Raw genomic sequence first — 144,179 nt, 5'->3', positions numbered from 1 at the left:
TAAAAGACGATTTGTATTCATTAATTAATTTCTGCTGCTGCTAATAGTTGCCCATACATGATTTTGTGAGCATGTAAGATGTGCTGCAGTGCAGCTGCATAAATATATATACATAAAAAATTCCATAGCAGATCCAGGCAGGTGAAGATGGGGGAGGTGGAGGGTTTTAGAGGAACTCTGATTGTGCTATGTAGGACTAGCCTATAGTAAACACTGAACCAGACAATTTAAATGGAAAGTTAACCCAAAAATAAAAGTTTTGTCATCATTTACTCACACTTAAGTTGATCCAAACCTGTATGAGTTTCTTTCTTTATATATATATATATATATATATATATATATATATATATATATATATATATATATATATATATATATATATATATATATTAGGGCCGGGACTCGATTAAAAAAATTAATCTAATTAATTAGAGGCTTTGTAATTAATTAATCGACATTAATCACATTTTAATTGCATATAAATATTTGACCTGAGAACAATGAGAAGTAATTTTTCACATGTATTTTTAGTATACCATTGAATAATGACTGAATACATAAGCTTAATCAACAAAATATTGTTTATTTATTTCAGTCCAGCAGACCAGCGCAATGTTTGCCATTAAGTTTAGCAAAAGCATATTTGTGAGTTGAGGCTCGATGTGCTGTGGTGATACGCTAACTCCTTGTTGTATAGCTTGCACACAACCATGCTCTTGACGACGCTTCCATTCTTTCGTTTTTTAAAACAAAATTTCCCATCCACGGGGCCAAGCAAAGCGGTCTCATCAGCTTCTTCGTTCCATAGCTTCGTTCATGTTCACATGGTTTGTTGTTGTCGTGACTCCGGAGCGCTAGTTGGTGTTCCAGTATAATTGGTCCGTCGAAACTCATTCATTGAAAAACGTTCCGCGGTGCAAAAATAAGTGTGGTAAATGTTTTTATATTTTTTTGCGTAATTAATTAACGCGTTAAAGTCACGTAATTAATTAATCTTAATTAACGCGTTAAAGTCCCGGCCCTAATATATATATATTTTAAAAAATGTTGTTAACCGGACAGTTGACGGAACTCATTGACATCCATAGAAGAAGAAGAAAAAAAGTCAATGGCTGTTCGGTAACTGTTCGGTTTCCAACATTTTTTAAAATCATCTTTTGTGTCCAAACAGAAGAAAGAAACTCATACATGATTGGAACAAATTGAGGGTGAGTAAGTGATGGGGTGAACTATCCCTTTAAATGTTGAACAAGCAATGTCAATGGCTACAGGATCAGCAAAGGCCAAACAGCTTGTGTAGTAATCTCTTTTATTTATGCTTTAATGCCATATCAGCAGCAATGGCTATATTCATGGCAAAATCAACAGTATCGCAATTATGATTTTTTTACAATTTTATCTTAAAAAACAATCAGTATACAAAACATACATATAATAACAATTATATAGAATTGTTCAATTTATGGCAAAAAATCAAAAAAATATTCCAGGAGAAACTTTTTTTTTTATTTTTATGTCCAATAGTATATGTAATATAGTAATATATATATATATATATTTTTTTTTTTTTAACGTTGTTTAAAAACAATTCGGACTTTGTGGTATATCTCACAATCGCAAATAAATCGCAAATAAAAATTTGCAATTACCTTTTTATTTTTATTCTGTAGTGAAAACAAGCTTCCATAGAAATCTTATTAGAAGTATGGCTACATTTTAACTGTTCACAAAGCTAAAATAAATGTCAAAAAGTGTATTATCTTACAAGATAAGCATGTCTAAGGATATTGTCATGGTTACCTTGGACGGGTGGCCCTCTGGGACATTCTGGTGGTTGATTTGCCTTAACAGGCGTCTTTCATAGTCCTGGTCCATTTCTACTGTAAACTACAGTTCGACTCTCTCCGTCAGTCTGCAGATGGGGGTCCTCTAAGGTCTCCCATCCCTACGGAAAAATTATAATATATATTCATAATTTTATTCATAAAATTATAATATATTCATACTGCTTTAACGTTACTTATTTTCTAATCATCTGCATTCTGCTCCAGTGACAACTCTCAGTAAGTGTCAACCTCTCATCAATCAAAAGGAACAGATTTAATATTGTCATTTAGTGTAGTCCCTCCACTAAAACGTCTTTCTATCAATTCATCACCTTTTCATTGTCCCCTGAATTGTTTTATAACCTGGTATATTAATAATATTCTAATTTAAGTCATTATACTATCTGTGATAGATAAGCATAACACCAGCTTAGCCATATTAGCTATCTAAAAGCACACGTTTTTAAGTAATCCATTGTGATTTTATTAAAAAGACCGAGTGTTAATAAGTAATAAAGAAAAAGAGCATTAATGTCAGCAGGAGGGTTGTAAACACGCGTATGTAATCAGTTGCCATGGCAGCTCGCTAACAGCGTTGAGCTAGCGGAAGATTTACATTTTACATTATGACACGACAACAAAAATGTTTCGAGTAATGCACATAAAAGACCTTTAAACCTCGTATTAGAAAAGAAAGCAATCTTACCTTAACCAAGTGCTCAGGAAACCCACATCATGCTGGCATGTATGTTCAGCTACGTGCGCAATGATTTCCTAAACATCTAACTGTTAGTTCGCGTTTTCCCGATACTGCAGCAAAGGATTAAGGCTGTTTTGGTAATGTGCTGTCAATTTTTCGGTCTTTGGAGATAATAGTACGATCATTGAGCAGAGGGCATCAATGTTTATGTTCATGTCAAGATGGCGAGCAAATCAGCTGTGATGTGAAAGAGTGTAATTCCGTGCGACGCCAGAAGAGGCGCAGTGTGGCGCTGTCAGAGCAGGGAGAGGGCCCTGCTGCGTTAATATGGCAAGCCGCTTTCACATTTAGTCCTTAAAACGCGCCACTAATATCTATTTTCATGCGACTATTACTTAAAGGGTTCATATAATGGTACATGCACTTTTACAAGCTGATTGTATGGAAATCTGTGTTGGCAGTGCAGTGCCTGTACACAATTCCCATAATGATAAAAATCCATCCAGTGTTTTTTTTTTTTTTTTTTTTTTTTAATCTCCTTATATGTTTTCCCCTGAGCACTAAGCCATTTCAAATTTTGCTAATTATAGTTAGGCTATTATTGTTTCGTTTTCTGTCAGAGGTAACTATGAGTGAAACGCAAGCGGCAACCTCCTGCGATCTCTCTTGAAGCCAATACGGAAGTTATGTAAACTGCAATTCCTCGACTGGCCACTAGGCACAGGCTCCAGAAGGGAGCAGAATCTCACTGAGCCCCATGTTAAAACTGCCAACTTTACAGCAAAAAAAAAAAAAAACGTGGTTGTGTTTGTGGTTTTGCCCTATAGATTCATTTATCATTGTGCAAAAAAATATAAATGTACAATCATACACACCAGGGATGGAAATTAGCACCCGCCACCAGCCAAATGCGGGTGATTTTGCGTTGTGGCGGGTAAACTCGCTTCACCTACCGGCCACCGTGGCGGGTAAATAAAAATAGCATACTGTTTCCCCTCTTTATAAACTGTGTTCAGTGAATGCGAGTGCGGCCGCACTATGTATGTCCGAATATGACCAGTCGTTTTCGCCGTCATTACCCGGATGTAGTGCCAGAAGACGCGAATAATAACCATAATAACTCGCGCGCACTGAGAGAAGATCCGTCACTGTCATCCGGAAGCGCGCACCCGTCTCACAGCGCGCAAATATTAAGTCTTGTGCTTAAACGGACAAACTCACACAAAAAGTATGCCAACATGTTCATCTTGATGAGAATTCTAGCAGACATAGTCTGAATATGCCTTAAGTGAACTTTATACAGTCGTGAAAGATGACGCATATCCCTCTATTCGGTCTTAAAGGGGCAGTAGCCTTTACTGCTATGTTTAATGTCAAACAAACGATAAGGACATCACTCACTGCTCTTGATTGAATAGCTTTTGTAAGTTTAATAAGGAATAATCTTTCATTTAAACAGTTAAATATGCAGTTATTTTACATTTGATTACTTTATTACATTTCTGTAGGCTAGTAGACCTGTACATTATTATTTAATGTACACATGAGTGAGATCAAGTTAAACATTTTACTTTGAATTTTATTTTATACTGTTTGATGTTGCAATGTGCTAAATAAATATTTGCATAATTTGTAATTGATTTATTATTTGAAACTTTAATATTAATTAATGCAATTGCAATGCCTTGATTTTTAGTAAAGTTACTCAGTCATAGCATTAGCCATAAATGCAATGGATAATTGGCATAATTTCTTTTAGTGCTTCGGTTTCAGCCAATAATTTTTATTTCGGGGCATCCCTACTGACAATGTTCTGCTCGGTATGTCATCAACACGCTTCAGAAGATGCCAAAACTAGTAGTTTCATTGTTGGTACTAAAAACCTAAAACTGGAAGCCATAAAAGAATCATCCAAATGCCACATCCAGGTAAAAAAAAAAAAAAAGAGAGAGAACATAGAGCCCTACTCATTTAATGAAATGTATATCAGTTCATGGTTTGTGTGTGTATAAGAGTGAAAAAATGTCAGTATTTCATTGAGATTTGAGATTAAATAAACAGCTTAAGTATTGTAGAGCTTGTAGTATTAATTTTCACATGCAGTTACACATTATCGGTTAAAAACAAGAAAGTGGCTGGTAAAAACGTTGAGTGGCTGGTAGATTTTGAAATCCACCAGCCACAGTGGCCGGTGGACAAAAAAGTTAATTTCCATCCCTGATACACACCTCGGGTTGTTAGTGACCCTGTACATTTTTGACAAAAAACTAGAGGAAAAAGAGGCATTCAATTATTATTCTATTATTTTTTTCTTGTTACATTGTTTAAATGGATTAATTGAGAAATACTAAGAAGGTTGATGTCTACCTTTAAAAAATGAATGAGAAGGAGGCTTGTGAATAACCGACCGGAGGTATTCATTTAACGGTTAATTAAAGTGTATTACAAAGTTTTAATTTAGACACTAAAGAATCATATTAACTTGTACAAAAAATGGCATTATATGACCCTTTTAATTTTAAAGGTGTAATGAACGGGCTTTTTTCATTTTTTTATACTGTTGTCTTAGGTCAACTTACTGTGCGTTCACACCGCCGGCGGCGAGAGCGGCAAGGTGGCCAGAAGTCATTAATTTTCCATGGGAGCTGGGCGGCGAGCTCCGGCGAGAGCGGCACGGCGTGTCTTGGACGATTTGGGCGTCGAGGAGAGTTGAAATCAGCTCAACTTTATGGTAATGAGCTATGACGTGGTTCGGCGGCAACCGGTGGCAACCAATCAGAATGTAGAAGTGCTCCACTTGAGAGAAATCAAGAGAACGCAGGCCTGTAAACTTTGGTTCCGACCACATTAGGCGCTAGAACGCTTGTTTTTCAGCAGGTATGCAATTCATTCTTTCACATTTAAACAATTTCATGAGGTTAATTTATACCCTACTTATGGTCAGTCTATTCATTAACATGCTTGTTTGATTTGCAGACTCTTTAAATACAGTTTTAAAAAAGAAAAAACATTCAATCTACGTCAGAGCGGCAGCGCGTCCACAAAGCTTTCTACAGCGTCGTTGGCAGGGCGGCAAGAGCGAATTTTTATTTATGATTTATGATTTGCATATTTAATGAGCTTCATCCCCATTGTCAGTTAATGAGGGAGAGGAGAGATTGAGGGAGAAGCGGAAACCAGAATTATTTTCTCGATCACAGGGCTCGTAAACGTCTTTATCAAACAAACACAATGATTTATTTGTCATCCATCTGCGATTGATGGGACTATTATTTTTATATTACACAACGCTTAATATTAGATCAGTCGACATAAGCGTAAACCGCGACAACACACACACACGACAATTTAGCTAAATAAATGAAGCTCCTCAGGCTATCGTGCCCTGACACCATTTAAAACTGACAATATCACAGAAAATTCATGTTGTGTTTAAAGAAATTAATGTGGTTATAAACTTGAGATGATGGGTTTAAAGTATGTTAACCTCTTGCAGAATAATATAAAAGGTCATGGTAATATAAGAATATCCTGTAAGTTTCACAGCTGAAAACTTCCTTGTTAGTCAAAGAAAAGCTTTTATAGACCAGGCCCAGCAAACGATCTTGTGCTTCATACTTATGTCATAGCGCTACGAAACATCGCCTCTACAGCACGTCTAATTCAGTAGCCCTGCCAAGCTAGCCTAGAAATCTAGACGCACCCTAGCGGCAGCAAATCTAATCGGCCGCGAGTATCGTCTAGCAACTTTCAATACAGTTCTGAGCTGGAAAAAACAAATTCTGGTCGGGCCAATCACATCGTTTATAGAGTCGGTGGGCGGGGCTTAACATAATGACGGTCGAGTTGCGCTTGCGTTCTTTTAGTAAACATAGAAACTGGCGAACGGCGGTCTTTCGAATCAGCTTTGACCACGACTCTGGAAGACTGTGTTGACTCCCTAACTTGGAGTTAAGCTTTTCTCAGAGAAAAGAACAACGAACGCCACTGAAGTCATTCTTAAAAAGGGAAGATGTGTTCGGAGTTTTGCCGACCGGATACATTTAATCTGAGTTTAATCTGTCAACGAGCTCCGCTTCACCTTCGTTGCTCTGGTTGGTTGTATCGCTGTCCTATCGCATGCAGAGGGAGTTTGAAAGACAACCGTTTATCCCGCTCCTCGGATTGAGCCCTGTCTATGGTGAGTTTCCAGAACGAACATCTTGATTTGGGTCTGGCTTGTCAGGCTAGTGGACTGTAGGAATTATAATCAACAATATAGAAATATTATTTTGGGGTTTTCACAGAAAAAAAAACAGCATCACACGTTACCCACGAATTCCGTTTTATTTTGAAGTGTGTTTTATTAGACAGGTGAGCAACTGGTTGGATGAATTCATCGTCAGAAAACGACTCATTGTTATATAGCTCAAAACAGTTAAGGCCGGTTCACACCGGGATGATTTTCGTGCAAGTTTAATCGCCGACGTTTAAAGCCTTGTGAATAAATGAAGGGCGCCAATCAAGGGGGTAATCTAGCGCTCGGAAAGCATTTCACCCCTAGGGACTGCCATTGCTAACCAAGCCATCACCTGCTGTTAGCATCCCATTGACTCCCATTCATTTTTGAGTCACTTTGACAGTGAATAACTTTACATCTGAGACGTTTAAAGACTCTATTTGTCCATTGTTTATTTCTAAAGAAACACGACAATGCATAAAAGGCTCCATTACCTTGTATCTTACACTATCGCCCCGCAGAAGCTGTTTTTGTAAAAATAGGCTAACGATTGCGTCATAACCAACGCGACCGTCGCACTGTCGCACAGTTGAGAAATTACCGTATAGACGTGAGGAGACGCTCGCAGGCAATCTTTTACTGTCTATGAGACAGTCGGGGGGAGGTGGAGACATAAAGTCTGATAAAGTCAAGGGGGAAGAATGGGGAGAAGCCCATAGTGAGCCAAAAGCAACGGGAGAAAATATTTAAACAACGTGATTCAGCTTTCACTTTCCACATCTACTAGAAGACCTACAGCTGTCAGACAGGAGGCTCACGTCACATCTACGTCGTCAAGCTCAGTCTGAGCCTGCGCAGTTCACTCAGCCATCAGGAAGTGAGTGCTCCTATACTGACATCACTTAACGCCGTAGAAGTCAATGGGATCGCTCGGTCCATTTCTTTTACTGTCTATGGCGCCAATGTGCACAACGTCAGTCGTAAAAGCGTCATTAAAAAAACAACAACACCTTGAGTTCGTTAAACTGGACTGGACGCATCGGCAGTAAAAATCACTTGGGTGTGATTACAAAGACGTGCCTCAAAAAACGCTGGCAATAAGCACACGATAATCGCCCCGGTGTGTGCAGGCCTTTAGTCTTATTTTTTAAACCTTGTTTTCTTGAGTACCATGTTTTACCATGCCAAATATTGATCTATATTACCGCAGTGTGCAACAGATGTCTCATAGTAGCCGCAGAGCGAACACATTATGTAACACTATAACATAATTTTCAACACACTCAATCTAATATGATAAAACATGGCTGCATTCGTCCATCTTACGTATAAACGGAAAAAGCAGAATTGGTCTTCCGTGGCATAATAAAAGCTCTGCGAAATCCAGGCATTTTGAATAAGTGACTACTTGTAACTCAGGCAGGTCGGGATCCATGTGCAGTTTCTTAAAATAATACAAACTCAGACAGAGTAAAAGCAGGCGTGGGTTGATAAACCAGGCTAAACAGGAATAAGCAGGGCATCAATCGTGGTCATAACAGGCAAGTGGTCAGGGAAGGCAGCAAACAGGCAAGAATCAGAGTCCAGGCAAACAGAGATCAAGGGCAGGCAGAACCATGGGCAGAACAGGGTCGTAAGCAGTAATCCAAAGAGGAGTCAAACACAGGCAGGAATAAACACAGGGAATAACGCTCAGAAATGTAGCCAAGGCAAAAAAGACTTTGCAATGAATGTGTCATTATGTCTCATGAAGGCTGCGTGTTCCGGAGGGCAGTATACGGAGTGTCCTCAATCAGAATTAAACGAGACGTCCTTTGTAGGACACACAGGCAGGAAGTATCTCGTTGCTATGCCAACAAGTTCAGCCTCGTTGCGCTCTCACGCCAGTTATATGAATAAAAATTATTTATAACTTGAAAATGACTATGAAATGTTTCTTGTCTTGACAGCAATGTACTGTTCTAAACGTTTAAAATGCACTAAACAGTTGTAATCCTGTTTACCACAACTATCTGTTTGATCTGTAATCCTCCGTAAGAATTCATAATAACAGAATATTATTATTAGCGTAAAGGAGCTAGCAAATGATCCAGTGTGTATCTGTATTTGCACTCGTGAAATGATTACATTTCGCTTCGGTGAGTAATGTAGCCAATCACAGACATGTTTGTAGATATCTACAACGCAGTTGGCCAATCACAGGTGTTGAATTTGGAATCCACTCACGGCTTGAGTGTTTGTCCAGGTGCTGAGTTCAGTTAACATGCGTGTCTCTGTAAGTGCAGACATTGTGAAAATAAGAGCTTCAGCTTCACTGCGGAAATCTGTGAGGCTGCGTTTATTGAATAAGTGTCAACTTTTAGTGATTATAAAGGGAGCACTCTTTGCGCGCTGTCTGGACAATATAAGTATTATTTATTTTTTATTAATAGGTCTATAATATATTCAGAATTGAATAAAACTTTTGCTTTCCATTCGTGACAAGCGGCCACATACACGCTCAATACACTGACCCATCCACATATACAGCGGGATTCACTCGAAAAATGTGGTGACTGATCAGTTTTAAATAATCATGTCGAAATCAAGCTCATAAAAATTTCAGGAAAACACGATTCCTGGCTGCATGTCATTATCCATGGATCACTGAATCTGTGGTACCCAACCTTTAGTTTAAACTGATAATTGTTTGCTATACTCGCGTTTTCGTCTAATAGCTGCGGTCACGCAGCAGCTCTTCTGCCACTCATCCCCGGCTGAGGGGGCGTGTTCCGGCGGGAAAGTGATGTAAATGCATTCCCTCTATAGGACCTCTGGTGGCCAACGGTGGAATCTTCACCGGCATTTGTGACACCTCTAGTGGCGAAAAATTACATGTTGTGGCTTTAAATCAAGACAAAACAAGAATCATGAAGCTTCAGCTCTGAAAGTTTACATGTCATTGAATATATCATTTGCCAGAACTGTTTTACTAACTAATAATAATGAAAGGCCGAGTCGGGTGGGGTTGCTATGAAGCATTAAAGCATTTGATTAGCAAGACTAACCACCCTGCCCTCCCTCACTTATTGTCGAGCCCTGAATATAAATATCTCGAAGCCAGTCATATGCTGCCATGTTCTTGCACTTATTGCACAGCCTGACTAAATTAGGCCTTTGTTTTATTTGATTAGTGTCATGCTAGTACAGCCGCACACTTCTCAGTATGAGGGTTATGTAAATAAGTCCAGGCCTGCCGATGTAGTGATCCAACTGTGTAAAACAGGCTGCGTATAAACGAAATGGCATTAGGGAAAAACAGGAGTTTCCCATCACAGCAGGCACTGACAGCAGGGCTCCTCAAGACAAGCAGTAACAGAGCCTGTTGCTGTAGAATAACCCCTAGTGAACCCCTTACTTCTGCTGCTTTAGTTTCTGAAGTGAAGAAGTGCACAAGGATTTTTTAAACTCTGGTCGTGGATCCATTTTGCTGGCTAAATTCCATGTGAAATATATACAAAATATCAATGTATTCCTGTAGTATATTTACAAAAATCCATACCCTAGTTTATGTGTAAGATTTACATCCAAAAGAAAATTGCAATTCTCATTCATATTTAATTTCAAATAAAACGTAGCATTTTATGTTATAATTAGCAAATGAATAGATGTCTTTAATTAGTTAATGCAAAAAAAAATACTCATAATTAAGGCATTTAAAATTGTATTATACACTGTAAAACTCTTTCAGAATCGAGGGTATGCATTGACATTTCCCCGCTGGAACACGCCCTCTCAGCTGGACTGAGTGGAAAAATTGCTGCTGCATGACTCGATTTAATAGGGAAAACACTGAAAATGTGAGTAAAACAAACGATTATCAGTTTAAACTAAAGGTTGTACTCAATATTAGTAAGTGTTCATTACATCTTGCCAAAGATCCAGTGATCAATGAATATTTACATGCAGGCAGGAAAATGTCAGAATTCTTGACATTTATATGAGCCTGATTTCAACGCCGGGGAAAATATATAAAGCAAATTTACAGTAAATACAGTACATTTAGGTCTAAGTCTGGGAGATAACTGCTGATGATTCTATTCTTTTGTTTTCTGACTGCGGTAACTATGAGTGAATCGTCACTTTATCGTTGTGTATCAGACACTGCAACCTTGAGGAATAAAGGTTCATTGCAATTATGCTGAATAAGTGAAATTCACATTTATTCCTCAAGGTGTCAATCAAAGATTAAATTATTGTTGTGCAGAATTACAGTTACACACCTCAGGTCGTTAGCGACCCTATACAGTTTTTAAAAAATGGAAAACAGCCATTTTATCATTTTATTATTTTTTTCTTGTTTTATTGTTTATAATGAATTGATTGATGAATACTAAGAAGGTTGATGGCGAACTTTAAAAAATGAATGAGGAGGAGGGTAGTGAATGATATCCTGGATCACTATGCATTTAAAGGTTAAAGTGCATTTTTAATTCATTGTTTGTGCCTTAAAAAAACACAATTATTTTGATGTGTTTTGTTTAACATTTTAAAGCACATAAAGTCCAATTTTAATTGGAACTGTTATAACATTTACAAAAACAACACATTTTCAGCTTTATCATTACAAATGTGTAATTAGCCTACAATATTTAAAAACACAACATAACATTTTCAATTGAATTGACATTGAATTGCAGTTTACCAAAAGTGCATGACAGTGGGTGGCGATTTTGATTAATCCAATGGAGTTATTTTAAATGTTTTGAATTTGTTCAAGTTGTTATTTATCTCCTAAACAAGTTTTACTGTCCATGTGTAAATAGATCTAGAGAGCCATTCAAATAAGTGTTATCCCCATATAGGACAAGAAATAATGCTCTCCTCCATTTTGTCAGCGGCTGGGCTATATAAAAAATACAACAAGCCTAACTAAATTAATAATGAATTCATAATGTGCACACTTCTATTAAACCTGTTTCATTGCACAATTTCCACCTTCTTTCTTCCTTGTTGAACAAGACTGACTCAGCAGCCGAAATAACAACCTATTGTATGTCTCATGTTACTCCATGCTGAGTTTGCTGAGCATGTGTGTATGAATAAAAATGGCATGACAAAAAGTGAAACACAAATTAAAATGACAGTTTTGCATGATTTAAAGTGTTACATCTTAATATAGCCTACAGCATAGCCTACTGAACCTACTTTCAAGTAAGCAAAACCTGGGTTATGGGTATGTTCACCTGTAACCGTGACAAAAAGCAGTAGAGACGGTAATGAGAGATATGCTGAAGCTTATTATGCCAATGTTTGTTGGTTGAAAGCCGTTCCTTTTTAAACACACATTTGAGGAATCATTTGATCTGAAGCCCACAGCTGCGTTTTTAGTCTGATCTCTTTGTGTCCAGCCGCCTCTTATCGGGCCCTTCATTTGGTGCCCATGGCAACTAGGTTGAGAGATGGGACGCTGAAAGAGAGGGGGAGGTAGAGGTAAAAACACGAAGTCTGCAAATGACAGCTACTTTTAAACACTGTCTAAATACAAAGAATGCTATCTTAAACATAGAGGAAGCATTTGGAATGCCATGCCAAGCTATTGTTTAGAGTACAAAGATTTATGTTATTTGGATGCGTGCAAAGATTTAGTCTCTGGGAACCGTTGCAGATAACAGGGAAGAGGAAATTAATATGAAATATGAGTAAACACTGGCAGACCCTCTCCCAACCCCAGAAGAATGTTAAAGCATTAGTCTGAAACAAGGCAGCACGGAAAATCCCACAAACTGTTTCCTTCTTCATAAGGAAACTGCTTTTATATTATGACACAGCAATTTTGTGGATGTGTAAGGCAGGCAGGGGCGTAGCACCAAATTTTGGGCCCTGGGTACAAACCATCTTGCTGGGCCCCCGTACCATGTATGTGTATGTATAGAAAACGGACTTCCCTGCCTTGGGCCCTGGTTACTCAGTACCCTTTATCCCCCCAGTCCCACGCCCCTGAAGGCAGGTAAAGATTTTTATAATCTTTATAAGGGTCTGCAGATACCTAATGTATCATGAGGTTTATTGAGGACAATCCAACTGAATTAAGAGGGACAAAAGCTCAGACAGAAAGTCACATTGCAGAAGCCCCATGACATGACACTTACGGTTGATTGGTATTTAAGGAACAAAGTTCTGTTCAATAAGTTTTGCTTCAGGCAGAAATAACATGTTTGCCTGTTAAAAGTTCCTAAGTGAGAGTAACACATGTTTACACCGTTTTAAAAATGCTGTCGTTTTAAAACAAATGTAGGCTATGAATCTATTAAGGCAGTCATGGTGTAGGCTATGGCAACAATTTGCTTACTAAAATGAATAAGTTATTGAGAAAGTTAGCACTATATTAGTAGGCTAATTTGTATGACAGTGAATTTAGAAACAGCACATCGAATGTGTTCAGCACAGAAAATGTGCAAAGTCATGCTGGCATAAACAGATCTCAAGTGTTCGCTCCAAGGAGCATTTGCTTCTCCGACTAGAATCAGTGGATCTCACGGAGCATCGCGATACTTGAGCATGACCTATTTAAAGACCAGCCACTGCTCCCGCGAGTTCACACTCATTCATTAACAGAGACTCTATTGTGGACACAGCTGAAGGTATGAAATATTAAGTTAAACATTCTTCTCTTTCAGTGAAAATGCGTTTTATGAAAACTAATCGGACACATGATTCTATGCTCTTGTTTCACCACGGAAATTTCCACGTAATTTTGGGAGGGAGAGTTTCGTTTTCGCTCAAAAGTTATATTTATGATGACTTTACGTTTAAATTAATAATGCATTGTGAAATTGTTCCCATGTGAACATGTCTGTAAGGCGTCTAGTATAGCCTCTTACCTGTTGCAGTTCGATCAATGGAAAATGCTTTCAAGTTTAATATGCAATAAAACCATATCTAAAAGTGTTTGGAAAACCACGTATTATAAAGCTATTATAATGCTGATTTTGTATATACATATAAATGGGTTACGTCAATTAACTTTTTAATAACTAGCCTACTATACTCACGTCAGTTAGCCTAGGCTACTATTTGTACTGTGTTGCAAATTGAGGAAATATTGAAATAACGAAAGAATGAAAATGACTTCCTGCGGACCAACTTGCATATCTATCCTAAGAAACAAATGATTATATACTATTTGAATATGATATCCTTATTGTATGATCTTTATACAGTTCAGGTTTTTTTTCTTTCTGAAATGTGGCATTAAAGGGATACTTCACAGAAAAATTTAAATTGTCATAATGTACTCACCCTTGTGTTGTTCCAAACCTCAACGAATTTCTTTCTTTTGGTGAACACAAATTAAGTTATTATTAAGAATATAGGCTACCAAACCACTATAGCCCCATTGAATTCCATAGTATGGAAAATACTATAGAAGTCAATGGGATGCCAAACTTGAGTAAATTATGACAGGATTTTCATTTTTGAGGGAATTATCCCTTTAATGTAAACGTGTTTTCTTATTTTATTGTTTTTCATGAAACACATTTTCTTTTCTTGAACCTAGCAGAAAATGGCAGCCGGAAAAGCACATATTGGCAAGCCTGCTCCAGACTTCACAGCCAAAGCTGTGATGCCAGATGGACAGTTTAAAGATCTCACTTTGTCTGAATACAAAGGTATGCCCTTAACATTAGTGTAGTGAAGAAAAGCAGTCAAGATACAAGCAGAATGTCCAGTAATATGTGATACATAAAGACTATTTAACTGTAAAAACTCAAGCCAGGAAGCATGACCAGGAAGCTCAAGGGTGTGACTTTGGATCACTCAAATATTTTATTAGAGATAGCACACATTGTGTAAGTGTCCGTGTGCACTTGTGACAAATGCTTCATTGCTCTTGTTTCTAGGGAAGTATGTTGTATTATTCTTCTATCCATTGGATTTCACCTTCGTTTGCCCCACTGAGATCATCGCCTTTAGTGATGCGGTAGAGGAGTTCAGGAAAATCGACTGTGAGATCATTGGTGCCTCTGTTGATTCCCACTTCTGTCACCTTGCCTGGTGAGTGATAAAAAAAAGAAGAAAAAATGTCAAAATTGAAAGGGGTCATATTATACTTTTTAAATATTTTGCCCCTAATGTTGTTAAAGTTTTTTTGTCACAACAACCACCCTCTCTCAGACCCTTAAAATTGTCTGTTTTATGCTATTGAGAAATAGCATCGCATATGACCATGTAGGAAAACACATTATGTCAATATTCAGGATGACAATGTTAAGATTTATCATGCTCAAACTGTAAAAGAATGGTTGGGAGGGAGCATGAATAATCATTTTCACACATAAATTGGCACCTTTGAGTTCAGACCATTGATAGTCTTTGGGATAAATAACATCACAACATTTATTTCCATCAAGAGGTGCATCAATTTTTGGTCAAGATCTTGTACTGACAATGCAAGAGTCCAGCACTCTGTAAAGTCTCCTCCAGCACATCCAAAATACTTTCAATGAATTTAAGGTCTGGACTCAGAGGTGCCAATTCATGCATGAAAATGATTCTTCATGCTCCCTCCCAACCATTCTTTGACAGTTTGAGCCTGATGAATCTTGATATTGTCATCCTGGAATATAGCAATGATGTGTCCAGGGCTAGACTGGTAATCTGGCATACCGGGCATTTGTGCCACTGACAACATGCAACAACAGCGGCCCATTGGTTTGTCTTCTGAATTGACAAGCCTAAGCGAGAGAGACCTCCCCTCCATATTAGGCGCTTTTTTCTATTTATTTATTTGTAGGCTATTTGAGCGCATGGAACTGCAAAGGTGAATATCCGCACAACGCAGCCGCTGACGAACGTACGCTAAGTTTAAATGCTGCTCTATAGGCCTACGGCACTTTGACTCCGAATTTTTTATACAATCGTGTGATATGGAAACATTACAGGTTCTGTGGTGACTCAGCTGAAAACTGCTGCGAGCATGTATTCATGATGAGGTAAAGTGGAAAACGGCAATACACACAAATGTTCACTTTAGCAGAACCACAATTTACATTGCAGCTAACAGCGAAGAAATACGGTGTTTTGGAAGAAACATTTATTAAAAATGTTGCTATATTACTTAAATTAATATTGCAGAATATAAATCACTTTTATAGAGGTTGTTTTCGTATTTTCTACAGTTGCTTTTTTTTAAACTTACAAATATAATCGTTTATTATATGTTTTATATATTTTAGAAACCATATAGCCATATAATGAGGATCAAGGTTTGTACAGTCTATGTTTTTTACCCTGTGAGTACCATGATCTTACATTAAATGAAACTGGCCTACAGTTAAACTATAGTCTATAAAACAGCTTTAAAGTCTTGATCACATGAATTAAGAACAAAGCTTTTTTTCCTCTGTAAAAGTTTTATTAACTTTTTTTTAATAGATTTAATGAAATTTAATAGCCTCATGAAAGATAGATATCAGTGTCTTACTTAAATTATGTGTTAACTCTTGAAAAATATGATTGTTCAACCCAAAACTGTGATCATTCTCACCCTAATGTCATTCCAAACCTAAATGAATTTATTTCTGTGTAGCATAAAATAAAATGATTTGAGTCTGTTTTTTTGTTCATACAATATTCAAAAGGTAGCCTAACCAAAATGGCTTGGTTGCCAACATTCTTCAAAACATCTTCTTTTGTGTTTCACAGAAGTCATACAGGTTTTGAATAACACGAGAGTGAGTAAATGATGACAGCATTTAAAGAAGTAAATTCACTTTACTGCATCCTAGCTCAAACTCATCAGTGCTTTACTGCCAAGGGCATTTCTGTGTGACAAAAAAGCAATATTAAGTTTATCTGCATTTGCAGCAAATTCGATAATATCTATCATTATTTGTCCTTCTCCTAGTTTTATTGATATACTCTAATTTAAGGCCCCAACCCCAGTAAAAACGTTCACAGGGAACTCATGGGCCGGATGTGCTGGGTATGCCAGAGCCGAATTTAGCCCCAGTCCAGCCCTGGATGTGTCTTACGATGGTTGTTTAAGAAATAAAAAGCTACACACTCCAATCAGTCAGGGTAAAAAAAACTGTTGCCAAAAATATAACAGGCTAGAAACATAATCACTGCAAAAATGATCCAATCATATACGCTTAAGCATAATTTTTTTTGCCATGTATTTACAAACTTTTATGTTATGATCACGGTTAATCAATTTGACAGCGCTAATTTAAATCCTTTTGCGTGCTCTCACAAAACTTTTGCATTCCCCCCAAAAACGTTGCGCTCTCAAAGAACTCAAAAGGTTTGATATTTCCTCATGATTACTGGAGCGAGGGCGGGACAAGCTGTCACTCAAATGACATCACAGCAATGGAAAACCACAACCATCCAATCAATTCCCCATGGAAAAAATCAAGTCCCGCCCTACATATTTTTTTGCTTTGTTTTTAGTTAGATAAGCAGTAGAGAAGCAGAAGCAATTGTCACTCACAATTGTTAAGAGATGACTTCTGCAACATGCTGACTTCAATGCCTATTTTATTTCAAGTAATAAAATCAATGATGGCTTCAGTTTTAGTTCAATAATAACCCTGTCTCACAATGTCTTTTGGGTATGTTGTTGTCAAATAAAAATGTGTTATGCTCTACTCTTAGAGTAAATAGTGAAAGTTATTCTTTGCCTAAACCTTGTCTTTAGATATTTTAAAGTGCTATTCTACTGTACAGACATGTAATTAACTTTTACGTTTGTGATGATAACAGGATAAACACACCTCGGAAACAAGGTGGTTTGGGGCATATGAAGGTCCCTCTGGTGGCAGATTCCCTCCGCTCCATATCTCAAGACTATGGTGTATTGAAGGAAGATGAGGGTATTGCATACAGGTATGTAGGGATTCAATCCAATACCTAATCCAAATCCAAAAGTAACATAATACACTACTGATTAAAAATGAGCACATAACTCAGATCTGAATGACGTTAATACTTTACTGGAGAACTGTGTATTTATCACCTTTAAACAATCTACTACCGTACATGCTCGGGGCTAATACTGACATCATAACTACAGTTACCTGTTTGGTAAAATTGCGATTTAAGGTTTTATCAATGTTCTACAACTACCATTCAATATTTTTGATAGAAAGAAATACTTTTAATTCAGCAAAAATGTCAGAAAAGACATTTATAATGTTACAAAAGATTTCTATTTTAAATAAATGCTGTTCTTTCTATTTCTATCAGTTTCTTATGATAAATGCATCACAATATTAAGCAGCACAACTGTTTTCAAGATTGATAATACTAATAAATGTTTCTTAAGCAGCAAATCATCATATTAGAAGGATTTCTGAAGGATCATGTGACACTGAAGACTAGAGGAATTATTCTGAAAATTCAGCATGGCATCAGAGGAATAAATTACATTTAAAGAAAATATTCAAATAGTAAACAGATATTTTTAAGTATAATAAACATTTTGTGAATAAAAATTTGCAGAATTGCTGTTTCAAATAAATGCAGTCTTTGTGAGCTTTAGAGACTTTCAAAAATATTTTAAAAACAATCTTAGACTCTTAAAATGAAGTGTATCTTTATACTACTCCGTAGTGATTTTTTTTTTTGGCACACAAGATTAGAATAAAACAATTCAGATTGTTCTCTCTCTCTCTCTCTCTCTCTCTCTCTCTCTCTCTCTCTCTCTCTCTCTCTCTCTCTCTCTCTCTCTCTCTCTCTCTCTCTCTCTCTCTCTCTGTATATTTGCTATTAACATCTTTCACCTTTTTCTAACTCAGAGGTCTTTTCATCATTGATGACAAAGGCATTCTGAGGCAGATAACCATCAATGACCTGCCAGTGGGCCGCTCAATTGATGAAACCCTGCGCTTGGTGCAGGCCTTTCAGTTCACCGACAAACATGGAGAAGGTACACCATATTTTCTTGGCTTTTGATTGGCAGTATCTGTAATATTTACTCTTCACTTACTTTTCACTTACTTTTTTACCTAGTTTGCCCAGCCGGATGGAAGCCCGGAAAAGACACAATTAAGCCTGACGTCCAGCAGAGCAAAGACTACTTCTCCAAACAGCACTAAAAAACACACTAGACTGTGCAGCATAGTGTAATGGTTCATGTACAGGGACTATTAACAGGACAGTAGTAGCATGAAATACTGCTACTGGTTAGCCTAACTAGCATATCCATGTTAGTGGTAGGCCAATTATAATTTTTATTTATAGTGATATCGTGAAAAGTTGTAGGACCAAACCATGTATGTAACATTTGAGTATAACATGTCTTAATCTCCTTTTTTTGTTGTTTTTTGTGAAAAGAGATGTTCTGATTGAATTGTCAACAAGTTTCAAACAATAAACAATTTTTAACAACTAAACATTTTTTTATTTAAATTAAGATTATATTGGTTATTGTGGTTTAATGAACTTAGACTAAATAGGTACTACTACATAAATATTATTACATATATTAATCAATCTATCTGTTATATTTGGATCATGGTGTTACCCTCCTCGGGGCTGTTTTTTATTTTATTTTATTTTTTTACCGCCAAATGCGCGTGATCCTTGACAAGTGTCTCTCGCGCGCGTTCACCGATTTGTCGCGGTCATCAGTTTACCGTACGGTTTTTAACAATAAATGATAATATTTATCAAATAACACTCTGTCTTGCATAAACATCGATAGATTAATTGAACTATTAACTTGTTGATTTATTTATTGATGCCATATTAGTTTCGAGGAGATTATTTCAGTGTGAGGAAGCTAACATTAAAGTTAGCTCAAACATGACAACCAGACAGAAGAAACTTACTCAGGACAAACAGGTGATTGCTGAGGTGAGATACTAAATCAATGACATTTACAGAGGGAACGTAAATAAATCAAATATAACGTTACGTCAACATGCTTCCAAAGGGGCTGAATTTAAACTTTTGAGTAACGTTAGCTGAATTTGGTCATTTTACTACTGTAAAATTATAACGTAGTAACAGTTAACGTTACATTCATTTTAGTTCTGCTTCAGTCATTATAAAAAGCTGTCAGAATCATACTTTTTTTTTTTTAAATTATTGACATTATTATTTGTCGCCGTTACCACCCTTTTACTATAAACAATTCCTGAGGTAACGTTAACGGAAATTTTGGTGAAGACAAAACAGTCATTTTATTTAATAAGCAGGTCAATACTGTGTTTATATCAAATATTTCTAAGCTAGTAACAAAATATTGTAATATTTCAGACCCATTATTGCTTTTAATTTCAGTCATTTTCACATTTTGCCAAAGTAAAGTAGTCCATAGTGCTTAATGTTCACATTTTGCCAAAGTAAAGCAGTAAGTTAGTAAACTGAGATGTCATATTTCTGTAACATTATAGACTAATTGATGTTCAGTAAATAAGTAGGCTAACTTATATCTGACTTATGTTAAGTTATCAGTTCTCACGGTTTAGGTCACACTTCTAATGAGAACAGCATTCTTTTTTTCCAGAAATCTTAGGTTACAGAATATTATATCAAAGATTATCAGAGAAATTTATTTTTCAACTCTGTTCTACATTAATTTAAAACAACAATATGTGTTTACATTAATACTCGCCAAGATCGGCAGTTTGATGCTATTTTGTCTGTATTTGACTGTTTAATTGCAATAAGGCAGCAAAAACAAACTCGAGATTGCTTCATGTGTGCGCATTTTGGGTTGTAATGTTATGTATGTGTATGTTTGTAGCCTGGTGTGTATCTGCAGGAATGATTAAAATTGTGCGCAATTCCAAGCCGAAAATCAAGCCCTGCAACACCAACAATATTCATCCAGAGCAAATAAAACAAGTTAGCTATGAAAAATACAGTAGATTTTTTTATTATAATTAAAATTCAACCTGTCAAAGTGGCTAATGGGAGTGAATGTGTTACATGCCACTGCTGAAATCCAATTTAATGTCAAGCCCTGGCAGTGTTATTTGAAAGCTTCAAAACACTCAAAACTCATCCTGTGAAAAGCGTTTTGAAATTAGACATTGTGACTTGATAAGACTCCTCACATTATTAGGCGGTGTCTTGTTTTAAATTTGACAAAATTGAAAACATTTTCTAATCAAATCTTTTTCTAAGCTTGACAAAACATATCGTTGGAAAGGTCTGGGTCCCTCAATGTACCATATTTATTGTTTTGTGACAGTAATGTATTAATGAGAATGCATCAAACTAATTTCAATGGAATGGGGCTGTCACCTTGTGGCTATTTTTAGTATAGCGCCTAAACAATATCTCAAAGGAAATGTGTTGTGAATTGAACTGAACCAGTGTATTTTTAACAGGCACTGGATACTGAGACTCAGTCATTGGTGTTTGTCAAGCGGATGGTGGTTATAGCTGTCTCCTCCATCACCTATCTGCGAGGGATTTTTCCTGAGGACTCCTACAGATCCAGATACCTGGAAGGTATAAATATACTCACTGGTTTATTACTGGCTAAACATCAGGCTGTTTGAAATATCTCATACATGTTTGTTCATCGATTAATGTTCTTCAGATTTGTGTATCAAAGTCCTCAAACAGGACTGTTCTTGCCCTGGAGCCAGCAAACTCATCAAATGGTAATATGTTGTATTTGTACAGTAAATTGCAATATTTGTTTTTTTGAATGCTAAGATGCTATAAAAAGTGAATATAACCATACTTCTGTCCTCCAAGGCTGATGGGATGTTTTGATGCTTTGGAAAAGAGATATGTAAGTCAAAAGCACCATATTTATAGTCGATATAAATCTATCTTTCTATTATTATTATTATTATTATTATTATTATTATTATATTTTCTACTTAATTTTTTTGCAGCTTCAAATGGTGGTCATTGGGGTCAGTATGCATAAATGAATGTGTGTTTTATTCATAAAATAATTTTAAATAAATACACATATATATTTGCTTTTTTCCCCCACAGGTACACACAAGCCCAGATGACAGTAATGTAAGTTTCAGTCTTTCAAGGTTTTTTTTTTTATTTCATGCCAAGGACCTCCAAATATACTTGTATATACATATCATTGGAATGATATGATTGCATTTAATCGCATAATTTCCATCTTAAATGGAATAAAATATCAAATATAGCAAATGTGTCAATTATTGCATTACACATAATTTGTTAATTTTTCCCAGTGCTATACCTTTTAAAACAACAGAAATAACATGTGGACACCAATTATATGACTTTTCTAAACCTGCTGTTTTGTCTCTTGCATGTGTATGTTGTCTCAGCATGTGATTGAGTCCTATCAGTTTAAGTTCAGATACTCAGAGTGTGGACCACAGATGGACATCCTGAGGTGCAGTACTGTACATTGCTCAAGTGTATCTGTAAAACTAGATTTCCTGTAGTTTGCATTTCTTGTATGTTCTACGTTGGTTACTACATAAGAATCATTCTACCGTTCAAAAGTTTGGGGTTAGTAAGATTTTCTTTTAAATATTATTTTATTCATGCATTAAAATGTTCAAAACTTTCACAAAAGATTTATATTTCAAATAAATGCTGTGCTTTTGAACTTTCTGTTAACAGAATCCTGGGGGAGGGGGGTATCAGTTTCCATGAAAATGTTAAGCTGCACAACTGTTCTCAACATTGATAATAATAAATGTTTCTTGAGCACAAAATCGGCATAATAAAATGATTTCAGAACGATCAAGTCTAGAGTAATGGCTCCTGAAATTTCTGATTTATCACCAGGAATAAATTACATTTTACATTTTATTTCTAAAACTGTATTTAAGCTAAATGCAGCCTTAGAGAGCATACAAAACTGCAAAAACATTTAAAATCTTACTGACCCCAAAATTTTCAATGGTAGTGGATATAGTTTTGGACAGTATGTTTCCAATTTAGTGTACATAATGTATATGTATATTGCAATTTCACATTCTACATTAATTCCACACAGACTAGTCCTCACCTCTTTTCTTCATTTCAGTAATGTGACTGGGAAGATAAGAGTGACCTTAGAGGACACTAAGAAAGCTTCAACCCTCCTGATCAGGAAGCTGTTCCTCCTCATGCAGAATCTAGAAGCTCTGCCCACTGCCGTTTACCTCACGATGAAACTCTACTACTATGATGATGGTACAATATATCCTTCTTGCAGTATGAGGAGAGAAGTGGATAAGATGCATTGTACAAGTTTTGTAATTACAAATTGTTTTTTTTGGATCAAATGAATGTGCTTAGTGAAATATCAATTCTAGAGGGGATCTATAAATGTGCTTTTGTCTCCTTTCAATTTGAGTCACTCCACCTGAATACGAGCCACCAGGATTCAAAGCAGGTATAAATGACAGTCTGTGGTTCGAGGGAACTGCAGTGCACTTCAGAGTGGGCGATCTGCAGTCTCGCTTCCACGCCATGAAGTTGCGTGTGACGGCAGCACAGAACCGTCTTGGGAAGCTACAGGAGGGGGGCCAGTTGAGCGAAAACGACACGGAGATTGAGACACCCTCTCTCTCTCAAATCAGAGCAGCAGAAACGGTGCAAAGCAGATCTTAATGAAAGCTTTGATACATGTTCACCAGACTGGATTCTGAAACATTTCTCTTATGACAGGTGACCAGAGATTGTGGCCAGGACCTGCCATCTGAAGATGGTAAGTATCTAAAAGAGGTTTTTGTTCAGAAAGTCTGCTTTGGAGTGTTTACTGAATGTCTTGACCTTTCGCAGAATCTCTTGCACAGTTTAAACAGTCCAAAAAAGCTATAGCAAAGGTAAGAAATGTTACATTTTTAATGGTCATAGTGTTTTAAAAAAAATATATGTTAAAAACATATTTTGATGCTTTTTCATTATACATTTGCACAGAGGAAATGTGTGAAAAGCAAACTTCCAAGGAGGAAAAAGAAGAAATGCTTTTAAAAACCATAATATGTTCACATAAGACAAACAAGTTTTTGTTTTTTGACAATATTTTTGATTCAAAATATAGTAAAGATGGATTTTTACCAGGTAGAATTTTTAAAAGTTTTTGGTAATTAGTTCTAGAGAATTCATTCTCATATTCTAGGAGCATTTATAACTTATTTATAATGAGGTGACTTCCTGTTTGGAGTTGATGAAGGAATGAGATATTTATTCGCTGAATGTAGAAAACAATGTTACATGCAAAACACATCAGCTGTACAAGAGTATGTACATAAAATAAACAATACTTCAAACTACACAAACTCCTTTATTACAGTTATGTACTGCCGTTTGTCATTTATTTTAAAAATATTACCATACATAGTGTTTCCTCAAGCAAATGAATATGTAAAGCATATATTCACATATATAGATCTGATACTCAAGTACATTATGCTGTCATTAACTCCCCCTCCACATTATAGCTATTTAACAATCAAATATAATGATAGTTTCTTTTAAAAAAATGCAGTTTACACTTTTATACTCATTTAGAATTGTACCATCCTACAGTACAGGCACTTGATTGTGAAATATTCACTGACTGCTGCCATTACATGACAGAAATTATGTTATCAGGCTAATATTAAAGATCCATTAGTAATGAACATCAGTACATTTCAGTAACTGTGCGTGTCAGTCTTTAGGCTACATGGGTAATCCTTCATTGAGATCTTCCAGTAGGTCCAATTATTAATCTGAGACCAGAATATGTCTGGCTCGTGTTTAAAAGAGACTATCCACATCACCCATCTCCACCACCACAGTCTTCAACTGAGAATAAAACTCAATGGTCACCTGGCCATTTTCTCTACCAATACCTGAAATCAGAGATAGAAGGTTGAGTTTCATTTTAAGACGAAAAAGTGATTGTTTAGTGCTATAGACCCAACACACACAAAATGTCAAGTAAACTCCTGTTGTCACTCCACCTGAGGTCTTGTATCCTCCAAATGGCACCTCCACAGGGGTGATGTTGTAGTTATTGATGAAGCAAGATCCAGCCTGCAGGTTTTCTATAACTCGATGTGCTCTCTTAATATCTCTAGTGAGTCAGAAACAGACATGAAAAAAGTATGAGTAAAGGGAAAGCCCCAGTCCAGCTTTGTTAACTTGCGGAAACATCAACCTATCACACATACCACTGTTCAAAAGTTTGTAAAAAAAAATATTTTTTCAGCAAGGACACATTAAATTGATAGAAAATACATTTATAATGTTAAAGAAGATTTCTATTTCAAATAAATGCTTTTCATTTTAACCCTCTATTCATAAAAGAATTCTGAAAATAATGCATCATGGTTTCCACAAAAATATAAAGCAGCGGAACTGTTTTTCACATTGATAATGATTATAAGAAATTTGTATTAAATAGCAAATCATCATATCAGAATGATTTTTGAAGGACCACGTACATTTAAGCCTGGAGTAATGGTGCTAAAATTTAGCTTTGGCATCACAGAAATAAATAACTTATTTTTTATTATTTTTTATACATTGAAGTCACCATGAAATAAAAAATTTAAGAATGAATATGTTATTGTTACTGTTATCTATAAGCTAATGTGCTACAAAACAATTACCAAATTCATATTTAGACGATATAAACATTCAAAACATACAGTCTCTCACTTCTGCCTTATAAAAAAATGTAATATTTAATCTTATTTTTCTGAATTTTAGATCAAATAAATGCAGATGGATATGGAAGCGTGAGGTATAAACTCGCAATTCTGGATTCATATCTTGCAATTGCGACTTAATGTCACACAATTCTAAAAAGAAAAGAAAAGAAAAGAAAAATTGCAAGAGGGAAAAAATAAAATAAAAAAATATCAGTTACCTTTTATATTTTTAATCTGTGGCAGTAACAAGCTTCCATAGATGGATAAATATAACTTCTCATAAAAAAGTTTTAAAAATCTCACTAACCCCAAATGTTTGACTGGTAGTGTATAAAACTTAAAACTATTAGTATAAAACTTTCACTTTACTTAGTAAAGACCCCTGCAGCAAGACCCAGAGAGCTGTTATTGGCTCTTCGAAGCACCTCTTCCTCAGTGTTGAAGGACAATACTGACATAACAGGCCCAAAGATTTCCTCTTTGACACACGTCATGTCATCTGTGCAGCCATCTGAAAACAAGACTAGATGAACAACCTACACAGACTGATTTAAGGAAATGAACAGAATGAAAAATACACCATTGAATGTTTCCAAAACACATGACCTCAAAACATCAGCTGGCAACAGTTTTTCTAACTTACCGAGCACACATGGCATCATGTAGTACCCTTCTTTAAGTTTAGGATCTGTTGGGGTAAAGGGCTCCCCTCCACAGAGCACTCTGGCTCCCTGTCAAGAAAAAAAAACTACTTTACCAATATAAATATTTACCAATGCCATTAAAAAATAAAATAAAAAATATTCGCTGTTTGGATTTAAATAGGCAAATGCTTCAAAGTATATTGGATAATTATTACAGTGATTATTATGTTTCTAGCATGTTATACATTTGGCAACAATTATTCTAACCCTGATTGGAGTGTGCAGCACATTTTTCATTTCTTAAAGGTGTCATAAACTGGCTTTTTTTATTTTTCTATACTGTTGTCTGAGGTCAACTAATGATGTTTGTGTGGTTTTTACATTCAAAAACATCATAACTAATAACTAATAGGCTATTTTCTACACTGGTTTTGAGGCTCTGTCCTGAACGCTGGGTTTTGATGGGTGTGCTCCACTGAAGACTTGGAAGTAAAAGCCTATGGTTAGGATTGGATAAGATTTGCATATTTAATGAGCTTCATCTCCCCTGATTCAATTCACATGGGGGATTGTTTTGAAAGCGGCAACTGGAATGATTCTTCTCTCACAGAGCTTGTGAACGTCTTTATCAAACAAACAATGATTTATTTCTCATCCACCAGTGATTGATTGCAATACTATTTTTGCATTACTTGGCCCACACGATCGGTGGATATAAGCGGGAACCACACACACACACACACGTCTTTTTATTTTTTATTTTCACGTCTTAGATCAAGAAAGGAATGTTATATTTCACTATGTAAGATTCACTGGCCTGCCGCCAGGCTTCCGTTTTGGTAGCCCGTCAGTAAAACACATAGCCCCGGGACATTGGCTTTGCGAGCCCTTGGAGTCTGATCCTGAATCGCAATGAACCAACAAAAAAGCATTCTCCAACCTGTGACAGCGTGCTAAGGTAACAATACTTTAAGCAATACTATCAGAAATTAAAAAAAACATGTTTTACTCACATAAGAGTGTTGCACCATTCTTGTCAGATCCAATATAGAATTCACAGCATTGTGTTTTAATCTCAATATGTCTGTAAATCTAGTATCGACCAGAGACTTGTTTACAAACGGTTCTGCAGTGAAATGAAGCGAACGCGTACAATGTCTTTCCCATGTGAGCTGGAACTTCATTAAAAATAAAGTTCTACCATACATTCCTAATATTAGGATCAGAAGGAAGTTTATGCAGCAACTGCGTTCTTTCACAACCAGGATTAGCGCAATATCTCGCTATCTTCTTCAGCATGTTTATTGCTGCTGGCTAGCGTGATCCAAACAGCTCCATGAGTTGGTGGGCAGGGCTACTGAATTAGATGTGCTCTGGACATGCTTATTATTCTGTAAAGGCGGTGTTTCACCATAAGATTACGTCAAGTTGTGGCATATTCTGAGATCTCTGGTTTGCTGGGCCTGGTGTCAATAAAAGCTTTTCTTTAACCAACAAGGAAGTTTTCAGCTCTGAAACATAGGATATTCTTCTATTACCATGACCTTTTATATATAAATAGCTCAAGGGAAAGTTGATTTCTTAATTCCAGGATGACAATGTCAAGATTCATCAGGCTCAAATTGTGAAAGAATAGTTGGGAGGGAGCATGAAAAATAATTTTCATGTCACAATACAATCACGCTATTTAATGAATATTTTCTACTAAACACACTATACCTCTTTCTTAGCTTGGTTCACATATCCCAGCACCTTCTCCAGGTGTGGTTTGCTGACCAGAGCTCCCATACGAGTCTCCTCCAACAGAGGGTCACCTATCAGGATGGCTTTAGTTCTCCTGACCACCTCTTTCAAGAACTGAGGAATAATTGAGCTTTGCACAAAAACTCTAGTTCCATTACTGCACACCTACATGTGGGAAATGCATAAAAAAAGAAATACTAATAGAGTAACACATGTTTATATGATATGAAGAGTATATTATTAGATGCATATTTGACCATAAACAGTATATGGGCCCATGTAAGAGGTTTTTTTTATTATTAGCGTCAAATCTGATATTAGTCAAACTGTTGAATTACTGAAAATAAAATATCTAAAAAAAAAAAACCCTTTTTAACAGTATAATATTTTCTGGTTTTCATTTCTGAAATGCATTTGATTTATTTTATATATTCTTATATAGCAATTTTTAATCAGACATAAAATGCTTAAAACAGCATTAACAGCTTAAAATACTATGTAAACTAAAATGCTGTATAAAGCAATATTATTGTAATAAACATGTTATAATATTGTATAAATGTTTTCTAAGGCAATAGTGCAGTTGTGTATATAAGCTTGGCTGTGATCACCTATGACATTGTGTGTACGGCCAGGTAAATGACAAGGATGGCTAACTCTCGAAAAATAGATTTTAAATTAATCAAAAGGAAAACGATGAATGTTCATACTTTGATTTGACCTTTCAATACAGTACCTGGCCTTGAGACAGGAAGTTAGCCATGAGTGCTCCTCTAACTGCATTTTCAAGGTCAGCGTCCTCAAATATGATCAGTGGAGATTTACCTCCAAGCTCCAGGGTCACTGGTTTGACCCCTCGGGAGGCCATTTCCATGATCTGTTGGGGCAAAACATGCATTTAAACACAGGAAGTGCAATCCAGGATAGTATCCATTACTACTGCAATTAGAAAACTTCTTAATAGACTGTATAACATCATGTATAATACACACAACTAATTCACCCAAAATTTGTGCAATCTTTTACTCACCCTCATCACCTTCCAAACCCAGAAGACAAGATATTTTGGTAACACTTCACAAAAAGGGGTCTCATTTGTTAACATTATTTAATGTACTACCTAACATGAACTAACAATAAGACCATTTTTACAGTATTTATTAATCTTTTTTAATGTTAGTGGAAAAAAATAAGGTTCATTGTTTGTTCATGTTAGTTCACAGTGCATGAACTAATGTTAAAAAACCCAACATTTGATTTTAATTATGAATAAGTAAATGTAGAAATTACCGTGAACCAATATTAATAAATGCTGTAGAAGTGCAGTTCATTATTAGTCCATGTTAACCTAATGAAACCTTCTTTTAAAGTGTTACCGATATTTTTAAAAAGTCTGAGAGGTTTATGTCTCTTTATTGACAGTCCAGGTAACCAAAGCCCAAAAGATATAATAAGTCAAAGGTGTCATAAAAAAATAATCCATATGAATCAAGTGGTTTAATCAAAGTCTTGTGAAGAGATGCAATCTCTATATTTGATGAACAGATTTCATTTAGTTAACTGTTGAATTGATGCTTTTTAACGGGAGAGAGACTGTTTTCTTGTGCTCTTTGTTTATTAATAAATCATTGGTGAGGGAAAGGAGCAGCGAGGGTCAAATGATCAGTTACATACACAAGAAATGACTAATCTATTGAGTTAAAAAAAAAAAAAGGTATTAGTAAAGGCCTGTTCACACATAGGACAAAGACAAACAATATTGTTGGATTTATCTCCAGCAGATAAATAATTAAAAACACAGACAGCCGATCATAATCCACCGAACTATAAAGAGCAGGAGGTTTTAAAGCAGCAGACGACAGAACTGCAGTGTGCACTTAATAAACGGATTCGCTAGTGTGGATGCTAATATAGTAATCTTTATAGTTATTGTTCTTACTGTGACTGTGAACAGGCCTTAAGCCTATTTCATTTAGACTTGTATTCATCTAAATGATCGACACACATACAGCACATCAGATATAAACACTGAAGTTTAAATGTGCGTGATGCACGAGAACTAATGAGGTTTGTTCTGACGCATGACACAGACACGTCCCAGTATTTGCCATTTTGTGATCCGCTCTATTTATATAATAAAAACGCCTAAATCTAATCTGTTTATTATATAATGTGATAATTTCTCTTCACAAGACTTCATATGGATTACCTTTACAACGACATAATGACCTTCTTGGATCTTGCATCGTTTACCTGAAGTATCAAACGAGAGACAGAAAAGTTTAGAGGGTTCGGAATGACTTGAGGGCGAGTAACTGATGACAGAATTGCAGTTTTTGAGCGAACTAACCCTCTGTGACAGCTAATGCTGGAGTCCTCTTACTTTCTTTCCTGTGGACACACTTCCTGTGAAGGAGATCTTAGCCACAGATGGGTGATGACACAGAAGAGAACCCGTCTCTTCTCCGCCCTGCACCACATTGAACAGGCCCTCGGGAGCTCCAGCCTGTGAATAAATCTCAGCCAGCAGCACTGCGGTCATGGGGGTCACCGGAGATGGCTTGAACACCATGGAGTTGCCTACAATTGAAGTGTAATAGTAGACTGTAAATGTAGAATGAGAAGCTAATCATTTCAGGTACAGATCTAGGACAGATCAAGGGGGAACAAAGAGGGTATTAAACAAATACAGTTCAATAGCCTTCAATGTGATAGAAACATTTTTTGTCTACTGTGAATAGTGGCCTGATGGTTAAATATTAACCCGAAGGTTGCGGCAGGAAATGACGGGGGTGCCCTTGAGCAGGGCACACAACCCAATCACTACTCAATACTCCTAATGTGTGTGCACAAACTGGGATGGGTTAAATGCAGAGGACAAATCCTGAGTATGGGTTACAATACTTGGCCTTCATTCTGTCATATAATAGGACATATAATAACTGAACACTGAGGTAAGTATATCGAAAATAAACGGATTAGGGTTAGAGATTTCGTAGAAATCCATCAGGTAAAAATGTGCGTCCTTATGGACATTTGTGTCCTTTTCAGTTTAGTTTTTTTGATAACGTTGCCTGTGGTAATGCTAACTGCATAAAATTTGCCACGTGTATTTTTATTTGAATTTTAAAGGAAACCACTAGCCTGACGTGGTCATACTCAATTCTAGTCAGAATATGAGTCTGAAACTGCTCCATTGGGCTGTGATTATGAGGCGTGTTTCAACCGAACCAGGAAAGACATCAATTGGATAGAGCTGTGTCTATCCAATTGATGTCTTTCCTGGTTCGGTTGAAACACGCCTCATAATCACAGCCCAATGGAGCAAACCAATCAGAGCAACGAAGCGACGCATTGTCAAATGTCAATAGACAGAGTTCAACTGCACTGTTTGCCAAGTCCACATTTTTTTCTGCGGTTGTTTTCTATGTCCGCGGGTTGAAGCGACTATTATGTGATATATAGACCCATGAGTGCGAATTTTAGCTGGCAACCTTGCCAAAATAACACATTTTACCCCCCAAACACCATTTTTCCCCCGAAGCGAGAAGTTTAGGGCTAGTAGTTGGCGGATTTTGTTGTAAAAACTTTTGTTTGCAACTCAGTCTGCACACGCAGTGATTGATACACAGAGTACTTACCCAACATGATCCATCATCTTTGAGAGAAATTATGAAGGTGAATGCATATATAAACATGCTCTCCGTTTAGGATTCGAGTAAATATAATCCAAGCCCCTTTGATGTCGGGATGATTACGGTACTGTTTATCTTCTGTCCGTCATCGTCTAAAGCCCGCTCTGATAATTTCATTGGTCCGAACAGTTTCTGTTCGGAGATAATTACTCCTCTATGGAGCAATGCCAGACCGAATTGCCCGACCTAAAAATGTTGTGGGCGGGTTAAGTTCGGCTGGCATCCAGGCTAGGAAACCACCATTTCCTTTAAAAAAAACTATTTTGCACTAGGTACACAAAATACACTCCGGCCCTTTTGGACAAAAATGTCCACCTTGAAACTCATTAAAACTGGTATTTTTAATCCCGTTGCCATTTAACTATAAAATTATGCAATCTTTGTTAATAGGCTTTTATTCTGTTGCCAAGGCTTCAAATTTTTAATTTTTACAATTTTTTACTAGATGGTTCCCTTTTTTATTAGGTTTGGCGTATAAAGAAAATACTCACTTTATTCCTGTTTTTTGTTCATGGATATTATAAAGCCAATTTGATAAACTATGCATCTATAACTGTGGGTGTGTTGGTATGGATGTCAGAGTGTGGTGTGTATGTATGTAATCAAAAAAATTGTGTGTAGGTGTGCATGTGTGTGCTTGTAATATTTGAGAGAGAAAAACTCAACTGCAAATCACAAATCCAACCGCTGTGAACCAGAGGAGTTTCGCTGGCATCTAATGGGGAAAAGTTGGCACTGCGCAAAAACAAAATCTTACTGAGAGTGCATTTTTTGAGATATCAACCTCAAATTTAAGGCACAGCTTTTTTAGATGTATGGCTTTGATTTTCTAGTTTTAGAGCTCAACATGTTTTTAAAAATATGTTTATGTTGTTTTATAAAATATTATTCATAAATCATTTTCATAAACTTAAACTTCTATAACTTTTTAGACTTCAACAATAATCTGCCACGGGTCTTCTTTAAACAACTTTAGACAAAACAGAAGTCTGTGATTCCAATCTCAACATTGTTTTATAATAGTTTTTTTAACATGGACATTTTTGTTCTTTATGAACCTATGTGCAACTTTTTTTAATTGATGCACAAGGGTTAATTAGAATCTCTTGAAGAATCGAAAATCAATCATCGGCGTTAGTTCTGGCAGACCACGTAGTCAAGCTCTAACCCCGCCCACATCAGCTGATTCAATTCCAATGCACTCAATTGGCAACTCTCAAACAGGGCGTCGTACTTAAAGGTCCCGTTCTTGGCGTGTTTTCAAAGCTTTGATTATGTTTACAGTGTGCAATATAACATGAGTTCATGTTTCGCGTGTAAAAAAAACGTATTTTTCACACAATTTACTTATCTGTACACCGCTCTGTCCTAATAACGACCTGATGATTTCCTTGTTCTATGAAGTCCCTCCTTCAGAAATACGAAACGAGTTCTGATTGGGCCAGCGCTTCCCGTGTTGTGATTGGACAGCAGCTTAGGTAGTAAAAGCATTGTTAATTTTAGGAAGCAGCGAGAATACTTTTTGTGTGCAAAAAAACGAACAAAAATAACAACTTTATTCAACAATTTCTTCTTGACACATGTGTGTGATGCTGAGTCATCGCTTCATAACACTGAAGTTGAACCACTGCAGACACATGGACTATTTTAACAATGTTTTTACTACCTTTATGGCTGGTTCAGAGAGCTCTCGGATTTTATCAAAAATATCTTCATTTGTATTCTGAAGATTAACGAAGGTCATGGAATGACATGAGGGTGAGTAATTATTGACAGAATTTTCCTTTTTGGGTGAACTATACCATAAATAATATGTAATCTTAAAAAAAAGGTAAGTTTATTTAGAAATAATTTATTTAGAAACAATCATAAAGGCCTTCACAGGCAGGGCTCAAATTAAGCCAGGATTAGGTCTTAGTTCAATTAGGGTGTTTAGGTCGCTTTTATAAACAAAACAAAAACATTGCTGGTGTGCATCCTGAGATAAAAAATATTTTAAGATATATTTCAGTGCAAGTTGCTTGTTTGAGCTGTTTTAACTGAAAGCATTTTAGTCTGGGATTAGCTTAAGCCCTCTGTGAAATACAATACAATTTTAATTTCCGTTTACAGCTATTGGCCATAATAACATTCACAACCAATTATTTGCTTATCGGTGGATTCCTGCATTCATTATGTGATTCCAGGGAATCAGTAAGAAACTTTGCTAAGCCACACTTATATCATTTATATAACACATACCACAAGCGATGGCAGGGGCAGATTTCCAGGCTGCTATCTGGAAGGGATAGTTCCAGGCTCCTATTCCCACACACACACCCAGTGGCTCCCGACGGGTGTAGGCAAATGAACCTCCTGCTAGCTGAACATGCTGACCTGAGAAAGAATAGCTGATAAGTAACCCATCTGTATGAATCTCTCAATTAGGTTAACATAACTATTAGGGATGCAACAATACAGTTAGTCCACGGTTCAATAGATACCTCGGTTTTTAACCACGGTTTTTCGGTTCGGTTCGTTTTTTTTTACCGTTCTATTCTTAGACGACAGGAACAGAAAAAGGTTAAGGAGATTTTTTTTTATTGCAATACTCTTTCTTTATTTTACTTAAAAGACTTGAAAACACTTACTTAAACTTAAAACTTTACCTAAAAAACCCTTGTACACATTCCCAGTGTATTGTATAATATAAAATAAATATACCGGTATATATATATATAGATTTACAGTGGCAACTCAAGAGATGTACACTAGCAATTAAGTATGAAATTGAATGAATAAATGTAGGCTTAAATTAAAACTACATATGCTTCAAAATACAACATTTATTAAAAGCAACTCTATTAAAGGTCTTTTTTATTAACGTAATTTTAGAGGTGAACTGTCCCTTTAAGGACAGCGTGTTCACATTCACAAGGCTGCTGATGTCAATTGAAGACCTGCTCACATCTCATATTTAGACGCACGCGATTTTACTTTGACTTTAGACATAAGTTAACTGACTTTGTGTGTATTTAAAGTATTAGCGCAGTAAGACTGTCCAGTAATCACGTGTGTTTGATAGACGTTTAGTGCGCGCGCTCAATGCAGTAAACATTTCATTTAATAATAAACATTTAATTTAATAATAAACATTTAATTTAATAATAAACATTTAATTTGAGTGCGTGAAAAGTTTAACCGGCAAGGCTTTAAAACTTTAGTGCATATGATTGGATATTTGCTCAAATAAGCGCGTAGACTCACAGGCACACTCAAACAGAGCCGAAATAAACTGAGAGGAATATTTCAAGCGGAGGGAAATGGAAATAATGAATTAAATGCAAAACCGGAAAAACGCAATTCACCAGTGCGTATCGAACCGTGAATGCTGTACCGAACGGTTTAATATTATATTGAGTATTGTGACATCCCTAATAACTATCATTTTAATTTTAAAGTTTGGAAACTAAGATTGTTCAATGTTTTTGGTGATCAAAAATACATATTTCAATTTAAAATGACAGTTTTCTATTTGAATATATTTTCAAATATTTATTCCTGCGATGCAAAGCTGAATTTTCAGCATCATTTCTCCAGTCTTCAGTGTCACATGATCCATCAGAAATCATTCAAATGAGAATCATCAATAGCAAAACTACTAACCTGAAAGGGTGGTGGCTTGTCCTGCAAAATACTCAATGCACAGTCTGGCTGAGTCCACATCTAAACGGGCTTCTGTGATGGACTTGCCATTGTTGACTACCTCTATCTCAGCAATCTCCTCTCTTCTCTTCTATTCTCAACAACAGAAAATATTGAAAAGATCAGACTCAGCACTTCTTGAATCAATGAAGCCTTATGTAATGTCTTAGGATGTTGGATCAATGGATTCCAGTCTACCTCAATGAGTCTAGCAGCCTCCAGCATGACTCTGGCTCTTTCCATGCCTGCCAGTTTACTCCACGCTGTAAAAGCAGCACTGGCGCTCCTAACAGCTGCATCAACCTCTGTGGCTCCACAAGCTTGCAGCTGGCAAAGGACACGGCCTGTGATACATTCAAGGCAGGACAGGATATAGTAATGTTTTTATTCATAGAACATAAGGTGTTAAAAAAATCAATTTACAGAAATAGCGAGATGTGACTATGATCATGTAATTGGGCAAAGGGCCAAAGGCTGATTGGTCAATGCCTAGAATGGGGTAAAATGAAGAAAGTAAGTTTTGCAAATGCATTACCTGTTGCAGGCTCATATACGGGTGTGGATTTGGCATTCACATTTTTGAGGTTGACCCGGCCACCACACCAGAAGTTGAGTGGATCTTTGATATGAAGGATTCCTGAGGATGAGCTCCTGGTCCCGGCGTAATAAAGGGCTCCACGGAGACCCGGGGTCACGAGAGAGCTCAGCAGGGCCATCTTCATCTCCCTAACACTGAACTTTGACCCCACCCTGGACGGACGAGTGTAAACAAACGAAGACTTTTCAGATATTGCAGTAAAAAACGGCGTTACAACAATAAAATCTAACATTCGAACACAAATGAGAATAGATCTAGAACTAGTCATAAATATCAAAAGTTAAAATGAGTTGTGTATATAAGTTTATTTTATCGCAGTAAAATTCGAAGGCAAGGCAACAACATTAACTCTCCATTTAAATGTAGCCTACCACAGAGCACAAGTTATGAAAGGGCATTAAAACATGAACACTAGTAAGCAAAGATTTAGCAGTGACAGACGTCCACTTACCTTCTGCAACAGATCTGAAGATTTCGTATCAGAAATTCAGCCCTCTAGCAAGCGGTCCATGTTCGATCAGTTTTAGGGCGGGGCTTATGCGAGAGAACGGCGTGCATTGGTTTGTTTTCGATGATGTCATGTGACCCTTTCTGAGATAAAACTAAATGGAAATATTTTAAAATATTTTATTTCTCCAAATATTTGGATGTCGACAACCCCTACGCATTTTGTGAGTAGGTAATTCAGCAACAAAGGTCATTTGAAACATCTGGCATTGCTTGCTGTTGAATGAACTGATTGTTTCTAGATCTTATGTTGTTTCGGTGATTAATCCAAATGTTCTCATAACATATTCCAATAATCGTGTGTTTTAAAAAAAAGATTATGTGGAATGAAAATGTGTATAACTATAATGAAAGCATGAGATCGGGGTTTGAAGGAATGGGCTGTGTTTTGAGCTGTTTTACATGGGTGATCGGTTTGGATTTTTGTAATTTTAATATAGGATCTTACAATATATAGGAGCTATTAGACAGACAAACAGACGGTAGATATTACATGTCCTAAACGGAAGAAGGGAACAACTTGCAGTGTAGTTAAGCGTTATTTTCTTTGTGAGAGCTTTGAGTGGGACAGTAAAAGAGGAGGAGCTATCTCCCTCTCTCTGTGTATGTATTATTAGAATAGCGACACACACACTTGTGTTCACTCACCGCAAGCATGGCTGGCGACACTGAAACACATCTTCAGGACAGAGAGGAGAACGGACACACCATCCGACAGCCTTTCCTCATCGGTGTGTCTGGAGGCACCGCCAGTGGAAAGGTTTGAGCTTTATGTGTTTATCAGTAACAGTTAACCTTACAGAGTCATTTAGGTTAACGGGGGGTTATGACGCCGGTGCCTCCGGAGCCCGCGTGGCTATGGGCTTTACTCAACTCATAATGAAATGTACAAAAAAACACATAGAAAAAACAGCATCTGGGATTTTAAAACGTATTAAAACGCCAATATATCTTCCATGACTAAACCTATACCAGTTTGTTATCCATAAGTGAAAACTGAGTTACGTTAAATTTCCGAAACACGAAAATAATTTTATATTAAACAACAACCCATCTTGCACTGTCGTGTTATGATGTCACGATGTCGTGTTTAGTATCGTAATAAATGTCGAAAATGTCATGTTTTAGTTCCACGTGGCGCAGCATTTTGAATGATCACGTTTTATGTTGTCGTTCATTTACATGAATGTCTAAATTGAATTTCGACATGTATCACCTGCGAGACGGCTTTAAAATAGTTTTTTTTTTCAACACGCACACAAAAAAAAGTCACTTCCTCCATGTAGGCGACCGAAAGTTGCGGGAACGTGACGTCATAATAGCGGAGGATGTTTACATTGTCCCAGTGACCCCGTTTTAGAAACACGCCGTCATTAATCTTCCGCTGACCTTCATGTGCAGGAAATTAAACTTCCACCTTACAGCTGAGCTTCTGAAATGTCTCTTAAACTCGGTCGGCAGATTAAGCCATGTTAAAGAATGCGAACCGCCAATAAGCCGAAGAAGAAGAAGAAGAAGCCATGTTAATCGGTCAAAATGTGGTTTGTCCACAGACTCCACACTCGCACTCTTTAGTTTACTGCTCTATGTTCACTATTATGGTAGGCAAAATACGTTTTCTCACCTGACTATCATCCATACAAATAATAGCAGGGTTGCCAACTTTTAAGTTCAGGTTGGAGTGAGATTTTTTTTTTTTTTTTGGGGGGGGGGGGGGGTGTAATGCTTTTGATCTTGATCTTGATTCAGTATCAGTTTATATCTAGTATATGTACTATACATAATTAGAAAAAATATGTTTGTTTTAGCACTAGTTTAAACATTTCTTGGGTCAAATTACATGTGCAATTCCTTAATATTCACTTGTGAGTGATTATATAAGTATCATTATTTATTAAAAATATTAGGATGCAAGTTATTCAAGTTTTGAAATTTCACATTTAAAGAAATCTAGTGTTTGATCATCATATCTAAATATTTATTAGAATGCAAAGACTGCAATACTTTTTGAGCAACTAGATTAGATACATGGATATTTATTAAAGAGCCATAAGGCACCTACTGGTTAATGGCATTACAAATAAACTTTTTATTTTATTTTTATTTTTTGCCACAGAATGACTGTATTTGTCCTCTTTGAATTGGAATTCTCTATTTAACATTAATTACTAAACATATTGTAATATAAATATTAGAAGAAATATATACAAATATTAAAAGAAAAAGTGGTCATTTATTGACAATAATTGTTGCACAAATAGTATTTAGTACCAAAAGATCTCCTCAAAATATTCAATAAATATAATTTATTGAGTATGAGTGTGACCAATTAGTAAGGAATACCTGAGGGCTAAATACAAGAATAACATTAATGTTAACAATGTTGCATCTCTATCACTCTCCATAATACAACGATCCTGTAAATATGGCTGACTTAATAATCAATACACACTAACACTATGCTGTACTGTTTACCAAAACTTGCAGCAAACATCTATATGGTGAAACTGTTGTGTATTCGCTTAAGCCATTTAAATTCATTGGCACAGCGCTAGAAGTATTGAGCGCTCATGGGCCACGTGACCAGCGCGCACCGCAGGGAGACGAGAGCCTGCAACTCCGCTTTTCAACGCCTCTGGCTTTAACATTATGCCACATTAGCGCCAAAACGCTATTTATTGTTTGAATTTCATTAAAACACATTTTAAAAAAATAAAGCTTATAGCTTTGTTTAATATCAAAAGCAGGTTTGGCAATTTGGCGTGAGATTGAGTTGGGCGGAGTGAGAGCGTGAGACAGAGCCTGAAAGCGTGAGAATCACGCCAGATGCGTGAGAGTTGGCAACCCTGTAATAGCTGACCCAAATTTGAACTGTACAGCCGATGGATAAAGCCAGGCCCTGCTACCCTGCTGAATTACCTTACATGGGAGATTTGACCCACCCCCATGGCATTATACCACATCACAGTTCAAAGGCAGCACATGTCTGCAGACCCACTAATGGGAAAAGTCTTCTGTAGCTACAGTTCAAGTTAAAAGTTCGCCCAAAAATGGAAATGGTGTCACTATTTACTCACCCTCATGTTGTGTAAAACATAAGATATTTTATAGAATGTTGGTAACCCAACACTATTAGTGTTCACTGGCTGAGGACACAATTTACATTTTTAGGTAAACTATCCCTTTAACAGTGAAGCCTGACATATGAAATGCTTATTTTAACAAAAGTTTATTAAACCTTTTATGCTCTATTTAGATTTTGGAATTATACTAACATGCGTAAAAAAGGATAAACTATAAATCAGACCACTGTGTACAACAGTTTTTTTTTTTTAATTTTGGTTTTGATATTGATCATTTAGAGGTCTTCCATTTTGCTCATTAAATATGTTACTTTTGCTTTATAGGGTTAATAACACAAACACTGTGGCTTTTGGATATGAACTGGTAGCTTGAAGAATTGAACACTAACTAAGTCCTATGTTCTGTCTTCAGTCTTCAGTATGTGAGAAGATCATGGAGCTGTTGGGCCAGAATAAAATTGACCGCCATCAGCGGCAAGTGGTCATCCTCAGTCAAGACAGCTTTTACAGGGAGCTCACCCCTGAACAGAAGGCCAAAGCACTCAAGGGCCAGTTTAACTTCGATCACCCAGGTACTATAAAGTCTTAAGGGTTTTTTAAGGAACCCTTTGTTTCCTGCGGAACATAAAAACACCATAACGGCCCTGATTTATTTTCGGTGAATTTCGAAACATGTGAGTGGCTTTAAAACGAATATGATAGCATGTGCTGTGTGCAATGCTAAATTGCGACAAAAGAACTGAAAAAATACTACTAGTATAGCCTAAACTATATTAGTTGGAAAATTATATTAATTTCCAACTAATATAAAATGTTGATATTAAATACTATGGGGAGGACTGCCATTTATACAACCATTTATTTTGATAATTTGGTTGCAATAGCATACGCACAGCACTGGAAGGCTGTATTTGAATCACTGAACTACATTTACATTTTGAACTACAAAAAAAGGACAAGTAAACAGTCAGTAATAAAATAAGAACAAATAAACAAAACGATTGTACAAATAGATACAATAGAATAAAAAGTAATATATGAAAAACAATGCTTTAAGTTTTTTTAAGTGGGTCTAACAGTAGCTATTAAGGTAATAAATACTACAAAAAATTTAAGAAATCAAATGTTACATAACACTGAATAGATAACATTGCAAAACTGAAGGTGCCGTGTGTAGTATTTATGAGGATATATTGACAGAAATGCAATATATGCTTAGCTATGTTTCCAGTGGCGTATAAAGACCTTACATAAGGAACCGTAATGTTTTATTACCCTGGAATTAAAGGTTTAGTTCACCCAAAAATGAAAATGTTATGTTTATCTGCTTACCCCCAGTGCATCCAACATGTAAGTGTGTTTGTTTGTTTCTTTAGTAGAACTCAAAGGAAGATTTTTAACTCCAACCGTTGCTGTGTGTAGGTCATATAATCATCTGAATTGGTAACGTTCTACGAGAGCAAAAAAAACATGCGTAGAAAACATGCACAAAGAGCCCTGTGGCTCATGATGACACATTGATATATTAAGACACAAAACAATCAGTTTGTGTGAGAAATCGAGCAGTATTTATATATTGTTTTACCACAAATACAACGCTATGTCCAACAGCCTGGAATGTGTGTCACTTCCGGTAAGGTCAAGAATACACGCGCTGGATATGCGATATATGAGCCAGCGTTGTATTTGATGTAAACACACAGGCCTCTTTTTGCATGTTTTCTAAGCATGTTTTTTTTGCTCTCATAGCATGTTACCCATTCACATGATTATATGACCTACACACAGCAACGGTTGGAGTAACAAAATCTTCATTTGTGTTCTACTGAAGAAACAAACACACTTACATGCTGGATGCACTGGGGATAAGCAGATAAACATCAATTTTTCATTTTTGGGTGAACTACCCTTTAAGCTTTTCCATCTACATACATTCAATATATTGTTACACGATGTGTTTTCTCTCCTCTATTTACATTTCAAAACGGACTGCATTTACATGAATACTCTGCAAGATGTGCATTTTAACAATTGTGTATGTAGTTGGTCGTTTAAGCGCAATAAGCCACAAAAAAAGTAGACAGTTTGGTACTCGTGAGCTGTTTGAGAGGCGGCTTTATGAGAGCGCCATTTATCACTGGTGTGCGCAGTGTTGGTGTGAGTACGAAACCTACAGGATAACTGAAATTATGCGCAAAACAAGCACTTCAAACGAAGCGAGTGAGTTAGTTTTACTCATGGAAGTATGACCTTGACAGAAGAAATGAACTGGAGATTTCCATGTAAAAAAGGCAGAGTCTCAGAGCCACACCTACCCATTACATTATTGCCATGGTTTAAAGGTGCTTACCTTTTCCAGAAACTTTGCTCTGGCAAGAAGTCACACCTGTTTTTTCTGCGATTTCGCTTTAAGTATATCGTGGCCTTAAAAATAGTCCATATGATGTGTGCACTATATTTCTGCCTATGTTCCTTCTAAAGCCTTACGATAGATCAGTGTGAGAAACAAATCAATATTTAAATCGTTCAATGATAATCATTTTTGCAACTGTCCCAAATTTGTGTGGAAAACAGAAGTGCCTGCATAAATACCAGGACACGGACCGTTTGATTTTAGACCGGTTATAGTCAGGTAAACAATACACAGCAGTTACGTCACTGTTCATTCCTCTGGCCTGGCCGAGAACGTGGACCATTCTGGTGGAAAAGGGGCGCAGGTCTTCAATTTTTGTTTGAATGAGAGGTTTCAGATGTTGTCATATGGACTACTACTTTTATAGATCAAAACTGTGTTGTCTCTGACTAACTTCTTACTGAGAGAATAATCTGTTCATCACTGTTTCCTATAATTCTCAGATGCTTTCGACAATGAGCTCATCATGAAGACTCTACGTGACATCATTCAGGGGAACACTGTGCACATCCCCGTTTATGACTTTGTTACCCATTCCAGGTCAGCGCTGTCCTCCCTGTCCTTTCTAAAGGTTCTGATGGGGGAGCCACTGCTGAATCATGTGTTTTTCAAACCTCTTACAGGAAGGATGAGTTTTTGACGGTGTATCCAGCAGATGTGGTTCTCTTTGAGGGGATTCTCATGTTCTACTCACAAGAGATTCGAGATCTGTTCCAAATGAAGCTGTTTGTGGACACGGACCCAGACACGCGCCTCTCGCGAAGAGGTAGATTAATTGTGTGACATTTTCATTGATTCAATTTTTGGAACGATTAGTTTTGGTGTAGTGCTTTTTGTCTGTTTTCCCTTTAGTAGAGTACCATTTATAGTGGGAGTGATTTCCACTGGGAAGAACATCATTTTTCTATAATATATGTATTATATTATATAATAGAAAAATGATGTTCTTCCCAGTGGAAATCACTCCCGTTATAAATCAACAAAGCTTTGTTGATGTATCATTGATCTATGCCATCAAACGATTAATCACATTAAAAATAAATCTTTGTTTACTCAATGTGTGTGTATGTAAGTATGTCTGTGTGTGTATATATGTGTGTGTGTATATATATATATATATATATATATATATATATATATATATATATATATATATATATATATATATATATATATATATATATATATATATATAAAATATAAACAAAGTTAGTGCTAGTGATTGCAGTACTAGTTTTGGCCACAATCTTACATAAACTTCCTTTAATAAATAATTTTTAGGCTGAACTTCCAGCTATAATGAGCATGAATGTTTAGTCCCATCACCCATCGCTGTCCCTTAGCATTAGGTATGTAGACTACCATAGACTAATCTTGTATTTTCTTGTTTTACTCAGTGTTACGGGACATCAGTGAGAGAGGCAGAGAGCTGGAGCAGGTTCTGAACCAGTACATCACATTTGTCAAGCCAGCCTTTGAGGAGTTCTGTCTTCCTGTGAGTAAATGAGTACAAATCAAATTCGGGTATCATGTATACTAACTTGATAGCTTCCATTTGCTTTCTCACTTTTGCTCAATCCTTTATGCCCTAAATTTATCTTTAACATTAATTTATCTTTGCAGACCAAAAAGTATGCAGACGTCATCATCCCCAGAGGAGCAGACAATCTTGGTAGGATAATGAGAGCAAGTTTGTCTTTTTTAATGCACACTATGAATAGAGATTTAACTTGATGTACTTGTATTTCCATTTTTTTCTCTAGTGGCTATTAATTTGATCGTGCACCATATTCAGGATTTTCTGAACGGAGGATTCAAACGACAGAGCGGTTTACAGAACGGTCACGGGACACCCAGACAAAGACGGACGTCTGAGTCGAGTAGACCTCACTGACCTCACTGTGACCCTTCCCTCCATTGAGGAGAGGGTGGAACTGAATAATAACAGTGGTATCCCATTGAGAATAAGGGGATGCAGGAGCTGAAATGCCTTTGTTATGGTTACTATTATTTGTATTTGAAATGTTGTTGTGGATGATTGTTTGCTTTTACAGATTTTCAGATGGTTTTGAAGGTGCTGTATGTTTTTTCGAAGTTTTGATTACACACTCAACCTTCCCTGTCAGTGTCTATCTGCTTTCTCAGCTACTCAGAAAATAAATGAATAGTATGGAATGTTTTGTATAGACAATGTTGATCACAGTGCTATTAGCACGCATACTTGAAGTCAGAGCTCAGGTTGGGTGGGTTGTTCCATCCACAAAGAAAAAAAAAACCATTACCTCATATTTGAGGCCCTTTAATGTGTGAGAGAAGAGATGTGTGTTTTTCGTAAAAGGTGGCGGTATGGCTACACTAGCATTTTATATTGTCATTTAAGGGTTTTTTTTTAATTTTATTTTTAAGTTTTATAGTTGAATCTCAATGTTGTTCTTATAATTGTAGTAATAATTTTTGTACATATAACATGACACAATTTGTCATACTTTGTAAACTATATTTACAGTGTTACCAGAAATTTTTGTTTGCCCACAGTATCTCGGTGTGCATAGTGTTTTATTCCAATTATACCAGTAATACCAGATTCAGTGTAAAACCAGATAAAATCAGAGATTACAGTAAGATACGTTGGTCTATACCTCAGACCAAAAAAATTTAACACTTGAATTTTAAATTTAGTAACCCTGTCCACACTACTTCAATGTTTTCTTTCCCCTTTATACCTGTGTGCCACGATTTTATTTTATTTTTTGTAAGGATTTTTGTCACCAGATTAATTATCTATATCTGGCTTGTCGACAAATAATCCATTACAATGTAGTGGAATAAAATAAAACTATAAAATATCTTTGGTTCTTGTACCCCTCTTTTACTTCGTTTCATACATGTAATACCACATATGTCCGCAAGGCGGAGCAGCTGTCTTTGCCTCTGTCGCAGTCTTTATACGCAGCTTGATGACGTAGAGCAGCAGAGGCGTGGCTAAATATGGGGGTATGTGTGAAAGCAGTGCATACTTGCCTTTGATGGAAAGCCAGTAAATTGTTGCTCCTATAACCATTTCTTTTTGTCTATGTAGAAATTTGGGTTGCAGTTTAAAGCGACTTTGGAGAATGTTACAAACGTGAGGCCGGAGGGGGATGATTTCCGCTGGTATTTAAAGGTAAACCGTAAGCTCGCTGCTAGTATACAGCAGTGTGACAGGCTGTCAGTCAAAAAAAGTGTAGTTGCTCTCCGTTTTTATGCAAATTGAGAAATTACTAACTTTTCAGCATCTATAATTATATTACATAATCAGAATAATTCGTAAATGTGATAAATACTGATAATTCTGAATACTGGTGTTGAATTTGTTAGTGACCATGTGATTTAATGACGCGTAGCCTAATTTAAAGGGACAGTTCACCTAGAAAGGAAAATTCGGTCATCGTTTACTCACCCTCAAGCTGTTCAAAACCTGTTCAAATTTCATTATTTTGCTGAATAAAAAAGAAAGAAGATATTTTTATGGGACCCATTAATTTCCATAGAGTGGAAAAAAATACAATGGAAGTCAATTGGTTGCCGACATTCTTCAAAATATCTTAATTTGTGTTCAACAGGAGAACAACTTCAGGATGAGTAAACGATGGCACAATTTTCATATTTGTGTGCACTAGTTTTTTAATGACTGACTCCTGTCTTTGCAGCTGAAGTGTGGGAATTGTGGCGAGGTCTCCGATAAATGGCAGTACATCACCTTACTGGTAGGTTGCAAAATGTGAGAAATATAACCAATAACTGATTGCATACTTTTTCAGTAGCCTATTGTTGCCAGATGCTGGCCTGCTTTTGTCTAAAGCTACTTAAAACTAAGTAAAACATAAAGGAGCCAGCAATTAGCAGTTAAAAAAATGCCTTTGGGGAAAAATCAAATCACGAAACTGCATGTTCTTTTCAATATTTTGTTGAATACTGCATTAAATCATAAAAGTTACACCGTTGACATTATTTAAAAGCAATAGGAAAGTGGCATTTAAAAGAATAATAAATAAATACTATTGTGATTATTTATTTATCCTCATGTTGTTTCAAACCTGTATGATATTTTAAATTTTATTTTCATTTAATCTCACCTTCAATGATACAAGTGCACTTTTGCACTTTGTGTGAAAAGTTGATGATTATTGATTGGTGTATAGAAATCAAGGTGTTTGTGTGCATATTGATCGATCGCTGGGCCTTACCTCTCTTCAGGACAGCATGCCACTGAAAGGAGGACGAGGGAGTGCTAGCATGGTGCAGAAGTGCAAACTGTGTTCTCGGGAAAACTCAATAGGTAACTAAAAAGCTAATAACTGTGCTGAAAATATGCGTACATATGGGCCAAATTTCCAGATAAGTTGCACCATAATATCTGTATAATATGATTTCTAAATGTTTGGTTGTGCTCATGGCTCTTATTGGTCTTAACTGGATGTCTTGTTGTTTCCAGATATCCTGAGGGACACAATTACACCATACAATGTAAGCAAGGCAGACTGCATTCATATTGAGGATCGCAGGATCCAGTTGCATATGAATATTGACAGTATAAATATATTCATGTATTTTTTGCTCGGTCATGACAGTTTATGTATTTTCTCTCCTGAAGGCAGAAGACAGTGAAAGGTTTAAGACAATGGTGCAGTTTGAGTGTCGAGGCCTGGAACCAGTCGATTTTCAACCTCAGGTGAGCTATTCCAGACATTCAAGTGTGTGTGTGTATTTATATTTGGAATATGTCTCTTCTGCTCACCAAGGCTACTTTTTTTTAATCCAAAATAAAGCTAAAACAGTATTATTGTGAAGTATTTTTACAATTTAAAAACAACTTTTTTCTGTTTTAAAAAATGTATATATTTAAAATGTAATTTATTCCTGTGATTGAAAGCTGAATGTTCAGCATCATTACTCCAGTCTCATGAGTCACATGATCCTTCAGAAATCATTGAAATATGATTTGCTGCTCAAGAAACATCTATTATTACTATCAATATTAAACAGTTGTGTACAAAAACATTTTTCAGGATTATTTAATGAATAGAAAGTTCAAAAGAACAGCATTTATCTGAAATATAAAGATTTTGCAACATCATAAATGTCTGTACTTTACTTGATCAACTTAATGCATCCTTGCTGAATAAATGTATAATTCTTACTGATCCAAAACCTTTGAATGATAGTACAATGTTAGTACAATGACATCATACTATAATGATTTCTGAAGGATCATGTGACACTGAAGAAGGGAGTAATGATGCTCAAAATTCAGCTTTGACATCACAGTATTAAATTACATTTTAAAATATATTCAAATAGAAAACTTATTTTACATTTTTAAATAGCATAAATGCTGCTGTGGTGAGCAGAAGAGACTTCTTTCAAAAGCATTGAAACATCTTACAGACCTTAAACTTTTGAATGATAATCTATATAATTATGTAATTGTCAAACTATCGTCTGAAGCCTTACTCTAACCTGAATAAAACACATAAACATTCATCTTGTTGTTCTGTAGGCTGGTTTTGCTGCTGGCGGAGCAGAGACCTCCACCCAGTTCCCTGAAATCAACCTGCAAGAGAAAGTAAGAATTCTCTCAAGTCACATCACACCTTCATTCGCTACATTCAGGAGGTCACAGCCCTCTCTTTTACATGTTTCAGGACTGGACGGACTACGATGAGAAAGCCAGTGAGTCTGTGGGGATCTACGAGGTCACGCATCAATTCATCAAGTGCTGAAACATAAAGAAACCAGAAAAACAAACTGACTGGTTACTGATTGAAGATCAGTTTTAAATCGACTACATAACACTCTTGTTAGTCAGCGCTGATTGCCGTTTGATAAAAGAAAACTTTTTTTGTGTGTGCGACATGGGCAGTATATTGTTGGTTTAACAATAATAAAGTATGGAATTATATTTTGTTGTTTGTCTGCATGCATGTGGAAACCAGATTTGAAAAGGAGAAGAAAGGCAGAGGAATATGTTTTCAGACCATTAAAGGGTTAGTTCACCCAAAAATGAAATTGATGTCATTAATGGCTCACCTTAATGTTGTTCCACACCCGTAAGACCTCCGTTCATCTTCAGAACACAGTTTAAGATATTTTATATTTAGTCAGAGAGCGTATGGAAGTGTATGCACACTTTACTGTCCATGTCCAGAAAGGGAATAAAAACATCATCAAAGTAGTCCATATGTGACATCAATTAGTTCATTAGAATCTCTTGAAGCATCGAAAATACATTTCGGTCCAAAAATCACAAAAACTACGACTTTATTCAGCATTGTCTTCTCTTCCCTGTTTGTTTTCAATCCTCAAAAAAAGATTTAAACAGTTGTGAATCAGCGGATTGATTCATGATTCGGATCGCGTGTCAAACTGCTGAAATCACGTGACATTGGTGATCCGAATTGATTCACCGATTCATAACCATTTGAATCTTTATTTGAGAATTCAAAACAAACGGAAGATAAGACAATGCTGAATAAAGTCGTAGTTTTAGTGATTTTTGGACCGAAATATATTTTCGATTCTTCAAAATATTCTACATTCTAACTGATGTCACATATGGACTACTTTGATGATGTTTTTATTCCCTTTCTGGACATGGACAGTAAAGTGTGCATACACTCCCATACGCTCTCAGACTAAATATAAAATATCTTAAACTGTGTTCCGAAGATGAACGGAGGTCTTACGGGTCTGGAACGACATTAGGGTGAGTCATTAATGACATCAATTTCATTTTGGGGTGAACTAACCCTTTAAGATATATGGCAGGTACATTTGCAGTGCTGTCATGGTAAGGCAATGGGACATGCTACTATCTATAAAAAAATCCCAGTGGGGAAATGCATTACTGCAAATATTTCCATTTTAAATTATAGCTCGTCCATTGTCACCTATAAATTACATAATGTCCACACTATCCTTAGTTTCTGTTTGAGGAAACCACGGCAACACACATGAACAAATGCAGAAGCACGCCTCTGTTGTGTCATTCAGTCGGGACAGAAATATTCATAAGCGAGTACAGAAAATCACCAATAACGAGATGGAGAGAACTTGTGATAAACTGGGACTTGACAGAATCTTCCATGGTTTTTAATAGACAGGGAAGCAAATATTATATTGTAGCCTACATAATTTGTGTGGGTTATGCTGATGAAACTACACAGTTGCATTACACTTTGTTTGTGCTTCAGTTACGCTTAAGTCTGGGGACCAAGTCTATGGCAGTGATATTAAATACAGTAATGCACAATAATATTTAGCCATTACTTGCTAATAATGTGGGTTTGTTCAAATTAACTTTACATACGATTGTTTTAAACATGTACAAATGTGCAGCATTAATCCACCAAATCATTTGACATATTGGCTAGGCAACGTGGGGGAGAGGACGCTGGCGTTGTCTGTTCGCCGCTTCTCCACCCACAACAAATCATGTTAATGTACTATTAGATTTACATTTTATTTTATGTCCTTATGTTTGTGACTAGTCTAACAGTCAGAGCTACAATTGGGACTGTTGCTGATTGCTGGCAGCCACTGAGAGGTCGTTGTTCGTCGTTTCGCCGTTTTCAACCGCTTCTCTAATGTTTACGTTTGAATTGCTGCGGTTGGTTTCTGGTTCGGAGTAGGGCTGGTCGATTCCGAAATTTTTGGAATCGATTCCGATTCCAATTCCTGTTTCCGGAATCGAAGGAGTCGATTCTTTTTGGAATCGATTCCCAGCCCTAGTTCGGAGGACATTTGATGTTTCTCGCCGCGGGTGCTCACTGGTGGTCTCCCTTGGGCTTGGGCTGCATGGTGGCTGAAGTTTGCACCGGGCTAGCGTCATCCGGGCTCTCGTCGTCGGCGTCCGGCATGATGTTGGGATGTTCCGCTTCTCGGCTGCGCCGCTGTTCCGTCCTGCATTGCGACCGTGGAGCGGCTTGGACATCTGCGCCGGCCCCGGTGTGTCCACAGAAGTGCCCGGAGGAATGTTCTGCCTCCTGCATGGTGCTGCAGCGATCCCCATCGTTTGAATCATCATGAAGAAGACCCATCATCTGGTCTTCAGCTGTCGTGCCTCGGCGAGGTCATCGGGACACTGCCGCTGGGAGAAATCTGAAACATGGAGTGGACCACAGTGTGCTGCGGAGCTAACAGTGTGCTAAGGAGCTAACGTTAACAGAGACTTCCACCATCAGCTGTTTTCTGTCCACCATCAGCTCTGTTTCTGTTCACCATCAGCTCTGTTTCTTTTCACCATCAGCTCTGTTTCTGTTCTGTTTTCTGTGTTGGTTGATTGTTTGTAGTATTCTATATTTTTACTTGTTATTCATTTTTTGTTGTTATTCCCCCCCCCCCCCCCTTGTTGCACTTTGAGATTCTTCGGAATGAAAAGTGCATTATAAATAAAATCTATTATTATTATTATTATTATTATTATTATATAACAGGCTAGCATTACATTTCACATTCCTTATCTGCTAATTCATTATGATGACAGTAAATAGTGTGATCAAATGTACAGGTAATACAAAAACGAATTAATTACTAATTAATTCCGTGGACATGATTTGTGAATTCCATACGTATCTGTGGATGGTGAACGACATTTCCCATTGTCCTATTCTCCTTCATTGTCAAGCTTCGCCTTTTTATTATTGTTTTGAAAATGCTTCCTCTAGCGGTGAAAACTTACATATTGTACCTTTAATAGAGAAATTTCTGGAGCACTTCAACGGGCGTCTTCTGTATGAGTGACAGGGGGAAAGAGAGTTTCGGAGGGACAAATGTCATTTGACTTAAAAACAGCACATAATGGCTTCCTTGAGGCCTGCCTTTTTAATTCCCATAGTGCAATTTATTGTTTTTTCTTTCTTTCTGAATAAAAAGGTAATGAGTAGCAATGAATTGTTGACATAGGTATCGTTGTACCATAAAGAGTTAAATGTGGAGTTAACTGAGGATAGAGCGCCATCTGTATGATATTGTGTGCACTGCACCCAGTGGTTGGTGTGTTTATAACCAGCTGCTGCTGTAGTGAAGTTCAAGTCCGGTTGATCTGTCACAGCGCAAACTTGAAGATGACTCCAGCAAGAAACAGGGTTTTTGTTATCGGGGTGGGAATGACAAAGGTAAACACATGATTGGCCTCATATTAGCGATCTGTTATTGTCTGGTTTGCTATTGTAAAGGCAACTAAAGTTATAATGCAGCCTAGTGCGCTCTTACTGGTGATCATACCTGTGGTTACAAATCCTGCAGTAGCCTAGTTATAAAGTATATAGATATTCGTTGTCTTATGTTTTCGCCTAGTATCATCGTGTTTTATTAAACTATTACAGTTAGCATGGTGTTTGGTTATTAGCTGCAGAGTAACTAGCCTTATGCTAAAGGCAGATGGTTTGGAGGTTTATTTCCTTTAAAAATGAGTTTCTTATCAGAGATGTGTGATTCTTATCGATGTTGAGTAACTGTAGCAGTGACCGTTAGACTTTCACAGAAACGCAAAGATATGAGGATAATTCTGTAAATATGACCCTGAATTATACGTGTTATAGGTTACTGTGCAAAACGACAATGAACGTGACTTACGCAATCTGGAAAGCTCAGAGCTCAACTAACGTTACATCACGTCGGTTTCAAGTTGACATTGAACGACTTAATCTTGTTATTATTATAGTATGATTGGAAATGTTACTTTTTTGAGCAACTTTTTAAATGAAATCAATCGCAAATATTTTATGATGCATTACATCCCTTCATAAATATTTTATAATAATAATAAAATAATATATGAAGACAAATATTTATTTTATTTTACATGTGGGTTGTTGACATTTTCACTGTCACAAGATTAAAAAAAATATAATTATTAATTGCACCATTTAAAATGCACCATTAAACATTTCTTTGTCATACCCATTGATATAAAAGCTGCTTTGTCTAGATTTTTTAAATTTTTGAGCTAAATTTTAAAATTGTGTGACAGTCTCAAGCTTGGTTCTATAAATTACAAGTTTGATAAATTAATTAAAGTTAAGTGTACAACTGTTAATAAATCAGGCATAATTTTTTCAAATGTCTATTTTAAAAGTTTAATTTGTTGCAGGACCCCATTCAAGGCCATGTTACCGTCAAGCCCATGACGAGCACATGGGAATATTTAGTCTCAGAATTGTTAAGAAATATAACTTTTGGAACGACTATAAAAGTGTTTATATCGGTTGTCCTTCGATGCGACCATAGGACACATTTCAGTAAAAATGTTCAAAAAAAGAATTTACAAAATTGGTGACGCTTATATTTTCTCCAACATCTGACTTCACACATAAAAATATATGTTTTTATTTCTTTCTTCAAAAGTGGTGTTTTAAGAAAAATTTAAAAGCATTTTTACTTCTTATTTTTCAACTACCCGTGTCCAAATGTGTCTAATGTACAGAATATGCAATATTAAAATTCCAGGTAACATTTCAAACTACACGGTTCCAAAGTGTCATGTTTTTGTCCTGTTCTTCAGTTTGAAAAGCCGGGTGCGAGAGACATCGATTACCCAGACATGGCCAAAGAAGCAGGTGCAGTTGCTATACCTCATTGTAATGTGTAGAAATATGAATGTTTTGTTCTTGAATCATTTCTGTTGTGGCACAGGGGAGAGAGCGCTGACAGATGCTGGAATCAAGTACAATGCCATCCAGCAAGCATGTGTAGGCTACGTGTACGGTACGTCATTTTTGTCAGTTATGGATATAGTATATTTAATAATATGCCAACATGGTTTTAATGCCTTACACATTGACTTGTATGTTGTCTGATATCTGTGCTGGATTGATGTGGGTTTTCTGTATTTCTCCAGGTGATTCGACATGTGGCCAAAGGGCTATTTATCACAGTCTGGGTTTGTCAGGGATCCCAATAATTAATGTCAACAATAACTGCTCAACCGGCTCCACAGCGCTGTTTATGGCCCGTCAGCTCGTTCAGGGAGGTGAGATGTTCACAATTACACCTGTCCCTCTGCCCCATGCTTACTCTGATTGGCTCGATCGTCTTTCATTGGCATACATGATAGGAAATATAGTTCTGTCTAGAGGCTACACAATCATGGGGAAGACTGCTGACTTGAGAGTTGTTCAAAAGATGACCATTGACACCTTGCACAAGGAGGGAAAGACACAAAAGGTCATTGCAAAAGAGACTGGCTGTTCACAGAACTCTGTGTCCAAGCACATTAATAAAGAGGCGAAGGAAAGAAAAAGATATGGTAGAAAAAAGTTTACAAGTTTACAAGCAAGTTTATCAGGATAACCACACCCTGGAGAGGATAGTGCAACAAAACCCATTTAAAAATGTAAGGGAGATTCGCAAAGAGTAGACTGCAGCTGGAGTCAGTGCTTCAAGAACCACTATGCACAGACGTATGCAAGACATGAGTTTCAGCTTTCGCATTCCTTGTGTTAAGCCACTCTTGAACAACAGACAACGTCAGAAGTGTGTCGTAAAAAGACAAAAAGTGTTGGACTGCTGCTGAGTGGTGCAAAGTTATGTTCTCTGATGAAAGTAAATGTTGCATTTCCTTTGGAAATCAGGGTAACAGAGTCTGGAGGAAGAGAGGAGAGGCACAATCCATGTTTTTTGAGGTCCAGTGTAAAGTTTCCACAGTCAGTGATGGTTTGGGGTTCCATGTCATCTGCTGGTGTTGATTCAATGTGTTTTCTGAGGTCCAAGGTCAACACAGCCGTTTACCAGGAAGTTTTATAGCCCTTCATGCTTACTGCTGCTGACTAACTTTATGGAGATGCAGATTGAATTTACCAACAGGACTTGGCACCTGCACACAGTGCCAGAGCAACCAGTACCTTGTTTAAGGACCATGGTATCCCTGTTCTTAATTGGCCAGAAAACTCGCCTGACCTTAACCCCATAGAAAATCTATGGAGTATTGTGAAGAGGAAGATGCGATATGGCAGAAACAACAATGCAGAAGAGCTGAAGGCCACTATCAGAGCAATCTGGGTTCTCATAACACCTGAGCAGTGCCACAGACTGATCGACTCCATGCCACGCCACATTGCTCCAGTAATTCAAGCAAAAGGAGCCCCAATTAAATATTGAGTGCTGTACATGCTCATACTTTTCATGTTCATACTTTTTAGTTGGCCAAGATTTCTAAAAATCCTTTCTTTGTATTGGTCTTAAGTAATATTCTAATTATATGATCAGCGCCTGTATATAATACAAAAAAATCTTGCGCTCAGGTTTGGCCGATTGTGTTCTTGCCTTGGGCTTTGAGAAGATGGAAAGAGGTTCACTATCCTCAAAGGTATGAGTACAATTCACAGCTCTTTTAGAATACCAGTGATGAAATCTGCCCATGTCTCATATCACCTCATGGGTTTGCAGTACATGGACAGAACCAACCCTATGGACAAGCACATGGAGGTGATGATCAACCGTTATGGGATGGCGGCAGCACCTGCTGCACCTCAGATGTTCGGCAATGCTGGTCGAGAACACATGGAGAAGTACGGTAAGATGTGGGTGATTTGTGGCTTAGATTGATTCTGAACTGCAGTCTGGTTCCTTTCGTAACAGAAGCTGTCTGTAATCTATAGGCACGAAACCAGAGCATTTTGCCAAAATTGCTTGGAAGAACCACAAGCATTCAACCAATAATCCGTAAGTTTGATTGGCAGCTTGTTATAAAGGAAATGGCTGTTTATTTCTGCGCAAAATGAGTTCTATTTAGTGTTTGATTCTGTCTTTTCTCCTCCACATTCACTTTCAGATACTCACAGTTTCGGGATGAATATAGTCTGGATCAGGTCATTAACTCCCGGAAGGTCTTTGAGTTCCTCACACTCTTGCAGTGTTGGTAAGTTGAGAGCTGTGGTGAATAGTTTGAATATTTACAGAAGCATGGCGATAATCAGTATTCAAAGTTAAACTCAATAGATCTACCACACTATTAGTATTTACCACAAAAATATTTTTCCACTGAAAAAAGAAAAAATCTGGATAACGGTGAATCACTTAAATCAGCGTTTCTCAAAGTGTGGGGCGCGCCCCACTGGTGGGGAATAGAGACATGACAAGTGGGGCACGACAAACGGGAGGAAATTTGTTAATTTTTTGTGCCCATCTCTATTAACCTTTTGAGCGGTCCCACATGGGATTTTTATTTCTATGCCCCTGAGAGTACGGACCCACATATGGGTTTTTAGAATGTTTAGTGACGTGACATAACTGTCAGATTCAAACGGTGGGACGCGCTTCGGCTGGCACTGAGCCAGATGCATACGCGCTCAGCTCTTGACATACGTCATGCAGTGTTTTCAACCGCATACTGTTTATTTTAGGTTTAATTGAATAGGTAACATTTAAATACACAAGTACTAGTAAAACAATACATTTAGAGTTTGTAGAATACACACTGGTGTCTTTGGAAGCAGCAATAACAATCCATTCAAATATAATTGGCCGACATGTTTTATTCATATCAGATACACAGTGTAAGTAACTATAAAGTTTGCTCGATTCTTCTCCCAGTTCACCGGTCACTTACTTATTCCAAGAGAAGCTGATGAATATACGTACTGCAAATCCGATTGACAGGACTCTGAACTGCGGTGCATTTGTTCAAACGTGGCAGCGCCCATCTCACATTATAGATCAAAATCAAGATCATTTATAAAGGGGTTTAAATGGCAAAACACACCTACAATTGGATTATTAGACAGTTGATGACATGGTAAGCAAGTATGTCAATATTTTGAATAAAAAATAAAAAAACGTAATAAAAGCGATACATCTGTCATTCAGCGCTTTTTTGATTGTGGTGAGTCACGTGATAAACATGACGCGTTGCCATAAAAAACATTAAGATGAAACGTTCTAAAATAACGTTGCCTTAAAAAAAACTCAGCTAAAATATTTTGACTGTACACATGAAAGTTTTAAATGTGATGTTAATCAAATAAATGTTAACAGGCAAACTTAAACCCTAGATAATTACCATTTTGTTGGGTGATTGGGGACAGGTGGGGCTCGTGGCCCTTCCCTACCTCCAAAGTGGGGAATGGCAGAAAAAGTTTGAGAAACACTGACTTAAATGAACTCGAATCCATACGTGTTAAAATACATACTGTTTCAACAGTATAGTCACAAGACATACATTATGTGTGTTCATTGATGGTTATTAAAGGTGTAAAGTTTTCGATTTAATGACTTGGTTTGGTCTTTCTTGCCTTCCTCATGTATAAACCTGAAGAAAAACATTTTCTATTCAAAATTATTTGTATAAGCGACAAAAAATGTATGTGAGCAGCTCATGTAATGTGTTAGGAATACTGCCTTACAACTCCAGTGAGCAAGGTAAAGGGGACTATAGTGAGGAAAAACTCACTAGAAAGCAAACATATTATATGGCAAGAAATGTTCGGTACACTTGATCTATTTTTGCTTTGTCTTTTTATTCTCTTATATTTTCTGGGGGACCTCTTAGAATTTTGGAGGACTTGTTGTATTACTACATACAGTAGTTTGTTACATATGCTGGGTCCATCATCCTGTTCAACAGAAGCAGAGGTTTATATTATCTCCTATTTTCCTGTAGCCCGACATCAGATGGAGCAGGAGCTGCAGTGCTGGCCAGTGAGAAGTTTGTGAGGAGTAACGGACTGGAGAAAAAGGCTGTAGAGATCATTGCTCAGGAAATGGTCACAGACCTCACCACTACCTTTGAGGAAAACAGCTGTATGAAAATGGTAAGAGTTGCTGATACTGACATCTTGTTGAGCAGCACTCAACCTCAAAAACATAGAACTAAAGCTTCACTAATAAAACTTTAAAAGGTATGACTTTTAATTTTTTCCTTAAAGAGGTGATGAATTGAGAAATTAACTTTCCCTTGAGCTTTTGATGTATGAAAGATCATGTTAATATAAGAAAGAATATCCTGTAAGTTTCACAGCTGAAAACTTCCTTGTTAGTCAGAGAAAAGCTTTTATAGACACCAGGCCCAGAAAACGGTCGTGTGCGCATCTTCACGTCATCTGTTGCGAAAATTCAGTAGCCCCATCCACGACTCATGGAGCTGTTTGGCTCACGCTAGCCAGCAGCAATAAACATGCCAGAGAAGATAGCAAGATATTGTGCTTTTGTGGAAGAAAATAGTCGCTGCATAAGCTTCCTTCGGATCATATATGAGGAATGTATGATACTTCATTTATTTTTAATGAAGTTCCAGCTCATGTAGGGAAGACTGTATGCGTGTTCGCTTCATTTCACTGCGGAATCGCTTGTAAACAAGTCTAAGGTTGATGCTGGATTTGCAGACATATTGAGATTAAAACAATGCTGCGCCTTCCATATTGCATCCGACAGGAATGGTGCAACACACACACACACGTGCGTGCACGCCCAGATCAAGAAAGGAATATTATTTCCCTATTTGAGATTTACCGACCTGCCGAGGGGCTTACGTTTTGGTAGCCCGTCTGGAAAACACATAGCCCCGGGACTACTATTACATATAAAAAAATATGTTTTACTTGCATAAGTGTGTTGAACCATTGCTGTCGGATTCAATATAGAAGGCACAGCATTGTGTTTTAATCTCTTTTAATCTGTCTGCAAATCCAGTATCGACCAGAGACTTGTTTACAAATGATTCCGCAGTGAAATTAAGCGATTTTATTCACCGATGGGGCAGGCCAAGTAATACAAAAATAATATTTCAATCAATTGCGGGTGGATGAGAAATAAATCATTGTGTTTGTTTGATAAAGACGTTTACGAGCCCTGTGATCGAGAGAATCATTCAGGTTACCGCTTGCAAAACAATCCCTCCCTCATGTGAACTGAACTGAAAGGGGAGCTGAAGCTCATTCAATATGCAAATCTTATCCAATCCTAGCCGTGGGCGTTTACTTCCAAGTCTCCGGTGCGGCACACCCATCAAAGCCCAAAAAACAGGGTAGAAAATAGCTTATTACTTATTAGTTATGATGTTTTTGAATGTAAAAACCACACAAACATCATTAGCTGATCTCAGACAACAGTATAGAAAAATAAAAAAGCCATTTCATGACACCTTTAAAAGCATGGTCTACCTCATAATTAAAATTTGGTCATCATTTACTCACCCATATGCCACTTCAAACCTGTATGAGTTTCTTTATTTTCTTTTTTTTACTCTGTCCACTATAGGTTGGCTATGACATGACCTGCCTTGCAGCTAAGAAGTGCTTTGAGACCTCTGGTGTGAAGGCGTCAGATGTTGACGTCATCGAGCTGCATGACTGCTTCTCGGCAAATGAGCTCATCACCTATGAAGCTTTGGGACTGTGTCCAGAGGGTGAGATGAACGGCTTCACATGTGCATTTGTATCAATTTTTTTAAAACAGAGGTTTAGATAAGCAGCATATTTGTGATTTGTAGGAAAAGCTGGTGAGCTTATTGATCGCGGTGATAATACATATGGTGGCAAATGGGTGATAAACCCCAGTGGAGGACTCATCTCAAAAGGACACCCGCTTGGAGCTACAGGTATGGTTTACCAAACACACCTGATGCCAGATCTGGGTGCATTTAAAGGAATAATTCACCCTAAAAATGTATAATCTGACATAATTGACTCACTATCATGTCACTCCAAATCTGTTTGACTGAAACACAAAAGGAGAAGTTTATCAAAATGTTCATGCTGCTCTTTCCAGAAGCAGACAGTGACTAGTGGTTGTCAAGCTCCAAAAATTTTTTTTTTTTAGAAATCTTGAGAGAGATTTCTTTTTTTTTAACGTGTTAATGTGTCTGCATGGGGCACCACCAGCAGAGGGAGACATGTCTCTTAACTAGTGAATCAATACTAGATTAAAGCAGTACATCAATGGTGCTCCTGGCTTGAGTTACTCCCAGCCCTTGGGTTCCTAACATCATCCTTTAAGCTCTCCATTCATCCATCCAGCCACACTGAACAGCAGGTAGATGGTGCTGGTGGAAAAGGTTAAATTCACTTGATGTCATCTTTTGTCCTACATATGCATCCTCTAAATCTGTTCATCATCTTTTTAGTGGTCTCCAATCAAGGGGCGGATCTAGACTACCGGGGTGGCCTGAGAAAAATAATTGCTGCCTCTGAATTATCCCAGCACTAAATATAAATGTAAGCAGTGTTTCCTGTACTGCTGTGGTGCCTCAATGTGATTTCATTTAAAAATGTGTACCACAAAATAATCCCAAGAAAACTTCCTATTGGTTGTCCTTGCGTGCTGTGCTCGTGTACAGCACACCTAGTGTAATCGGCTTGATTTAACAAATTACTTTTATGAACTAGTTTTGGGTTACTCAAAACACAGCACAACCAGTGTAGCCCAGTTCATGAACAAATTTGACTGGTTTTCAATTTGTTTTTGAATCAGAAAATTACTTCTTTCTGGCTAATTCAGAGGTACTCTTAGAAATGTAATCCCATCTGGATAGGATAAGTCTGGGATTGTGTATTGTTTGGCAAGCCGATTCTTCTACTGCCCTCTCCACTTTCATTATGGATAATATATCTTTTTGCCATCTGACGAAATAATAAACTGAAATAAGTAAGAAAATCCTGATCAGTAGATTACTTTAATCTTACTTGAATATCTCTTTCGCATATTTATGGAAATTAATGTGAATGTCAGGCCATAAATCTACATGAACTATGCATGGATGTGTTCTTTGGTGTTGCCACACCTCATAGTACTAATGCCACCCCTTAGCTGGTATGTGTCAGTGATCCACATGGATGGCAGGACCTAAGATTTCCCAGCAGAACTTAGCTTAAAGCATCACACTGCCTCTGCCGGCTTACCATCTTCCTATAGTGGATCCTGGTGCCATGTATTCCACAGATAAGTGATGCACACGCACCCAGTCATCCACGTGATGTAAAAGAAAACATGATTCAGGCTTCCATTGCTCCGTGGTCCAGTTATGATGCTCACATGCCCACATGTTGGTGCTTTCGGCGGTGGACGGGGGCCAGAATCGGCACCCTGACTGGTCTGCGTCCATGCAGCTCTATACGCAACAAACTGCAATGCACAGCACTGTGTATTCTGACACCTTTCTATGAGAACCAGCATTAACGAGCAATTTAAGCTACAGCTTATCTGTTTGATCTGACCACACGGGCCAGCCTTCGCTCCCCACGTGCATTAATGAGCCTTGGCCACCCATGAAACTGTTGCCGGTTCGCCACTGTTCCTTCTTTGGACCACTTTTGATAGATACTGACAACTGCAGACCCAGAACATCTCACAAGAAGTGCAGTTTTAGAAATGCTCTGACCCAATCATATAGCATCACAATTTGGCCCTTGTCAAACTCAATCAAATCTTTACGCTTACCCATTTTTCCTGCTTCTAACGCATCAACATTGAGAACAAATATTCACTTGTTGCCTAATATCCCACCCACTAACAGGTGCCGTGATAAAGAGATAATCAGTGTTATTCAGTTTACCTTGTCATAATGTTTTGCCTGATCGGTGTATATTTAAGTACTGAGAAATTATAATTAACTACATGTTCTCACTATAGGATTAGGGTTATGATTAGAGTATGCTTAGGTTAGCTGCATGTAATCATGCACAATTACTACTTAGTAATAGTAATTAATATAGTGACTACATAAAGCATGTTACAAGGACAATGTAAAATGAAGGGATACCTAATTTTATTACAATTTAGAAAATAGATCCAACGTTGATCCAGTCTTGACCCTCACATCTTCTACAAAGAGTTGGGAGTCACAGGCTTGCACTGGCTGACTGAAAAGGTCTTATTCTAAGTCGCTTATCCGGTTGGGATAATGAACAAAAGTGCAAGCAGTTTAGCCCAACAGGATAAAATGTTCAGCCAGAGTGGTAACACACGAGTCAGAACCAAGGGGTTAAGGTGTGGTGTCAAGTCATTGGCTGTCCAGCTCTGTGGGAGCACATCAATTTGCTGCAGGGGGTCTTAACCTAACTGGACAGTGTGAGATCATAGAGTTTAGAAGCTGCCCATCATCATCATTCTTCATCATTACTATTAAACATTATCTACTGCCCAAGGAACTACACTGCAATCCACAGAAAAAGAAATTCTTCTTAGTTAAAGAGCCTATATTATGTTCCTAATTTTATGTTAAGATGCGTCCAAGGTCAAAAACACCTTAATTTTCTCATAATATACATTGCACATCAGCTCATTTCTCAAAGAGTCTTCAAACGGTTCATTCAAAGATTCAGTCTCCCAGAGAGCGTACTCTACCTCGATTGGTCAGATGACCCAGTCTGTTGTTAAAGGCCCACTGAAGTGCCTTGAAATGTGCCGCATTATTCAATGTGTTGACGTAATTTCCCCCTGAAACGGTTAGCAGCTCCTCCCCTTTTTTGAAACAGCCAATAGCTTTTTGTTAATATACAGTTTGACTAGAGCCTTTCTGTTTGGGAAAGCTAGTTTCCTCTAACAGTTTATCATCATAATCTCCTTCATATCGCTTTGAAATGCAGCATTCTGTGCAGAATTCATATGGGTCCGATATGTTTTGTTGTCTGCGCCGACTCGCGCATATGATCCGCGCTGCGCTCTAATGTTTGTAGTCTAATGTCTGCGCTCTGCTGCGGTGTGTGAAACTAACGTGAAAACCGACTTCATTCGCCTCCAATGAAAGCATATTTACACTGAATCGTGTCCTATCGCATAGTGCACTATGTGCCTTTCACCATGTAGAAATTAGTAAATGTGTGAACAGCTGACCGATTTCAGCCGCAGCTTCAGCAGTGTAGGGGGCGGGCTTTAGATTCTAGAGAGCATTTGATTGGACAGAAGATTTGACGAGAAGGTGAAGTCTGCGATGAGATCATCAAAATGTGTCAACAGAAGTGAGAGACTGTAAGTTTTGAATGCTTATATCTCCTAAATGCAAATTTGGTCACTGTTTTCTAACACATCAGCTTATTCATAACTTTAAGGCTAACATAGTCACACTAAAAGCTAAACAACTTCAGTTTTGATTTCAGTTGGCCTTTAAGTCGTCACCTTTATTTATATATCGCTTTTTACAATACAGATTGTTTCAAAGCAGCTTTACAGTCCTTCGTATGCTGTCATTGGATGACCCCTTACAGTGTGACATGAAATATTAATATCTGAATTTTAGATTCGTTACAACTTGATGCAGTTATATAAACAGTAACAATGGCGTCAATTTTACCGTATCAGTTTGTGCCCAAGCCCTCATCCTTTGGAAGTGCATGCAAAGTTGATTTGCTTTCTCAGCACAGAAACCAGGATCTTCTAAATATGTCAACAACACCAACCAAACTCTTCCAGGCCTCAGCTACTACTAGTGTTTGAGGGCGGGTCGAGGTAGACGTTGTTCGCGGGCAACCAATCAAAGCCATAGACTGGAATACACTGGAACACTGGAACTGCTGACGACTCGTTTCAGGCAATTCAGAATCGATTCTTTCTTTTAGGAGACAATAACTTTTATGTCTAATGCACTTTGACTTTGACCTTTGCAATTGTTAGTTTAGGAAATGTTCAGAGCAATAGAATATCATTATTTAAAAAGCATTTTCAATCAATGTTGCAGCATATTTAATTTGTGTCAGGAATGAAAACGAGGCGGTTAGAGATCGAAATAGCGTTTTCAATTTATTGTACAGTTTGTAACAAAATGCCACATCTTTCCAAAGTACTTATATAGTAGACAAAAACTCCATTTAAAAAGTCTGGAAATGTATAATTTTTAAAATGAAGTGATCTAGGACCTTGCATGCCATTATAAAACCTTAAAAGTCAGTATGGTGTCATCCTAACTAACATCGGGAAAAATATTTTTATAAACTTTATATAATTTATATATATATATATATACTTTATATTTCATTGCTTAATCTTTTCTAATCCCTGGTTATAGTTCATCATTCAAAGAATATTAACATTATAGTACAATATGCTGTACATGTAATGACAAATCTTCAGAGAGTTTTCAATTACATTTTTTTATTACATTTTTATTGATTAGATTTTATTCAATAACATTTTGGACAAAGAACTTCAGGAATGTAGTTACACTTTATGCCATGCCATGAGGTCACAGAATATAGAAGCAATGAAGGCAGATGGCTGTGACATTCAGAGCGAGTGTGCGGTGGATGAACTCTGGCCTGTTTTCATGGCTCAGGTCTGGCTCAGTGTGCAGAGTTGTGCTGGCAGCTGAGGGGCGAGGCGGGGCCTCGGCAGGTCCCCGGAGCAAAGGTCGCCCTGCAGCACAACATCGGTCTTGGTGGAGCGGTGGTGGTCACTCTCTACAGGATGGGCTTCCCTCAAGAAACAAGGTATGTTGAAAGCTAATATGTTTTTAAGTTAACAATCATTGAATATCTGGCACGGATATATCCAGCTCACCTCTTGTACCAGCTCACCTCTTGCTCACCTTTTTGTTGATGATACTATATTTTCAAAATTCAGTTTTTCTAATCATATTCCAAAATCTCACATAATATTTGCATTTATAGACTACAGAGTCAAAAGTTTTGGGTCGTTACGATTTTTAAATGTTTTTTTTTTTTTTACATGTCTCAAGGCTGCTTTTATTTGATCAAAAATACAGTTTTATATTTAATTTAATTTTTATTACTTAATTTTAATAATACATTTTAAATTACTTATTCCATCAGCCGTTTCTCCAGTCTTTACTTCAGGATGCTTATTTGGTGTTTTCTTTTTAATAATTGTGAAACATTTTCAAGCATGATATATTTGTTTTCAGGATTCTTTGATGAATAGAAAGGTCAAAAGAACAACATTTATTTGAAACATACACTTTTGCATCAATTTCATCAAACATCAATGCATCAAACATCAATGCATCAAACATCAATTTAATGGATCCGTGCTTTCTTAAAAATATTAAAATCTTGTTTTATTTGGGATTATTAGATGTATATCTATATTAGATTTATATCTTTGGTTTATACATACCTTTTGTTTGCTTGCATAATATCAATGTTTGTTTAAGTTTTATCCATTATCATGTATTCATGGCCTTTTTACAGCACAAAAAAAAGAGAAATGCAACAGTTTAATTAGCATTTGAAGTTCTATGCTTGAATGATTCAGCTCTGTTACATGTTTGTTTAAGCATACAGAAGGTGGGTACAAAATCCAAGGTACAAAAGATTATATTTCAATCTACATAAGTACTTATGGATCTGCATAAAACTAGCCATATGGGTAACATTTATTAGAGGTATTAGCGGCACCTTATGAATCATTATTTAAGCGTTTGTAAATAGTTAATTCATAATTTATAAAGCAGTTATTAATAGAAATTAATAAGCAGTTTATAAATGCTTTATTCTTGAATTATAATCATATCTATAATGTGTTTAATAATTGTATTTACATTCTATCAATTTTTTTTATTTTATTTATTTATTTATTATTAATTTTTTAATTATTACAATGTCCTAGAAAAATACTATTCCCGTACACCTCCAGAAAAACGAAACTAAGCCTCTGCAATCTGATTTAAAAATACATTTCTGTAAACGTTGCTGAATATAAATGCACCTGGGTAACAGGGGTGCCAAAATACAAATAATGCAATTTGTATAAAACAGTAATAATAAAAATGTTTTTAATTGGCAAAACTACCTCAGTACTAACTTTAAAACATTAGAGAACAACAGTGCTGAAGAAAACTGAGCCTTTAAATCTTTTTTTTTTTTTGTAAAAGCTTTACGAGTCACCAATAGTTCTCACTTTAGATGAGCTCACAAAAATAGTTAACTCACTTATATGTTAAATGCTGAAGTTATTTTACATAGATTAAGACCTTTGGACTATATGTCCACCATATATGCACTAGAAGTGGTGATGAACTTGCAAACTAAACTTTCTCAGCTCTAGGATCGCCGCAGTGCCCACAAACGCATCCAGTGACATCAAAGGCTTCAAAGCTTACACTGTCTTTAAGGAGATAGAGAAGAAGCTACAGGAGGTAATTCATCAGGAATGAAGCTCTCACCAATTATAACATGCAAATAAGGCTCTGCCTCTGTACATTGACAGTGAGATTTGTTAAAGGCATAGTTCACCCAAAAATGAAAATTCTGTTATCAATTACTCATCCCTCATGTTTTTCCAAACCTGTTAGATGTTTCTCAAGCATGCTTCATAACACACAAGAGTGAATGAGCTTTTATTTACATAATCCTTGATCAGCAATCATAAACAGAAGCTCAACTAAACCTGCTTGAAATGCGAGTTCAAACCTCTGAAGCTGAAATGTGCTGCGTAACAATAATGAACCTCATTGGTTCTTGTGAAGCTCAAGTGTGCTGCGTAACACACGATAATGAACCTCATTGATTCTTGCTAAAGCTTAAGCGTGCTGCGTAACACACGAAAATTAACCTCATTGGTTCTTGTGAAGCTCAAGCGTGCTGCGTAACACACGATAATGAACCTCATTGGTTCTTGTGAAGCTCAAGCGTGCTGCCTAACACACGATAATGAACCTCATTGGTTCTTGTGAAGCTCAAGCATGCTGCCTAACACACGATAATGAACCTCATTGGTTCTTGTGAAGCTCAAGCGTGCTGCCTAACACACGATAATGAACCTCATTGGTTCTTGTGAAGCTCAAGCGTGCTGCGTAACACGATAATGAACCTCATTGGTTCTTGTGAAGCTCAAGCGTGCTGTGTAACACACGATAATGAACCTCATTGGTTCTTGCTAAAGCTTAAGTGTGCTGCGTAACACACGATAATGAACCTCATTGGTTCTTGTGAAGCTCAAGCGTGCTGCGTAACACACGATAATGAACCTCATTGGTTCTTGCTGAAGCTCAAATGTGCCTCACAACACGAGTGAACTTCATTGGTTCTTGCTATAGCTCAAATGTGCTGCATAACACAAGAATGAACTTCATTGGTTCTTGCTGAAGTTCAAGCGTGCTGAGTAACACACGATTATGAACCTCATTGGTTCTTGCTAAAGCTCAAATGTGCTGCATAACACAAGAATGAACTTCATTGGTTCTTGCTGAAGTTCAAGCGTGCTGAGTAACACACGATTATGAACCTCATTGGTTCTTGCTGAAGCTCAAATGTGCTGCATAACACAAGAATGAACCTCATTGGTTCTTGCTAAAGCTTAAGTGTGCTGCGTAACACACAATATTGAACCTCATTGGTTCTTGTGAAGCTCAAGCGTGCTGCGTAACACACAATAATGAACCTCATTGGTTCTTGTGAAGCTCAAGTGTGCTGTGTAACACACGATAATGAACCTCATTGGTTCTTGCTAAAGCTTAAGTGTGCTGCGTAACACACAATAATGAACCTCATTGGTTCTTGCTAAAGCTTAAGTGTGCTGCGTAACACACAATAATGAACCTCATTGGTTCTTGCTAAAGCTTAAGTGTGCTGCATAACACACAATAATGAACCTCATTGGTTCTTGCTAAAGCTTAAGTGTGCTGCATAACACACGATAATGAACCTCATTGGTTCTTGTGAAGCTCAAGTGTGCTGTGTAACACACGATAATGAACCTCATTGGTTCTTGTGAAGCTCAAGTGTGCTGTGTAACATACAAATGAACCTCATTGGTTCTTGTGGAAGCTTAAACGTGTGAAACAAACTGTTGGTTTACCACACCTGATGTGTGAGTGATGAATGTGCAAGAAAAAGCCTAAATTAAATCTGTTTATCATATAAAGCAATCAAGTCTTTTCAGAAAATGTGGATTAAACCACTAAATGAATCTGGATTATTTTATAATCTCTTATGAACTTTTAGAAGCGTCCAAGTGGTAGTTGCATAGCTGCCATTGGATGAACAGAAATCTCTCATATTTCATTAAACATATCTTCATTTTTGTTCTGACGATGAATGAAACCATACAGGTTTGAAACAAAATGAAGGTGAGTTATAATGAACAAATTTTAATTTTGAGGTGAACTATTCCTTTTAATGTCTTGTGACTGTATTTCAACCAAAAATCAGACACACAGATAGATGAACATGAACAATGCCTTGTGGCTCATTTCCTGGAAAGAATCATATTCCTGAATCTCTAAATCACATATCAAATGACTTTTTAAAGCAGCACTAGCTAACTTTTCAACCTTCATAATATATTTTCAAGACTCTTGTGATGATACATCGACTTAAAATAGATTGAATGACACATCTGCCATAGCCGGATGGGGTCTGTATCGTTTGTAATCGTACTTTAATCGTACTTTAATCGTAATCGGTCTGTGATATTTGTTTATTTGTCTTGCCTCAAGCTATAATGCAAATCGATTTTTCAAATTTGCAGATTCATATATGATATTATGATATTGATGATATATGGTTATTACCTACCCCTCAAACATTGAATTGAAGTATCATAGGTTCTGTAAAACGGTAACTAATAGACTAGGCTACTATAATGACGCTGACTTGTAAACGTGAGCGTTTCATTTGGCGATCATTTGGCATTTGAAAAAAAATAAAACCCATGAAATGATATTCATATGACATGCTGAAACATATGCCACTGTACCTGGGATGAAGACATTTCATACGCGACGCAAGCAGAACAACTGAATGTGAACTCCTGCAGTGTTCAGGGTACTGATGCGCAGATCGGCTTTTTTCCAACCCGTGGGGCTGCTTTTATGAAATTATTTGGCCCGCCCCGCACCACTGTATATATTTTTACAACCCGCCCCGCCCCGCGACCATTAAATAGACATACTAGGAATTGTAATGTAAATGAAAGCAGCCTTTATTTAAGCCTGAAAGTGCTTGGAAACGAAAATGAACCATGAATTAGGTCATAGCCTACTAATAACAAGATAATGATAAACATTTACAAAGCACAAACCTCGTCTCTCTCGGCAACTTCTTCACTATCATTCTCCCACTCACTAAACTCATTTATCTTTGACTCGCTCGGCTGGCTGGCAGGAGCTGCTTGGCTAGCCGATTTCGTGACATGTCTTGTGACGCCAAAGGTTTTGGGACATCACACAAGTTATGTTGCTACAGCCATCGTATTGTAACCTTATCAAAGAACCTAATAAAATATGAAATAGATATTTTTCATTGCGCGGCCCGCGGGTTATGAGACGACCCGCGCATCACTCAGGGCTATCATGGTTGTCAAGTCAACAAATGCACGCGCGCATCCCCTGATGTAGGACGACAGAGTTTACGACAGTAGTAGAGGACAATACTATTTCCTAACTGTAGGGGAACCCTGAGAGCAAAAGTTACCTAGTGCTGATTTAAATTGTTGTAAATCTTCACTGCTAGTATTTTAGAAACTGAAAAATAGTAAAGTAACATACTTTTAAGTGAAGTATTCTGTGAATAATTATTTATAATTTGTAAAAAATTATATCATTTATTACTGTGTTACATTTTGTGTTTAGCTTGATTCATATATTGTTTGTTAACAGCCATTTTCTGTATTCAAGCTAATAAAAAAAAATTGATTCAGAATTACTAAGTTATGTAATTATTTCTGACAGGAGGGTGAGGCGTTTGTAAAGAAAATTGGAGGTGTTTTCGCCTTCAAAGTGAAGGATGGTCCAGGTGGAAGGGAAGCATTATGGGTTGTGGATGTAAAAAATAACAAAGGTTCAGTGACCAATGATGCAGGTGTGTTCAGATTATTTTGTCACCTATATATACACTGCTCAAAAAAATTAAAAGAACACTTTGATGGAAATGAAAATGATCAACCTACCGGAGCCTAAATTCAAAGACACCCTAAAAATCAAAGTGAAAAATTATGCCGCAGGCTAGTCCATTTTGTAGTCAATTTCATAGCAACAACTCGAAATGGTACTCAGTAGTTTGTATGGCCCCCACATGCTTGTATGCTTAACTGACAACGTCGGGGCACGCTCCTAATGAGACAACTGATGGTGTCCTGGGGTATTTCCCCCCAGATCTGGACCAGGGCATCACTGAACTCCTGGACAGTCTGAGGTGCAACCTAGCGCCCATCAGATGGACAGGAACACAGTGTCCCAGAGGTGCTCTTGGATTTAGGTCAGGTTTCCATTCAATGTTATCAATTCCTTCTTCCTTCAGGAACTGCCCTGCATTCTCTTGGCTGGGCATTGTTGTGCACGAGAAGGAACCCAGGACCCACTGCACCAGCATAGGGTCTGACAATGGGTCCAAGGATTTTAACCCGATACCTAATGACTGTCAGTGTGCCATTGTCTAGCCTGTAGCGGTCTGTGCATCCCTCCATGGATATGCCTGCCCAGACCATCACTGACCCACCACCAAACCAGTCATGCTGAATGATGTGACAGGCAGCATAACTCCACGGCTTCTCCAGACCCTTTCTCGACTGTCACGTGTGCTTGGGGTGAACCTGCTCTCATCTGTGAAAAGCACAGGGCACCAGTGGCGGACCTGCCAATTCTGGTGTTCAATGACAAATGGCAATCAATCAAGCTCCACGGTGCCGGGTAGTGAGCACAGGGCCCACTAGAGGACGTTGGGCCCTCAGGCAATCCTCATGAAGTCTATTTCTGATTGTTTGGTCAGAGACATTCACACCAGTGGCCTACTGGAGGTCATTTTGTAGGGCTCTGGCAGTACTCACCCTGTTCCTTCTTGCACAAAGGAGCAAATACCGGTCCTGCTGATGGACTAAGGACCTTCTGCAGCCCTGTCCTGTTCTCCTAGTGTAACTGTCTGTCTCTTGGAATCTCCTCCATGCTCTTGAGACTGTGCTGGGAGACACAGCAAAACTTCTAACAATGGCACGTATTGGTGTACCATCCTGGAGGAGTTAAACTGCATGTGCAACCTCTGTAGAGTATCGCCTAATGCTACCAGTAGTGACACTGATCCTAGCCAAATGCAAAACTGGTGAAAAACTGTCAGAAAAGATTAGTTGGGAAAAAAATTCAGTGGCCCCCACCTGTAAAGCCATTCCTGTTTTGGGGGTTGTCTCATTGTTGCCCATCTAGTGCACCTATTGTTAGTTTCATTAACACCAAAGGAGCTGAAACTGATAAAAAACCCTCTCTGCTACTTAAATGACCAGATTAATACCCCAGTAGTTTAACTGACTTGATGCTATTCTCTGATTAAAGTGTTCCTTTAATTTTTTTGAGCAGTGTGTATACACTCACCTAAAGGATTATTAGGAACACCTTTTCAATTTCTTATTAATGCAATTATCTAATCAACCAATCACACGGCAGTTGCTTGAATGCATTTAGGGGTGTGGTCCTGGTCAAGACAATCTCCTGAACTCCAAACTGAATGCCAGAATGGGAAGCAATTTTGAGCATGGCACAGTTGTTGGTGCCAGACGGACCGGTCTGAGTATTTCACAATCTGCTCAGTTACTGGGATTTTCAAACACAACCATTTCTAGGGTTTACAAAGAATGGTGTGAAAAGAGGAAACATCCAGTATGCGGCAGTCCTGTGGGCAAAAAGGCCTTTATGATGCTGGAGGTCAGAGGAGAATGGGCCAACTGATTCAAGCTGATAGAAGAGCAACTTTGACTGAAATAACCACTCGTTACAACCGAGGTATGCAGCAAATCATTTGTGAAGCCACAACACGCACAACCTTGAGGCGGATGGGCTACAACAGCAGAAGACCCCACCGGGTACCACTCATCTCCACTACAAATAGAAAAAGAGGATACAATTTGCACAAGCTTACCAAAATTGGACAGTTGAAGACTGGAAAAATCTTGCCTGGTCTAGTCTCGATTTCTGTTGAGGCATTCAGATGGTAGAGTCAGAATTTGGCGTAAACACAGTGCCGGTTCTAGGATTTTTCTGTAACGGGCCATTAAGGAGCCACATTTTAGATTCAGGGGCCACGTACAGGGTACATTAAAAAAATTAAAAAAGGAAGGAAGGAAGAGTGGTGTTTTATCCATACTAATACAAACACAGTATTAGTATGGTGTTCCTAATAATCCTTTAGGTGGGTGTATATGAACTACATAGTGAAAGTAGGGAAAAATAAAAAATAAATGTTTATAGGTAATTTGAACTCCCAAATTCAGTGTCTCCAAGAGCACTATTTTACAAACAGTCTGACAATTCTCTGTTAACTTCCCTCACAGATAAAAAGGCAGACTGCACCATCTCTATGGCTGACTCAGATCTTCTTGATTTGATGACGGGCCAAATGAATCCACAAACGGTACGTTTTGATGATGGTTTATTCTCAGAGGTCTGTTGTACTTTTTTATTAAGAAAATTAACATTGAAGCTGTACTAATAAGTTAGTGTGTGGTCAGTTGGTCAGTGTAGTTTGAGGGCTAAATAAAGTTTGTGAGTTTCTTGGGACAGTGCCATTGTTTCCAGGATTAGTCCCTCTTAAACCATGACCCACAGACACACTGACCATTCGCCTGGCCTGCTAATTTATCCCCTTCAATGCAATTATCTTACAAATTACGGCCATCACAACAGTTATAGACTGTTACATCAATATTGACTCCATTTAAGCTTTGTTTTATGCCTTAGGTTTTTTGCCTAGTGTATAATAAAAAAAGCTGAATAAATCCAATAGACCTACATTGAAGGACCATATCTAGAGATCACGATGTCATATCTTGCTTTGTTTATTTCTATTTATATAATCTCAGTAACTACTTTGTAATTAGCAACTAAGGCTGGGTATCAATTTAGATTTCCTTATTCAGTTAGATTCTGATTCAAAACCACTCGATTCAGTCTGATTCAGATTAATTTGGTATAATGTACATTTTGCTTCAATTTGAAAGACATTCTCTAATGCTATAAATTATAGTAAAAAACAAAACAAAACAAATTTATAGTCATTTGTTCATGAATCGGACTACACTGACTGACTGATTGTGCTGAATGTTTTGATTCATTAAAGCTACGGTCCGTAGTTTTTCTCTGTATGAAATCTGCAATTGCAGTTATTCACGGAATTATCAACTTTCGTGAATTGTGCCTCGGCACGGCACAGCGCAGATGAATCCAGTGTTTTGAGGAGAGTATGCGGCTGTCAGTCACTGCGCCGGTGTGGATACTGTACTTTAGAATCATAGTTCTACTTATAGATTCTACTTTTTGAAAGTATGACCAACATAAGAATTTTCACCAGAAAATGTAATCTGAACATTTAAGTAGCTAACGTACACTTCTGTTCTGACCAACTAAGGGGGAAAAAAGCATTGCAACAAATCGTGATGATTAAATCTAATGATTGCTTATCATATCACGTCAAACCATGCAAATTATACTTTGTTTTCAAACTGTTAATGTTAACAACATCAGCATTGCGTGAATACATTTAATGTGAATAAGAGCTACCTGTAGCTCAGTTTTCAGTTTTTTGTGCAGTCTAATTTCTAATTGTCATATACCAACAAATTAATGTGGAGTTAAGGTGAACTGCTCCCTTTCATAGCTAGCACAAAATAATTGATATTTACCATAATGCACACAGCAAAACGAAAAAAGCACAACAGAGAAAACTCTGTAACTGTATGAATTAAGCGAACAAGTGTCCAGCTGTAAAATAATTTAACCATTATAATGTTTAACCTACCCAGCAGAAAAAATGCGATCTCTGCGTCCGTTTTCACATCCGTTCACACCACCTTTCGAAAGCCCTTTTTATCCTCGGGCCCAGTTGAAGTTTCTTTTTTTTTTTCTGTAGCCACTCTGAAAGTCTTTGCATTTTACAACGGGTGAATCTCCAGTTGTCATTGGTGCTTGTCATTTGAACCTTTCTGAATCCACCATCAAATTTATAAGTTTAATTATATCAAGTGCTTTGAGAAAAGGCTATAAATCTCCACCTTTAATATCCTCACACGCATATTATAGCCTATCAGCTTGTACACCTTCTTTACTGTATGTGTACTGATGTGAAGTAATGATGCAAAGACATGCTTGAATTTCCTGTGGAAATCCACCACTGGTATTAAAAACATTGTTGCAAGCTTACCATTGGGAATGGGGTTAAGGTAAGCAGATAGTTTTGAACACTGGCTGGTTATGTACTTGCTCAAAAATGTATTTTGGATAATCTTTAACCAAAAAGAAGTTACAGACTGCAGCTTTAAGAATAAACGGTTCATAAGAGTAATTTGTTCATAAATCAGATTACATTGATTGCGCTGTATGTTTTTGATTTGTTCAGTCACAGTTCAGTTCAGTTGAGTCACTTGATTTGAAAAGTCACTTGATCTGTTAAAAGAACCGGTTCATAAGAGTCATTTGTGCATGAATCAGATCACACTTTGTGTGCAGCCCACAAGTTTTTTTTGTGGTGTGCTGTGTGTTTTTTGTTTTTTTTTAAGCTTATGTTCAATTTGACCTGCAAACTGAAAATATGAATTAAAATGGTAAATTCAGCATTTACTGCTGACAAGTGGTGCAAAAACACTGGCATATACAGTGAAATATCATTGATATCCAGATATTTTTTTAAATGGTCATGTGCAATGACAATTTATATTTTTATCCAGTCGTAGGTAAATGGTCCAATGTTAATTTTTAATCAAAAGTTGCATCTTTGCATCATAATGTAGCTGGCTGCTTTTGCGACGATAGCCTTTCTGATTAATCTGATGTCAGGGATGACCTTTAACCTGTAATGTGCAGTCAATAAAAGTTAACTTATCTCTATGGGAAAAAAGATTAACATGGAGTCACTTTGACTTTGCCTTGATCTGGCATTAACTATCATGAGATGCATGCGGTATTATGTTTCAGATTTATCCCCCAAAAAATCCTGTTGCGTGTCCAAGAATTTCTTTTGACTTAATCATACACATTAAAGTACACAGAGCCTCCTGACACAGAAGGTTGACATCAGGATGACACTGGAAATCTTTTATGCAATTCCAAATCGGTTAATGGCTTCTAATGTTTTCTCCGCTGACATGAGTTTGAGCATAAAATATAGATTGTTTTCATAAGCCTTTTGAAATGTTTGCCCCCTGTCATTCACACCCATCTGTGTTGATGTCTGTGGATCGCTGCATCAGGCGTCAGATGGTTTGACAGAAGCTTCATCTAAAAATTAGCCACTCGTTTTACAGTAATCCTCCATTAAAGGAATCATTTTCAGTTTAATCCGAAAGAGAAAAGCTGGAGCATTTAGACCTCAAATCCGTCATGCTCATCATGACATGTCAAATGTAGCAAAAGTCACAAGAAAGGTTGAGGAAGCAGTGTTAAAATATAGCTTTTTTATCTTTTAATTGTTATTATAATAAGAATCCTTTTAAATAATGCATTAAAGTAAAATATTGAATATTTATACACAATCAGAAATTAAATTATATCAATTAGCGAAAATGTTTCAGTTGTTTTGGTTTTAGTTAAGTATAATAGCCCTTATTTATAAAGCCCTAATTTGTTAATCTTGTACTCTTTTTTTTTTTTTAAGGCATTTTTCCAAGGAAAACTAAAGATAACTGGGAATATGGGAATGGCCATGAAACTTCAAAACCTTCAGCTGACAACTGGGAAAGCCAAACTGTGAAATCACGACTTGACGAACAGGAAAGTGGCACAAATTCATCCAAATGTGTCGTGTGGAGAGATACTCGTTAATTAATTTCTAAAATTGTATTTGTGCCATATAACGATGAGTCTGTTGGTCATTACATAAACGTAGCTGCATAAAGCACTGTATGTTACTAACCTACTTGAAAGACACAAGCAAAGCATGTCAAAAATGATCCTATACAATAAGTAAAGCTTATTTGGATGAAGATTGATAATGTTGCTCTTGTAGATCATAATAATATTAATCTTTGGCAGCCACAAGAGAGCTAAAACTAAAAATCAGGTTGAACTGACAAGAACTATGTCATGTTTCCTCAGGAAAGATATCACAAAAAAGGCACAGTAAAGTGACTTTGCTCAAATCTGCATATTTCAGTTGTGATTCGTTAATCACCATTTGAACGGTGAGACTGACCTCTTTTTTTTCTGTTTATAGCGTCACTGGCTTTATAATGTGCATCTATTTGACTAACATCAGTTTAATCATTGGAATTCTGCAAAGACTTATTAAGGACCTTCATATTTACATTGTAGTGCCACTACAAATCAAGACCTTGATACAGAAATTCTCATTGAATCTTCGAAGGTATATTGGTTAATTTTTAAAGCAAAGCATTGATCAAGTTTGTAAAAAAGACATTTCTAATAAATATTTAATTTACTTTAAAACATGCTGTCAATTTCCTTCAATGTTTTATTATAAAATAATTAATAAAATACAGGTTTGGTAACTCTTTTGTATGGGGAATACATATTCACTATTAACTACGACTTTTGCCTTAAACTTCTAACCTTGGTTTTGAGGCTTTCTCCAGCAACACTCTGTTTTTATGGTCGTGCCACAATGAAGACTTGGAAATAAATTCCCACTGCTATGATTGGATTAGATATGCATATTTAAGGAGCTTCAGCTCCCCTGAGTACACATGAGGGATTGTTTTGAAATGTGTGGTAAAACGGTAACTGGAATGAATCGCCCACATGGGCTCAAAACTTTATCAAACACACACAATGATTTATCTTTCATCCACCCACGATTGATTGGAATGTTATTTTTTTTTATTACTAAGCCCTCCCGATTGGTGGATATAAGCACAAACTGCTTCACACACACACACACACACACACACACCAAGTACGTTACAGAGAGCATGATCAAAACTTACGCGTTGACATTTTTCCTTCAAATATCAAGTCAAGAGAGTGAACAACGCACATCAAGAAAGGAATATTATTTCACTATTTAAGATAGCCCGTCGGCAGGCTGGTGATACGTTTTGGTAGCCTGTCTGGAAAATGCATAGCCCCGGAAGGTTGGGTTTTGGTAGCCCAGAGGCCTGTTGCATAAAGCTAGCTGAACAAACTCTGAGTTTCAGAGTAGGTTTAGAGTTGACAAATCCAGATAAATCCAACCTGGTTTAGATCAAGTTCAACCGTTTCTCAAAGCTATAAACTTTCTCTGTCAACTCAGGTTTAATTCAGAGCTAGCAATTAACTCTGAAGCGTGTGCACCTGAAAGTGTGGCACGTGCGGCAAACAGCCAATCACAGTGTCCGTTTGATTCACTTCTCTTCTTTGAGAGAAGGCAGCTGAAAGATGATCTGGCTGAATCAAAGAAATATGCCTAATAATTATAGGTTCAGAAAGAGCTAAAATTTATACATGTTGTTTAAAATAATTATGAATGAATGTATTATATTTATATTATTATTTGACTACTTGTCAATTAATATAATATTTATATGAACTTAGTATATGAATCATATAATATAAATATAATAAATAATTATCACCAAAAGATGCACAATTTTATTTCTAAAGTTCTTATTATAAACTGCTTTAATTTGGAACGAGAGATACAGGGGGTGTGGCTTTATTGCATCTTTACTTGCAGCTGATTGGTCCAGTTTGGTAGCCTGGATGCCAGCCAAACTCAGCCCCGCCCACAAATGTTTTCGGTTGGGCGGTTTGGTCTGGCCTCGATCCATAGAGGAGTAATTATCTCTGAACAGAAACTGTTCGGACCAATGAAATCATCAGGGTGGGCTTTAGACGATGATGGACAGATGATCAACAGTAACGTAATCATGCACGTCATCAAAGGGGCTTGGATTATATTTGTTCAAATCCAGAACAGAGAGCTTGATTGTATCTGCATTCACCTTCACAATTTCTATCAGAAATGATGATCATGTTGGGTAAGTACTCTGTGTATCATTAAATTCTTTTATTTTTTTACAACACCAGCTAAGATCGTTTATTCCAGCGCGCGGGGTGGGGTGGTGGCTTCTTCGGAAAAAAATGGCGTTTGGGGTAAAATGTGTGTTATTTTGGCAAGGTTGCCTGCTAAAATTCGCACTCATGGGTCTATATATCACATAATAGTAGCTTCAACCCTTGGATATAGAAAACAACCTGCGGAAAAAAACGCGGACTTGGCAACACAGCTCTGTTGACATTTCTGGTTTGGTTGAAACACACCCCATAATCACAGCCCAATGAAGCAGTTTCAGACTCATATTCTGATTAGAATTGAGTATGACCACATCAGGCTGCCAGTTTGGGTTTGTGATCTCTAACCCAGAATAAAACCTGCTCCAGAGCAGGTTAGCCGTGTAGTGTAAGTTACCATGGTGATGAACACAGATAAAAACCAATCCACCTTCTTGAGCCCAAAAACCAGAGTTTGCTCAAACTAATCTCAAACTTACCTGGGTAACTGAAAACAGCTTTGTGCAACAGGCCACCGGCCCATACATGTCAGAGTCTGATCCCGAAATCGCAATGAACCAATGACACCACAAATACAGGATTCTTCAGCCTTTGACAGCCCACTAAGCTATGTTCTGTTACACACAATAAATATCAAATGATCTGTAACACTGCAATGCTATCACATATAAAAAAAATGTTTTTACTCACATTAGTTTGTTGCTTCATTCATTCATGTAATCTCATCCCGTCTGCAAATCCAGTCTCTTGTTTACAAACAAATCCATGGTTCAATGAAAGAACAAACGCGCAATGTCTTGGCCACGTGAGCTGGATATTCATTAAAAACAGTTTATTCAGGCATTGATAATATTGGAATCCAAATGAAGCTTTTACGGCGTGTTTATTGTTTAGAAGTTCGATCCGGTTTAGTAGGCCTGTCATGTCAGGCACGAATCAGTGGGCGAGGCTACAGAATCAGGCGTTGTTCATCTTATGTTGAGGTGGTGTTTCACCACACGATTACGTCAAGTTGTGGCATATTCTGAGATCGATCGTTTGCTGGGCCTTGTGTCAATAAAAGCTTTTCTTTGACTAACAAGGAAGTTTTGAGAACTGAAACTTACAGGATATTCTTATATTACCATGACCTTTTATATATCAAAAGCTGAGGGGAAAGTTGATTTCTTAATTGACCCCTTTATCTTCTTGAGCATCATGAGCTTAAGTATCTCATCTATTTGATCGGATCACACGGGCCAGCCTTTGCTCCCCACGTGCATCAATGAGCCTTGGCCGCCTGTGACCCTGTTGCCGGTCTGCCTCTATTCCTTCCTTGGAACACTTTTGATAGATGCTGGCCAGGAACACCCCACAAGAGCTGCATTGTTTAGCCATCACAATTTGGCCCATGTCAAACTCCCTCAAATCCTTACACTTTGCCATTTTTCCTGCTTCTAACACATCACACAAAATGTTCACTTGCTGATATATTGCCTAATACAGCGTTTCTCAAAGTGTGGGGCGCGCCCCACTGGTGGGGAATAGAGACATGACAAGTGGGGCACGACAAACGGGAGGAAATGTGTTAATTTTTTGTGCCCATCTCTATTAACCTTTTGAGCGGTCCCACATGGGATTTTTATTTCTATGCCCCTGAGAGTACGGACCCACATATGGGATTTAGAATGTTTAGTGACGTGACATAACTGTCAGATTCAAACGGTGGGACGCGCTTCAGCTGGCACTGAGACAGATGCATACGCGCTCAGCTCTTGACATACGTCATGCAGTGTTTTCAACCGCATACTGTTTATTTTAGGTTTAGTTGAATAGGTAACATTTAAATACACAAGTACTAGTAAAACAATACATTTAGAGTTTGTAGAAAACACACTAGTGTCTATGGAAGCAGCAATAACAATCCATTCAAATATAATTGGCCGACATGTTTTATTCATATCAGATACACATAGTGTAAGTAACTATAAAGTTTGCTCGATTCTTCTCCCAGTTCACCGGTCACTTACTTATTCCAGGAGAAGCTGATGAATATACGTACTGCAAATCCGATTGACAGGACTCTGAACTAGGGCTGGGAATCGATTACAAAAAGAATCGATTCCTCGATTCCAAGGCGTTGGGAATCGAGAGTCGATTCCAACGTTTGGATTCGATTCCATCACGGGGAATCGACTCCTCTTTATTCACTTGTCTCTCGCTTACTAATAATGATTGGAAGTCTATTTATTTTTTGCAAAAGGTTCTTTTGAACAGTTAGTTTCAAATTACAAGTTAAAAATAAAACAATTCAGCGTTTTTTGCGTCATTGTGTGATGACGTCACTAGAACGTAATTCTAACTACTTATTTTTATGGTATGAAACGTTCTAATCAAGCCATATATACATATATCGAACATTAACACATATCGAACGCATATCGCTGATTGTTACTATACCTTTCATTCACTTAGTTTAATAGTGTTTATTGTCATTGTTTCCTTCTGTGATCCTGCATCGTGGACAAGTTTGCTACATTTTGCACACAAAAACTCATCATTTTAAATTGTGAAATGGTTCTGTTATCCACAACGGTAGGTTTTGAACGCTGCTTACAGATGTAGATGTGAGGGTCTTGTTTTAATTTTCTATTTTCTTTTATTTTCATTAATCCATTGATAACTGAAAAAAAAATGCGCCTAGACTAGAGTACAGCTTAATGAGCGAGTCTAATGTTGCTATATGATGAACGCAACTTGCTCTCGCATCTGATTGACAAATAAACTGCGCACTCTTATATTATTGATTTTGTTAATATTGTGGTTATTTTACCTCGTACATTCTGTGCAAGCACTTATTTGAATTTAACTTAAATGTGCACATGCATTTTAGACATGTCATGTAGTTTTAAACATGCAATAAATGCACATCCATGAATAATGTGCTATCCTTTTGATTTATTAGGCTAAATCGCATTTACTTCTGGGCTATATGGGCCATTTCAGGAGAATCCATAATTTAAAATTCATCAGAGTTATGGAAATGTATCATCATTTTACAAATAAAGTTTCGGAGAAGGATACTTTCTACATCCTTGTATCCTGAATTTTGAATAAAAAATAAAAAAACGTAATAAAAGCGATACATCTGTCATTCAGCGCTTTCTTGATTGTGGTGAGTCACGTGATAAACATGACGCGTTGCCATAGAAACATTAAGATGAAACGTTCTAAAATAACGTTGCCTTAAAAAAAACTCAGCTAAAATATTTTGACTGTACACATGAAAGGTTTAAATGTGATGTTAATCAAATAAATGTTAACAGGCAAACTTAAAGCCTAGATAATTACCATTTTGTTGGGTGATTGGGGACAGATGGGGCTCGTGGCCCTTCCCTACCTCCAAAGTGGGGAATGGCAGAAAAAGTTTGAGAAACACTGGCCTAATATATCCCACCCACTAACAGGTGTCATGATGAAGAGATAGTCAGTGTTATTCACGGCAACTGTCAGTGGTCATAATGTTATGCCTGATTAGTGTATGTTTAGAAGGCACAACAGGTGTTTTCTAGCCTGACAAGCCAGACCCACATCAAGATGTTTGGTCTGGAAACTCACCATTGACAGAGCTCAATCTGAGGGGCGGGATAAACGGTTGTCTTTCAAACTCCCTCTGCACGTGATAGGATAGCGCTACAACCAACCAGAGCAACGAAGGTGAAACAGAGCTTGTTGATAGATTTAACGTTCGCCGTATCCGGTCGGCAAAACTCAGAACACATCTACCCCTTTTAAGAATGACTTCAGTGACATTCTGTTCTTTTCTCAGAGAAAAGCTTAACTCCAAGTCTTCCAGAGTGACGGTCGAAGCTGATTCGAAAGACCGCCGTTCGCCAGTTTCTGTTTACTAGAATCGCGCAAACGCAACTCGGCCGACGTCATTATGGCCCCGCCCACCGACTCTATACACGATGGGATTGGCCTGGCAAGAGTTTGGCGTTTACAGCTCAGAAGGGTATTGAGAGTTGCTAGTCGACACTCGCGGGCAGATTAAATTTGCTTGCGCTAGGGCGCATCTAGATTTCTAGGCTAGGTGTTTTCACCCCTTTTTTGAATTTCACAATTTTGAAGTTAACATACTTGCAAAAACATCTTCAAAGTATGTGGATGGCAATATGTCTACTATTATGTTTTAAACCTGAGTAAAGCGGATTAGTTAAGCTCATCAGTACAATGGGCACAGTCTGTGTCTCCAAGCATGAAATGCATTACCTTTTTTTATGCAGAATACAAACATTTTTGGTGTGTTTTAATAAGCAGTTACCCTGTATGCGAGTCCTTCACTGTAATGGCCCAATGGCAGCGCTGTTTCCTGCAGGGTTTCACCTTGTCCATGTGCCCACACAAACTCTTTCCCTCCACCTTCTACTCATCTCTGCGGTTGTTCCTAATTACACATTCACATGCTGCTGTTCTGCCCTACTATATGGATCTTACAACCAGTTAATCAACCAGTGGGCAGAATAATTACACCATGCAGGACAGCAAGATTTCCTCCTGTTGGCCAACTGACCACTACATTCTATTCTAAACAATTTTCATGTAGCTTTTCTGTTGATGCATTGTAGTTACTTTTAATAATAATTATGCTCAACTTTCTATAATTTACCCGACTGGATATGTGCATCTATATAAATGTCTCGTCTTTGAACACTGGAATGAGAAGGCATGCGTTGCTTTTCAGGCGTACAGAGTGAGTGATTTTATCGAGTTTCATTCAAACATAATTAATACATTTGACATTTTTCATACAAAGAATCCATACAAGTTCTGTAAGGCTTTGGGAATGTGTGGCATGACGTGCAAGTCCATAAAGCTCACTTCTGACAAATTTCGGAGAGGTTTGCAAAGGATGTCCTTCCCCCTTGATGTTCTCTTGGTTTCATTTTAATAGCAATTGACCCAAAATCAAATTAGAGCATGGGTAGGAAACCATCTTCCTCAAGAGCCACAGGTCCAGAAGCCATTGCAAAATAGAAGATTGTGTTTCTTAAATCACTTTTTATATACATATAAGCATACACACCGCCCTTTCAAACAGGTATGCATATGTACATGTGTGTGTATAATTCATATTCATTCCTGTGATTCAAAGCTGAATGTTTAGCATCGTTACTCTAGTCTTTAGTGCCACATGATCTTTCAGAAATCAGTCTAATATGAAGATTTGATACTCAGGAAACATTTCTTAACATTCCTGATGCTTAATATGTTTCAGGAAATGGTAGGGTATACATATTTCTCAGGTTTCTTTGATGACGAAACATTTTTTTTTAAAATAAAATTTGTATAAAATAATAAATGTACTGCCACTTTAATATATCAATTTAAATGCATCCTTGATTAATAAAGTATTAATTTCCTTTTAAAAATATTTCTGACCCCCCTGGGTATATAACGGTAGTATATAATATATTGCAAACCTTGCTCATTTACAGTATCCCCAAAAATATTTGGACACTTAAATCACACCTAATTTGTAAAGATAATCAATAAATGCATTTGATAACAAAATATCAAATGAAATGTTGATGAGCCTTTCTTACTAGCTTATAAACATCTCCACTCAGAACAAACGTTTAACTAACTGGTGTTTTGATGATTTTTAGATATACATGTATATGTATTTCTAAAAACATTTAATAAAGGTTAAGTCCTATAAAGGGCTGGAGGTAATGATTCTGACATTTTTAAGTGTATCAAATACTTTTAGCAGATACAAGCATCAAAAACTTCTTGAATGTGATCACTGGTGTTTAAATCTTCTTCAGGGAACATGTTAGTGAAGGAGAGGATTTAGAGAAAGCTTTGAAAAAAAAATAAAAAAGATGAAAAACGATCTCAGCAGCATATAACATATAATGTACTGTGATAAAATGACACATCCACATTCCTCAGACAAGCTGTCCATGAAGATTGATGTTCTTCTCTCCTGTAGATCACATGGAAAGGACACAATAACAACAGAACAACATGTTCACCGATCCACATGAGAGGGTTCAAAGGTCAACAGGGTTCAGAAAATCCCCTTAGCAGGTCCAAAGATTCACGGCCCGGATCGCTTCAGCTTCCCTACAAAGACATTCACGCTTGATGTACTCAAAATCCAAAGATTGAGAGAGAGAGAGAGAGAGAGAGAGAGAGAGAGAGAGAGAGAGAGAGAGAGAGAGAGAGAGAGAGAGAGAGAGAGAGAGAGAGAGAGAGGGAGAGAGCGGCTGACAACTTGTAGCTCTGGTCTCTTGAGGAGTCTAGACATTGGTCTCCAGACCGTTCATGTCAATGGTGCAATGCTCTTTGTCTTTGTGGTCTCTTTTATAATGGTGTGGAGACAGGTGAGGGGATTTCTTGTCGGCTGGCCTGATGCCCTCCTCCAGCTGCATTAGACGGGCCACATCAGGCGACAGGAGCTCGGGTTTCCTCATGGGGCCTGGCGGAGGGGGCTGGAAGCAGCCATTTTTCTGATAGGACATCATCTGCTGGATGCTTATCATAGGCTTGGTCTCACAGATGAGAGGAATCTGTAAAGAGACAAAATCCTCATTTTATAGGTACTACTGAGCGAAATGGGCATCAGATACATGTGTGTGTGTTAAAGGAATAGTTCACCCAAAAATGTAAATTCTGTCATTAATAATGCACCTTCATGTCATTCCAAACTCGCAATACTTTTATCTTTGGAACACAAATAAAGATATTTTTTATGAAATCTGCAAGTTTTCTGTACTCTCCATTGACAGCTACGCAACTAATTGTAGCACAGGTGATTTAGCTACATAGTGACAAGAGATACAATACACAATGCACAATAGTGATTTAATTCATTTATGTGATTTTATTAAAATTTCATAATTTGTTTGATTGCAAAAACAAGCAGAAGAAACATTTCTGAAAGAAAGAAGTGAAAAGAAATTGTTTTTCTATGTGTTTTAATTTATTTTTGAGCTTTTCATTTGGTTTTGTCATGTATGTGAAAATAGAGTACTGCCCCTTTAAGCCTGCTCTTTCTAGAACGTGCTCTCAGGCAGAGGGAGAATTGAATCCTCCATTTTGAGAAGTGTTAGAGCAGAGGTCCTGTGGCTGTTTTTGTTTGAACATCGGTATTTTGAGGCCAAATATTTGAAGTTATAGAAGTTATCACTAAACAAGGATTTGGTGAGTGTTAATGTTTTTTGTATGTATATGGTTGAAATGAGATCAGCGATCAGTAAATGTGTTTACATGTGACATTAACTGTGTGACGAAATCATAGAAAGCATGTGTTTTAAGTGTAGTCTTGAGTTTATTTGAATGTATATATGGTTTGATTTGAGTTTTATCTTGACTTCCTTTATGTGAATGTTATATATGTCATTTTATTTGGGTTATTATTGCTGTAGCGAGACAATGATGCAGCTCTCCGCTGTCTTAATACTGTTATTTCTCTCAGAAGTAATAAGATTGAAATCGAAATAATTGTATTATCATTTTGACCTAAAATACAGGTCAGGTTTTTTTGTTCCTGTTGAAACATTTCTGGATATTCCCTTTGATGGCGAGCCCCCATGGATCTGGACCCTAGACCTGATTGAGTAGGCCTAAGCCCTATATCGTGAACTCTACTTTCTTCCAATTTGAGGTGGGATCTTCACTCACACTTTCTCTATTTTTTCCTATCACTTGAGACTGAGTGATTAAAATTTTCCTGGATCAAGTTTAAAGGGCTATTTTTCCCTTATTCTTTTCTTGCGCTTTCACGCAACAAGACTGGACTTTGTTTTTTCCCCCAGTGAACTGTTTTCCTTAACTGTTTTTTCTGAGGAGAGACAAAACTAACATTTATTGGAAGGAAAACTCAGGACTGTTGAGCTCAAATTTCATTGACTTTGAGAATTTTTTCTGATACACATTCTGATTTTTGTACTCATACCAAACTATTGAATGAATGTGAACAGAATTTATTTGACATACAAATAAGTGTGTGTTATTTACAAAGGTGCACCTATAGTTTTTTTTGAGATCTAACTTTTGTATATTTTTCATACCGGTATATTGTTCATTTCATTTGTTATTTTTCTTGTAATTGTTCTCATTGACTGTTTACAACAAATTTATTTCTTTATCTTTACATTTCAAATAGTAAATAGTCGGCTGACATCAAAAGAAGTTCTGATTCATCTTATCTGTACATATTTCTAAATCACAGTTAACTCAGGCTCCCTAGTCGAACCTAGTGGCCCACACAACAAAAAATAAATAAATCTGCCTACCGCAATTAGCTATTGCGGGTGCTACATAATACTTTGACATTTCATAAAGAGATCAGTCGGATCGAAAACTAATCCATAGGAATTTTAGCCTGACGTGGTCATACTCAATTCTAGTCAGAATATGAGTCTGAAACTGCTTCAACCGAACCAGAAAAGACCTCAGTTGGATAGATCTACAACCAATCAGAGCGACACATTACGTTAGTTGTCAAATGTCAACAGAGCTCAACTGCACTGTGTTGCCAAGTCCACGTTTTTTTCCGAGGGTTGTTTTCCACGTCCGCTTGTTGAAGCGACTATTATGTGATATATAGACCCAGGAATGCGAATTTTAGCAGGCAACCTTGCCAAAATAATATAGAATAATATGCATGCAGACTGAACTGAACAAATGTTGTGGGCGGGGCTGAGTTTGGCTGGCATCCAGGCTATATGAATTTAGCAGTTTATTGCAAATTTTCTTAGAAGATTCAAACTCTCGAATCGATGAGTTTGTATAAGAAAAATAAAGTAAATGATAAAGTAAATGATCTAGCTTCCAGCCTTCTTTATTCAACTTGTTCAAAAAGTGTAGTGCATCTTGCAGTTCAAAATGCTTACGCTATGTCTGACGAGTGTAACTAGTCTGCAATGTCGTCCGACGTAGCGTAATGTACCGTTTGAATGCAAATTACACTTTTTCCATAAGACTTTTAAAATACCTCTGATTGTGTTTGTCTGAAAGAAAAATGTCATATACACCTAGAAGGACTTGTGGATGGGTAAATCATGGGCTATTTTTCATTTTTGGGTGAACTATCCTCAATATACTTTAAGCAAAATCATACAAACTGCTGACACAATTTTAAACAAAGTAAGGTCAAAGCAAAGTTTGTTTGTAGCTTTGGGAATAATTTTTGCCAAAATTTGCTCCAGCTGGTAAACGCTATCGAACTATCACTGGTCCGTGATGATTACTTAAAGGGATACTTCAATGCTTTTTCATATTAAACTATGTTATTCCCTTAACTAAAAGAGTTGATACTTCCCTCTCTTGTCTCAGTGCACTGTATTTAAATAGGGGAAACGTGGAGGTGTTTGGTCGCTTCTAACTTGATCTCTGTTTGATACCATAGTGAATGAACTGGGCTTAGTGGGCTGAGCTAAATGCTATCAGATCGTCACCGCGCGTCAGAGCGATTGAGTGCACGCACTGAGACGAGAGGTATTTATCAACTCGTTTTAGTTAAGGGAATAACATAGTTTAATATGAAAACCGGTGAAGTATCCCTTTAATAAATAGGCTTTGCTCTGAGGTGCCGCCTTCTTTAATGTGGAAACAGAAAGGGTCTTATTATTAAAAGATGTGAGAATTAGTGGCTCTACCATTGGAGAAAGTGTAATGGCTTGCATTACGTGTGCCTTGATAACCAATCACATTACAGCCTTCACGTCACTGAATTTCATTCAGAGTTGTTTATTTTGTTATTTAGAGGAAAGCGTGTAGCATATATTTACATATTCATCTAAATAGTATCTCAGCATTGTTTGTGGCATTGGGATGTTCACTCGATCAGTACTGTAAAGGTATTTTGAACTTCTTTTTACCACTAAGTGAGGAATGATAAAGGACTTTGCCGTGAGTTAACCTTTTTTATTTATAAGAACCTGTAAACCTATTCTCACCTCCTCGCCCTCCTTCACAAAGTCTTTTCTGCATATGTGTGCCATGATTCCTGTGGCCAGAGCATCACCCATCACGTTCACCATCGTCCTGAACCGATCCCTAACAGATGCATAACACATACAAGTTATGAAAACTCTGCATTTATAACGGAAATGAATGAGAGAGAAAAATTCATATGACGGATTTCTTACAGGGCCCAATCCACAGCGATAATTAGAGTTATGTCATCTGTAGGAAGTCCCACTGAAGTTAACACTATCACCATGGTTACCAGGCCAGCCTGTGGAATGCCAGCAGCACCGATACTGGCTGCTGTAGCAGTGATGCTGAAAAAAATATTAGCATTGAGTAAGAACTTACTGATATCTGATTTATAAATTAACTTGGTATCAGAGGTAATTTCACTACTCGGTAATATAACATCCATCATATAATTTTTGCAGGATTTATCCTAATGATTTGCCCTTCATGTAAAATTTTGATGTTTGTTTGTTTTTGTTTTTACAAATGGAATAATTATTTAAGTAGAATAATGACAGAGAAATCAAATCATCAAAGATACATCTCAATTACACTTTATAATTACATGAATATTTAAAATATAATATAGTATTTCTTTGAAAAGAAGTCTCTTATGCTCACCAAGGCTGCATTTATTTCAATAAAAATACAGTATAAAAAAGTAATATTATGAAATATTACAATATTAAAGAACTGAATATATTTTAAAAGGTATTGTATTGCTGTGAATTCTCAGCATTACAGTCTTCAGTGTCACATGAACCTTCAGAAATCATTCTAATGTGATGATTTTGTGATCTATTATTATTGGTACTCAATTATTATTAATGGTGTTGGAAACCATTTTTGCAGCTTAATATGAATATTTGTGGAAGTCGTGATTTTTTTCCTGTGGGATTCTATAATGAATAGAAAGTTCAAAAGAGCCGTTTTTATTTGAAATAGAAAACTTACATAAATGTCTTTACGATCACTTTTTTAATGTCATTTTTGCTGAATAAAAGTAGTAATTTCTTATATATATATATATATATATATATATATATATATATATATATATATATATATATATAATATAACTGGACTGCATTTATATAGCGCTTTCAACAGACCCTATGGCCATCCAAAGCGCTTTACATTTTTGCCTCATATTCACCCATTCATACACCGATGTCAGCCATATAAGGCACCATCCAGCTCATCGGGAGCAGCTGGGGTTTGGTGTCTTGCTCATGGTCACCTCGACACTTGGTCAGGTGGAGCCAGGGATTGAACCACCTTTTGGTTTGTAGACAACCTACATGAACCACTGAGCCACTGCTGCCACACCCAACCCCCCCCACCCCCACCCCCACCCCGCGCTCTATATAGTTACACCGATCAGGCATTACATTAAGACCTAATATTGTGGTTGTCCCTCTTTTGCTGCCAAAACAGCCCTGACCCGTCAAGGCATGACTCCACTAGACTCCTGAAGGTGTGCTGTGGTATTTGGCACCAAGATGTTAGCAGTAGATCCTTTAGATAAAAGATAAAGCCTAAAGTCAACATTCCTTTACCGTGGTTAAATGCTAATCTTTGGAAGTTGATGAAAACTCGAGATTCAGCATTAAAAAAGTCCCATAAATCGCCTGATCTATAATGGACTTCGAAACAAAGTCATTCAACAGCTAAGACAAGCAAAAGCAATATTTCATCTGAATATAATTAAACAAGCAAAGGGCAATTCGAAACAACTTTGGCAAACTATAGACAAATTAACTGGAAAGATGCAAACTAAAAGTGGAACAATAGAGCTGAAAATATATGATGAAAATCACAAGGATGGTCAAATAGTTTCATGCCATTTTAACAATTATTTTATTGAATCAGTGAATGAAATTGTCCAACATGATTCTGGATTACCTTATGCCTGTTCATCACCTCAGCTCTCCATTTATGATCATGAGCCTCTGTGTTTTAAACACATTGATTATTCTAAAACAGATAAAATAATACAATCCTTATCGAACTCAAAAGTTAATGATTTCTGGGGACTTGATAGCCAGCTATCACATATATTGTGAATAAATCTATTGATGAAAGTATCTTCCCCAATGTCTTTAAAAGACCAGTTATATCCCCAATTTATAAATCTGGAAGCAAAAATGAAATAAGCAACTACAGACCTATTAATATATTGCCTGTAGCATCTAAAATTCTTGAGAAAGCCATTGTAGAGCAGCTAACCGATCACTTAGATTGTAATAATTTTTTGCACTCTATGCAGTTCGGTTTTAGACGTAACCATTCCACCGACGCAGCTTGCTACTATCTGGTGGAAAATTTAAAGGCCAACTTGGACAGAGGGGGCATGGTGGGTGCCGTGTTTCTGGACTTGCGAAAAGCCTTTGACGCGGTAAATCACCGTGTCCTCCTGTCTAAGCTTTCTAAGTATAATCTGTCTATGGAGACATTGTGTTGGATACAATCATATCTTTCAAATCGGATGCAATGTGTGAGGGTAAAAAAATGCAGTGTCCTCCTTGAAGTCCTGTAAAACTGGGGTCCCACAAGGGTCAATTCTGGGACCATTGTTGTTCATTATTTACATCAATGATCTACCAGCTGTGTGCAAGTTCGTAGAGATCATCATGTATGCAGATGATGCTGTCATCTATGTACATGATCGGGATATGGAGAAAGTGGCCACTAAATTGTCCTCAGCCATGGACGAAATAAGTAAATGGCTGAAAACTTCTTGCTTAACACTAAATATTGAAAAAACTGTTGGAATGTATTTCACTAAGTCCAATAAAGTAACAAATAGGCCGAACATTTAAATTAATATCGTGACAGAGATAAAATATCTAGGTGTCCATTTGGATCAAACTCTGAGTTTTAAAAAACATATTAAACAAATGTGCAATTCGATTAAATATAATATCTCTATTTTTAGACATATTAGGAAAAGTTTGACAATTGAAGCATCTTTTATGTATTTTAATGCCATGATCTCTCCGCACATCACCTACTGTTTGTTCTGTTGGTCTCAAGCCAACGAAACTACACTTAAACCGCTTAGATCGGTCTATAATCAGGCGTTAAAGGTACTTGACAGAAAAGCTCCTTGGTATCATCACTGTAATATTCTTAGTAAATATAAAATATTAAGTTTTGACTCCCTAATTCGATATACAAATTTAAGAACGGTTTTTAAAATTGTTAATAATATTGCTCCACCTTCAAAGAAAAAATTCATAAAGCTTTATTCTGAACTGACAACCCGAACATCTCGCTCCACGGCTCGCAGAAATTGTGCTATCCTGAAAAGATCCTCTGTCTTTGCACAGACAGCTTTTTCATTTAAAACCATTAAACAATGGAATCAGCTCCCAGACAGTCTAAAGTTGTCTGTAGATCAGAATAACTTCTCTCGAAGCTTAAAGAAGCACATATTTGATAACCAGTTGTGACAGCATCAGCATATTTAAATTTTATAAGTGTAAAATGTTTTTGACTATGTAGTATATATTTTAGCTTGTGATGGTTTTTTGATTAGTGTTTTTCTAATATTGTATGTATTTGTTAGTGCTACTGAAAGTCATTGTAATGTAATGTTTTAATATTGTGTGCACCTGCCCAGGGACTGCAGATGGAAACTAGCATTAGCTAATTCTGGTACAAAACATATTCTCATAAGATTAATGTATTTTGTACATTGTCCCTGATAAATAAACTAATTAAATAAATAAAAAAATTGAAGTCCTGTAAGTTGTGAGGTGGGGTCTCCATGGATCAGACTTGTTTGTTCAGCACATCCCACAGATGCTCGATTGAATTGAGATCCGGGGTATTTGGAGGCCAAGTCAACACCTCAAACTCGTTGCTGTGCTCGTCATTTGCTGATCCGTTGCTGATCCCTGAACCATTTTTGCTTTGTGGCAGGGCGCATTATCCTGCTGAAAGAGGCCACAGCCACCAGAGAAATCATTTCCATGAAAGGGTGTACATGGTCTGCAACAATGCTTAGTTAGGTGGTACGTGTCAAAGTAACATCCACAGGATGGCAGGACCTAAGGACCTAATTTCCCAGCAGAACATTGCCCAAAGCATCACAATGTCTCCGCATGCTTGCCTTCTTCCCATAGTGCATCCTGGTGCCACATTCCATTGCTCCGTGGTCCAGTTCTGATGCTCATGTGCCCACTGTTTCTACTTTTGGTGGTGGACAGGGGTCAACTTCCTGACAGATATGCAGCAATGCACTGTGTTTTCTGACACCTTTCTATTAGAACCAGCATTAACTTCTTGAGCAATTTGAGCTACAGTTGCTCGCCTGTTTGATCTGACCACACGGGCCAGCCTTCCCACCCCACGTGCGTCAATGAGCCTTGGTCGGCCATGACCCACCACTGTTCCTTCCTTGAACCACTTTTGATAGATACTCACCACTGATGAGCGGGAACACCCCACAAAAGCTGCAGTTTTGGAGATGCTCTGACTCAATCATCCAGCCATCACAATTTTGCCTCTTGTTAAACGCGCTCAAATCCTTACGCTTGCCCATTTTTACCCATGCTTCTAACACATCAACTTATTAAATGTCCTGCTTTCTCCAAGCTTTTGATTGGTATCACCATTTCCTTAAAAATATTAAAAAGCACAACACAAAAGTTTTCAACATTGATAATAAGAAATGTTCTTGAACATCAAATCATCATATTAGAATTATTTATGAGGGATCATGTGACACTGAAGACTGGAGTAAGGAGTAATTTGACATCAAAGCAATAAATTACATTAAACATTTTTTAAAACAGAAAATGTAATTTCGTTTTATTTTTAATGTATTTTGGATCAAATAAATGCATCTTTGGTGAGCATAAAAGACTTCTTTCAACATAAATAAAAATCATAATCATTAAAAACTGGTAGTGTATATTAAATATTTAATATATGGATAAATAAAATAATATACATATGAATAAATTAAGTGATTCCACTCAATTGGCTTTATAGATTATGATGTTTGAAAAGTATAATTAATGGAATTATTTATATATAGGTTAAATAATTAATTAAAATGAAAGCTGTTTAGATGGAATAACTCTCACAAATGTAGATATTCAGATAAAAAGTCAAGATTAATAGGATCATATCCCTTTAATAAATGCGTTCAGATTAGATTTAGTGACACATATGGTCAAAAGGATAATTAAGGGTGGGAGGGGTATCTAGTCCACCGTACCCTACCTTATGGTGATGATTTGCCCAAAGTCCAGCTCATAGTTGTTGACTTGAGCGATAAAGATGGCTGCCACGGCCTCATATAGGGCAGTGCCGTCCATGTTGATAGTAGCACCCACAGGAAGTACGAAGCGAATTATGCGTCGGTCAATGTGGTTGTTCTCCAGAAGGCACTTAAAGGTGATAGGCAGTGTGGCGGAGCTGTAGTAGAATGCAAGAGCATTTGTAAAATGTAAAACGTTTGAGGTTTACATTTGAACAGGGCTCACAAGTTTGAAACTCAAAATAGTGCATCCATCCATCATAAAAATACTCCACAAGGCTCCAGGGGGTTAACAAATGCCTTCTGAAGTGAAGCATTTGTGTAAGAAATATATCCATATTTAGAACTTCATAAACTACAATATCACCAGATTGTCTTCTGTATTCAACTTAAGGAGAAAGTGTAATGCCTCTCTCAGTTCAAAACACATGCGCTATGTCCTACATCATGTCACATCAGTTTCACTTTTATCGTAAGTTAAATGCGGAAGGCGGTATGATGGAAGCTAGATATTTTACTTTTTAATGTGCTAAATTTAGATTTTTTTCTTACGGAAATGCATCACTTCACTTTAGCAGGCCTATATTAACCCCCTGGAGCCGTGTGGATTTGGTTTATGAAGGATGGATGCACTATTTTGAGCTTCAAACTCATGAGCCCCATTCACTGCTATTATAATGCTAGGAAACATAAGGATATTTATTAATATAACTCTGATTGTGTTCATCAGAAAGATCAGATACAAGAAAGTCATATACACCTATGATATCTTAAGGGTGAGTAAATCATGGTGTAATTTAAATTTTTGAGTGAACTAATCCTTTAACAAATCCGACAAGTGTACGATGCAAAACCTGATATGCAGTCACATTGGCCCTCATTTATCAAAAGTGCGTACACCAAATTTCCAGAGTACACACAATACTACGGTGACTTTGAGATTTATCAATATGGACGTTGGCGTACGGCACGCTCAAATCCTACGCCAGCTCAGGAGGTGGTGTACGCACGTTTTGAGTTAGTGCGAAAATGCGCAGAAAAACAATTCTTAACACCAAACACACTGACAAAGATATGCTATATTATGACCCACTGTAAAACAACAACAACAACAACATAGTAATTATAAACTTCGGGGTTTATTTTTGTGCAACATGGACTTCAATGTTTAATTTGTGTGACTTTACCAAAGCATTTGATTTGTAGGCATGCATTCTTCCAGTTGCGAGCCTGTGCGCTTTACCTGACGTTTCAGGGTTAGGCCCGACAGCTATGCACGGACTGGGACTAAAAATAATTCAGACTGACTAAATAATAAAAATGACATTCTTCTTCTTTTAAATAATAATATTAAAATAAATAATAACGACATTCTTCTTCTAAATAACAATAAGTGTCATAAATAAAAATAATAATAACAATAAGAAGAAGAATCTTACAAATTGTCATTCAATTATTAATGTGAATAAATGGTACTCCACATCACATCATTATTACTATTGTACACCCCAATACATGTGCCGTGATACGAAATTAAATGTTAACTGTTTCAAAACAGCTATTTAAACTGCTGGAGTGCGCTTCTCAACCCCCACACTATTAACAGTACTCGTAATTTGGGTCCATATTTTGTTTTTGTGGGTGCCTTTAATCCCGCTCTTTAAACTCCCAAATAAAACGATTTCGTTTTTTTCCACCTGGTCTCGATCTCCACGTCTGAGAAGTTCTGCTTCTTTGCCGTCTTCCGTGTGTCCATGGCGTAAAATGAGGGCGTGGGGGAGGCGGAGACTTAAATATATAGGGGCGTGTTATTCTAACGACGATTGTTTTCAGCCGCAGCATTTATCAAGGGCAAGTATTGCGTACACCTGGATTGCAGAGGTACGCACAGTTTCATAAATCAGGCGATGAGAGGAGTGTAAGCATAATCTTACGCCAACATATACGCCCGTTTCTACGCAAGATTGATAAATGAGGGCCATTGTGTTTCATTTAAATCTAGCATGGCCTAGCTCAAAATATGAATATGCATAAAGGGACTCTTACCTGGATGAAGTAGCTAATGAGATGAGAAGGGCCTGTAAAATCCCTCGGATGTAGACGATCGGGCTCTTTTTCGTAATGAAGAAATACATTGAAGGCAGGATGAACAGGCCATGAAGCACAAGCCCCATGACCACAGTGATGGCATAGAAGCCCAGTTTCTTCCCCATAGCTGAGGGGTCGTCCATTTCCAAAATCTTTCCAGCCACCAGAAACACAATCCCAAACGGGAAGTACCTGGAGTGTTGCATCAGAAACAGCATTCTTAGGGGGGAATTCACTAAATTCACAACTTTTGCATATATATGTACTGTAGGTGCAAATACTGGGTGAACATTCAGTATTTAAATGTGACCTAATCTTTTTTTTGTTGACATTTTCAACTGTCTTTACTGTTTAATGTTGCTGTTTGAGCATGAAAGCATTCTGCAAATATACAAAGCTAAAAGGACAGGGAGATATTCTCTATAAAATTGCTTAATACAATTTCTCAAAAATTATATAAAAATAAAAATCTAATTTTCATGCACAATTTGGTGAGCATGACCCAACATGAAGAACATTTGACAACTACAAAACTCTCTATTTAGCAGCTATTTGTTTTTTTGTCATAAATAAGTTTTGGAATCACGCTTGTCTTTACCATATAACAATGGCCACAATTTTCAGCACAGCTTCATTCAGACTCTGGCAGAAGTTGACGAGAGCGCTGCCATTCGGTCCCATTCTTCCAAGCATGATGCCTAAATGAAGAGAATACTTGAGTATTTATGAAGTAAACTGGATTAAGCTGTGGAATTCCAGATGTTGATGCTCCCACTCACCCATAGTAGCGGAGAAGATCACGATACCGAGGACATTCATGCCTTCACTGGTGCCAGGGAGTGATCGGAAGACCACGTCGGGAGGTGGCGTCAGGTCAAGGGAGAAGTTCTGGATGTCTGTGCCGTTGTCATCCTGGATTCCGTAAATGAAGTTCCGTCTGGTGGTGGCATCTTGTATGTCCTGACTGATGGTGGGTCTAGGCTTCATGATAGGGATGCTTTTTGTGCGATACTAAAATTAAATTATAATTCAAAATTAAGGTAGGATATAAAACAAATTCACAGCAATGAAAATGCAATTTCAAATATACAGTATACATACAGGATTATTTCCAATTACACATCCATTTTGTCTAAATAAATAAAAAATGTAGGGCCAGATTAACCAAACAGGACAAATTTGCGTGAGAGTGTAAGGGGAGTGTAAAGTTCAGAGCATGATTTACTGACGTCAGCCGGTAAATAATGCAGCAAACACGAGTAAATGTACTAGTGTAAACCTTAGTAAATCACCTTGCATAATTTATTTATGCAGATTTAAAATGAACTTTTCAGTTTTTAGCTAATTTTTCATTGAGTCTTTACTTGTAAATTCTGACAGTAGTTTAACACCAAAAGAGTGTGTGTGTGCTGACGCTGCAAGCTGTTAGTAAATCTGGCCCTTAGTTTCAAAAGAAAATTCAGCCATCACAACATTATAATTTTCAGTATGAAAAATGTATATAATTTTGAGAACAATAAATATTATATTGAGCAGTATGTAGGGCGAATGAACTGCACAATAATGACTGATATGAACACTCATAAAAATTGTAATATCAGCCTATGAATAACATGTGTACCTAAAATGGCTATGTATAATAGAACTATAATAGAAGAATGCAATAGATTTTGGATGAAAGAATGCAGATCAAGCATTGGAGGCACAGCATGAAACTAATGGAAAATCATAAAAACTCACTTGTTGAAAAGTTGCTTGGACCAAGTTGGCTGGGAACATGTTGCTGATGGAGGAAAGAAAGGTTTGATGAACATTATAATGAATATTAATGTTTATTACACAGATTATTGACTGGCGTTTTGATTTGTAATGTACTGAAACTAGGCCATATGCATTCCCCCTTCCATATGTAAAGTGCTTTGAGTGTCTAGAAATGCGCTATATAAATGTAACAAATTATTATTATGATGATTATTATTATTATTATAATGGATGAACATTTTGCTGATTAAGCTAGTCAGCCATTTGCAGTTGACCAGTCATGTTTTTTTTTCTTTTTATTGTCATTGCAATTAAAATGTATAAACCTAAAACATTAAATAATAAAATAATTTAAGGTAAATGCAAATAAGTACAGTTAGAAGCACATACACCAGACAGTGATCTATGATGTTAAAATGTAATTTTATGTTGGCATAATGGCTTAAAAGTATGTTCTTCCCAACACCATTAAGTGCATTTCAAAAGAGTGTACATTGTGACACACAGTCAAGTAATCCTAATCCAAGTTTTAGTTTGCTTATCAACACACTGTCTAATTACCACAGAGGGACCCAGAAAACAGCGAACCAAACAGTTGGAGGTTACAAACATCACATGATAATTTGGTACCTCTCTTAGTCTACCTGTCTAAGATTTCTTCATCATGAAATGTGCTGTTAAAAAATTGAGCTAAACCTCTGGCTGTATGTAGTTTCCTCCTCTATTTTTCACCTTAATAGGGGCCATATGGTCTCAGGCTCAGATCTGTAATCAGTTTAGGCTCCAGTCTTCACCACACACTCCGAAGACACGGGGTCATGCTCTGTCACACAGCCAGGTGACAGGTGGGGCAGAAACTCCCTGTTCCTTATTCCTCAGCCAACCCTAAACTGAGCCATGTCTAAGCTCTCCTGATCCCTCAACATCAAAGCCACTAACATCTCCACACACATTCAGGCTGAAATACATTTATTATGCATAGAACACGTAAAGGTACAATTTTCTTTACTGTATGAATAGTGAGAATTAACTAACAGTCAAGCATGGTGGTAGGAATGTTAAAATATGTCTTTCCACTCTTGACCTACAAGGACTACACATCAACTAACTAACATACTATGTCAAATGCAGTGGAATTTTGTGCTGGAGAATGAAATGTGTGGTAATGGATGTGCTGTTATGGATATGGAAATCGGTAAAATTTTATTTTAGTATCTCTGTAACATAATGTTATAAGTACTTACTGTAATAATAACAATAAATTATGCATAATTACATCTTACTCCCAAACAAACACTAACCGTGACATTAAACCTATAATAAATACATGTTGTTAGTTTATATTTTATATTACACGGACACTTTATATTAAAGTGTAACCTGAAATTCTCAAAATGAATTTATTAGTTTAGATTCATTCTTATTTTATGTTTATTTTTAATGTGAAATGTTGATATGTCCTGTACATGTTGGGAGGTGAAAAAGAGTGCATTCAAACAACAGAAAGAAAGAAATTTAACAAAAGTGTTAGAATTGAGAGGCCATGGTCATACACTTTCTGTATACAGGTGCTGGTCATATAATTAGAATATCATTCAAAAAGTAAAACATGTCTATTATATTCGTTCATTACACACAGGCTGAGATGTCTAATGTTTATTTCTTTTCAATTTGATGATTATAACTGACCACTTAGGAAAATCTCAAATTCTGTATCTCAATACTTAGTTGGGGCTCCTTAGTTTTGCCTGAATTACTGCAATGTGGCGTGGCATGGAGTCGATCAGTCTATGACACTGCTCAGGTGTTATGAGAGCCCAGATTGCTCTGATAATGGCCTTCAGCTCTTCTGCATTGTTGGGTCTGGCATATCGCATCTTTCTCTTCAAAATACTCCATAGATTTTCTATGGGGTTAAGGTCAGGCGAGTTTGCTGGCCAATTAAAAACAGGGATACCATGGTCCTTAAACCAGGTACTAACCAGATGCCAAGTCCTGTTGGAAAATGAAATCTGCATCTCCATAAAGTTATTCAGCAGCAGGAAGCATGACATGCTCTAAAATTTCCTGGTATACGGCTGTGTTGACCTTGGACCTCACAAAACACAGGACCAACACCAGCAGATGACATGGCACCCCAAACCATCACTGACTGTGGAAACTTTACACTGGACTTCAAGCAATGTGGATTGTGCCTCTCCTCTCTTCCTCCTGATTCTGGGACACTGATTTCTAAAGGAAATGCTAAACAGAGAACATAACTTTGCACCACTCAGCAGCAGTCCAGCCCTTTTTGTCTTTAGCCTAGACAAGATGCTTCTGATGCTGTCAGTTGTTCAAGAGTGGCTTAACACAAGCAATGCGACAGCTGAAATTCATGTCTTGCATACACCTGTGCATAGTGGTTCTTGAAGCACTGACTCCAGCTGCAGTCCACTCTTTGTGAATCTCCCCCACATTTTTGAATGGGTTTTGTTTCACAATCCTCTCCAGGGTGCGGTTATCCTTATTGCTTGTACATTTTTTTCTACCACTTCTTTTCCTTCCCTTCATCTTTTTTTAATGTGCTTGGACACAGAGCGTTGTGAACAGCCAGCCTCATTTGCAATGACCATTTGTGTCTTGCCCTCCTTGTGCAAGGTGTCAATAGCTGTCTTTTTGACAACGGTCAAGTCAGCAGTCTTCCCCATGATTGTGTAGCCTACAGAACTAGACTGATGCTGCGTCCCAATTCGCCTACTTATACTACGTCCTAAAAGTATGTACTCTTTTTGTGAAGAAAAAGTATATACTTTTGAGTGTATAGCAGAAAAGTATGCAAGCTTCGGGACATACTACTTCGCCATCTTTAACGGACTCTGTCGCTTAGTTACGTGCATCCCGTCACCGTTTATCTGCTCTTACAATCATCGTCAGATTCGTCACAGTTCAAATCCTCCACATTCAGTTTAATCTCCTACCGTATCGGAGAGAAATGTAGCCGCTCGTTGATCTTCCATGTGTGGGTCTTTAATGCAGAGACTCTCCTCATGTGTTTGCAGTTTAAATATAATGATGCATTAAAAAGTTAATGGCCAAACGTGTCATTACAAAAGTTCATAATGCTGCTGCATGTGAATTATAATGTGGACAACACTGAATAAATATATTTTTGTCAGGTTAAATATTGATAGGGTCACTCAAACCCCTTTATCTAAACTTCTCTACTTAACCGCATGCTTAACCGTCGAACTCGCACATCCGTCATGTTTGTAGTTTTTTAACACTTTTTATCCGCGTTTGTAGTTCTAATCGAATCCTCGTCCAACTCGCAATGGGTTGTGGGTAATATCAGCCGTTAGAGTGCCCATCGATCCATACTGTGAATTCGGACCGGAAATAGTAAACCATCCGGGAATCTTTGGAATACTCTTTTCAACATACTACGATTTGGGACATACTAATTCTATTTTCGAGTACTATTTAGGATGGATAGTATGCGAATTGGGACGCAGGGTGAGAGACCATGTAAAGGCCTTTGCAGGTGTTTTGAGTTAATTAGCTGATTAGAGTGTGGCACAAGGTTTCTTCAATAATGAACCTTTTCACAATGTTGCGATTTTCAATGTTGTCAGTTCGAATCATCAAAATTAAAATAAAGAAACATTTGAAATATATCAGTCGGTGTGTAATGTATTAATATAATATACAAGTTTCACTTTTTGAATGGAATTAGTGAAATAAATCATCTTTTTGAAGATATTGTAATTATATGACCAGCACCTGTATATGCATCTCACACGATTAAAGACTAGATTTCCGTGATTAACACTAGAATATACTGACAAGTCAAGCCTTTATGAGTTTAACTTTTAAAGCATGATTATTAAGGTATAAAATGTGTGTATGTTTTTGGTAGTGGACTTCCTCTGCTTTGTCTGAAGTGACTCCCTGTTGGTCGATAATAAACCTTATTACAGCAAAAAGTAACGTGGGAGCAATGGCTTGAAGCTGTGCAGCCAAGGAAGGGAAACAATAAAGAATCTAGCACACAATTTGGAAGTGGTATGGCAGTTATATTGTCATCTGTCCCCTAGGTGGTTAGAGTACACCTAAGATAAAGTACATCATAGCCAACTGGCATTCAGAAACTTTATGACATACCAGTAACTAACTAAATGACAAAATACGTTCAATAAGCAAGCATTATGGAAGGATTGGGGTGGTCTTCCCCTCTTGAGGACCTATATAAACTAACTGACCAACCCGATCTCACAGTAATTCGTATTTATTTTACGAGGTGATTAATTTATAGCCTGACGTGGTCATACTCAATTCTAGTCAGAATAAGAGTCTGAAACTGCTCCATTGGGCTGTGATTATGGGGCGTGTTTCAACCGAACCAGGAAAGACCTCAATTGGATAGACCTACAACCAATCAGAGCAACGAAGCAACGCATTGTCAAATGTCAACATAGCTCAACTGTTCAACTGCACTGTGTTGCCAAGTCCGCGTTTTTTTCCCTGCGGGTTGTTTTCTATGTCCGCGGGTTGAAGCGACTATTATGTGATATATAGACACATGAGTGCGAATTTTAGCAGGCAACCTTGCCAAAATAACACATATTTTACCCCCAAAACACCATTTTTCCCCCCGGAGAACCCCCCGAGAAGCTATTGTTTAGGGCTAGTAGTTGACGGGTTTTGTTGTAAAAACTTGGCAACCCTGTCTGCACGCACGCTGAAATCAAGCTGGAATACACAATCTTTGCCGGTGTTGTAAAAAAATTAAATAATTTAATGATACACAGAGTACTTACCCGACATGATCATCATTTCTGAGAGAAATTGGGAAGGTGAATGTGTATAAACAAGCTCTCCGTTTAGGATTCGAAAAAATATAATCCAAGCCCCTTTGATGACGTGCATTATTACGTTACTGTTTATCTTCTGTCCGTCATCGTCTAAAGCCCGCTCTGATAATTTCATTGGTCCGAACAGTTTCTGTTCGGGGATAATTACTCCTCTATGGAGCAAGGCCAGACCGAACTGCCCGACCTAAAAATGTTGTGGGCGGGGCTAAGTCCGGCTGGCATCCAGGCTAGCTAATTTAGCAAATATCTTATGAATTTGAACTTTGTTCAAATATGTAAGAATTGGTCGTGAAATAGCGTTAGACTGACTGACTGACTGACTAACCCACAAAACATGATGCTAATTTCCTCTCTTGAGGACACCATGCGAATTAACTAACTGACTGACTGACTGATGACTGACTGACTGACTGACTAACTGACTAATCCACCAACTAACTAACTAACTAACTAACTAACTAACTAACTAACTAACTAACCAACCAACTAACTAACCAACTAACTAACCAACTAACTAACTAACTAACTAACTAACTAACTAACTAACTAACTAACTAACTAACTAACTAACTAACTAACTAACTAACTAACTAACTAACTAACTAACACATTTTGTATTGACAGTTTTTTCTAATTAATAACACACTAAAATTACATACACAGCACAATTATTCAAACTGACACACACAGAGCAAAATCTCTACTCAAGTCTCCTAAAGTCTAAACACATTTTCTGCTTTACACACATTTTGCAATTTAAAATGTCTCTTTTCTAAATGCACTGAACATGGTTTCCTGCATAAGACATAAAGTCACTTGTTTGCCATTTCAAAACACTGCCATTCAAAACTACACGAGCTAATTGGCAAACACATGTGCCACCTAGCCAAACACCTCACTGGTTAATGGTTAAAGGGATACTTCACCGGTTTTCATATTAAACTATGTTATTCCCTTAACTAAAACGAGTTGATACATACCTCTCTCGTCTCAATGCGTGCACTCATTCGCTCTGATGCGCGGTGACGATCTGATAGAATTTAGCTTAGCCCACTAAGCCCAGTTCATTCACTATAGCCCCGTTTCCACCAGAATTACCCGGAACAATTTGTACCAGGAACTTTTTTACAGGAACTTTTCTCCCCCCAGACCTGCAACTGTCTGCGTTTCCACCGCAATCTAAAGTTCCGTGAAGATTAGGCAAATTAGTCCGTTGATGTAGGACTGCGCACAGTTTCTCCTCCAAGTCAGTGACGGACAGTAATCATTTTTGCGCGATACTATATCCACCTTTACAAGCACACTTTTTTTGTCATTCCGATTGAAAGATTTAGTGGACTGTTTACATGAGACGTTATCTAAACCGATCTGGTGTTTACATGTGATGACTTTCAATCGCAATCATTTTGTGACATGCAGTTTGTCTGCCGCATCAAAAATGTCGCCGCTGTTTTCTCCAGCAGCTGGAATGTGTTTACTGTAGCCATAGCAACTCTTAACGGCCACCGGGACTAATACAGTATTATATAAGCTTTTTATTTGTTTAAAGTGTAATAATCATCTCAGAAAAAAAAAAAAAATTCTTCTGTCAGGCGCAGTTAAAGTAAAAACTGCCTGGGGCAATGTACGCTGTGTCATTATTCCAACATTATCTTCATACCTTACGAAATAAAAATTTTACCCCTCAGAAAAATGAACTTTCCTCTCTTGTCAACATGAGTGTCACGTCATGTAAGGACGCACACTTAAAAGTAATCGGTCAGGTCGTTTACATGGTGAAAAATAGACTGTAAAAAAATGAATAACGAGTATGGAAGAGATTCAAGCTGTGCTGCTTTTGCTGGTTATGTATAGGTTTACTAAAGAGGTAATTAACAACGACAGAAAAGAGCAGCATATTCAGAAAGCTTGTAAAGCTAGATTTAAAATGACAATGTATATTATTATCAGCTATTACGGACATTGAACGTGAGATGGCTGAGATGAACGCGCGCCATCAGACAGAGAGCAAGACTGATATTTACTGAACGCAGAATGAACCTCGCAAAAGACTTTTAAAAATGCCGGTTGAAATAAAATGTTGCGTGAGCTCAACCAATCAGCATGTTCAGCGCCCAAGTCCCGCCCTCGAAAATTCCTGAACTTTGAAAAAGTACTACCTCGCGAGCAGGGCCGTTTGGAGGGGGAAATATTTACCCGGAACTTCATTTAGACCCTGGTTCCTACGGTCAAAACACACCGAGTACCACCCCAAAGTTCCTGGTTCCTTGGTAAAGTTCCTGCGGTGGAAACCACGTTTTCCCTATTTAAATACAGTTACACGAATAGTTGAACGATCAAGTATGATGACAAAATAAAACGTGGCGCTTTTCTAAGCGGATTAAAAAGGAGAACTATAATGTATGGCGGAATAGCACTTGTGAGAGTACTTCGACTCCCGGCTGAAAAATCCTCCCTCACATCTCTCCCTCCCCCCTATTGACAGAAATGAGAGAGGGAGGGGGAGATGTGAGGGAGGATATTTCAGGTGTGACTTTGTACTGCGCCGAGTCGAAGTACTCTCCGAAGTGCTGTTCCGCCCATACATTATGGTTCTCATTTTTCATAAATTTAATTAATTAAAAATGTTAAAAAATAACGCTGTTAAATAATAACACGTTTAACGCAAATTCATTTTAAAGGCACTCATTTTATTAACGCACACATTTTCTATTTGATCCATTGCCCGTAGTTTCAGAAATTAAGATCAGCCATAGATATAAAGGATGGAGCAGCAAACATTAATGGGAGAAAAAAGGATTAACAATAACATTACTCTGAAACAAGTGCAGTTACAGCTTACATAAGCTACCATATTTTCTGCAAGAAAGGTGCGTTTTTTCACTGAGCACATTCTCTGCAGCCCAAACACGATTCACTGAAGCTCACTTTCGATCATATCCGAGGTAAATCTTTAACACAATCACACCACTTACAGTACATGTGTTTTCTTGAACTAAATAGCCTACATTAGCCTACAATCGGCTAAAAAGAATACGCAGGTTACTTTTCTGAACAAGAGCGCTCCCACCTCCGTGTTTCTCATACTGTTCGTGTGAATGGTGGCACATGGCACACACACACAAAATACCGACAGGAACGCCTCTCTTAAAGGGGCCGCACTATATTCCTACTGGTGGAATAGGGACCTCCTCCAGGTATGATGTGGTACTGGTGTGCTCTCAGGTCTGCATGACCGCTTTCATATTACAGTTTTTCTCGATTGCTTAAATACATTTCTTGAAACTATGCCTCATATTCTCAAAACTATAAACACAAATCCATAACGTCTCACCCAGTTTCCCAAACAACCTATTTTCAGGTCAAAATGAAGCTCTACACTCAAAACCATTCACTCTTGCTGAAAAACCAAACTTTGCCCTCAGACAAGACACACAAGCCCTCAAAATCACACACACTACAACATAGTCTAACACACTGGTGCAATAAATTCAAAACAACATTTCAAAAACTGGTAAGTTATGTTACTTGTGGTTCCCCTCCTCACAAACCTTTTCACATGATGAACAAAAGACACAACCAATGGATACATTGGCACATTTTTATTCATTCATTCATACTACACAGTAAAAAAAAAAAAAAAAAAAATGTATTCCGCCTCAGCCTCCCATCTTCGGTCTGGGTCAGGCCAGAGAATCTCATCCACATCACAGGCTATATTAGCCCTAGCCTGGCAGCGGGGGTAAAATCCTCTTGCATGCCTGATCCACCCCTGGCACGCATCTACTGACACATGGCCTGGACGAGGTGAACAAGCATCAAGGTTCTCGATCATACACTTTCCACAAGTGTTGTAGTCAAGACCACCTAAACCGAGACCAAGACAAGTCCAAGACTTTGAAGGGCCGAGACCAAGACAAGACCAAGACCAAGACCAAGACTTTGAAGGGCCGAGACCGAGTCAAGACCAAGACCAAGACCAAGACAGGCCGAGACCGAGTCAAGACCAAGACCAGTGTATGTCCCCACACTTATGATAAAATGTGGAATATGCATATGATTGGCACTTCTCTCGTATGATCAACTAAACTGGCTCTAATTTCATCCAAGACTGCTTGTTTTCCTCCTTTTTTTTGTTTTCCTCCTTACCACTTTTATGTATCTTGAAAGTTCTGATTGATGTGTGTTCAATGTTGACTCTGAGTGTTTTCACCTGGGTAATTGTGTGCTAATTGAGCTGAAACTATGCTGACTTGAGTGAACAATATTGAATGTTAGTGCTTTCTAAATGACCACATGGTCTAGGCAATGAGAAATTAAGGGATTTGTGTGTAGAGTTTTGCAGTGACAGTTCAACAAATCTGACTCGTGTCAAAACAGGGAATAGTGTTTATAGTTTAGTGATATGGGTGTGCTTTTTGATAAATGGCGTTATGGTTTTGAAATTTTAGTTCAAAAGCCTGGTTATAGTGTTTAAGCAATCGAGAAAAACTGTACCAATTGTTCATACGAACTCTGCCCTGTTCTGAAATAAACAGCCAGTGTAAAAACTCCCTTTATTTACCTAGTTCTTTGAAAAACATCTGTGACCTTTGACACGTCATGTTCAACAGCATTTGTGTATATCTGCAAATATTTCTGTGCATGTGAACAATCTGAAGAATTTTCTACAATTTGAACAACAAATTTTAGTATTATGGCAAAGCATACTAAAGATGAGAGTGTTTTTCATTATGCTCAGTGTGTATTTGGTCAGACAAAAATCTGGTAATATGAATGAAGTGTTGAAATTTCATGCAAAAGTTTGATTTTCATAATGCTATTATTGGTTGCAGTGCTTTATTTTGCAAGATATATGAGGTATTTTGCAGTTTGGGTGTGTGGTTTTGTGAATTGTGTTAAGTATTTTGATAAAACCAGCCTTGTTTTCAAAATTGTGTGTTAGCAATTGGAAAAACTATTGCATGATTTATAAGCCACGTGCATATGATTTGCATTGTCACCCCATTGGGTAGGCTTAGTTGTGTGGAGTACATACACATAACACTTTATAAAGTGTGTATAATACAAAACTGTGTAACATATGCACATAAAAACTTAAAATCTAAATCGCACAATAAATACAATTCATGCTATAGATATGCATTTCCATTAGATCGGGCTGATTTTTACGGTACTGTACCCTAACGTCTCACAAACTTGCCCTTGGTGATACTGTAATTCTTGTTCTTTGTTGATATGAACCTGCAAACAGTAAAATCTATTGAGCAGTCAGTACTGTTCAGCACAATGTTCAGGGCAATACAATTTGTTAATTGTACAGTATACAGCCTACAATGCACTGTACTTATATTGGTTGTGTCTCATCAGTTGAAACAGGTTAAATCAGTTTTGAGTGCTTGTGTTCAATCAATGACATTGTGTTCTTCATTTGTATTTGACTGTTGCCACTTTTGTTTACTCGTATGAATGACGTGCATTAAAATGCAGAATGCGTTTTGAGAATGAGGATGTTTAGTTTTGCTGAAAAGTCTAAGTGAGATGTGCAAATTGTGTGAAATGGTTTAAGGTATTGACAACAGACTGCACAATTAGCTTAATGAGTTCAGGCAACTGAGAACTTTGTTCAGCCAGTGGGTTTTAGTGTTTTAGTAATTGAGAAAAACGAACTGATCTCTAGCATGGTGGAAAGAATGTCAATCTATCTGGTGGAAGGAATGCAGGAAATTGGACTCTTTGCCCTCTTAAAGACTCCATGTGAATTGACTGACTGACTGACTACCCCACCAAACAACTAACTAAATAACTAACCAACCAATAGTGGAAGCTATGTCAGGATCTGGATCTAACTAACTAACTAGCTAACTAACTACAATAAATAGTCAGACATGGTGGCAGGAATGTCAAGATCTGGAGCTGTCTTTCCCTTCTTCTATATAAACAAACTAATGATCAAACTAACTAATTAACTTACTAACTACTGATGACCTATGAGGCCTACATAACCTCCATATAGTCAAAGGTTTGTGAAAAATAATGTTAATCTGTACATGGGTTTTCTGCAGCCCTTTAGACACTTTACCGGTTTGTGAAAAGTTCCTGACTAACTGTTCCACTGACCAACTGGAACAGCGACACAAATGTCACTGGGGTAAACTTCGTCCTCATTTACTCAGGCAAACACTAACTGGCTTATCATGAGCTGTACTCATTAACAGGCAGTTCAAAGCCTCAGCAGTTGAGAATGTGTCTGGAACTCTTAATATTCTATCACTGAAAACATGAGAGAAATAACAGCATATTTCTCTAGCGAATGTGCAATAGGCTGATGTGATGTATGAATGTTTCTAATATCTGATTATGTAAAAGGTAATGTGACTTATAAAGCTAGGAAAAATAAACCAAACCTTAATGGATCACTGATTTAAGGAAAATACCTTTTTTTTATGTTGATAACAGATACACAATAGCACAGACTTACCGGATAAGGTCCAGTAGAGCATCAGCTGAGCTCATGATGGGCTTCCCGCTGTCCTCAGAGTCCTCCTTCTGGGCAGCTCCACCCGGGTGGATGATGATGACCATGACAATGCCCACCACTACAGCCACAAAGGTGGTCCACAAATAATAAGAAATTGTCATGATGCCCAGTCTACTGGAACATTTAGCATCTAGTGCTGCCAAACCAGACATCAAACTGAGGAGAGAGAGAAAAAAAACATTTTTTAAGGAATACATAAAATTACTCTTAGTTAAATGCAGAGAAGATAAAAGCAACCCTAACCCTAACTATTTGCTAGTTCTTACAAATGTCATACATTTACATCCAAAATATTGCAGTGGATAACTGATTACATTTTTACATTTTAAATAGACCATGCTGAATATATACAGGTCCTTCTCAAAAAATTAGCATATGTGATAAAAGTTCATTATTTTCCATAATGTAATGATAAAAATTAAACTTTCATAAATTTTAGATTTATTGCACACCAACTGAAATATTCCAGGTCTTCTATTGTTTTAATACTGATGATTTTGGCATACAGCTCATGAAAACCCAAAAATCACAAGAAAAATTAGCATATTTCATCCAACCAATAAAAGAAAAGTATTTTTAATACAAAAAAAGTCAACCTTCAAATAATTATGTTCAGTTATGCACTCAATACTTGGTCGGGAATCCTTTTGTAGAAATGACTGCTTCAATGCGGTGTGGCATGGAGGCGATCAGCCTGTGGCACTGCTGAGGTGTTATGGAGGCCCAGGATGCTTCGATAGCGGCCTTAAGCTCATCCAGAGTGTTGGGTCTTGCGTCTCTCAACTTTCTCCTCACAATATCCCACAGATTCTCTATGGGGTTCAGGTCAGGAGAGTTGGCAGGCCAATTGAGCACAGTAATACCATGGTCAGTAAACCATTTACCAGTGGTTTTGGTACTGTGAGCAGGTGCCAGGTCGTGCTGAAAAAACGAAATCTTCATCTCCATAAAGCTTTTCAGCAGATGGAAGCATGAAGTACTCCAAAATCTCCTGATAGCTAGCTGCATTGACCCTACCCTTGATAAAACACAGTGGACCAACACCAGCAGCTGACATGGCACCCCAGACCATCACTGACTGTGGGTATTTGACACTGGACTTCAGGCATTTTGGCATTTCCTTCTCCCCAGTCTTCCTCCAGACTCTGGCACCTTGATTTCCGAATGATCCTCCGAATGACTTCCGAAAAAAGTACTTTGGACCACTGAGCAACAGTCCAGTGCTGCTTCTCTGTAGCCCCAAGTGGCTTGACCTGGGGAATGCGGCACCTGAAGCCCATTTCCTGCATAGGGTTAGGGTTAGGGTTAGGGTTAGGGGTATGTATATATATATATATATATATATATATATATATATATATATATATATATATATATATATATATATATATATATATATATATATATATATATACATTTTTTATTCAAACGCACAAATTTAAGGACATATATGCAGCAAATAATTTCCATAATGACCAGCACAACCTATCAAGAGCAGTGCAAATTAGCTTCTACTTTACAGTTTTTCTCGATTGCTTAAACACTATAACCAGGCTTTTGAACTAAAATTTCAAAACCATAACGCCATTTATCAAAAAGCACACACATTTCACTAAACTATAAACACTATTCCCTGTTTTGACACATGAGTCAGATTTGTTGAACTGTCACTGCAAAACTCTGGGGGGAGGGGGAGGAGGGGGGAGGAGGAGGGGGAGGAGGGGGAGGAGGAGGAGGACAAGCAGTCTCGGATGAAATTAGAGCCAGTTTAGTTGATCATACAAGAGAAGTGCCAATCATATGCATATTCCACATTTTATCATAAGTGTGGGGACATGCACTGGTCTTGGTCTTGACTCGGTCTCGGCCCTTCAAAGTCTTGGTCTTGTCTTGGTCTCGGCCCTTCAAAGTCTTGGTCTTGTCTTGGTCTCGGTTTAGGTGGTCTTGACTACAACACTAGTGGAAAGTGTATGATCGAGAACCTTATATGCTTGTTCACCTCGTCCAAGCCATGTGTCAGTAGATGCATGCCAGGGGTGGATCAGGCATGCAAGAGGATTTTACCCCCGCTGCCAGGCTAGGGCTAATATAGCCTGTGATGTGGATGAGATTTTCTGGCCTGACCCAGACCAAAGACGGGACGCTGAGGCGGAATAACATTTTATTTTTTTATTTTTTTTGTACTGTGTAGTATGAATGAATGAATAAAAATGTGCCAATGTATCCATTGGTTGTGTCTTTTGTTCATCATGTGAAAAGGTTTGTGAGGAGGGGAACCACAAGTAACATAACTTACCAGTTTTTGAAATGTTGTTTTGAATTTATTGCACCAGTGTGTTAGACTATGTTGTAGTGTGTGTGATTTTGAGGGCTTGTGTGTCTTGTCTGAGGGCAAAGTTTGGTTTTTCAGCAAAAGTGAATGGTTTTGAGTGTAGAGCTTCAATTTGACCTGAAAATAGGTTGTTTAGGAAACTGGGTGAGACGTTATGGATTTGTGTTTATAGTTTTGAGAATATGAGGCATAGTTTCAAGAAATGTGTTTAAGCAATCGAGAAAAACTGTAAGACATGCTTTTTTCGGTCTGTAAATAATGCCGCAAATACCAGTGCATTGAAGAGCACAAGCCTTAGTAAATTGCCTTGCATGAAGTAAACGCATCGCATATGCAATAAGGTCAGTCTCAAAAATAACCCCGCCCACAACTTTTCAGCTCTAGTTTTTCACTGGGTGCTGTTAGTAAATACAGACAGCAGTTTTGTACATGCCAAAAGAGGGTTTGCGCTGGTGCAAGCTGTTAGTTAATCTGGCCCTTAACCTTTTGCAAGTGTAGGTATAACATTAAATCCTGAAGCCAGTCCAATGCTTTAGAAAATTCAAAGACAACTAAACAACGTATTGTCTTTGCATCATTATTGGCTCACAGGCGGGTTTTATTACATTGGAAATCTACAAACCCACCTGTGAGCCAATAAGGATGCATTGGCAATAATGTTTAGTTGTGTTTGAGTCTGACTCAATTCATTGAACACCAAATATAGCCAAATTCAGCACATGGCTAGAAAGTTCATTGAATATGGTTGACCAGTAAACAGTAAGTGTGGGGCATGTCCAAAACATGTGAGTCAGATCTGCTTCACCTTTGTGACATCTTATACTGAAGTCTTGTCAAAAGTAGGATTAAAAGAAGCAATCCTTGTTCTGCTTAGGTGCACACGGTGCAAAACCATTAACTGTATTAAACTTAATCGGACACAAGAAGCACTACCATTAACTTTACGTATAAAGCACTGTTCCAAAATTCCTCTGAAAATACGATTCCAAGCTCTTTCTTCCATCCTCTTTTAATCTTGCCTACTCCTACACTTTTTATGGACATGAGAATTCTATACAGTATATATTCTTGAAATAAAGTCTTGTAGATGGAGGGGAGCTTCAAACAGAGAGTCTTATGTGTTAAAAAAAAGGCTTTGAATAAGAAGATGGGAAAGCATTGAAATACATATATAAGAATCTCGAGGAAACTGTCATTTTAACACAATTCAACCTGCCAACCAGAGGAAAATGGAGAATCCTCAGTTTTGAGGATCAGATTTGAGTTTAATCAAAAAAGATTATGCAATATATTTTTTCCAGCCATGTTTTACCAGTTCCAAACCACATTAAAGGGATAGTTCATCCAAAAATTAAAATTAGCCCATGATTTACTCATCCTAGATGTACTATATTGACTTTCAGAAAATAATCAGAGTTGTGTTAAAAAATTCCTGTAAATTTTTATATATGGATATTTTTCTTACACAAACGTGTATTGGGAGTTAATTTTTAGTCCATCGCCTATCCTGGAGTCCATCTTGCACAGATGGAAAAAATCAACTCCTAGAATGTATTGCCAGATTCTTAAAGATGAATTCTTCAAACATTGGAGCAAGAGGATGTGGTGCTGGTCCTTCAAAAGTCACTCTCAATCTGTATATAAAGCTTATACAAAACCAGTCTTAATTTATTTTACAATACTTCAGCTTGTGATTAAGTGGGGGTCATTTTTTAGGATTCTTTACCTAACTCAAGTCTCTGTGATCCTGAAACTGCACTTCTGAAGACTCTAGGTAGGTTGCAGTTCTGAAAATAGTGGTGCTTGAGGCTAAAGGGTTCCTGATGGTTTCACACTTAATTTTTTTTAACCTTAATTCTGACCATGCTGACCCAATGAGCATTTCACTGTCCAACTGCCATGTCTAGTATTGCATTAGTATTGTATCCTTCTCATATTGCAGTTCTTTTTTTTTTTTACTTTTCAGTCTGAGTTAAATGCCTTTTTTGGCTCATTTTATCAGTAAAACAAAACAGGCCTAATAATTCTGCACACCTGAATTTCGCTTTTCATTTCCAGCCGTCATGAACAATCATACTAGCCTGACAGACCCACATCAAGATGTTTGGTCTGGAAACTCACCATTGACAGGGCTCAATCCGAGGGGCGGGATAAACGGTTGTCTTTCAAACTCCCTCTGCACGCGATAGGATAGCGGTACACCAACCAGAGCAACATGAAGCGGAGCTAGTTGACAGATTAAACTTTTGCCGTATCCGGTCGGCAAAACTCTGAACACATCTTCCCTTTTTAAGAATGACTTCAGTGCCATTCTTTGTTTTTTTCTCAGAGAAAAGCTTAACTCCAAGTCTTCCAGAGTAACGGTCGAAGCTGATTCAAAAGACTGAGTTCGCCAGCTTCTGTGTTTACTAGAAGCACACAAGCGTTATGTTATGTTATTATGTTAAGCCCCACCCACTGACTCTATACTTGATGTGATTGGCCTGACCAGAGTTTGTTTTTTACAGCTCAAACGTGTACTGAGAGTTGCTTGATGATACTCGCGACAGATTAGATTTGCTGCCCCTAGGGTGCATCTAGATTTCTAGGCTACAATTATATATCACTTATAACTGATTAAATACAAAATTTATAGTAGTAATTAAGATTGATGTGGTTTAAAATTTGTATAATGTGCCTGGAAAAAATATGATCAGAAAATCAACATGCCTAATTATTCAGCATGCAGTGTATTTTCATATAGTAATTTGAAGGTATGTGTAATATTAATATACCCAGAAACTTAAAAATTGCCTAGCTAAAGGAGTACACAGAGTAGGCATATGCCAAGTGTGTTAACAGGCCATGTATTCACTTTTAGAAACATTTAATTTATAGCCAAAGGAAGTCCCAAAATTGTGCAAGACTTTGATCATATCTTTGCTGCACGATAAAGGGTCTGAAATGTATGAAATACAATATTTTGCCAATAGAAATTGGGACACCCCTCCAAATCAATGAATTCTGGTGTTCCAGTCACTTCCATGGCCTCAGGTGTATAAAATCAAGCACCCATAGGCATGCGGATAGCAGACTGCTTATACAAACATTTGTGAAAGAATGGGTCGCTCTCAGGAGCTCAGTGAATTCAAGCGTGGTATTGTGAAATTTCCTCACAACTAAATATTCCCGCAACTGGACTAGAGCAGTGGAGATGTGTTCTCTGGAGAGATGAATCACGCTTCTCTATCTGGAAATAGAAAAGTCTGGGTTTTGGTTGCCAGTAGAGTGGTAATTGCCTGACTGCAAGTGCAAAATTTGGTGCAGGAGGTATTATGGTGTGTTGTTGTTTTTCATGGTTTGAGCTTGGTCCCCTAGTTCCAGTGAAAGGAACTCTTGATGCTTCAGCATACCAAGACATTTTTGTCAATTTCATGCTCCCAACATTGTGGGAACAGTTTGGGGATGGCCACCTTCTGTTCCAACATGACTGCACACCAGTGCACAAAACAAGGTCCATAAAGACTTGGATGAGCAAGTTTGGTGTGGAGGAACTTGACTGGCCTGCACAGAGTCCTGACCTCAACCGAAAACCAAAAATTCCTAAACTTAATATTAATCCTAAACCTTGTGGAAAACCTTCCCAGGAGAGAATGTTATTAAACAATAACTAAGAAATTAACATTAGGCCTATTTAGAATAAATAATTCTTTCTAAGTATTTTTCATTGTCAGTTTGAATTAACATGTTAACTAATGAAGTCGTATGTCTCAAAGTTTTACTGAACACTAACAAATAATCAAAAAAATCAAATCATTAGGGCATGTTGTAGTCCCGATTAAAACAAAAATGTTTGAAAATAAATAGCCTATTAAGTATTTCATTATTAAGTATTTGGTGCTGTGATGAACAACACTGAGATAAAACCATAGGCCGTAAAAAAATATGGACGACTCGACATCATCCGTTTCCGCTTGGCAGATTTGAAGCTTTCAGGCGCCCTTGCACGGTGCGGACATCTTGGGACCGAGTCTGCGCTGTAGCGATTTCGGGACTGGAGTTGCGCAGTAGAGCGCAGGAAGTAGAGCAGGAAGTACAGTCGCGATATCAAAAGCCCGCCCACACTCTCGCAGATGCAGAACAATTAATAATGTTGGTGTGAAATAAACAGTTATGGAAATGTAGAAATTAAAGCTAAAGCTCCAATCTGCTCCCAAAAATTTTGAAAAAAGTCCGTTAGTGCCTCAGTGACAACTTCACTCAGAGAAGCCGTCAGTCTCAGCTGTCAATCATGACGTCACACCCCCCATTTTTATAGCATCAAATAACTAACTCAAAGTAAACTTATTTTTAAAACGAACACCTGAAATGAAATCATCGTGATGATAACTGCCTTCAGTGACATAAACTAACTTTGGGGAAAATTTTTTGAAGTGTAATTTTATTATTTAGTTTGCCTCGCGTCCATTAGAAAACACAGAGGGACGGCTATACTGGGACCGGTCACCGGGGGGCGATCGAGGCGCGAAAGCTTCAGTAAATGAGAGGGAGACTGCAGGCTTGGATAAAACGAATGGCTGTTTTAAAAACTTCACTAGCGCGATTGCTTTTGTTTGCGGGGTTTCCGGGGTAACCACTGCATTCTGCAGTTCATCAGCGGCCTCTGCTGACGTTGAGCGCGCACTTCATTCAGCATGTTTCCTTCACTCGTTCATGTGCTTCTCATTTACATCTGAGCGCGTGTCCCTTTGACGCAGAATGCAGCGGTGTTGAGCGTTTTATACGGTTGACGGGCAAAGTATTCTTGAGTGCATTATAAAAAAATTAATAATTGTTAATAAATTATTATTTACGATATTTTGAAGTGCCCACGATAACAATATCATGCATATTCTTTTTCGTGATATATCGCATTACCGAAAATCGGCACATGTCTAATCCACACTAAACCTTACTGATTAAGATTGGGATGTCATTAAAGTTCATGTGCATGTGGCAGATGTCCCAAAACTTTTCTGAAATGCCCAAATGTTTAAATAGATATATAAAATATTCAAACATCATTTTTGAGCAATTTTGACAGCCCTAGTTCAGAGCCACTAAAAGCTGTAGCTTTGTATTCTATTCCTTTTAGGAATTTGGAAAGCCATTGCATTCTTTAGACTAAAATTATAAGACATAAAAGCTATAATTCTCTCAGATGCATATAGACAATGATAAAAGCAATAAAATCTTTGTTTCTGTAAAAAATGGCCTCCTCATCTGGAACAAATAAAGGTCTGGTTGTTTGAAATAGTAACAGCACACTTTTACTCAAAATCCCACATATATAAAATATAATTAATCAAATATATTGGTTTAGAGGTTTAAAATGTCATTGCAATGAGCACAACTAATTTAAAAAAAGATCAGTGGGTGGCTCCATTAATCCCTTCATTAACTTTATATTAATGTAGACAGATTACTACAACAATTTTGTTTCTTTACAACAATGCACACGGATGAATCATTCCAAATAAGAACAAAAACGTGTTCAAGTTAAGCTCATTCAAGAACATTTATGTTCAACAACATAATGTTGATCATTACAAAAACTGAAATATAAAGCTTGTCATTTTATAAAAGCCCTTACACAATATCTTCTGTTAAAACTTTTGATTTGTAAAATTCTGTAAAACATGTCAGTTTTAACATTTTAGGTGCTATAAAATTTGGGCTTTACACAGAAAAAGGTTAGTAAGTGATTTTCTTCACACTAAAATAACATATATTGTTACCAATAATGTATTGTTTAAGCCTTACAGCAATATCAGTATTTGAACTTTAATCATTAAGTTGTGTAGTGTCTAATAATCCATAGCTGTTTCCTTTTATAGGATTGTGTATGGCACGGCGTTGGTTGTCCACAAGCAGACACTCATGCATGTCATTTGTGTATGTACATGCGTCTTAAGCCCTTGCTCTCTGACCCTGCATGTGTTCCTGCTATAGGCGGGCAGCAGGACTTCCAGACCATCTGGAGCTTTCTGTGAAGGACCTCTGTTTGACAAGAGCATTACCCTAATCCTGACTGGAGATGGGAAAGTCCAGATAAAGTCTCTATGTCTGGGCCTTTACCCAACTGAAGTCACATGGGTGCCATATTTCTCAGGTGGGACAAAGCAAAATACCTGTTGGAAATGTACTCAGATATTGGGTACAGTGGGGCTAAAGACACACTTTATGAAAAAATAGCCTTTCATTACTTTTTTACTATATCACGCAGAAAAAGTTAAAAATTAAAAAAATCATAAAAGTGGTTTATTTTGTTTAGAAATGTAAAAAAATCTATGGGGTCAAAGGGGGCCTTTTACTGTAAAAGGCTCACTAGCATGGGACAAAAGGCACAGTATATATGCATATACTTTAGTTAAAATATTTTGAATAATTTGGAAGTTAATATTTGTTTAGAACAAACACTTTACCAAAGTTTGAACTATTTCTATTAATTTTGATAAATAAAATTATTAATAAATTGTTGTTCAATAAGTATGCCGTCATTAAAATGTTAATATAGAAATATTTTTTTAAAATATAGAAACAAATCATTTTTAAAAGTAAAGATTCTGAAAGCATTGAATGAGAGCCCATAATAATTTAATATAGATTTACACTAGTAACAATAAATTATTAGATTAACCGTGATTAATCACATCCAAAAAATTTTTTGGGTTTACATAATATATGTGTGTGTGTACTGTGTATAATTATAATGCATAAAAATACACATGCATGTATATATCTAAGAATTTTGTATTTATTATTTATATATAACATAAATTACATAAATATACATAGTATATTCATGCAAATATTTCTTAAATAAATACATGAAGGAGTGTGTATTTATATACATAATAATTGTACAGTACAAACACAGATATTAGGTAAACACAAACTTATTTTGGATGTGATTGCCCAGCACTATTAATTATATTTTATTATATATATGATATGATGAATAACTTTGTCTTTTTTATTTTTATTTAATCTAATTAAATTAATTTTAAATATGGTGATTATCTCTAAAGTGGACACCCTAATTTAATCTAATGTGATTAATTATTAATCTGAATCTAACCATGTCATTAAATGGAAAAACCAACCGGCTGTTTATTATCATGTTAAATATGGTGCCTTTAGCCCAAAACACCATACTTTTTACCATATATTCACCATATTCTTCCGTTAGTAACAAACTGTTGCTTTAATTAGCCTGAACAACTGAACATCATTAAGACCTTTGTCTCATAATATATTCAATCATTTTAGCGACTACAACAAACAGTTAATGTTAAATACCACCATCAGTAACAAAGGATCAATAAACTGTAAACTAATTAATTACAATGGCCAGGCAACAGTTTTTGGTAATAAATGAAAGCTAAACAAAAATATTCATTATTTTTAATATTGTAGGTTTTTGCATTTTGTCTCATCCCCCCCCCCCCCCCACATACACACACCCCACACACACACACCCCACACACGCACAACATGCAAATTTCAGCTTTAAGGAGCATAATCTCAAAAATCTCATCAATCTGCCACCATATGAGATGAAGTTGAGCTGAAAAAAAGACATGCCTTAATCTCGCAAAAGGTTGATTGATTTTTTCCATATAGATGAAAATTGATAAGATGCCTGAACGTAGACTTTTTTGAGAGGATTATCTGCCCTGCATCTAGTCAGTGTGTTTACATGTAAACTCAGAATGACAGGAAACTGAGATTTGGACTCGGCTTGGAGAAAGTGCCACGTTACCAAAGTCATTCCATTTAAAGCATCTATCCTGTAATTACCTAGAGCAGACCAACATCAGACGTCATATCCCAAACTACATTAAGAACAATGGACATGTCATATTCCCATGGGGACCTTTTGAAACCCACGGTTGCGTGCCTGCATGGCCATTGGTTAAAGATCAGCGTCATACTGAAATGCACACAGGGATAATAAGAAAGCGCACGGTTGCCTTTGATTGTGACTAGTGCGCTCATCAAATAATCTGGTTTCCGCTCTTGCCGGTAGGCAGATGGCGTTCAAAGGAGGACAGTACACAGACCCTGCTTTGGGCCCTAAGCCTATAGCATACCATTTGATTAATATGTCAGTTTTATTCATTTTAAACCAGCCATGGCATCTGCTAAATACTCAATGTGATGGAGGTTATCATAGGAGAGCCCGTTCTTTTGCAAATGTCATTCTGCTTTTCATTCTTAATTTGGTTTGCTGAACTACTTGCTACAGTTCAAGCTCTAGCATTAAGGTCAGCACTAACGTGTTTATTTATAGTCATTGGCCATTTTGCATTAGGAAGTGCCTGATAGATGAGGTCTTGGCTGCTGTGCATGTGCAGTTGGTCCTTAGCTTCCTCAGATTAGAGGTAATTAACAACTCTGACCCTCACATAATGACTCCCAGTGTGTGTGTTTGTGTGTGTGTACACTGGGCATTAGGTACACTGACCTAGACAGAAGTATGTGTGTGTAGAGTGATAATCAACCTCCTCTCAAGAGTTTGTTGCACTAGAAAATGCAAGTTGCACATCCAGCATGTGATCATTTGGTTTGGATAGTTTTATTCCATCTTTGAGGTTGCATGTCACAAATCTTTCACAGGCAGCATGTGGACAGTGGCTGTTAAATCATTATCTGTAATGATGACCATTCACCTAGTTAATGTTTTAGAGAGGCACAATTAATTTTCATTCACTCTCATGTTGTTCCAAAACTCTATGAACTTCTTTCTTCTGTGGAATACAACAGATTTTTTTGCAGAATGTCTGAGCTGCTTTTTCGAAAGCTTTTCTATTTTTTTCCATATCCGAAATTGCAAAAGCGAACAGGTACATCTTATCTAAATGCCACATGATAGTACCTTAAAGACATATTAGCACTTTAAAAGTAGCCATATTAGTACCTGAAGTACAAGTTTGGTCCGTTGACTAAATTCGAAGCAAGGGTATTGAATTCTGTAGGGGTGTATTCATTCATTCTGTTCATTCCGTTGTGGCACCGCTGCATATGACATTTTATTTACAGCATACAATCATGCTACGGACCACATGAGTGGCGCGTTCCCGATCACAAAACTCTCCCCTCAACTGTGGCGTGAATAAATCACAATCCGAATGCACAAGTTTTAGGTTTTATCCTATGGTTTTATCACTGAGGTGGCCTGCAAAAGTGCACATTTATTTTGTCGGATTTCCATATGTGAAACAGGCGAAGGGCCTCATGACACGTCACGACCAAACGGTCACGGTTTTGGTAGATCCAGAGTGGCTCAGGGCAGATCCAATAGTTTTAAACTTCAACAGAGTACCGTCTTCGCGGAAGTAAATGCTTGTCAATGGAGAGTGGCCAGACTCTATGTACAAATGAAATGTACGAGAGTCTGGTAAGACCAGGCTATTGGAAACCCCCTTTTGGGACTAATTTTTTTAAGAGTGCTTATCTGAAAGGACACAGTCATGTGCGTAATCCTTTAAATTTTGCCCTGTTATTAGTATAATGAAATATATTGTAGAGCACAAGTCACTTTACAGTGTTTTTTGTTGTTGTCATTTTTGAAGAGATAAATCACCATGCATTTTCACTGAACAAATCAGGCATTCTGAAAAAATTTAAATATTTCTCATTCCACATATAGTTGAAACTAAGGGTGTACTCACACTAGGCATGGTTGCCTTGTACCATTCCAGGGCACAATTGCCCCTCTTTCTCCACTCCTGAGGCCCAAGTACTGGGCCCAAGTATGCTTACGTCATTTACGATGCAACTTTTTGTTGCAACACGTTCTCACTCCCAACACGTCACATATTGACACTTGGTCAGGACCCCTCTGCATCACCTTTTAGCGCACAGGGTCCCCCCTCCATACTAAATAGTACTCGAAAATAGAATTCGTATGTCCCAAATCGTAGTATGTTGAAAAGAGTATTCCAAATATACCCAGATGGTTTACTATTTCCATCAGAATTCGAAGTGCGGATCGATGCGCATCTAACGGCTGATATTGCCCACAACCCATTGCGAGTTGGACGAGGATTCGATTAGAACTACAAACGCGGATAAAAAGCGTTAAAAAACTACAAACATGACGGATGTGCAAGTCCGACGGTTAAGTTGAGAGGTTTAGATAAAGGTTTGAGTGGTTTAGACTCTCGATTCCGATTTCGTTTTAATTCCTACGGTGGCCGATTTAGTCCAAAATTAACATGGCTTCCAGTTCGACCTCACCCATGAGTGTTCCTTCAAGTGATGAGGTTACTTTAGAAAACTGTTACAATTTGCAGTTATTTAATTTGTCAGTTAACATGTAGGTTATGATATCTATGTAAAATGAATAATAGTTTTACGTTTTCGTTATTTTTTTACCATTACATTGCTAACATCAGCTATCAGGTTCCCAGACGAATGCAAGCTAATCTTAGTAAAGTAACTTTCATCAGTGCTATCGTTATTCTGTATATTGTTCGACAGGCTATATAATTTTCTCCGTGAGCAGAGATCAGTTGATGTGACGGAGGTGCAAGGGAGAGATGTTAAAATGCGAAAGGCAAAGCTTGAATTTATGGGTATGTCCCTCTTTACGGCTATGGCTAATGTACTTTCAAGATGGAGGGGCAACATGGCGACCAGCCTTCGAACCCCTCACCCGTATGTATTTTCAATGGCATATTATAAACTTACGAGAATACTTTATTACTTGAAAGAAGTAAATATACCTTAATGAACACATTTTCTTCATTCAAGTGTTTTTAGCTAAAAATAAACTAAAATAGTTACACAGTGTAGCTTTAGTTTCAATGAGAAACCTTTGGCGTCATACACACATCATAATAAAATGATATAGTGGGTTATGATTGTGCCATTATGACATTTTGGAGTCTATTTTTATTTACATTTATTTACGCTAGTTAGACAAGTTTTGACATGTAACACAACCCCAACCCATCCCTAAACCTATCCATTTGTCTATTATATGATATAAAACACAGGATATAACAGGCAGATATGACTGCATGCACAATTTATTCAAAATGTACTAATATTTCAAGTGTTCCGAGGACAAACGATTTGTGATTTGTGTGAAGAAAATCCCCAAAAGCGATCACCGCCTCCATCTGCCGAAGATCATGCACGCATCAAATTTCTCGTTTGTCTCTTAACCGATTGTGTCATGCTAAAGAGTCGTGTGCATCATTTGAATGTGAAAGGAATGAGTTTGTTCACAGAGCGGCAGGATCATCATTTCAGCGATTAAAACATTAAGATCAACACTGTTCTTTACATGAAGACATTAAATGACTTCAGGAGACAACATGATGTTAATACTTTAGTACTGTTTTGGTCAGTTTTTGCAATAAATACCTGTGACCTATACTTTTATTTGCCTGTTATGTATTTTTTATTGTTTGGTAGATTTAGGGTAGGAGTTGGGTTAGTTGCTCCAAAATTTAAAAGTAGCCTATAAATATACTTTACTAGTCTACTTTTACAAATGCCAAAAATTAAATGTGACGCATTAGGCAGACAAATGAAATCAAAAAAATGACACTAAATGGGTGCCTTCTGCGTTGAAAAAAATGACGCAGAGGGGTCCTGACCAAGCGTCAATATGTGACGGGTTGGGAGTGAGACTGTGTTGTTTTTAAGAGTACAGGAAGAAAAGCACTTTTGCTAATAGATTGCACTGCAATAATCAGAAGATTATTATGGAGGCAGCTGATTTTGATGGAGGAATTTGAAGCTTTACTCGCAAAATACAATTCATGTTCATCAATAAAGGTGAGAACTAGGACGTTACCTAAATATACTTGAATTAATTTAAAAGTGTATCCAAGTAGTTATAGTTAGTTAATAGCTTAGTTAATAGGTGTGTGCGATCACAATGCATGTGAACCGTTGTGATGGATTGGGGCTGAGTCTCAGTCAGGTTAGTTTGTTTGTGTATTCTATTTTAATTTAAATCAGTTTTTTGTTTGCAGTAAGGAAATAAAACTCACAACAATATTATTTTGGGTTTAATAGACTTTATTTAAACTTTCGTTTGGAGTTAAGTGCGCACACTCTTTAACGAGTAGTTGGAGTTTATTCTTACCCTTCTTTTGTTTGTCTGTTTTGTTATGGCTGAGTCCCGTGAGCTGGTGCGCCGTCTAAAGGGGTTCGGGCGGAAACACTGGACATATATATACTGTTCCGGCCCGTAATCTAGCCGCACCATTCCTGGTTCTGCCTGGGGGGGAGGACTCCAAGAACTCTTCCTCTTGTTTTGATATATATAGGAAGTAAATTCATAAAGTGGAGTAATGTGACGAAGTGTTATTTAATGTATTTGTTTCCAGTTTTGTTTGATGTTTTCATATGTTTGTATTTTGTGTAATGGCCATTATTTGTGTATCTGTTTTCCCCTTTTTGTGTTAATTGGTGCTGGCCACCAATGTATAAAGGTATGTCTGGTGTTTGTAAGTATGAGTGTTGTTCTGTGAGGGAACGGGTCCTGTAGTTCTTAGACCTCTGTTGTATTTCTTTTTAGAGGCAGATACAGAGACTTATGTTTATTGTATAAGTTGTTTGTTTGGTTGTTTTTTTCTCTTATATTTTGGTTTAGCTCAGTTAGGTTAACATTTGCTTTGTATTTTGTTAATCCTATTCTGTTGCAATAAACCCCTAAACGCTAGTATTAGCCTGCTGCCTCCATGTTCTTTATCCGTTTACTGGCCACATCTATCACAATTGGTGGCAGTGGTGGGATGTGCCAGTAGGGGGCAGCAGTAAGTTGGTTTCCCCTCTCCTTTCATTGGACAAAATGGGGCCGAAGAAAGCCGTGAAGGGCGACGAGATGGCCGTATCCGCAACGGGAGGTGTTGAGGCTGAAGTTCCGCTAGTTTTAGGTGACTCACAGAATGTTACCGTAGAGGAGTTACGAGACATGTTCCGGGCACATATGAAAATGCAGCAAGATAGAGATGAACGACTAGACCAGGAAACTGCACGGCAAGAGAATAGATGGAAGGCTTTGCAACATCAGTTCAGGCAGCTTCAGGACGAAGTGCACACAAGAACGACACCAATTTCTCCCCCGGGTCTTCAGTACACCCCTTTGAATCAAGAGAGTGAGCAGGGAGATGTGCGGGGGTCGTCAGCCGTTGGGAGTCAAGTTGTAGAACAGGCAAGGGCTATGACTGAACCACGTCTACAGCCACTTAATGAGGACGATGACGTGGAGCATTTCCTTACTACCTTCGAGCGGATAGCCACAGCGTGTCGCTGGCCGAGAACGGATTGGGCCGTGAGGTTAGTACCGCTGCTTACTGGCAAAGCTCGTAGTGCTTATGTGAACATGGATATTAATGAATCTCTTGTCTATGATTGTGTGAAATCAGCAGTTCTAAAGAAATATGACATTAACCCAGAGACCTATCGTTTGAGGTTTCGGTCTGCAGATGTTGGAGCTGATGAGACCCCTAAGGAGCTCTATGTGCGTCTTAAGGACACTTTTAACAAGTGGGTTCAGCCCCAGGATCGGAGTAAGGAGGAAGTTACGGAGGTAATCATTATGGAGCAATATCTCCGTGTGCTTGCCCCAGAGCTGCAAACATGGGTTAAGGAGCATAACCCGGATTCGGCGGCAAAGGCTGCAGAACTGGCAGATGTGTTTGTTGCAGCACGACGAAGAGGTCAACCCTGGACTTACAACCAATGGAAAGCATTCAAAGACCCCAAGCGACCCAGTAAGAGATCTGTATCACCAATGAAGACGAATGTAATGGCAGGTAAGTCTGTGGGTGATAATGGTGGTCTTATTAGTGGGAACCCAAGATTTAACACCAAGGTTATTGTGTGCTATCAGTGTGGGCAGGAGGGACATACTAAGCCTAGGTGCCCTAATAAGCCTTCCACGCATGCAAATCTCTGTGGGGTACCTAGACCTGAAGATCCTACTTGTAGGGCGAATGTTTCTTTGCATCATGTGACCGTGTGTTTGAATGGGCAGGAAGTGAGTGCTTTAGTGGATACTGGGAGTATGCAGACACTGGTCAAGTCGGAATTAGTTCCAGCCCATCTGTGGAAACATACATCTCCGGTGGCGATTAAGTGTGTTCATGGCGATGAAAGGTATTATCCTACAGCTGATGTTTATGTGACTGTGCAGGGACAGACTTATCTGCTGGAAGTGGGCCTATCACCTGAGTTGCCTTATCCGATGGTTCTGGGTCAGGATCTTCCGGTTTTATGTGATCTCCTTCCTTTGCAGGCTTGTAATGCAGCTGTGACACGGGCCATGGCTAAGACTAGTGAGGAGGAGGTAGGAGTACTTGGGTCCTTACCTTTTTTTGAGGCAGACCTTGAAGGAAAGCCAGGAAAGTCTCGGAAGTCCCGGAGTCAGAGGAAGTGTGAAAAGTTTCGACGGGTTGTGGTGAGTGAAACGGAGTCTGCCCCTGAGAATACTTTGGGATATAAAGTACCTCGAGACATAGTACAGTTGCAGAAACATGACGACACAATTGGTCCCCTGTACAAGTTGGTAGAGAAGGGAACACTGGCTGGACAGGCAGAGGTGAGAGTCAGTCAGGGAATTTTTTTTTTCCTGCAAGGGTGTTTTGTTTCGGAAACGTAGTTCAGAGCATCAGTTGGTAGTCCCCAGGGAGGGTAGAGAACTAGTCCTTTCTTTGGGTCATTCGGTACCTTGGTCAGGTCATTTAGGTAGGCATAAGACAACTGCACGTATCCTTCGGCACTTTTATTGGCCAGGCATGAGAAGGGACATAGCTGTCTACTGTAGAACTTGTCCGCAATGTCAACAGACCTCCCTGAGGGTTCCTCCTAGAGCACCTCTTGAGCCTCTCCCCATTATTGGGGTACCCTTTGATCAGTTGGGCATGGATATTGTAGGACCCTTAGAGAAGACCAAGGCAGGCAACCGTTACATGTTGGTCGTTACAGACTACGCCACAAAATATCCTGAAGTTTTCCCCCTCAAATCCATCAAGGCGAGAGTAGTAGCATGTTCCCTCATACAATTATTCTCCAGAGTGGGGTTTCCTAAAGCTATTCTTACAGACCAAGGGTCTAACTTTATGTCAGAACTGTTGAAACAGGTGTATAAACTATTGGGTATAAAAGGAATAAGAACCACCCCGTATCACCCACAGACTGATGGCTTAACCGAACGCTTTAACCAAACGCTGAAACAAATGCTGCGCAAGTTTGTCACAGACAAAAGTGATGACTGGGATCAGTGGCTCCCATATCTGCTTTTTGCCTACAGGGAAGTTCCCCAGATCTCAACTGGATTTTCCCCGTTTGAATTATTGTATGGACGGGAGGTCCGGGGACCGTTGATGCTGTTGAAGGACATGTGGAATGGGGAACAAGACTGTGTAAGTCACACTAATGTTGTTGACTATGTTGTTCAGATGCGGGAGAAGCTGGAAGCCATGAGTGTGTTGGCCCATGAGCATATGGCAGAGGCACAGAAACGACAAAAGACCTGGTATGACCAGAAAGCCAGAACACGGAACTTTGAGCCAGGCAATCAGGTATTGGTGATGCTGCCCACTGATGCGAGCAGGTTAACTGCCAAATGGCGTGGTCCGTTTGAAGTGGTGAGGAAGTTAGGGCCGGTTACATATGAAGTTGCCACCCCTGGTCAGAAGCGTTCGAAGTGGACTTTACATGTTAACCTACTCAAAGAGTGGTTTGCTAGACCAAGGGATGCAGCAGGGGTGTTCCTGATCCGGAAGGTAGAAGATGAGGAAGAGGTGGAGGCTCAGTATCTACCAGTTCCATCTCCTTCTAGTCTATCCCTGAGTCACCTGACCCAAAGTCAACAGTTTGAAATCCAAAGACTGTGTGATTCCCAAGTGTTCCAGAAGAGGCCGGGCCATACCAGCTTAGTTGAGCATGATATTGTGCTTCGAGAAGGAGCGAGTCCAAAACGCCTGAGCTATAGAATACCCGAGCGCCTCTTGGAAGCTTTGCGCAAGGAGTTAGATGAAATGCTAGCCATGGACATTGTGGAACCCTCAAGAAGTGAGTGGTGCAGCCCAGTGGTGTTGGTGCCCAAAAAGGATGGCAGCCTACGGTTTTGCATTGACTTTAGGTATCTTAACTCAGTGTCAAAGTTTGATTCTTATCCGACCCCAAGAATCGATGACCTCATTGACCGTTTTGGTAAAGCCAACTATTTAACCACTATAGACTTGGCTAAAGGTTACTGGCAGGTCCCGTTGAGTGCAAGGTCCCGGGAACTCACGGCATTCCGGACCCCCTGGGGTCTTTATCATTTTTGCAAGATGCCCTTTGGTCTTCATGGGGCTGCTGCAACTTTCCAGCGGCTCATTGATCAGGTACTTGCTGGTTTGACTGACTTTACAGCTGCTTACTTGGACGACATTGTTGTTTACAGTTCAACTTGGGAAGAGCATCTGCAGCATATGGAAGTGGTTATTAACCAGATTCGATCGGCTGGGCTCACCATCAATCCTTCCAAGTGTTCCATCGCAAGAGCAGAGACTGAGTACTTGGGGTATGTGATTGGCCGTGGGGTTATGAGACCTCAAGTTCAAAGAATCCAGGCAATACAGAATTGCCCCAAGCCTCAGACAAAGTCGCAGATAAGATCTTTTCTGGGAATGGCAAATTGGTACAGGCGGTTCGTACCCAACTTCTCTGTGAGAGCAGCTCTCCTTACAGATTTGACAAGGAAAAACTGTCCGAACCAGATTCGGTGGACGGAGGAAGCAGAGCGGGCTTTTCAGGATATTAAGAATGCGCTGTGTCTGGGGCCAGTCTTAAGTTGTCCTGATTTTGATCAGTCCTTTGTATTGCAAACTGATGCATCAGATGTTGGAGTAGGAGCCGTTCTTCTTCAGGGGACGCAAGAAGATCGACATCCTGTAGCTTATATCAGTCGCAAGTTATTCCCCAGAGAAGTGCGGTACTCTACAGTGGAAAAGGAATGTTTGGCAGTAAAATGGGCCCTTGATACATTCAAGTATTATCTTCTTGGACGTGAGTTTGTGATTGAGACTGACCATAAAGCATTGCAGTGGATGAACCAGATGAAAGATTCGAATGCCAGGATTACACGCTGGTATCTGTCTATCCAGCCATATCGGTTTTCCATTCAGCATGTCCCAGGCCGAGACAATGTGATGGCGGACTTTCTTTCCCGCCTGCCGGCGTGAAACCAGAAGTGGGGGAGTGTGTGATGGATTGGGGCTGAGTCTCAGTCAGGTTAGTTTGTTTGTGTATTCTATTTTAATTTAAATCAGTTTTTTGTTTGCAGTAAGGAAATAAAACTCACAACAATATTATTTTGGGTTTAATAGACTTTATTTAAACTTTCGTTTGGAGTTAAGTGCGCACACTCTTTAACGAGTAGTTGGAGTTTATTCTTACCCTTCTTTTGTTTGTCTGTTTTGTTATGGCTGAGTCCCGTGAGCTGGTGCGCCGTCTAAAGGGGTTCGGGCAGAAACACTGGACATATATATACTGTTCCGGCCCGTAATCTAGCCGCACCATTCCTGGTTCTGCCTGGGGGGGAGGACTCCAAGAACTCTTCCTCTTGTTTTGATATATATAGGAAGTAAATTCATAAAGTGGAGTAATGTGACGAAGTGTTATTTAATGTATTTGTTTCCAGTTTTGTTTGATGTTTTCATATGTTTGTATTTTGTGTAATGGCCATTATTTGTGTATCTGTTTTCCCCTTTTTGTGTTAATTGGTGCTGGCCACCAATGTATAAAGGTATGTCTGGTGTTTGTAAGTATGAGTGTTGTTCTGTGAGGGAACGGGTCCTGTAGTTCTTAGACCTCTGTTGTATTTCTTTTTAGAGGCAGATACAGAGACTTATGTTTATTGTATAAGTTGTTTGTTTGGTTGTTTTTTTCTCTTATATTTTGGTTTAGCTCAGTTAGGTTAACATTTGCTTTGTATTTTGTTAATCCTATTCTGTTGCAATAAACCCCTAAACGCTAGTATTAGCCTGCTGCCTCCATGTTCTTTATCCGTTTACTGGCCACTCTAGCACAACAAAACTGTCTTTTCAAACTGAAATGCTCTTTCAAGCGGGCCAGGACCGACTAAACGAACCGCGCCTGGGCACGGTACGGAGTGCTCACACTACTCAACCGAACAACACTTTGGATCAAACCCCAGGCACATTTAAGATTGCCTAGTGGGAGAGAGTACACCATATGTATGGACAAAATTCCTGTAGCTTAAACAGTAGAGCACACACAGCAAAGCCACGGTCATGGGTTTGATTTGAACATACATAATGTATACAAGCAACTGCCATATGTAAATACAATGGGAAGTATCATTCTGATTTGATTGTTTTCTATACTAAAGTATTTTTATCCTCAAATAGATCCTACGTGTTAGTGAAAATCACTAGTGGTTTTATTTGGCTATATTGTGTTGGCTATATAATTTTAAATGGCTATATTTCCCATGTAATCCTTAGGAATGTTCTATTTAAAGGTCCCGTTCTTCGCGTGTTTTCGAAGCTTTGATTATGTTTACAGTGTGCAATATAACATGAGTTCATGTTTTACGTGTAAAAAACAGTATTTTTCACACAATTTACTTATCTTTACACCGCTGTTTTCCCTGTCCTAAAAACGGCCTGATGATTTCCTTGTTCTATGAAGTCCCTCCTTCAGAAACACGTAACGAGTTCTGATTGGGCCAGCGCTTCCCGTGTTGTGATTGGACAGCAGCTTAGCGCACTTTGCCCGGAAAAGTACCGCCTCTTACCATAACGGGGAGATGCAAGCGCTGAATGCGCGCTCTTCTCCATGTGGGAGAGCAACAAGACCACGCCCCCTATTTTGCGTGTTCTTGTGGGCGGAGGGTTAGTCAACAAACGGTTCTAGTGACGTCATTCCTGAAGGAAGTGCAGGGGTGTAGTCCAAACCGGCCGTTCGCTGTAGGCTTTGAAAGGGAACTTCTGTTAAATAAAATATCTCGCTTGGCATTGAACTATGAGCTTTATAATTTTACAGGTATTATTTATGCTCTAACAGCAACATTTCACACTAACTAAAGTTTGAAAGATGGAATCGCGAAGAACGGAACCTTTGATAGAAGTATCAGTATTGGTATCATTATCTGAGTCTGAAACTGCTCCATTGGGCTGTGATTATGGGGCGTGTTTCAACCGAACCAGGAAAGACCTCAATTGAATAGAGCTACAACCAATCAGAGCAACGAAGCAACGCATTGTCAAATGTCAACAGAGCTCAACTGCACTGTGTTGCCAAGTTTTTTCCACAGGGTTTTCCATGTCCGCGGGTTGAAGCGACCTTAATTATGTGATATATAGACCCATGAGTGCGAATTTTAGCAGGCAACCTTGCCAAAATAACACATATTTTACCACCAAACACAATTTTTTTCCGGAGAACCCCCCCAATCATACTTACGTTATGATTACGTTATGTAATCATAACATAAGTATGATTACGTTACTGTTTATCCTCTGTCCATCATCGTCTAAAGCCCACCCTGACAATTTCATTGGTCTGAACAGTTTCTGTTCGGGCATAATCACTCCTCTATGGATCAAGTCCAGACCGAACCGCCCGAGCTCAAATGTCGTTGGCGGGGCATCCAGGCTAATCATTATTGGCACTATTGCACTGTAAAAAAAAAAAATGGCTCCAAATAAAGCATTTCTAGTGACTGATCACAACTAAATTTTTCAGTTGGCCTAATTGAAATTCTGTGAATTGATGCTATTTCATTTTTTTTTTTACAGGGTGGCTTTCGATACTTGGTAAATTTGTGGACACATGACATGCTTATTTGGCATAAGTATGTAACCGATGACAAAAGTATACCATTATAAACTCTAATTTTTAACACAAATCTCACTTCAGAAACAGAATACAAACAGACGCTTATCTAACTTGATTGTACCAGATTCGCAGTGACTTACTAAGTTATTCATGTTCAAATCTTGCAAAAGGAACTCTTACCTGGATACAACTAGAGGCAGGATGAGCATCTTCAACATCCGCATCAGCAATTCCCCTGGGAACTGGAAGTACTTCACCTCCTTCAGGAAAAACAGAACAACACACAAATTTAACTGCTTTGATTCTCTGTACACAAATCAGTAGACACACAGTGGAGAAAGAATCCTTTCTCTAATCCTTTAAAAAGTCTTATGGAGATTGAATTAAATCTACAATCTTTAATATACTCATTTTCAAAATCAATCAAGTTTACACTTTATTTTAAAGGCAAAATGTGTCTTTTTTCACAACTAGTCAACTACTCTGTGTGTTTATTCGACAGGTACTAAGACATATTAAAGTATCTTTGGTGTTTCCATGGTTTCTAAAAAAAGAAAAAGTGTAATGTGGGTATGATGTCATTGCAATGCACTGATGACATGTCCTGATTAAAAAAGCTTATTTCTCTGGATTTAAACAAGGTTGGAAAATATTAAATACCATTGTTCTAGTGGTTTTTTAATCCAAAAATGTTACATATTGTGCCTTTAAGGTGACATTGTTTCTCAAGTACTGAGTAATATTAAGTAACTACAGTATATGTACATACTATAGAGTTTGTCATACTCACTATATGGTAGGTTGGTTAGTTAGTTAGTTAGTTAGTTAGTTAGTTAGTTAGTTACTTGTAGTACATGTAAAGTGACACTACGTAACTACTTCACCTTAAAATAAAACATTACCTCAAACAATTCTGCAAATACCCTACCCTGTACAGCATTTCTGCTCTTTAAACTTTTGAAAGTCCTGTTCTTCGCGATTCCATCTTTCAAACTTTATTTAGTGTGTAATGTTGCTGTTAGAGCATAAATAATACCTGTAAAATTATAAAGCTCAAAGTTCAATGCTAAGCGAGATATTTTATTTAACAGAAATTCCCTTTCAAATCCTACTGCAAACGGCCGGTTTGGACCATAGATATCCATAATAAAGGCTAGATGTCTCGTGCGCGCTGTTGGCCAATAAGGCTCGCCGTCCGCAACTGGCGGCCATCTTGTCACAGGCAGCTCGCTCACTCGTAACAGTGTGTTTTAATGGTGCATGTACTTTTAAATAGCCATAACTTGTTTAATTTTCAACCGATTTTCAAACTGTTTCGTTTGTTATAAACGTCAGAGATGTAGTTATGACACTACATACTTATGAATAATTGTAACCATGAACTTCAATATGAAAGTAACATTGAACAGAACAGATTTTATGTTAAATCAATATATAGGCTGCTAAAACTGTACCGAATGGCAACATGAGAAATTTATTAATTATTAATTATCACACACACACACACACACACACACCCACACACACACACACACACACACACACACACACACACACACACACACACACACACACACACACACACACACACACACACACACACACCTCTGGATTTTTTTCCAGAGCTAGCTTATATATATACATATATATATATATATATATATATATATATATATATATATATATATATATATATATATATATATATATATATATATATTATATATACTTTTATAATAACAATATCACTATTATAATAAAATATATTTTTTTAATAAAACAAAAAAAAAACATGCAAACTAAGTTTATTTTAACTAGACAAAAGATTGGTTGTCATAAAATCGTTATTGGTGTCAGTGAAACCTATATAATTGAACAGCTCGATTGTGGTCTCAGCCTCACGTAAGTTAGCCGTATACACAAGCTGCACGATTAAGTCGTTAACCAGAACGAAAAGCTGCAATTTCAGCGTGTTAAAGCATCCAGATTTGTAGCCATGTTAATAACGTTTGTAAGAAACCAAACCATTTGTAAATCCGTCAAGATTTCAGCGAGATAAGAGTATTTATGTTCGTACAGATCACTCATCTTACATCAGGTTCCACAGAGCCCAACAGAAAGCCTGCCTGTGACAAGATGGCCGCCGGTGATGCCGATGGTGACTCCGCCGTAAGACATCTAGCCTTTATTATGGATATCTATGGTTTGGACTACTATAACACTCCTGCACTTCCTTCATGAATGACGTCACTAGAACCGTTTGTTGACTAACCCTCTAAAGGAGAAACCATGGGAGAAACGCAAAATAGGGGGCGTGGTCTTGTTGCTCTCCCACGTGGATCAGCGCTTGCATCTCCCCGTTATGGTAAGGGGCGGGACCTTTCCGGGCAAAGTGCGCTAAGCCGCTGTCCAATCACAACACGGGAAGCGCTGGCCCAATCAGAACTCGTTACGTATCCCGGAAGGAGGGACTTCATAGAACAAGGAAATCATCAGGCCGTTTTTAGGACAGAGGAAACAGCAGTGTACAGATAAGTAAATTGTGTGAAAAATACTGGGGTTTTTTTACACGTGAACTCATGTTATATTACACACTGTAAACATAATCAAAGCTTCAAACACGCGCGAAGAATTGGACCTTTAATGTACACCACACATCTTGACATGTCAAATGATAACACACATCCATCATTTTATCATCATTTCTTGAATTACAGCATTATCATCATTTGCAAATAAATCACCTTTCCATCTCATGTGTTTAAGAGTACTAAATCATCACTTTCTGGGAAATTGGCACAACATATCTCTTATAAAAATAGAAACTTCCATTGTGGAAGCTACTCTTACTGTTTTTCCTCCATCTTTAATGCATCTCAGATCATGCAAAACAATAAATGCTGTCATGTTATCATGAGAGACGCTTCTAAAGATCACTATATCAAATCATTCTGATGTTTGGCTCATGCTTTTCAGAAAGATCAAACCAACATTTTTTTAAATTAGTGTTAATTTTGTCACCTATTTTTAATTTAGTCTTAGTATTAGTCTTGAGCTAAAATGTCCTTTTTAGTTTTAGTCATATTTAGTCATTCACATATCTTTTTTATTTAGTTAAGTTTTAGTTGACTAAAAGTCTTGTCATTTAGTCTAGTTTTAGTCAATTGACAACTCAAGGTATCTTAGTCAAGTTTTAGTCGACTAAAAGTCTTGTCATTTTAGTCTAGTTTTAGTCAAAAGAAAAACTCAATATTTCTTAGTCAAGTTTTACATAAATTATTTCTAATACCATTTCAGTCAGTTTTTCACACATCTCAAATATAATGTCATTATTACCAGACAAGCTACACTTGATGAATGATTTTTGTTGAATGAAACACGTCATACACACATATATATATATATATATATATATATATATATATATATATATATATATATATATATATATATATATATATATATATATATATATATATAAAGCCTACTACTGTACATATAAGGGAAAATAAGTTTGCCTTTTAAAGAGCTATTTTAAACTTTTCTTTTGTTAAATTGTATTTGCTCGCATTCATTAATATTCACTTGTGTGTGCTTATATAAGCATAATAAAATAAAAATATTAGGATGCAAGGTATTAAGGTTTTAAAATGTCACATTTAAGGAAATCTAGTCTAGATACATGTATATTTATTTATTAAAGAGCCATACAGGCACCAACTGGGTAAACCATGGAATTACAAATTAAAGTTATTATATTTCCAGCCACAAAATGACTCTAAATTTGCCTCTTTGCATTGGAATTCTCTAATTTAACCGTAATCAGTACACTAAATGAAAAGAAAAATATTTTAAGTGCTCATTAATGGACCATAATTATTGCACAAATAGTTTTTACTACCAAAATATCTCCTCAAAATGTTCATTACGGTACTGTTTACCTGTATAGTGAAGCTGTTGTCTATTCTATTCAATGTATTGACAGCGATGATTTCTGCGAGCGCTGCAGAAAGATGAATGCAACTCTGTTATTCAAAGGCTCTGGCTTTAACTGTTATGCCACATTAAGTGCGCCAAAACGCTATATATTATTTGAATTTCGTATTAAAACTTTACAAATTGCCTCACGCAAAAGGCGCGACAGTTGGCAACTGTTTTCTGCCTCATATACCCTGCGTCCCAATTCGCATATCCATCCTAAATAGTATTCGAAAATAGAATTAGTATGTCCCAAATCATAGTATGTTGAAAAGAGTATTTCAAAGGGACCCGGATGGTTTACTATTTCCGGTCCGAATTCGAAGTATGAATCAATGGGCACTCAAATGGCTGATATTGCCCACAACCCACTGCGAAGTCGTATGGGGTTTCGATTAGAACTACAAACACGGATAAAAAGCGTTTAAAATTACAAACATGACGGATGTGCCAGTCTGGCGGTTAAGTATAGAAGTTCAGATAAAGGGGTTTGAGTGACCCTATCAATATTTAACCTGACAATAATATATTTATTCAGTGTTGTCCACATTATAATTCACCTGCAGCAGCATTGTGAACTTTTGTAATGACACGTTTGGCCATTAACTTTTAAATGCATCATTATATTTAAACTGCGGAGGAGAGTCTCTGCATTAAAGACCCACAAATGGCAGATCAACGAGCGGCTACATTTCTCTCCGATACGGTAGGAGATTAAACTGAATGTGGAGGATTTGAACTGTGACGAATCTGACGATGATTGTAAGAGCAGATAAACGGTGACGGGATGCACGTAACTAAGCGACAGAGTCCGTTAAAGATGACGAAGTAGTATGTCCCGAAGCTTGCATACTTTTCTGCTACACACTCAAAAGAATATACTTTTTCTTCACAAAAAGAGTACATACTTTTAGGACGTAGTATAAGTAGGCGAATTGGGACGCAGCAGTAGTTTCGTGTTGCAGCCACATGATGGCAGCGACAGGAGACTGACCCTGCGTCCCAATTCGCATACTATCCATACTACATAGTATTCGAAAATAGAATTATGCTGCGTCCCAATTCGCCTACTTATACTAGGCTACGTCCTAAAAGTATGTACTCTTTTTGTGAAGAAAATGTATATACTTTTGAGTGTGTAGCAGAACAGTATACAAGCTTTTAACTGCCCTGTAAGGCACCGTCAGATTCATTGCAGTTCAAATCCTCCACATTCAGTTTAATCTCCTACCGTATCGGAGAGAAATGTAGCCGCACATTGATCTGCCATTTGTGCGTCTTTAATGCAGAGACTCTCCTCATGTGTTTGCAGTTGAAATATAATGGTGCATTTAAAAGTGAAGGGCCAAACGTGTCATTACAAAAGTTCACAATGCTGCAGGTGAAATATAATATGGACAGTTGTTCAAGAGTGGCTTAACAGCATGTTGCCTGGGGTAAAGACAAAAAGGGCTGGACTGCTGTTGAGTGGTCCAAAGTTATGTTCTCTGATGAAAGTAAATGTTGCATTTCCTTTGGAAATCAGAGGCACACAATCCATGTTGCTTGAGGTCCAGTGTAAAGTTTCCACAGTCAGTAATGGTTTGGGGTGCCATGTCATCTACTGGTGTTGGTCCACTGTGTTTTCTGAGGTCCAAGGTCAACACAGCCATTTACCATGAAGTTTATGAGCCCTTCATGCTTCCTGCTGCTGACCAACTTATTAGAGATGCAGATTTAATTTTCCATTAGGACTTGGCACCTGCACACAGTACCAAAGCAACTAGTACCTGGTTTAAGGACCATGGTATCCCTGTTCTTAATCGGCCAGCACATTCACCTGACCTTAATTGTGGGAGGGTAATGAGAAGAGGAAAATGCGATATGCCCAACAATGCAGAAGAGCTGAAGGCCATTATCAGAGCAATCTGGGCTCTCATAACACCTGAGCAGTGCCACAGACTGATCGACTCCATGCCACGCCACATTGCTCCAGTAAATCAGGCAAAAGGAGCCCCAAGTAAATATTGAGTGCTGTACATGCTCATACTTTTCATGTTTATACTTTTCAGTTGGCCAAGATTTCTAAAAATCCTTTCTTTGTATTGGTCTTAAGTAATATACAAATATTCTGAGATACTGAATTTGGGATTTTTCTTAGTTGTCAGTTATAATCATCAAAATTAAAAGAAATAAACATTTGAAATATATTTGTCTGTGTTTAATGAATGCATATAATATACAAGTTTCACTTTTTGAATGGAATTAGTGAAATAAATAAACTTTTTAATAACATTCTAATTATATGACCAGTACCTGTATATTTAAATGCTTTCACTTAATTGTGTTGTGTTCCCCCTTTGCTTTGGTTCACAAAACTTTTAAATATATTTCCATAAGGTGCAGGCACTATGTTTTGCACTGAAATGCCTTGAGCAAAAGTTCTGCAGCTATTTAGATGTTTTTTTATTTATTTTTATTTCAGTGTTTAGATCATAAAAAAACTACTCTTATGATATAAATGTTATTATTGTCCTATATTATAATTATGTAGCTATTAGAGACAGCACTATAGAGGGAATGCATCAACGTCACTTTCCCGCCGGAACACGCCCCCTCAGCCAGGGCTGAGTGGCAGAAAATCTGCTGCATGACTGCAGTTAATGGGGGAAAAGCGAGCTGAGCAAATCATTATCAGTGTAAACTAAAGGCTAGCCTTGATACAGTGGTCCTTACAACTTACCACAGATTCAGTGATCCATGGATAATGACATGCAGCCAGGAATCGTGTTTTCCTGACATTTTTATGAGCCTGATTTCGACATGATTATTAACTGATCAGTCATCACATTTTTCGAGTGAATCCCGCATGTATATGTGGATGGGTCAGTGTACTGAAGCGTGTATGTGGCCACTTGTCAAGAATGGAAAACAAAAGTTTTATTCAAATTCTGAATATTTTAGACCTATTAATAAAAAAAACAATTCTATTGCCCAGACAGGCAGCACACAAAGACTGCTCCCTTTATAATCACTAAAACTGTCACTCATTCAATAAACGCAGCCTCACAAAGTTCTGCAGTGAAGCTGATACAATGATTCTCTTATTTTCAAAATGTCTGCACTTACAAAGACGTGCTTGTTAAGTGAGTGGATTCCAAGTTCAACACCTTTGATTGGCCAACTGCGTTGTAGATATCTACAAACATGTCTGTGATTGGCTACATTACTCACTGAGGCGAAAACAAGTTGGAAATGTAATCATTTGACAAGTGCAAATACAGATACACACTGGATCTTTTACCAGCTCCTTTTCGTTAATAATATGCTATTATTACGAATTCTTACGGAGGATTATATATCCAGCAGTTATGGGCAGCGTTTCCCTCTTAAAGCAGAAACAGCAGCAGGTTGGCTGTGGTTTGAGTGAGACAATGACACGCTATCAAGTTCATCTCAAGCTCAGAACAACGATGTCCATTGGGTCCGTGTTAAACTAATGTCTTGAAAGAACCGATGAACTCACGAGCAGCTGATACTGAGCATGCGTGTGTAACCGAACATACAGCGGTCCTCGGATCAGCAGGACAGAATTGAAAACCGTTTCTTTCGGACAAGTTCGATACTGAAAACTAACAAGCCGATGAGCAGAGCAATGAGACCACTTTTCACACACATGACGCTCTTCCCAACTGGACCATTTGTCTTTTTTTTCTGGCTACAACCGAGTTCCCACGGGACTTCAGCGCGAGACTACAGCTAAGTTAGCCGTCTAAAACAGGTGAATTTAAACAATGGATATGTGGCTAAACGCATCTTGTTGTCATGTAAGGCCCTGTTCATGTTGGACAGACATTTTAATTGCATTTTGTGTCTGTTAAGAGGCACAAAGACACCCTTTACGGTTATGCCCCCATAGCTGCTGTTTTAGCTGAGTGGGGGCTCTGGGCATTAACTGTAACAGCTCCGTGTTGCAAACACCAATCCGTTTTTTTTTATATATACTGTACTCACAAAGGTATAGCGATCAAGATTAACTTAAAAATTCCCTGGAGTTTTCCTTTAAGAAGAGCCCTTAAGCAAGAGAAAGCCTTATTGAAGACCATATTGTGTTGAAGAGAGCTGAGAGACATGCTGTTGGTGTTAAAGCGCTTACAGGCCTGCATTAAGGAGGGGGCAGGGACATGTGAAGCTTAGATCAGAGTTGTTGTCCAAGCAGCATCAGGATCAATGCTGACAAATGGCTGTGCAACTCTGGCATTCCTGTACCTGCTAATGCTAACATAAATCAGCAACCATGGAGCCGCCATCTGCCTATAGCATTCCTGACTAAATCTGCCATGTGGTGGAATCTAAAAAGACAGGTATACCAGGGCTCATTGATGATAAAGCTATGTAGTGTTGTTCAAAGTTGAAAAACAGTTTGGAACCACAGGTTTGGAATCATTAAGATATTTTTTTTTATGCTTCTGTTTTTGGTGCAACATCATATGAAGAAGTAGAGTGTATTTAGGATATTTTCCATAGACAGTAAAATAAATGGACAGAGCTATCCCATTGACTTCAACAGCGGAAAGTGAGTTTAGTAAGGAGCACTCTCTTCCTGATGGCTGAGCGAACTGCGCAGACTCAGACTGAGCTTGACGATGTAGATGTGACGTGAGCAACCTGTCTGACAGCTGTAGGTCTTCTAGTAGTTGTGGAAAGTGAAATCTGAATCACGTTGTTTAAATATTTTCTCCCGTTGCTTTTGTCTCATATCGGCTTCTCTCCATTCTTCTCCCTTGACTTTATCGGACTTTATGGCTCCACGTCCCCCCGACTGCCTCATAGACAGTAAAAGATTGCGAGCGTCTCCTCAGGTCTATACAGTAATTATATATATATATATATATATATATATATATATATATATATATATATATATATATATATATATATATATATATATATAGGCTATATATAGGCTATATATAGTCGCATTGGTTATGACGCAATCGTTAGCCTATTTTTACAAAAACAGCTTCTGCGGGGCGATAGTGTAAGATACAAGGTAACGGAGCCTTTTATGCATTGTCGTGTTTCTTTAGAAATAAACAATGGACAAATGGGGTCTTTAAACGTCTCAGATGTAAAGTTATTCAATGTCAAAGTGACTCAAAAATGAATGGGAGTCAATGGGATGCTAACAGCAGGTGATGGCTTGGTTAGCAATGGCCGCCCCTATGGGTGGAACGCTTTCCGAGCGCTAGATTACCCCCTTGATATTTTGCACATACACCGATCATGCACAACATTATAACCACATTCCTAATATTGTGGTTGTCCCCCTTTTGCTGCCAAAACAGCCCTGACCCGTTGAGGCTCCACTAAACCCCTAAAGGTGTGCTGTGGTATCTGGCATCAAGATGTTAGCAGTAGATCCTTTAAGTCCTGTAAGTTGCGAGGTGGGGCCCCTATGGATCGGACTTGTTTGTTCAGCACATCCCACAGATGCTCGATCGGATTGAGATCTGGGGAATTTGGAAAGCCATGTCAACACCTCAAACCCATTGGTGTGCTCCTCAAACCCTTCCTGAACCATTTTTGTATTGTGGCAGGGCGCATTATCCTCCTGTATCCAGTTCTGATGCTTATGTGTCCACTGTTGGTGCTTTCGGTAGTAGACAGGGGTCAGCATGGATACCCTGACTGGTCTATGCAGCCCTTTACATCATGGAGCCTTGGCAGGCTCATTAAGGAGGGGACAGGACATGTGAAGCTTAGACCATGACCCTGTCGTCTAGCCATCACAATTTGGCCCTTTTCAAACTCACTCAAATCCTTATGCTTGCCCATTTTTCCTGCTTGTAACACATCAACTTTGAGGACAAAATGTTCACTTGCTGTCTAATATATCCCACACAACAATGGGTGCCGTGATGAAGAGATAATCAGTATTCACTTCACCTGTCATACTATGGCTGATCGGTGTATATCCCTCATTCTTTATGTTTCAACAAAGAGAAGAAATCATATTCACATGGAAGAGAGGGTCCAGTATCAGTAGCTTGAATGTATTGTAAGTGACTTAATTAATCATACTGGATGTGTTCTCAAGAAAGAAAAGATTCATTAAAAGTAACCTTAACTAAAACTCCAGCTTCAACAAGATGAAGCTGGAATCATTTTCTAAAAGATGTATATCCCATGAGGAGACCGTAGTTCATTAACCTCATAATAGGACTAGTGAGAAATGTTCAACTCTTCATAGATTAGACATGATGAGATTTTCAACTTCAGATCCTCAATGCAATAGTGCTTCAACCGTTTCAGTTGATTGACTGATAATCCTTCAGGGCAACTAGATGCCTGGTTTAGTTGTGTCATAAGGACAGTGAGCTTTGATAGAATGCACATCTCACTTAACAGTGAGTGTCCAAAATAAAGGGAAATCTTTAAAAAATAAATCTAGTTTAAAACACATTTCTTAGGTTCTTAGTTAGGAACTCTTTGTATTCATGCTGGTTTCGAAAAACAGCATTTGTAAATAAAGTCTGCATTTAAATGCTAAGTAAGGAAATGGTGGAAATGGGAAAAAATTGTCAAGGTATTATTATTTTTGGGACATTGCATGGAAAATTTTACAACCTGAACTAACCTTGTCTTGTCATTAAAATGTTGTGTGTGTGTGTGTGTGTGTGTGTGTGTGTGTGTGTGTGTGTGTGTGTGTGTGTGTGTGTGTGTGTGTGTGTGTGTGTGTGTGTGTGTGTGTGTGTGTGTGTGTGTGTACTTGTTTATATTACACTGAGAATAAACCTGAGATCGCCTACATTGTGGGGTCGCACCCAGTGGTCCCCACAATGTAAATGGATTTATAATGGAATTATAATGGATTTATAAACATACTAAATAATGTTTTTCTGAAAATGTAAAAGTGCAGAATGTTTTTTCTGTGATGGGTAGCTTTAGGGGCCGGGGCAGTGTAGGGGGATAGAATGTACCGTTTGTGCGGTATAAAAACCATTACGCCTATGGAAACTCCATTGTACTTATTTTTGGATGTAAGTACAGTAGTTAAGGCCATCCTTACTGTACAAGGCATATAAAGTGGGACCAAATATTCTGATAATTGTATTATTTGCATCTTAATTTAATAAATCCGGAACTGGTCAGTGAGTCATGTCAATGAGAATACTTGCTACCTGGATCTCCAACTGCTGTCACACTTCATCTATACAATTAATCTTAGCCATTAATGAGGATGAAGTGTACCCTTAAAAAGAAATGTCCCAAAAGTTTTTTGTTTTTTTTCTCAGAACACCATAGAGGGACCATTTTTTGGTTCTCCAAAAAATAACCTTTCATCGATCAGGACTTAAAAGAACCATTTCTATCTTATTGTGAAGAACATTTAAAAAAAAATTGATAAATAAACTTTTGTGCAATGGAAATGTCCCATGGATGTTAAAGTTTCTTTATAGAACCATTGTTGCTAATAAAGTATCATAATGTTTTTAGAGGGTGTGACAGATGGCATGAAAGTTGGGTCATTGCAGGGGAAGACAGGGAAACTGTTATTAGTAGGGGTTACACCAGGTGGGGAAAACCAAAACTAACCTGCTCAGAGAGGTGTTTGGAGCGCAGGAAGAATCCCAGCAGGCATCCGATAACCACGGCCAAGACTGACAAGATGAGGAGGCCGTTCTGTTGGCACACATTTTTAACACGGCTCCACACCGCACCCAACGCCATGGTGACACGTACACTACCCACTCAATCAGCCATACAAACACCCTTTTACACCCGAATGCACAAACCTTCCAAGGGGGTAAAAATAAACGGACATGCAGAGAAAACAGCAGTAGGAGGTTGTAGAAAGTGTGATAATGAAGGTCCCTCCAAGAAAAAGCACTTGTCAATCCACCGTTGGTCACTACTAAAGCCCATCACCCTTTCCAGTCACTAACACACTAGCCTTCTTTCTTTCTCTCTTTCTCTCTCAGTATCTCTTCGTTCTGCCCCACCACACCCCTTACCCTGTACTTCAGCATGGCCAATAGGGGGCTCTGGGACAGCTGGCGGTATTGTCCCAGAGGTTAATACCAGCGATCCTATTAGAGCCGCACTGCATTAAGCCGATCTGAAGATGGATTAAAGATCTCTGAACAATTGGAAAGGGGATTGCTTCATGTATGTGTGAAAGAAGAAAAAATAAAACAGGACAAAAACATAAATATGAAGCAAGTGACATGACTCAGTGTAGATGTTAAACAGTGGGGGGTTTAGAAAGAGTTGGCCAATGTGGACACGGGTTGCTGTGGCTCTACCAGAGTTTGCAGGTATGTGCTTGTCAGTGTGCTTTGCACCCTCCAGTGGATGATGGCCAACAATATACGCCATTAACTCAGTCTGCAATAAATTCTTATGAATTTAAAAAGGGTCCAATATGTGATAATAATACTGTGCTAATATATGGATTTGTTTTCTGTATTTCCTTTTGCAGGCGTTTTATTCTTGTTTTAATATACTTTTTATTGTTAAAGGAAATAGATAATGATGGCAGAAAACGTTGGCAGTTTTTGTTTTACAATGATAATATTGTTTGACTATTTTTTCAGTTTTAAATTAACCACAAAATGTGTAATATTGTATTGTTTAAAAAGTAGAATTACAGAAGTGATAATCTAAAGAAAATTACTTAAGGTACTATATGTTAAAAAATGCAAGATTACCAAGATTCTTGGTACCGTGATAGGTTGCCATGTGTGCAATTCCATTCGTGAAATTTCCACTCTACTAAATATTCCACAGTCGACTGTTATTATAACAAAATGGAAGCAATTGGGAATAACAGCAACTCAGCCATGAAATGGTAGGACGCATAAAATTTCAGAGCAGACTCTAGAGCAGTGGAGACGTGTTCGCTGGAGTGATGAATCACGCTTCTCTGTCTGGCAATCCGATGGACGAGTCTAGGTTTGGCGGTTTCCAGGAGAACGGTATACTTGCCTGACTGCATTGTGCCAAATGTAAAGTTTGGTGGAGGAGGGATTAAGGTGTGGGGTTGTTTTGCAGGGGTTGGGCTTGGCCCCTTAGTTCCAGTGAAATTAACTCTTAATGCTTCAGCATACCAAGACATTTTGGACAATTTCATGTGTGGGAACAGTTTGGGGATGGCCCTTTTCTGTTCCAACATGACTGCACACCAGTGCACAAAGCAAAGTCCTTAAAGACTAAAGACATGGATGAACAGGTTTGGTGTGGAGGAACTTGACTGGCCTGCACAGAGTCCTGACCTCAAACCGATTGAAGACTGTGATTAATTTAAGCGGAGACTGCAAGCCAGGTCTTCTCGTCAAACATCAGTGCCTGACCTTACAAATGTGCTTCTAGAAGAATGGTCAAAAATTCCCATAAACACACCCCTAAACCTTGTGGAAAGACTTCCCAGAAGAATTAAAGCTGTTATAGCTGCAAAGAGTGGGCCAACTCCATATTAAACCCTACGGATTAAGATGTCATTAAAGTTCATATACATGTAAAGGCATGTGTCCCAAAACTTTTGGCAATATAGTGTATATGTGACTCAGAGACTCATTAATGCTCTTCCATGTACTGTCTTTATTTACTAAATTAGAAGGTCTGACCCTCTCCCATCTTATTTGCCTTCAAGTGAAACCAAATTGCCCTGCATAAGAACTGCCATTATTTCACAATTATAGAGTCAAGTATCTGTGACCTGAATATGTTTCCATTAATATATGATAAGATCTGCTTATTTGTGATTGTGTTGATGCTTTATAGGGTTTTCTTTAGCTTAATCTTGTGATAAGGATTTAAGACATATTTATATTCATTAATACTAAGGTTTCCTGGTTACTATTATTAATAATATTATTAAGTGAATAGACTTAATACTCAGCTCTACTGTATATTTCTTTGCGCCTTGACGAAACATACAAATTTACAAAATTAACTAAATGAATATTGGATGATAATTGGATGACTAGTATAATTTCCTACTACTTAATTCTGGGGGGGGGGGGACACATAATACTCTCTGCACATAATAATCCTGTAATACTGTCTAACACTTGATGGATGCTCTGTCAAGTCTTCATCATCAGTTAGGAACATGGGTGTGCTCTTTAAAAAACAATCTTTCATTTGAAAGTATCCAGGGTGATTTGGGTCTTTTGTGATACAACTGGCTTTCTTCTTATATTGTCCAGTGTATATGTCTGACAATGATGTGAGTTGGGTGCCAGTTATTTGCTGTCTTCCGTTATAGGTCCCTCCTGCTGTCGCACCACACTATACAACAGTAGGTCAAAAGATTCTCAAAAGCATAGAAGAAATAGATCCGCAGTTGTTGTGTAAGATGGGACTGCTTTAACTTCATGAGAAAGTAAAGTCTCTACATGGGCCCTCTTTGCCCAGAAACTCCTAAGAACTCGAAACTCTCCACTCTCTCCAACTCCTCTCCTAATACGCTTAAAGCAGGGTGCTCAGTGCAAAGTCCAAGTCTTTTTGTTATGAGCACACCACTCCACCAGATGTTTAGCTTGCCGCCCTGTTGGTTGTTTTGATGTTATGTGTTATCAATCCAATTACAGTAGTATCGTCTGCAAATGTAACGTTGTTGGAGGGATAGGGGAGCAGTCATTTGTGAAGAGTGTGTATAGGAGAGCTGAGGACACACACCTGTGACCTGCAGTGCTCCCGTATTTAGGATCAAAATTGACAAAATGCGGCCTTCCTTTGTAAAGTTTAAGAAGTCCAGTTTCAATGAGCTCAGTGAACCACCATACATTTTTCGAGTTTGTGAGGCATGATGGTTTTAAAGGCTGAGCTGAAGTCAACAAACAACACATATATCCTCACATATGTGTTTGACTGACTGGTCCAGATGTTTGAGGGCTGTGTGAAGAGCTGTTATGACTGCGTCATCTGTTGATCTGTTTATCCGATATGTGAACTGATGTTGATCCAGGTCAGAAGAGATAACAGCCTTGATATGAGTGAGAATCAGCCCCT

The 144,179-nt window shown here is 37.8% G+C and overlaps 8 protein-coding genes across 10 annotated transcripts in view; 5 read left to right on the top strand and 3 right to left on the bottom strand.

Annotated features, from left to right (window-relative positions):
• Positions 1–2,782, bottom strand: part of fzr1b (fizzy/cell division cycle 20 related 1b) — a 20,339-nt gene extending 17,557 nt beyond the window's left edge. Inside the window, exons 1-2 of the mRNA XM_067454227.1 lie at positions 2,536–2,782; positions 1,804–1,948 (exon numbers count right to left, since the gene is read on the bottom strand). Of these exons, the coding sequence (XP_067310328.1) occupies positions 1,804–1,878 (75 nt within the window). The 5' untranslated portion in view covers positions 1,879–1,948; positions 2,536–2,782. The remainder of the gene's footprint in view (positions 1–1,803; positions 1,949–2,535) is intronic.
• A 10,474-nt stretch (positions 2,783–13,256) lies between these two features.
• prdx1 (peroxiredoxin 1) lies at positions 13,257–19,128 on the top strand. 2 transcript variants are annotated; one of them, XM_067454232.1, is made up of 6 exons: positions 13,257–13,371; positions 14,289–14,400; positions 14,632–14,785; positions 17,498–17,620; positions 18,532–18,662; positions 18,746–19,128. In XM_067454232.1, exons 2-6 carry the CDS (start codon positions 14,295–14,297, stop codon positions 18,829–18,831), a joined length of 600 nt encoding a protein of 199 aa, XP_067310333.1. In that variant the 5' UTR covers positions 13,257–13,371; positions 14,289–14,294; the 3' UTR covers positions 18,832–19,128. The 2 variants fall into 2 exon arrangements, with proteins under 2 accessions (XP_067310333.1, XP_067310334.1); XM_067454233.1 differs by having other exon boundaries at positions 13,323–13,371; positions 14,292–14,400.
• Positions 19,129–19,183: 55 nt separating this feature from the next.
• On the top strand, positions 19,184–23,743 carry zte38 (zebrafish testis-expressed 38). The gene is made up of 13 exons (XM_067454228.1): positions 19,184–19,372; positions 19,488–19,591; positions 21,076–21,199; positions 21,291–21,354; positions 21,452–21,488; positions 21,595–21,615; positions 21,701–21,727; positions 22,018–22,085; positions 22,728–22,876; positions 23,040–23,278; positions 23,354–23,393; positions 23,468–23,511; positions 23,606–23,743. The coding sequence occupies exons 1-13, from the start codon at positions 19,306–19,308 to the stop codon at positions 23,657–23,659; spliced, it is 1,038 nt and encodes a 345-aa protein (XP_067310329.1). The 5' UTR covers positions 19,184–19,305; the 3' UTR covers positions 23,660–23,743.
• A 109-nt stretch (positions 23,744–23,852) lies between these two features.
• On the bottom strand, positions 23,853–36,294 carry aldh9a1b (aldehyde dehydrogenase 9 family, member A1b). Its single transcript, XM_067454226.1, has 12 exons — positions 36,145–36,294; positions 35,631–35,845; positions 35,294–35,439; positions 35,057–35,186; positions 33,653–33,787; positions 30,100–30,296; positions 28,453–28,593; positions 27,693–27,881; positions 25,973–26,060; positions 25,699–25,840; positions 24,637–24,749; positions 23,853–24,525 (listed from the first exon to the last, which is right to left on the bottom strand). Exons 2-12 carry the CDS (start codon positions 35,815–35,817, stop codon positions 24,431–24,433), a joined length of 1,563 nt encoding a protein of 520 aa, XP_067310327.1. The 5' UTR covers positions 35,818–35,845; positions 36,145–36,294; the 3' UTR covers positions 23,853–24,430.
• Positions 36,295–36,595: 301 nt separating this feature from the next.
• On the top strand, positions 36,596–44,544 carry uck2b (uridine-cytidine kinase 2b). Its single transcript, XM_067454231.1, has 7 exons — positions 36,596–36,960; positions 39,696–39,855; positions 42,140–42,236; positions 42,320–42,462; positions 43,094–43,191; positions 43,320–43,368; positions 43,460–44,544. The coding sequence occupies exons 1-7, from the start codon at positions 36,856–36,858 to the stop codon at positions 43,588–43,590; spliced, it is 783 nt and encodes a 260-aa protein (XP_067310332.1). The 5' UTR covers positions 36,596–36,855; the 3' UTR covers positions 43,591–44,544.
• Positions 44,545–44,643: 99 nt separating this feature from the next.
• On the top strand, positions 44,644–47,637 carry czib (CXXC motif containing zinc binding protein). The gene is made up of 8 exons (XM_067453154.1): positions 44,644–44,690; positions 44,776–44,859; positions 45,386–45,442; positions 45,933–46,014; positions 46,171–46,202; positions 46,330–46,407; positions 47,236–47,301; positions 47,381–47,637. Exons 1-8 carry the CDS (start codon positions 44,685–44,687, stop codon positions 47,456–47,458), a joined length of 483 nt encoding a protein of 160 aa, XP_067309255.1. The 5' UTR covers positions 44,644–44,684; the 3' UTR covers positions 47,459–47,637.
• A 3,059-nt stretch (positions 47,638–50,696) lies between these two features.
• scp2a (sterol carrier protein 2a) lies at positions 50,697–74,982 on the top strand. Of its 2 annotated transcripts, none has more exons than XM_067454222.1 (16): positions 50,697–50,851; positions 52,240–52,294; positions 52,371–52,442; positions 52,576–52,707; positions 53,978–54,042; positions 54,123–54,249; positions 54,335–54,398; positions 54,508–54,594; positions 56,335–56,485; positions 57,930–58,077; positions 58,162–58,269; positions 62,938–63,091; positions 64,668–64,758; positions 68,293–68,422; positions 70,878–70,957; positions 74,192–74,982. In XM_067454222.1, exons 1-16 carry the CDS (start codon positions 50,699–50,701, stop codon positions 74,285–74,287), a joined length of 1,713 nt encoding a protein of 570 aa, XP_067310323.1. In that variant the 5' UTR covers positions 50,697–50,698; the 3' UTR covers positions 74,288–74,982. The 2 variants fall into 2 exon arrangements, with proteins under 2 accessions (XP_067310323.1, XP_067310322.1); XM_067454221.1 differs by having other exon boundaries at positions 50,698–50,851; positions 64,662–64,758.
• Positions 74,983–81,040: 6,058 nt separating this feature from the next.
• slc1a7a (solute carrier family 1 member 7a) lies at positions 81,041–140,975 on the bottom strand. The gene is made up of 11 exons (XM_067454218.1): positions 140,760–140,975; positions 129,384–129,463; positions 106,973–107,188; positions 95,618–95,660; positions 94,657–94,888; positions 94,476–94,575; positions 93,836–94,069; positions 91,753–91,947; positions 86,688–86,822; positions 86,496–86,595; positions 81,041–83,102 (listed from the first exon to the last, which is right to left on the bottom strand). Exons 1-11 carry the CDS (start codon positions 140,892–140,894, stop codon positions 82,833–82,835), a joined length of 1,740 nt encoding a protein of 579 aa, XP_067310319.1. The 5' UTR covers positions 140,895–140,975; the 3' UTR covers positions 81,041–82,832.
• Between the last annotated feature and the right edge of the window lie 3,204 nt (positions 140,976–144,179).

Source organism: Pseudorasbora parva, chromosome 9 (genome assembly GCF_024679245.1).
Source record: "Pseudorasbora parva isolate DD20220531a chromosome 9, ASM2467924v1, whole genome shotgun sequence".
NCBI classification, from domain to species: domain Eukaryota; kingdom Metazoa; phylum Chordata; class Actinopteri; order Cypriniformes; family Gobionidae; genus Pseudorasbora; species Pseudorasbora parva.
This window is presented reverse-complemented; position numbering and strand designations above follow the sequence as displayed.

Excerpts from the sequence above, each read along its gene's own strand:
- prdx1 (XM_067454232.1), top strand. The coding sequence starts at position 14,295 with ATGGCAGCCGGAAAAGCACATATTGGCAAGCCTGCTCCAGACTTCACA. Across the intron at positions 14,786-17,497 it reads CACTTCTGTCACCTTGCCTG|GATAAACACACCTCGGAAAC; the intron begins GTGAGTGATAAA and ends TGATGATAACAG. Across the intron at positions 17,621-18,531 it reads GATGAGGGTATTGCATACAG|AGGTCTTTTCATCATTGATG; the intron begins GTATGTAGGGAT and ends TTTCTAACTCAG.
- zte38 (XM_067454228.1), top strand. The coding sequence starts at position 19,306 with ATGCGCGTGATCCTTGACAAGTGTCTCTCGCGCGCGTTCACCGATTTG. Across the intron at positions 21,728-22,017 it reads CAAGCCCAGATGACAGTAAT|CATGTGATTGAGTCCTATCA; the intron begins GTAAGTTTCAGT and ends ATGTTGTCTCAG. Across the intron at positions 23,394-23,467 it reads GGACCTGCCATCTGAAGATG|AATCTCTTGCACAGTTTAAA; the intron begins GTAAGTATCTAA and ends GACCTTTCGCAG.
- aldh9a1b (XM_067454226.1), bottom strand. The coding sequence starts at position 35,817 with ATGAAGATGGCCCTGCTGAGCTCTCTCGTGACCCCGGGTCTCCGTGGA. Across the intron at positions 28,594-30,099 it reads GTGTGTCCACAGGAAAGAAA|ATCATGGAAATGGCCTCCCG; the intron begins GTAAGAGGACTC and ends TTGCCCCAACAG. Across the intron at positions 25,841-25,972 it reads CATGATGCCATGTGTGCTCG|ATGGCTGCACAGATGACATG; the intron begins GTAAGTTAGAAA and ends TCTTGTTTTCAG.
- uck2b (XM_067454231.1), top strand. The coding sequence starts at position 36,856 with ATGGCTGGCGACACTGAAACACATCTTCAGGACAGAGAGGAGAACGGA. Across the intron at positions 43,192-43,319 it reads TTGAGGAGTTCTGTCTTCCT|ACCAAAAAGTATGCAGACGT; the intron begins GTGAGTAAATGA and ends TTATCTTTGCAG. Across the intron at positions 43,369-43,459 it reads CAGAGGAGCAGACAATCTTG|TGGCTATTAATTTGATCGTG; the intron begins GTAGGATAATGA and ends TTTTTTCTCTAG.
- czib (XM_067453154.1), top strand. Across the intron at positions 46,408-47,235 it reads CAGTCGATTTTCAACCTCAG|GCTGGTTTTGCTGCTGGCGG; the intron begins GTGAGCTATTCC and ends GTTGTTCTGTAG. Across the intron at positions 47,302-47,380 it reads AAATCAACCTGCAAGAGAAA|GACTGGACGGACTACGATGA; the intron begins GTAAGAATTCTC and ends TACATGTTTCAG.
- scp2a (XM_067454221.1), top strand. The coding sequence starts at position 50,699 with ATGATATTGTGTGCACTGCACCCAGTGGTTGGTGTGTTTATAACCAGC. Across the intron at positions 54,250-54,334 it reads AGAACACATGGAGAAGTACG|GCACGAAACCAGAGCATTTT; the intron begins GTAAGATGTGGG and ends TGTAATCTATAG. Across the intron at positions 68,423-70,877 it reads TTCAGTGACCAATGATGCAG|ATAAAAAGGCAGACTGCACC; the intron begins GTGTGTTCAGAT and ends CTTCCCTCACAG.
- slc1a7a (XM_067454218.1), bottom strand. The coding sequence starts at position 140,894 with ATGGCGTTGGGTGCGGTGTGGAGCCGTGTTAAAAATGTGTGCCAACAG. Across the intron at positions 95,661-106,972 it reads GCTCTACTGGACCTTATCCG|CAACATGTTCCCAGCCAACT; the intron begins GTAAGTCTGTGC and ends TTCCTCCATCAG. Across the intron at positions 86,823-91,752 it reads GGGCAAATCATCACCATAAG|CATCACTGCTACAGCAGCCA; the intron begins GTAGGGTACGGT and ends TATTTTTTTCAG.